The following is a 113,259-nucleotide window of genomic DNA, read 5'->3' on the forward strand; positions in this document are numbered from 1 at the left end:
TGGGGACTTTTATAGAAGCATGATCAATCATTAATTCCATTTCCAGCCTTTCCTCGTGTCTGTAGAATGGGGGAAGGGGGACTGAAACTTCCAAGCATCCAGTGATGGCTTGGTCTTTCTGGTAAAGAGCCCCCATCCAGAGGCCTTCCATGAGTCATTTAATTAGACTGAAACACACTGCCATCACTCAGGAAATTCTAAGGGATTTAGAAACTGTCAGAAACAGGGGTCAAAGACCAAATATTAGAACAAAACACGTGTGTAGTGCTCTTAACACTCAAGAAATTATAAGGTTTTAAGAACTCTGTGCCAGGAACTGGGGGCAGAGATGAATACATTTTTCTTCTATTATCTCACAATACCAGTGGAGGAGAAGGAAGGTCTCTTGCTTACCGTAGAAAGCTGAGGGCTGACCGACAGTTTCAGTTGCGTACAAGTGTTAGTGAAGCATAATTTGGAACCATAAAGGTAAAGATTGGGTCAAGGAAGAATCACCAATGGATGCTAACTTTAGGGGGAATTTTGAGGAACAGGACTTTTTTTTTTTTTTTTTTTGTCTTTTTGCCACATATGGAGGTTCCCAGGCTAGGGGTCAAATCAGAGCTACAGCTGCCAGCTTACACCAGAGCCACAGCAACTCGGGATCTGAGCCGCGTCTGTGACCCACACCACAGCTCATGGCAACGCCAGATCGTCAACCCACTGAGCAAGGGCAGGGACCGAACCCTCAACCTCATGGAGGAACAGGACATTTAAATGGTCTTAAAAGGAGTTCCCGTCGTGGCGCAGTGGTTAACGAATCCGACTAGGAACCATGAGGTTGCGGTTCGATCCCTGCCCTTGCTCAGCGGGTTAACGATCCGGCGTTGCCGTGAGCTGTGGTGTAGGTTGCAGATGCGGCTCGGATCCTGTGTTGCTGTGGCTCTGGTGTAGGCCAGTGGCTACAGCTCCGATTCGACCCCTAGCCTGGGAACCTCCATATGCCACGGGAGTGGCCCAAAGAAATAGCAAAAAGACAAAAATAAATAAATAAATAAATGGTCTTAAAAGCATCTGCCCACAGTCAAGAAGACTCCCTTGCAACATTTAAATGCAATACCTTTCCTTAGATGGTATCTGTACTAGAGGGACAAAAATGTTATAAAGAACATTATTAGTAAACTAAATCAACATATGGATGGTTGATTATTATATCAACATAAATTCATAAGGTTGATAACTGTACCGTGGTTATGTAAGAGAATACACACTGAAGTATTTAGGGGACAATGATGTATATAAAGTGTTCAGAAATGATAAAGAAAATAGGGTAAAGTGTTGGATGTAGGAGAATCTGGATAAAGGGTATATAGATGTTCCTTGCACAATTTTAAAATCTACAACGTAAAAAAAAATGGCCAGGCTCTCACAATTCAAAACAATTGTTCAGGAGTTCCCGTCGTGGCGCAGTGGTTAACGAATCCGACTAGGAACCATGAGGTTGCGGGTTCCATCCCTGGCCTTGCTCAGTGGGTTAAGGATCCGGCGTTGCCGTGAGCTGTGGTGTAGGTTGCAGACGCGGCTTGGATCACGTGTTGCTGTGGCTCTGGCGTAGGCCGGTGGCTACAGCTCAGATTCAACCCCTAGCCTGGGAACCTCCATATGCCGCAGGAGCGGCCCAAGAAATAGCAACAACAACAAAAAGACAAAAGACAAAAAAAAAAAAAACAAAAACAAACAAACAAACAATTGTTCGGAGCCTATTTTGGAAGTTAAAAACCCTCAAATAATTGTTTTCTGCTGAAAGCCTCATATTTCCATCTATCTATTTACTTATTTATATTTATTTTTAGGGCCGCACCCATGGCACATGGAAGTTCCCAGGCTAGGGGCTGAATCAGAGCTGCAGCTGCCGACCTATAGTGCAGCCACAGCAATGCCAGATCCGAGCTGAGTCTGTGAACCACATCACAGGTCACAGCAACACCAGACCCTTTAACCCACTGATCGAGGCCATGGATCAAACCCACATCCTTATGGATATTAGTCAGATTCTTGACCTGCTGAGCCACAATGGGAATGCCCTCATGTTTCCATTTATTTTTTTTTTCGTATTTCCATTTAAATGATAACAGGTACCTATGTAAAAAGAAAGAATCAGGACAAATTACCTAAACTAATCAAAACATTAGCCCACTACACTTTCCTGCTTAAATGCCTATAGGAGTTCCCTAGTGGCCTAGCATGTTAAGGATCAAGTGTTGTCACTGCTGTGGCATGTGTTGTTGCTGTGGCAAGGGCTTGATCTCTGGCCCAGGAACTTCTGCTTGCTGTGGGTGTGGCCAGAGAAAATAATAAATGTCTATAAATATAAGCTCATTAATTTACAGCTGTTATACAAATGTAAAACCACAAGAAATTTATACGCTACCTATAAAACAGAAATATTTAAATTAACACTTAAAAAGAACAGCAAAAAGTATTTCCTGCTGAAAATAAGTGCTATTTGACCTGTGATCTGCTGTCAATGCCCCGAGGCAGATGTTTTCGAGTTCAGCAGGCACACGCTCTCTGTGGGGCCATGGTGCACATTCTCAGTTCATTTTTCACCTTTCAGAAGACTTTGAAATCTTCCATTGACTGGGGAACTCAGTACTCTCATGCTTGCCGTCCCCTCTGGTGAGCCGCCAACACTCCAACCCCCGTGCAGACGCTCAGGTTCTGGGGAGCTTCCTGGTCACAAGGTGGTTAATCTAAAGCAGAAAGAACATCATCAATACTTTTTCTTCCATTAGTTTTAAAATTAAAACAGAGGAGTTCCAGCTGTGGCCCAATAGGATGGGTAGGGTCTTGGGAGTGCTGGGATGCAGGTTCAATCCATAGCCCAGCTCAGTGGGTTGGAGGTCTCGTGTTGCCACATCTGCAGCCAAACTCCATGTGCCCTGGGGCGGCCAAAAAAGAAAAATTAAAAAAAACCCAGAAAATTTAAATGTCTTCCATAGAGTATTGCAGATTCTAGAGAACATGCATGTAACTAATTGTAAGGCACAGTGGCTTAGAAGCAGCATGGGTAAGAAAGAGCAAGAGCAAATCCTAAACAACTACTGGGGTCACCACCAAGCCCAAGAGGAAAGCTGAAGGGGAAGCTAAAGAAGAAAAAGCCCAAGGGAAGAATGAACCACTTAGTGGATGGGTTTCTTCCCCTGCTAAAGTTGTTCTTCCTAAAAAGGCACCGTGCAGGAAATGGAGGTCCCTGGTGAAGTGTATTTTATATAACTATGTTCTTCTTGTGCCAGGAGCTAGGAACCATTGTTTTGAATTGCAGACCTTTAAATTCTCCAGTTTTCATTAAATTTCCTCAAAATCAATGTCTGCTTGTAAAAAGAGTTAACTTTTTGTTGTTGTTGTTGTCTTTTGTGTTTTTAGGGCCGCACCTTCAGCCCATGGAGGTTCCCAGGCTAGGGGTCCAATCGGAGTTACAGCTGCCGGCCACAGCCACAGCCACAGAAACGCAGGATCTGAGCTGCGTCTGTGACCTACACCACAGCTCACAGCAATGCCAGATCCTTAACCCACTGAGTGAGGCCAGGGATCGAACCCACAACCTCATGGTTTCTAGTCAGATTCGTTTCTGCTTTGCCACAAGGGGAACTCCAGAATTAACATTTTAAGAGGGAATTGTTCCTCTAAACTTTTCAAACCATCAAAAAAGACTTTTGGGGGGTTTTGTAGGTTTTTCTTTTTTGTAGACCATTAAACTTAGGGAAATTCAAAGTTGTTGTATACTATTCCTGATAATCACCCAGAACCTTCCTGAAATGCCATTGTTAGTGAAAATTAGCTTTCATAACATAGGCACTCTTGGGAGGGGGGCAGAAGAGAGAGGGAGGGAGAGAGTAGGAATGAGTGATAGCAGGGTTGAAATATTCCTGGGCTCTGATTCCAGGTCCACTCGACAACCTTCTGAGGGCCGATTCAACGTTATGCTGATGATAGGAAGAGAGAACTTTGAACAGTGAGCATAAGGGTTTATTTGTAGAAACTGATATTCTAATTCTAAAATTAGGGTAGAAATTCAATTACATTGAATTGAAATTATATGAAAATTCCAAAGACCTAGAAAACCAAAGCAATCTTTAAAAGAAACTGTTGGAAGATTTACACTATCAGATAAAGACTTACTGTAACTACAATAGTTAAGAAAATATAGTATTGGTGCAAGAATAAAAAGACCAGTGCATCGTAAATCAACTATAATAAAAAACTTTTTTAAAAAAGACCAATGCAGAGTTCCCGTTGTGGCACAGTGGATAACGAATCCGACTAGAAACGGTGAAGTTGTGGGTTCAATCCCTGGCCTTGTTCAGCGGGTTAAGGATCTGGCGTTGCCGTGAGCTGTGGTGTAGGTCGCAGACGTGGCTCGGATCCTGCATTGCTGTGGCTCTGGCGTAGGCTGGTGGCTACAGCTCCGATTAGACCCCTAGCCTGGGAACCTCCATATGCCACAGGAGCAGCTCAAGAAAAGGCAAAAAGACAAAAAAAAAAAAAAAAAAGGAAGTGAATAGAGGGCCCAGAAACAGTTATACACAGTCACATGATGAACAGCAAAGGCACAACTCCAAATCATAGGGAAGGGCTAGACTTCTATAAATGGTGCTGGATCAACCTGACATCCACATGAAAACAGTATTGGCGTTCCCATCATGGCTCAGTGGTTAACAAACCTGACTGGTATTCATGAGGTTTCGGGTTCAATCCCTGGCCTCACCTCAGTGGGTTAAGGATCTGGTGATGCCGTGAGCTGCGGCTGGGATCTGGTGTTGCTTTGGCTGTGGCGTAGGCTGGCAGCTGCAGCTCTGATTTGACCTCTAGCCTGGGAACTTCCATATGCTATGGGTGTGGCCCTAAAAAGACAGATGAAGGAAGGAAGGTAGGAGAGAAAGAGAGAAAGAAAAATTCCCAGATGAACAAAGAGTGAGAGACTTCATTACTAGCAGAACTGTCTTATAGGAAACACCAAAGGCAGGCCTTCAGGCTGAAAAACAAAACAAAACAAAGCAAACCATCTAACAAAAATTAACTCAAAATGGAGCACAAAATGTAAAGCTAAAACCATGAAACTTCTAGTTGGCAAAGCATTCCTAAATACAACACTAAAAAGCATGACCTTCAAAAGTAAAAATTGATAGGAGTTCCTTTCATGGCTCATCGGTAATGAACCTGACTAGTATCCGTGAGGATGCGGGTTCAATCCCTGGCCCTGCTTAGTGGGTTAAGGATCCAGCATTGCCATGAGCTGTGGTATAGGCCGCAGATGCGGCTTGGATCCAAAGTTGCTGTGGCTGTGGGGTAGGCCAGTGGCTACAGCTCCAATTAGACCCCTAGCCTGGGAACTTCCATATGCCCTGGGTGTGGCCCTAAAAAAAAAAAAAGGAAAAATTGACAAACCGGACTTTATTAAAATTAAACACTTTTGCTTTAATAGGCAAGCCACAGACAGTGGAAAAAATTTTTGCAAAACATATCTGACAAATGATTTTTATCTACCATTAAATAAGTCTTTATACTAAAAAAAAATCCAGTTTTTTTAAAAAAGGGCAGAAGACATGAACAACTTCAGCAGTGAGGATAACAAATGAGCACATGAAAAGACACTCAACATCATTAGCCAATAGAGGAATGAAATTAAAACCGCAATTTAGATACACTCCCTAGAATGACTAGAACCAAAAAGGGTGAACATACTAAGTATTGGCAAGTATGTGGAGGAAACAGGAATAGAAACTCTTTCACTGCTGGTGGGGCTGTGGTACAACCATTTTGAAAAAAGCTTGGCAGCACCATAAAAAGGTAAACACACCGGAGTTCCTGTCGTGGCGCAGTGGTCAACGAATTCAACTAGGAACCATGAGGTTGTGGGTTCGGTCCCTGCCCTTGCTCAGTGGGTTAAGGATCTGGCGTTGCCATGAGCTGTGGTGTAGGTTGCAGACGCAGCTCGGACAAAAAAAAAAAAAAAGGTAAACACACCAACATATGATCCAGCCATTATACTCCTAGGTTTTGTTGTTTATTTTTTCTTTTTAGGGTCCCACCCTTGGCATATGGAGGTTCCCAGGCTATAGGGGTCCAATCAGAGTTGCAGCCACTGGCCTAAGCCACAGCCACAGAAACGTGGGATCCGAGTCAGGTCTGCCACCTACACCACAGCTCACAGCAACACAGGATCCTTAACCCACTGAGCGAGGCCAGGGATCGAACCAGAATCCACGGCCACATTCTTGGTTAGGTTTTGCTTTTTTCCATGCCCTGTCCTCCTTCCCTTCTTCTCCCCAGAACACATCCAAGTAAATCCTTCAAAAATCCTCATCTTAGGGAGTTCCCATTGTGGTACAGTGGAATCAATCCGACTACTATCCATGAGGATGCGGGTTTGATCTCTGGCCTTGCTCAGTGGGTCGGCAATCAGAGTTGCCCAGAACTGTGGTGTAGGTCACAGACGGGGCTTGGATCCCCTGTTGCTGTGGCTGTGGCGTTGGCCAGCAGCTGCAGCTCTGATCGACCCCTAGCCTGGGCACTTCCGTAAGCCACAGGTGTGGCCCTAAAAAGCAAAAAATAAAATAAAATAAAATAAAATAAATTCTCATCCTAGGCTCCGCTTCTAGGAAATCTGACCCATGACAGCCTTGGTTAGCTTCAAGGGACTGTATTGTTCACTCCCCTAGAATAAATTCCTATCTCAGATTCTGATTCTGACCTTCTCCTTCCAAGAATGATAGCTCGATGAGGGAATCTCTTCATCACCTCCCCCAAACAGTGCCTGGTACACGGTAGGCATTCAGTAAGTGTGCTGAATGCATAAAGAGGGGGGCCTAGGGGTCTATTTTATAGCTTAGCTGATCTGGCCCAGAAGCATTGTGAGTCACAGCTGGTAGACAGCAACTGAGTGGTTCAGAGATGGAGCCAAGCCTGGGACAGCAGCTCAGCATCTCCAACACATCCTCCAGGTGAGACACCACATGCAAGGATTATTGGGGAAGGGTCCTCTGGAAAGATGCAACCTCAAGGGTGGTCTTTCAGAGATGTGCCCCTGAGCCAGATCTAGGGGATAGTCCTGCCCAGCTAAGTGTGAGGAATAAGCGTGTGTTGAATTGATGAAGGCGTGACAGAGGGTTCTCTTCCTTTTTTGCTCTCGGTGAGAAGAGGAATTTAAAAGAAAACATAGTCTTCTTTCACACACAACAGAATCAGTACAGGAGAGAGGGAGAATGGGACATATCTGTTATCTGGACTTTGGATTTCTTGAGCATGTAGTCTGCTTGGGACAAAAGTCATGTCTGGTCTGCACAACCCCTGTTAGTTCAAGCTCTAAGCATAGGACGTAGCCCATGACATATGCCCCCAGGATGGCCGCACGGGACTCTGATCTGCTTACACACATCTGGCTTTCCAAGCTGCATCTGGAGGGCAGGCACAGGCTTACTGGGACCCTCTGCCCAGATCAGGGCCAGGCACAGAGCACGTGCCAGTGCAAGGTTGTAAAATGACTGAATAACTGAGGGCAGTAATGCTGTTGGATATGCTAGATGTCCCACCAGACACTTTTCAGAATATAGATCTAGTCCTGGCTGTGCAAAATCTTTCAGTAGCACCCTCTACGCCACAGAAGGAAGTCTAAACTTTTAAGCCTCCAGTAGGGCACCTTCACATAGTGTCCTGGTGTCCCTTTCCAGCTTCCTCTTCTGCTATTCCCAGCTGAATACCCTGCACCAACTGGACCTCAAGCTCTTCCTCACATGCGCAAGGTGCTAGCCATGTCTACCTCTTTGATCTGCCTAGGGACTCTGCCTGTCAAATTCCCGCACCTCTTTTAAGTACGTATTTGTTTCTGCTATCATTCCCCCCTTCCTGGCCCATAACCCCTTTCAGCAGCCACCAACCACTCAGACTCCAGAACTCTGGTCCTACATCTGCCTATCTATCCTCAAGGCCTGACACAGAGTGTTTTTTGGGGAAGGTAGTTGCAGGGATGGACTCCTCAGTGGCCAGCAGTTGGTTACTCCCACCCTAAGGGCCTCCGGGTTTGAGGGGCAGCCTGTTGGAGCAGGCTGCTCACCCGGACTCTTGCTCCCTAGCAGTGGCCCTGGTTCGCCTTCATCATTCTGGACATCGGGGCTCCAGAGGCAAGGGCGCAGCCCGGATCGTCCGCGTCCTCAGCGGCTCCGCTCCAGGCATCCGCGCGCCCGACGAGGACCATTCTGCACTCGCCCTGGAGGTCTTCGGGTGCTCGGCTTCGGGCCACACCAGCCGCCTGTGGGCGCAGTTGCGGCAGTTCTGGGCGGACCACTTCTCACGGCGCTTCTCGCCGCGGCGCCCGCCGCTGCGCCGCATCTCCTCCATGTCCACCTTCTACTTGATGGACCACCAGACGCGCCAGGCCGAGCTGGGCCTAAGCTACGGCGCGCCGCGCACGCGCCTCAACGACGAGGCCTTCGTGTTCCGCCGCGGTCGGTGGACGATCGAGGGCCAGCCGATACGATCGCGGCCGCCGCCGCCCTCGCAGATCATCTCTGGCTGGAAGGTGCAGCGGGTCAAGAACCAGGTGCTGCTGGAGGAGAACAACTACCTCAAATTGCAGCAGGAACTGCTCATGGACATGCTAACCGAAACCACCGCGCGCATGCACCTGCTGGAGAAGCAGCTGGATAACGAGACCAGCCCGGCGACTGGGGCGCGCGCCTGGCAAAGGAAGATGCGCAAGCGTGAAGGTTCAGGCGGCGTGCTCATGATCGAGCCGCGCGCTCCGGGGTCGCGGTGACGCAATAAAGCCCATGGGGCGCATGGGCGTCTTGCTCCTTGCCGCAGGCCTGGGCGCGTACAGGGTGCAGGCCCGGCCTGGATTGGGCTCGCAGCGGGCGTGGGGCGAGTTGCCTGCCTGCAGAAACCATCGCTCATGAACTGGTGTGGACGGGTGGCTCAACCAGCAGCCTGTCTCAGGAGAGTTCGATAAGGCCCTGGAGGAAGATCAGTTTGCGGTCCCCTGGGAACGCGGAGTGGAAGCCAGGCTTTCAGCAGGCAGAGCTTGGGGGTGGGTGGGGGGGATGGCAGGTGATGAAAGGCAGTGGAAGCAGTATTTTTCTTTACCCAAGGGACGGCGGACGGAGGGGCGGAGGGAAAGAGGCGGCAAAATCCGGGTGTCAAGGAAACCCTGGCTCCAGGGATGGAGGGTGCTGTTGGACGGGCGGGGTCGGGGACCTTGCACTTGGCCCTTCCGTCCTTGCGGCGGGAGGGGTTTAAGCCGGAGTCCAGAATAGAAGTGTGTTTTACAACCTGGAAGCTGTTTCCCCCAGCCAACCCCCGAAAGCTTTCTCGAGACTTTGGGCTCTGCCTCCCCCTCCTGGCCATGCGGTTTTTGGCGAGTGGCTTTTTGGTTTCATGCTTCTTTTTTCTCTCTAGAATTATGGGTTTGTCCTACCCAGGTACAAACAAGCACTTTCCAAGTCTAATCAATCCTCTGCATAGATAGGATTTGCTCAGCCCATTTATTTTACAATCTTGAACCAGTTCCCAACATTTAAGAATGTGGAGATTTCACATTAAAAATCCAGATTTCTGAGAGTTCCTATTGTGGCTCAGCAGGTTAAGAACCCAACTTAACCCCATTGATCCCTGGCCTTGCTCATTGGGGTAAGGATCCATGAGGCGTTACCTGGAGCTGCAGCGTAAGTGGCAGACATCTCTTGGATCTTGGCTGTCTGTGGCTTAGGCCAGCAGCTCCAGCTCCCATTCCACACCTAGCCTGGGAGCTTCCATATGCCATCCTGTATGTTTTTTAGGGTGCAGTCCTAAAAAGAAAAAAAAAAATCCAGATATCCTGAAAAACCCAGAACTCTTAGCCTTCCTGGACCATCCTTCTGCCCAGCAACAGGTGTCTGAATTGTGGCTGACAGTTGTCAGCTTCACTCCTTTCCTTCTATAGGTTTGATTTAGATCTCCTGGATCTTTTGTATTATTAATAATTCTGTACTGGAGTTCCCGTCGTGGCACAGCAGAAACGAATCCAACTAGGAACATGAGGTTGTGGGTTCAATCCCTGGCCTCTCTCAGTGGGTTAAGGATCTGGCGTTGTGGTGAGCTGTGGTAGGTTGAAGATGCGGCTTGGATCCTTGGCTTGCTGTGGCTGTGGCTGTGGCGTAGCCTGGCAGCTGTAGCTCCAATTTAACCCCTAGCCTGGGAACCATGGGTGCAACCCTAAAATAAGCAATAAATAAATAAATAAATAAAAATCTGTACTTATGTTAACGTGGATTAAAATATTTAAATAGTTGTAATGGTGAAATAAAATTTCCTTTTAGAATAACTGAGAAAATAAAAAATATACCCTGGGGGAAAAAACATAAAAGAAGGCACTGATGGAGAAATTACAGTCAGTTAAAAGAAGGGAGTTCCTGTTGTGGCTCAGTGGTTAACAAACCTGACTAGCATCGATGACAGCGAGAGTTTGATTCCTGGCCTTGCTCAATGGGTTAAGGATCCAGCGTTGCCCTGAGCTGTGGTGTTGGTCACAGATTCAGCTCCGATTCAGCATTGCTGTGGCTGTGGTGTAGGCCGGCAGCTGTAGCTTGATTCAACCCCTAGCCTGATAACCTCCTTATGCCTTGGGTGTGGCCCAAAAAAGACAAAAAAAAAAAAAAAAAAAAAAGAAGAAGAAGAAGAAGCAGCAGCAGCAAGATGCAAACCACTACATATTGTATGATTTTGTTTATATAAAATATCCAGAGTAGGGGAATCCACAGAGACAGAAAGCAGATTGCTGGTTACCAGGAACTGGGGGGAGTAGTGAGGAGGAAGTGACTACTTAACAGGACCAGGGTTTCCTCTTGGGTTCAAATGTTTTGAAGCTGTAGTGGTAATAATTGCTCAACATTGTGAATATTCTAGAAGCCACTGAATTGTACACTTTAAGATAGTTTGGGGGGTTTTTTTGGCCACATCTACAGCATACGGAAGTTCCCTAAGCCAGGGATTCAATCAGAGCTGCAGCTGTGACCTGTGCCACAGCTGTGGCACCTCAGATCCTTAACCTGCTGCACCACAGCAGGAGCTCCAAGATAGTTTTGTTGTGTAAGTTTTACCACAATAAAAAAATTTTTTAGGAGTTCCCGTCATGGCGCAGCAGTTAACAAACCTGATTAGCATTCATGAGGACACAGGTTCGATCCCTGGCCTCACTCAGTGGGTTAGGGAGCCGGCATTGCCGTGAGATGTGGTGTAAGTTGTAGACCCAACGCCGATCCCATGTTGCTGTGGCTGTGGTGTAGGCTGGCGGCTACAGCTCCAATTAAACCCCTAGCCTGGGAACCTCCATATGTCCTGGGTATGGGCCTAAAAAGACAAAAAAAAAAAAAAAAAAAAAAAATTTTTAAAGGAGGAAATTGCTTTACATTGAAACATGTAAAAACTATGTAGTATGGGGAAATAGCAGAACCCATAGAGGTGATCAAAATTGCCTAAAGTTTAGGAAATATTGCTTTGGCCAGAGCACTTCAAACAAATAGTTTTAGAATAGAGAAAAGGGAGTTCCTGTTGTGACTCAGTGGTTAATGAATCCGATTAGGAACCATGAGGTTTCGGGTTCCATCCCTGGCCTCACTCAGTAGGTTAAGGATCTAGTGTTGCCCTGAGCCGTGGTGTAGGTGGCAGACAGATCCTGTGTTGCTGTGGCTGTGGCATAGGCCTGTGGCTACAGCTCCCATTAGACCCCTAGCCTGGGAACCTCCATATGCTGTGGGTGCGGCCCTAGGAAAGGCAAAAAGACAAATAAATAAATAAATAAATAAATAAAATAGAATAAAGTATCTCCTTGCCAGCTAAGTGGCAGACAGGGAACCCTGTGTTTAGGGAGGAGCATCCAAAGGGATTAAAGACCCAGATTAAATGGGGCAGGGTGATATTTTGAGATATATGACCTCGTTCTTTCTGCTCTGGAATTTCACCCCCTGAGGCCCAAAGCTCATTGCCCCAGGGGAGAGGGGGGGTATGACAGAGCAGAAAGTAGGAACAAAGGACTCTTTGTGGCTTTCATCCTCTACAGCTCAGAACCCTCTGGAGAACAGAGCTTTGCAAAAATATTTTTGGATTTGAGGAGGGAGGTCCAAAAGGTTGTAGATGTGTCTACAGCAAGAGGAAAGATGAGAAATGGAAGTAGAGATCCTACTAGGTTTTCCATCTTGGAAAAAGCCCTTTGCTGACCCTCTGCTACCTTCTGGCCACTGCCTCATTTCTCATCTCCCTTTATAACTAAACACCAAAAAGTTGCTTACATTCGCTGTCTTCAGTTCCTCCCCTCCCTCTTTGCTCATAGTTCCCCTCCCCTCCAATTCTCCCCAGGCTGCTCTTGTCAAGTATGCCTTGACTCCAGTGTTGTTAAGTCTTTGGCCACCCATCAGCAGCATTTCATGCAGCTGACCCCTCCTTACTCTTGAAACACTGTCCACACTTGGCTTCTAGGGCACTACACTTGTGATTTTTTTCCCTGCCTCACAGTTGCTCCTTCTCAGTGTCTTGTTAGTTTTACTCTCACATCCTTCAGGTGTCTGCTTAAATGTCACCTTTTCAGTGAAGTTTTCCTTAATGGCTTTATTTAAAAGAGCATATATTAGAGTTTCTGTGTGGCGCAGCGGAAACAAATCTGACTAGTATTCATGGGGATGTGGGTTTGATCTCTGGCCTTGCTCAGTGGGTAGGGGATCCAGTGTTGCCATGAGCTGTGGTGTAGGTCTCAGATGCAGTTTGGATCCTGTGTTGCTGTGGCTGTGGTGTAGGCCAGCAGCTGCAGCTCCAATTCAACCCCTAGCTTGGGAACTCCATATGCTGTGGGTGCGTCCCTAAAAAAAAAAAGAGAGAGGGAGTTCCCAAAGTGGCTCAGTGGTTAACGAATCCGACTAGGAACCATGAGGTTGCAGGGTTCGATCCCTGGCCTCACTCAGTAAGTTAAGGATCTAGTGTTGCCCTGAGCTGTGGTGTAGGTGGCAGACACGGCTTGGATCCTGTGTTGCTGTGGCTGCGGCAGAGGCCTGTGGCTACAGCTCCCATTAGACCCCTAGCCTGGGAACCTCCATATGCTGTGGGAGCAGCCCAAGAAATGGCAAAAAGACAAAAAAAAAAAAAAAAAAAAAAAAAAAAAGGCATGCATTCTCCTCACCCCCAACTAAACCAGTACTTTCTTGCTTACTCTCCTTTCTTGCTTAGTTTCTTAGCATCTGTCACCATTTAACATGCCATATATTTGTCAGTCTCCCCTCCACGCCCCAATCACAGTGTAAGTTCCACAGGGCTTTTTTTTTTTCTTTTTTTTTTCTGTTCTCTCCTGTATCTCAGTGTAGAAAAGCTCTTAGCACTAGGCACCTTCCAAATATTTTCTAGAATGAAGAAAGATCTACAAGAGACAGGCACCTGAATTCCGGGCGGCAGCAGATGGTATTTGGCTTTTGGCCTTGTCACAGATGTCTGATCCCCTTGGAGGCAGGGACAGTGTACCAGATGCTTTTGGAACTTTGAGTTACATCTGACAAGCCCACCTCTGATTTTAGCCGCAATTTTTGTAGATGGCTCTGTGTATATTGTCTGTGCCTCATTTCAAGTGTGCTGTGGGTTTCTCCGCCTTTCTGTTTCAGAGCTTTCTCCTAAGCCTTAGGAGCTCTCTTGACCCATAGGCATAGCCTGGGCATGTAGAAGAGCTGATGCCTTCAGGGGCAACCACCAATTGAGGACAGAAGCCAAAGCATACTTTGTAGAATTTTCCTTTTACCCTGTGTCATTTTCCTCACTCCCTCTCTCTTAGTTCCTAGAACCGTCTACCAAATATCTGTAGCCAAGTTCTAGGCTCAGACTCTGCTTTTATGGGGATACAAGCTACAGCACTTAGTAGGAAGCAGCACTAGAAGGCAGGCCAGAGGGACAGGAATGTAGAACTAGATCACCCACCATTCAGAAGGCAGCAAAGACCTCACCACTGTTAGTGTGTACGATGGTCATAACCCCTAGTGTCCTGAAGCACAAGACTCTTACCTTTGGTAGACTGGAATGAGGTAGAAATTAAAGGGAAAGCTTGGCTTATGAAGTAGCTTTGGCTCTCTGAATATAATTACAAGGATTATAGAGGTGGGGTTAACTTTTCTAAACGACCTTAGAAGCTTTGAAGAAAGAATGAAAGCCTCTTCTCAGCCCCCTCAACTCTGGACATGATATGAAAGCCAGAAATTCTCCCAAGGCAGCATGTAAAGACATGCTCCTGCAGCCAGGGAAGAGGAGTGTGCTGAAAATGAGGCCCAAGATTTAATCAAGGGCAGCATGGCTGCAGAGGAGACCTGTGATCCTTAACAATTTTCCTGTACTAGAGTCAGGGCTTTTTTTTTTTTTTTTTTTTTTTTTTTTTGCGTTTTAGGGCCATATGTGTGGCACATGGAGATTCCGAGGCTAGAGGTCAAATCAGAGCTGCAGCTGCCAGCCTACACCACAGCCACAGCAATGGGGGATCCGAGCCGTGTCTGTGAACTACACCATAGTTCAGGGCAACACCAGATCCTTAACTCACTGAGGAGGGACAGGGAACGAACCCACATCCTATGGATATTAGTCAGGCTCATTTCTGCTGAGCCACAATGGGAAGTCCAAGTCAGAGCTTTGAAAAGGAAAGAATGGGACCCTAAGGTCTCTCATGGGGATATTTGGGTGGATACCTAAGAAACTTGAACCCCCAGAACCCCTGGACCCTTCTGACCAATAGCAGGTGCCTCCTTCCCTTGATAGAGAAGAACAGCCTCATTTCTCCTGTAGACAATACGAAGATCCCAGCTGAGGTGGGTGGATAACTTTTAAAATGATGCCAATCCTGAAGCTCCACCTCTCAATGCCTCTAGACCAATAGCTAGGATCAAGCATCAGCATAGCCCAAGTTGTGAAGTACAATCCCTACTCTGGGAGGAAATAGCTTGATCACCCAAAGGTTGCAGGCCATGTCTAACTGCAGGACCTCCTTGGGAACAGCTGTGTTTATGGATCTCTACGGTAACAGATGGGGGTAGAGGGTATATAAGACTGGGTTGGAAGTTGATTGTAATGAGAACATTTCCCATGACTCAAGACTTAGAGTCCTGCCAAGACCTGGAGCTTGACCTAGTGTACTAGTGGATGACTCTAGAAGCTTGGATGTGATGGTGGCCTATGATCGATGAGCTGAAGATGCCAGAATTGCTTTGACTGAGTTTTTTTTTCTTTTCATTTTTGGCTGCCCTGTGGCATTTGGGGTTCCTGGGCCAGGGATTAGATCCAAGCTACAGTTTTGACCTACCAGCAGCTGCAACATGGGATCCTTTAACCCACTGTGGTTGGCCAGGGATTGAACCTATGTCCTTATGCTTTATTTTTTAAAAATTTATTTCTTTTTCTTTTTCTTTTTCTTTTTCTTTTTTTTTTTTTTTGGTCATTTTTGCCATTTCTTTGGCCGCTCCTGTGGCATATGGAGGTTCCCAGGCTAGCGGTTGAATCGGAGCTGTAGCCACTGGCCTACGCCACAGCCACAGCAACGTGGGATCTGAGCCACGTCTGCAACCTACACCACAGCTCACAGCAACGCCGGATCCCCAACCCACTGAGCAAGGCCAGGGATCGAACCCGCAACCCCATGTTCCTAGTTGGATTCGTTAACCACTGCGCCAGGAGGGGAATTCCCGTGCTTATGCTTTAGAGATGCCACGGATCCCCTCATGCCACAGTGGGAACTACTAGTTCTGTATCTTGATGGTGATGGTGGTGGTTATATGAACCTCCTCATGGATAAAATGACACAGAACTGTACAAATATTGTACCAATGCTAATTGCCTATTGTTTTTTTTTTTTCTTTTTAGGGCCACACCCGAGGCATTTGGAGGTTCCCAGGCTAGGGGTCTAGTCGGAGCTACAGCTGCCAGCCTACACCACATCTCACAGCAATGCCACATCCTTAACCCACTGAGTGGGGCCAGGGATCTAACCCAAATCCTCATGGATACTAGTTGGGTTCATTACTGCTTATCCACAGTGGGAACTCCTAATTGCCTGGTTCTGCATAGCCTGGGAACTTCCATATGCCTCAGGTGCAGCCCTAAAAAGACAAATAAATAAATAAATAAATAAATAAAGTGACAAATGTGTCATGGTTAAGTTTAATTTATCCCAGGGATACAAAGGTAAACTAATGTTAGAAAATCTATAAATATACTATACAAACAAATTAAAGAAGAAAAACCATGTAATGATCTCAATATATGCCAAGAAAGTATGTGATGAATACTTCATTGGAAAGAAAAATTCTTTGTAAAATAAAAACAGAAAGAAGGAGTTCCCTGGTAGTTCAGTGGGTTAAGGATTAGGCGTTGTAACTGCTGTGGCTCAGGCCACTGCTGTGGTACAGGTTAGATCCCTGGTCCCAGAACATCTGCATACTATGGGCACGGCCAAAGAGAGAGAGAGAGAGAAATTTTTAATTGGATAGAAGACCTCCTCCAAAAACTTCCAACATCCATTGTTTTTAAAAATTCCTAGGTATTGTTTTTTACTGTTGCATCCTTTTTTGGTAAACAATTACCTGTACATGTTTAAAGTGTATACTTGAATGACTTTTCTTTTTTGTTTTATGGTTGCACCTGGCATATGGAAGTTCCCAGGCTGGGGGGAGTCAAATCAGAGCTGTAGCTGCTGGTCTATGCCGCAGCCATTGCAATGCCAGATCCCAGATCCCAGCTACATCTGCGACCTATGCTACAGCTTGTGGCAATGCCAGATCCTCAACCCACTGAGCAAGGCCAAGGATCAAACCCGAATCCTTATGGAGATTAGTCATGTCCTTAACCCGCTGGGCCACAATGTGAACTCCTATAATTGGATGACTTTTGACTTATGTATATACCCATGAAACCATCATCACAATCAAATGATGAATATATTCATCATCCCAAAAGTTCTTTGTGTTCCTTAGTAATTCTTCCCTCTTACCCCTCACTCAGGACACCACTGATCTGCTTTTTGTCACTTTAGATTATTGTCATTTTTTAGGAATTTATGCAAATGGAGTCCCTTTTGTGGTTCAGCAAAAACAAATCTGACTAGTATCCCTGAGGATGCAGGTGTTGCTGTGAGCTGTGGTATAGGTCACAGATGAGGCTCAGATCCTGTGCTGATGTGGCTGTGGCATAGGTTGGCAGCTGTAGCTCCAATTTGACCCCTAGCCTGGAAACTTCCATGTGCCATGGGTATGGCCCTAAAAAGCAAAACAAAAACAAAAACAAAAACAAAACAACAACGAAACACACACACACACACACACACACACACATATACACACACATATGGAATAATTCAGTATGTACGAAACAAATCTAGTTTCGTTTACTCTGCATAATTACTTTGAGATTCATCTATGTCGTTTGGTACATTAGCACTCCTCTTTATTAGTGAGTGGTATTCCATTGTGCAGAAGCACTACAATTTGTTTATCTCCTCACCTGCTGGTAGAAATTTGGATTGTTCCTAGTTTTGGGCTATCATAAATAAAGCTGCTACAAACATTTGTGTACAAGCCTTTGTGTGGACATGTGTTTTCCTATCTCTTAGGTATGTGTTTAAATTTTGTGGAAGCCAGGCTATTTTCTGAAGCAGCCATTTTACATTCCCACCAATAATGTATGAGGATTCCAATTTCTTCACATTCTCATCAAAACTTGTTATTTTCTGTGTTTTTAAAAATACCCATCCTAGAGGAAGAAATCTCAAAAATCACCATTCGCCTCCTCAGACTAGGCTTACCAATTTATTTCTCTGCAGAGAAATCAATCCAACTAACTCAATACTGAATAAATCTTCGAAAAATTGTGTGCACATTTACATGTTTCCACAGACAAAACTATGAAGCGAGGTAGATACAGATGTGTCTAGCTACACCCTTGCGCCATCTGCCCTGATCGTTCCTCCCCATCTAGGTCAATGTTTATACTGAGATTTGAAATACCCTTCCACTGTTTCTATTTGAAAATACAAACACATATATTCATATTTCCTCCCTTTCTCACTTACTGCAGCATATATAAAACCTGTAAAGGAGTTCCCATCATGGCTCAGCGGAGACACATCTATCATCCGTGAGGATGAAGGTTCGATCTCTGGATTCACTCAGTGAGTTAAGGATCCAGCTTTGCTGTGAACTGTGGTGTTGATCGCAGACTCAGCTGGGATCCCGCATTGCTGTGGCTGTGGTGTAGGCTAGCAGCTACAACTCTGATTTGACCCCTAGCCTGGGAGCCTCCATAAGCCATGGGTGTAGCCCTAAAAAGACAAAAACAAAACAAAACAAAACAAAACCCTGTAAAGCCCCCTTGTATGGTCAGGCCACTCAAGATGGCTGTTCTTCTGCTCTCGGTACATTTCCAGCTCGACCAGTCCCAGCTTCTCCTACACCGACTCACTTGACTATTCAATCCTCTTAATCACAGGGCTTAATCAGTAACCGCCTCCATGTTTGCCCTAGCTGCTGGTTTCCCTGGTAACTGATGAGCCGAGGTGACATCAATTTCCCTTGTAAATGGTAGCCTCATTCTCCCTGCTGCTCCACCCACCTCAGTAGCAAAGAGTGCTGTCTTGATTGATCTGCTTGCTGTCTGTCATACACAGTGGGGGGTGCTCTAAGACTTTGCCTGGGACTTGTAAGATTCTCCGTCTAAAATCATTGACTCTGTCACTCTCTCCAGGATCTCTTTAAAGTCTCACAGCTGGGCAATTACCAGGCTTGCAGGCCTGTGGAGTGCAGCCAGACACCCTCACTTTCTTCACGACACATCCTGGAGGTCACACCTCAGCAGGACATAGAGATCATTCATTCCTTTTTATAGTGGCAATGTATTCTACTGGGGGAAGGTCGAATAATCTATTCCATTATGTATTCAATGTTCAAATTGTTTGTCTTTTTAAGTATTGTGAAGTACACATAAAATTGAGCATCCTGACCATTTTTAAGTGTACATGTGTACAGTGACATGAAGTACTTTCACTTTCTTGTGCAACCATCACCACTGTCCGTTTCCAGAACTCTCTTCATCTGGCAAAACTGAAATTCTGTACCCATTAGACAACAACTTTCCATTTCTTCCTCCCCTCTGCCTTGGTAATCACCATTCTACCATTCCACAAGTACTGTGGGATCATACAGTATTTGTCTTTGTACTGGCTGATTTCTCTCAGCACAATGTCTTTAAAATTTATGTTGCAGCATGTGTCAGAATGTCCTTGCTTTTTTAGGTTGAATATGGTTCCATTGTATGGCTATACCACATTTTGTTTTTTCATTCATCTGTCAATAGACACATGTGTTGCTTCCATCTTTTGGCTATTGTGAATAATGCTGCTATGAACACAGGTATGCAAATATCTCTTTGAAACATGCTTCCAATTTTTGAGGGTACACACCCAGTAGAATTGCTGGATCATGTCGTAATCCTATGTTAAATTGTTTAAGGAGCCACTTACTGTTTTCTTTTTTTTTAATTAATTTTTTTTTTTGTCTTTTTGCCTTTTCTAGGGCTGCTCCCTCGGCATATGGAGGTTCCCAGGCTAGGGGTCTAATCAGAGCTGTAGCTGCCGGCCTACGCCAGAGCAAAGCAATGCAGGATCCAAGGCGCGTCTGCAATCTACACCACAGCTCACGGCAACGCCGGATCCTTAACCCACTGAGTGAGGCCAGGGATCGAACCCACAACCTTACGGTTCCTAGTTGGGTTCCTTAACCACTGAGCCACGACGGGAACTCCACCACTGTACTGTTTTCCATAGTGGCTGCATCATTTTACATTTCCACCAACACTGCACAAGGACTCTAATGTCTCCACATCCTCGCCAACACTTTTTTTTTTTTGCCACATCTTTGGCATGTGGACGTTTCCAGGCCATGGATCAAAACTGCATCACAGCAGCAACCCAAGCTGCTGCAGTGACAACACCAGTTCCTTAACCTGCTGTGCCACAGAGGACTCCTGGTTGTTTTATGTTTTTGTTTTGTTCAATAGCAGTTATCCTAATGAGTGTGAGGAGGTCTCTGGTTGCAGTTTTGTTTCCTGTAATTAACTAATACAATTAATTCTGCAATGAAAAGCCGTGTGCATAAGCTGCGTGCTCAATCTAACTTTTTTTTTTTTTTTTGTCTTTTTGTCTTTTTTGTCTTTTGTTGTTGTTGTTGTTGTTGTTGCTGTTTCTTGGGCCGCTCCCGCGGCATATGGAGATTCCCAGGCTAGGGGTTGAATCGGAGCTGTAGCCACCGGCCTACGCCAGAGCCACAGCAACGCGGGATCCGAGCCGCGTCTGCAACCTACACCACAGCTCATGGCAACACCGGATCGTTAACCCACAGAGCAAGGCCAGGGATGGAACCTGCAACCTCATGGTTCCTAGTCGGATTCGTTAACCACTGCGCCACGATGGGAACTCCTCAATCTAACTTATATAACAGAAATGCAAAATGAAAGTGTATTAAGATGTCATTTCTCACTGGTTTGATCAGCAAAAACCCAAGTTTTGGCAACATACTTTGTTGGCAAGGCTGTGGGGAAGCAGGCACTCACATAAATTGTTGGGGGAAAAGCAAAATGGTACAACCTGCTGAGTAGGAAGATTTGATATGTGGCAAATTTCATGTGCCCTTACCCTTTAAACAAGCAAGCCCACTTCTCAGGACCCATCCCAACTACACACAACTTTCTTCTGTTATGAATGGCCCTGAGATGAAGAGCTTCCCAATAACTGTGGGTGTTTTCCTTAGGTTCCTCTTGTTTCCTTTAGGTCTCTTTTTCAGGTGGGGTTCTGAGGTCAGGTGCACCCCTTCAGACTCTCTTACTCTCACTTTTATTCCAGCCGCCACTGGGAGACCATCCTGGGCAGGCCTTGCACAGGTACTTCTGAACAGAATCAACTCGACAGGTACAACGGATGGGGGTGTGTGTGCGTGTGCGTCAGGAGCCAATGGATAAGCTCCTTTTCTCCTTCCTAGGATGGTTTGGAGACATTTCATGATGTGCCCCAGAATGTCCTGGGGGACTGAACAGTGAGAGCAGTTTGTTAAGGAGGGATTATATTGGCTCGCTCTCCTCTACTGTTCACACTCCTTACAAGCACCTCCTAAATCAACTCCACATCGGCTCTGCTCTCAGGGGAACCCAGGACAAGCCAGATATACAACATGTACTCTACCAAAATAATATAAGCTTATAAATGTGTCAAACAGTATGTGCACCATTTTAAAGAGCAGGGTTTAAAATCAAAAGTCCTTAAAAAAAAGTCCTTATCCTGCCTTAATGCAGTTCCAAGTAGGAACCCGTAATGACACTTTCCAAGAGCTTTGACTTCCCTGAGCTGAATCACATCCCCAAGGCCAGCCCACCCACGGGTCTTCTCCAGGGTTCGGTTGGGAGCGCAAGGATCAGGCGCGCCCTGCTGGTCACTTGGACTCTGGCGTGCCTTGTGCTTCCAGGCGGAGCGGCACCAGAAATACCTTCCTGGCGCTGGGCAGAGCTCTGCACGGGCTTGCATATTGCTTCTCCTGAAACTGCTTCAACTCCTCTTTCTGGGCTCTGCCGCGAAGCCCAAGGCTTCTCCCCACTGCAGTCCTGGAGTGCAGTCACACCTTCTCTGGAGCTTGCAGCTCCTCTTAGTGTTCCTTTTGGCTAGGTGCTTTTGGCTCTCCCAATGGCTGGAGTGGTGGAAGGGGCATCCATTTGGACATGGGCTGGAGTCTAGCTCCCCTCCACCCACTCGCTGGATCTCTATGTATGTCTCTGAGCCTGTTTCTTGGAGATTTGGGATTGCTGAGAGGGCCCAATGAGATATAGTGAAGCATTCAGCAATGAGGTCTGATGACTCTTTAAGAAATCCTGGAATCCAACTGCCTGAACTTATATCCTCCTACCACTCTTTCCTGAACCCCGCTCCCTGGCTTGTGACTATCCTTCAAACATTGATTCCTCTGCTCAATTGGAAACCTAAACCCACTCCCTGTTATACCACTGCAAGGGACTCTGCCCAGCCCTTGGGCCTGACCCTGGGCTTCACTTTTTTTTATACTAGCCCAGGGTCATAAGGAAATCTTACGCTTCTCAGATTCATTTGACTTAGTAACAACTCAACTCTAAAATAATTATTTGTCAAATTCCGAGACCAAAACACTATGTCTTATCAATTGGTAGACTTAGCCCTGAATGGGGAAAACCCAGAGAAGAGGGTATAGAAAGTGAGAAACACAAGGGTTTTAGCAAACTGTGGGTGTTATTGACAAGGTCATGCTCTCTGGGAATGCTGCTATGTCTCCTAACTGATGAATCCATTGGGACTGGATATTACTTGAGGTGAATCGCTCAAAGGCTGAATGAAACATAGTGGTGCCACTAAGCAGGTGATCTTTTATCTGCAAGAGGTTTTCCTCTTCCATGTGCGTATATGAACACAGACACCCCACATCACCCAGGGTGGTCATTCCTATTGTCCACTGATATTTCTGGTTCTTCTCCTTCCAGGCTCAAAAGATTTCATTTCCTGGTGTCAAAAAAAGGCAATTTTGGAGTTCCCGTTGTGGCGCAGTGGTTAACGAATCCGACTAGGAACCATGAGGTTGCGGGTTCGGTCCCTGCCCTTGCTCAGTGGGTTGACGATCCGGCGTTGCCGTGAGCTGTGGTGTAGGTTGCAGACGCGGCTCGGATCCCGCGTTGCTGTGGCTCTGGTGTAGGCCGGTGGCTACAGCTCCGATTGGACCCCTAGCCTGGGAATCTCCATATGCCGCGGGAGCGGCCCAAGAAATAGCAACAACAACAACAACAACAACAAAAAGACAAAAGACAAAAGACAAAAAAAAAAAAAAAAAAAAAGGCAATTTTTTTTTTTGCTCTAGAGGGATAGGGGAGGTACTAATATGTATATGCATATTTTTTTTGGCTGAGAAAGGTAGTCATCCATACATCTTAGTAAGAGATTACTGCTAATCACAAAGAACAGACAGCTCAAGTTAATGATTTTAATGCCTTTCTATGTATGGGAAGATGCAAGGATCTTGGATCATTGAAATTTTTCCTTTTTTAAAAATGGCTGAACCCATGGCCAATGAAAGTTCCTGGGCCAGAGATCGAATCTGAGCCCCAGCTATGACCTATGCTGAAGCTGCAGCAATGCCAGATCCTTAACCCACTGGAAAGAGTTGGGAACTGAACCTGTACCTCCACAGTGGCCCAAGCTGCTACAATCAGATTCCTAACCCACTGCACCACTACAGGTACTTAGATATGCATCTTAACTATCTAGCGGCCTGTATATCTAACACAGAATTCTTCATCCTGTGTGTCTCCATTCTGAGTTCTCCTCAGGGTACACTGTTGGTGGGTGACTGTGGTGGGTTGTGACTTAACAGTTTTTATAACAGGATGGTGGGCAACACTCCTTGTCCTTTTATGTTTACAATGGCCTCCTGAGGAAAGATTTGGCCATGTGACTTATTTGGCTAATGAACTGCTGGCAACTGTGTCATTTCTGCCCAGAAGTCTCTAAGGGCCAGAGTGGTGGTTCCAGATGGTAGAGGCTCCATCAGCCCAAGTCCTTGAAAGAAGCAAGATCGAGGAGTTGCCATTGTGGCTCAGTGGTTAATGAATCTGACTAGGAACCATGAGGTTGTGCATTCGATCCCTGGCCTCCCTCAGTGGGTTAAGGATCCAGCGTTGCCGTAAGCTGTGGTGTAGGTCGCAAATGCAGCTCCCATCCGGTGTTGCTATGGCTATGATGCAGGCCGGCAGCTATAGCTCTGATTAGCCCCCTAGCCTGGGAACCTCCATATGCCGAGGGTATGGCCCTAGAAAAGGCAAAATGAAAAAAAAAAAAAAGAAGCAAGATGGAGCGGAACCCCCTGATGGATGTGTCACTTGATCTATGAGAAACTGACTTCTTTTGGGTTAAGTCACTGAGATTTGGGGGTTGTTATTGCAACATAACCTAGCATATCTTGGCTAATGCATCCTAAAGCCTTTCCGAAACAAAACAGTACAAACTAGCAAGCAGGCAGATTATTTCCCTTGAGACTATGAGCCCTAAGAATCCAGAATTCATTTTTGAACAATACATAGCAGGTCAAAGTAGCCTCAAATCTAAGTACATCCTGTTCTGAGCCCCATCCTACTGAAGGGAAACAGCAGACTTGGTCTTTAATGGTGACAGTCTCTCTGACTTCATTTACTCTTTTGGGTAATTCCTCATTTTTTCAAATTTTCTTCCTTTCCCAATTCTCATTCTATAGCACACACTAGGTTGCCTGCATAATTTCTATTCCCTGCTTCCTTGCCAGCAGGTTGTGACTGCCCCCTTGGAGAAGGTGCCTCTTATTCTGGTTCAGGGATACACTCTGACTTGTCTAAGCTAATCATGGCAGAACCATCTCCCTGCCCTTGGTTGCTTGGGGCTGAGAATGTGGCCAAGTTCTGACTGTGGAGACAGATGGGTGAGATATTTGCCATGGGGGCTTGTTTTTAAAAAGAAACACAGGTTAAAAAACGGATTTTAGGAGTTCCCATTGTGGCACAGCAGAAACAAGTCCAACTAGTATCCATGAGGGTGCGGGTTTGACCCCTGGCCTCTCAGTGAGTCTGGGATCTGGCATTGCCATGAGCTGTGGTGTAGGTCACAGACTTGGCTCGGCTCCCGAATTGCTGTGGCTGTGGTGTAGGCTGGCAGCTACGGCTCCAATTAGACCCCTAGCCTGGGAACTTCCACATGCTGCAGGTGCAACCCTAAAAAGACAAAGACAAAAAAAAAAAAATCTCTTTAAACAAAAAATTTTAAATGTTTACAGCCATACCTGCATCATATGTAAGTTCCCGGGCCAGGGGTTGAATCAAAACTGCAGCTGTAGGCCAACGCCACAGCAGTGGCAACACCAGATCCGAGTCACATCTGCAACCTACGTAGGAGCTTATGGCAATGCCAGATCCTTCACCTGCTGAGTGAGGCCAGGGATGGAACCTTCATACTCAGAGAGACGTGTCAGGTTCTTAACCTGCTGAGCCACAATGGAAACTCCTAAATTTCTTTTTAAATTTTTTATTTTTTGGTTTTAAAAATTTTTATTTTTAATTCCACCTTGTTTTATATTTAAATATTTATTATGAAATCTTTAATACATCAGCAAAGTATTTTGATGTTCTGTGTTATTTCAGAGCAGGGTTTCTCAGCTATGGCACTACTGACATTTGGAGTCAATTTTTTTGTCGTGGTGAGTCCTGTGTACTGTAGAATGTTTAGCAGCAGCCCTGGCCTCCACTCACTACATGCCAATAGCACCACTGCCCCCTAGCGGTGACAATCAAAATGTCACTAGACTTTGCCAAATGTCTACTGGGGGCAAAGTGGCCCCTAGTTCAGAGCCAGGGTTTTGTTTCTTTTCCCCATAAATATGGTGAATAATGTCAGCGCCATTCATCAAATCAATCACCTCTTTTCCCACTCAACAGAAATGCTTAGTCATATATATATATAGTTTTTTTCTGTCTTCCTGTCTTTTTAGGGCTGCACCCGTGGCATATGGGGGTCCAATCAGAGCTGTAGCTGCCAGCCTACGCCACAGGCACAGCAATGTGGGATCTGAGCTACGTCTGTGACCTACACCACAGCTCATGGCAATGCCAGATCCTTAACCCACTGAGCGAAGCCAGGGATCGAACCTGCGTCCTCACAGATGCCAGTCGGGTTCGTTAACTGATGAGCCATGACAGGAAGTCCATCTTAGTCATATATTAATTTCCAATGCATATCTGCAGCTATTTCTGAGTTCTTATTGTCTAGTTCTTGGCTGGTCCTACTCCATCACCATTCTTTTATTCACTGTATTTTGGGATCTAGTCAGGCATTTGTTCTTCCAAATGAACTTTAAAACCATTTATACCAGCTCTAATCGCTCTAGCTAAACCCTCCAACACAATTTTTTTTTTTTTTTTGCCATTTCTTGGGCCGCTCCCGCCGCATATGGAGATTCCCAGGCTAGGGGTCTAATCAGAACTGTAGCCCGAGGACCTACACCACAGCTCACGGCAATGCCGGATCGTTAACCCACTGAGCAAGGGCAGGGATCAAACCCACAACCTCATGGTTCCTAGTCGGATTCGTTAACCACTGCGTCACGATGGGAACTCCACCAACACAATTTTTGAAAGTAGTGAGCATCTCTTCATAGAAGCACTATGTACAAGCAACCTAAATATGGAAGCAACCTAAATGTCCACTGACAGAGGAATGGATAAAGAAGAGGTGGTACATATATACAATAGAATACAACTCAGCCATAAAAAAACGAAATAATGTCATTTGCAGCAACATGGATGGATCTATGGATGATCATATGTGGTGGCTCAATGGGTCAAGAACCCAACATAGTCTCTGTGAGGATTTGGGTACGATCCCTGCTCTTGCTTGGTGGGCTAAGGATCCCATGTTGCAGAAAGCTGTGGCACAGGTCACAGATGTGGCTTGGATCTGGTGTTGCTGTGGCTGTGGTGTAGGCCTGTGGTTGCAGCTTTGATTTGACCCCTAGCCTGGGAATTTCCACATGCTGTAGGCATGGACATAAAAAGAAAAAACTAAAATATGATGAAAATGAACTTACTTATAAAACAGAAACAGACTTACATAGAAAACAATTTATGGTTACCAAAGGAGAAAGGGATTAGAGATAAATCTGGTGGGATTAAGAGACACACACAGCTATATAACCAACAAAGTCCTATGGTATAGCATAGGGAACTATATTCAATACCTCGTAATAACATATAATGGAAAAGAATCTGAAAAAGAATGTGTGTGTGTGTAACTGAATCACTTAGCTGTATACCTGAAACTATCATAATATTGTAAATCAACTATATTTCAATTTAAAAAAAAAGTAGTGGGAATCCTTGTCTTGATCTAGATTTCTGTGGAAACAACTTTGACATTTTTATTCAGTTTGCTTTATACTTTTAGGTTTTGGTGATTGTCTTATTTATTTTCCTTTTATTCCTATTTAACATACGATTTTATTAGTGATACAGATCTATTAAGTGTCTTTGGCTATACATAATCACATGGTTTTTCTTCTTAATTTGAAAGAAAATGAACAATCCTTTTCACTTCTTGGGATAAACCCTGCATATTTCCTACTACTGCTGTAACAAATCACCACAAATTTAGTGGCTTAAATCAACACACATTTATTAGGTTCTAAGAAGGGTAGGCTGGTATTGCATTTTGCCCTCCCTTAATCTTCTCTGCAGCTCTAGCCTGGCTTCTACCCCTTCCACTCAACCTAAATTGCTCTTGCCAAAGGCAGCAGTGACCTTGGTGTTGCTAAATCCCAGGGCCTTGGTTCCCCTGAGTCCTCTCACCATAATTTGATATCACCAACCACACCCAAAACTTGTCCCTTTGTTTCCTTAGTTATCCTAAGTCTCCCCAGGTTTTGCCTATTTCTCTGGCCACTCCTTTTCAGCCTCCTTTGCTATTTTCTTTTTCTTATAATGATTTTTATTTTTTCCATTGCAGTTGATTGACAGTGTTCTGTCAATTTCTACTGTACAGCAAAGTGACCCAGTCATATATATGTGTATGTGTATGTATATATATATATATATATATATATATATTCTTTTTTTCCCATTTCCTCCATCATGTTCCATCGCAAGTGACTAAGATATAGTTCCTTGTGCTATACAGCAGGATCTCCTTGCTTATCCACTCCAAATGCAATAGTTTGCATCTATTAACTCCAAACTCCCACTCCCTCCCTCCTTTGCTGTTTTCTCCCATCCTTTACTCATCCTCTCATTGACACAACCTCCTAATCTGTAATGTGTGTGATATCTAAGAGCTTCTGAAAGATGAGCCCCTCTATTTATTCCTAAGTTTTTAAATATCACTGTATCCAGTGACATCCAGATTTTGTATCCAGCCTAGACTACTCTTTACAGCTTTAAACCTAAAAAGCGGAGTTCCCCTTGTGGTGCAGTGGAAATGAATCCGACTAGGAACGATGAGGTTGCGGGTTCGATTCCTGGCCTTGCTCAGTGGATTAAAGGATCCAGTGGTATAGGTTGCAGACGTGGCTCGGATCTGGCATCGCTGTGGCTGTGACGTAGGCTGGCAGCTGTAGCTCCAATTAGACCCCTAGCCCGGGAACCTCTATATGCCACGGCTGTGGCCCTAAAAATCCAAAAAAAAAAAAAAAAAAAAAAGGATGCATCTACTGACATGCTTCTTTCTTTCTGCCTGCCTCCTCCCCATCTTCATCCACTCCAGTGCAATGACCTTCATATGTCTTTCTCTCTCTCTCTTTTTTTTTTTTTTTTGTCTTTTTGGCTATTTCTTGGGCCGCTCCCGCGGCATATGGAGGTTCCCAGGCTAGGGGTCGAATCAGAGCTGTAGCCACCGGCCTACACCAGAGCCACAGCAACGCGGGATCCGAGCTGCGTCTGCGACCTACACCACAGCTCACCACAGCTCACGGCAACGCCGGATCATTAACCCACTGAGCAAGGGCAGGGACTGAACCTACAACCTCATGGTTCCTAGTCGGATTCGTTAACCACTGCGCCACAACGGGAACTCTTCTCTCTCCTTTCTTTAATCTTTTTCTCATGCAGCACTTACTTTTTTTGTTTGTTTGTTTGTGTTTTTTTTTTTGGTTTTTTTTTTTTTTTTTTTTTTTTGCTTTTTAGGGGTCACACCTGTGGCGTATGGAAGTTGCCAGGCTAGGGGTCGAATCAGAACTGCAGCTGCTGGCCACAGCCAGAGCCACAGTCACATGGGACCCTAGCCGAGTCTTTGACCTAAACTACAGCTCACAGCAACACTGGATCCTTAACCCACTGAGTGAGGCCAGGGATGGAAACCAAATCTTCATGGATACTAGTCGGGTTCCTTACTACTGAGCCACGATGGGAACTCCCCTTCCTTTTTTCTTTTCTTTTTTGGCCACCCCGTGGCATATGGGGTTCCCAGGCCAGCGGTCAGATCCAAGCCACATTTTCGACCTACAGCACAGCTGTGGGCAAAGCCAGATCTTAAACCCACTGTTCCAGGCAGTGGGGGTTAACCTGTGTACCAGGGTTCCAGAGATGCCCCCAATCCACTTGTGCCACAGTGGAAACTCCTCACATTACTCTCTTCTAACCCTCTGCCAAATCACTCTCTTGTAACCAGGCCTTATCACCTGTAAAATCCCAATTTAAATTCCACTTTCTCAGCAACTTTCTTGGCCCCCAAATTACATTAGGGGCTCTAGCTATCCTGGACAGCCCTTACCAAAATCTGTGGTCATGGGCTGAATTGCATATATATTAATTTTTTTCTTCACCTCCCCTTCTAGATTGAAAGCTCTTCCAGGGCATGGATCTCTTCTCCATGATCATGCCTCTAGGGTTTAGCCCAGAGCATGGCACAGGAAATGAACTGGAACACTTGTTGGGTAAATGAATTCATGAATAGATAGAATGCATATGTGAAAACCAGTAAGCAGTAGATGAAGGAAACTTCGAAAAGAAGAATGAAATTACAAAGCCTCAAAAATGTAAGGGAGGAGTTCCCTGGTGGCTCAACAGGTTAAGGATCTGGTGTGGTCACTGCTATGACATAGGTTTGATCCCTAGCCTGGTAACTTCCACATGCCGTGGACACGAACAAAATAATTTTTAAAAATGTAAGTAATAACCCTCAGAATGAGAGAAAATATTTGCAAATCATATCAGGGGAGTAATATCCAGAATATATAAAGAACCCCTAAAACTTAACAAAAACCCAAACAACCTAATTCAAAAATGGACAAAGGACTTGAATAGACATTTCTCCAAAGGAGATATACAAATGGCCAAAAGCACATTAAAAAATGCTCAATGACACTAGTCATAAGGCAAATAGAAATCAAAACCAACCACAGTGAGATACCACTTCACACTCATTAGGATGGGTATTGTCGGAAAAAACCCCAAATCCTAGAATGTAACAAGTGTTGGTGAGGATGAGGAGAGACTGGAAGCCTTGTGCATTGCTGGGAGAAGTATAAAATGGATAAGTCCTAGATCTAGGAGTGGAATTGCTGAATCATATGGTAATTCTATGTTTATTTATATATATATTTTTCTTTTTTCTTTCTTTTTAGGGCTGCACCTGTGGCATATGGAAGTTCCCAGGCTAGGGGTTGAATCGGAGCTGCAGCTGCTGGCCTGTGCCACAGGCATAGCGATGCAGGATCCAAGCCACATCTGCAACCTATAGCAACACTGGATCCTTAATCCACTGAGCTAGGCCAGGGGTCGAACCTGCATCCTCGTGGATACTAGTCAGGTTCTTAACCCACTGAGCTACAATGGGAACTCCAACTTTTATTTATTTATTTATTTATTTATTTATTTATTTATTTTCTTTTTAGGGCTGCACTTGTGGCATATGGAAGTTCCCAGAGCCAGAGGTTGAATCAGAGAGGCAGGTGTTGGCCTACCCCAGGGCCACAGCAACATCAGATCCAAGCCACATCTGCAACCTACTCTGAAGCTTGCAGCAGATGCTTAACCCACTGAGCAAGGCCAGGAATCAAGCCCACATCCTCATAGATACTTGTCATGTTCTTAACCCGCTGAGCCACAATGGGAACTCCTCCAACTTTGTATTTATTTTCACTGAAGTGTAATTGATTTACAATGATGTATTAGTTTCAGATGGAAAGCACAGTGATTGAGTTTTATATATATGTGTGTATATATATAATATCTTTTTCATATTTTTTCTTATAGGTTATTATAAAATATTGAGTATAATTCCCTATGCTGTATAGTAGGTCCCTGTTGGTTGTTTTATATACAGTAGTATATATATGTTAGTTCCATTCTCCTAATTTATCCTTCCCCTCCTTTCCCCTTTGGTAACCATAAATTTGTTTTCTATGTCTGTGAGTTTATTTCTGTTTAGTAAATAAGGTCATTTATATCTTTTTTGTTTTTAGATTCCACATATAAGCAATATATGATACTTGCCTTCCTCTGTCTGACATACTTCACTTAAGATAATAATCTCTAGGTCCATCCATGTTGCAAATGGTATTATTTCATTTTTTATAGCTGACTAATATCCCACTGTATAAACATACTACACTTTTTTTTTTTTTTTTTTGGTTGCACCCATGGCATATGGAAGTTCCTGGGTCAGGGATTGAATCTGAGCTACAGGGGCAACCTGAGCCACAGCTGTGGCAACACTAAATCCTTAACCTACTGCGTTGGGCCAGGGATTTAAACTTTGCCACCACAGAGACAATGCTGGATCCTTAACCCAGTGTGCCACAGGGTGAATTTCTATACATTCTTTCTTTTGGTTTTTAGGGCTGTACCTGCAGCATATGGAAGTTCCCAGGCCAGGGGTCAAATCAGAGCTACAGTTGCCAGCCTACACCACAGCCACAGCCACACTAGATCTGAGCCAAGTCTGTGACCTACACCACAGCTCAGGGCTACACCGGATCTTTAACCCACTGAGTGAGGCCAGGGATCAAATCCACATCCTCATGGATACTAGTCAGATTCGATTCCACTGCGCCACAACAGGAACTCCCTTTTGTTAAAATATTCTTTTTTTTTTTTTTTTTTTTTTTTGTCTTCTTGCTATTTCTTGGGCCGCTCCAGCGGCATATGGAGGTTCCCAGGCTAGGGGTCCAATCGGAGCTGCAGCCACCGGCCTACACCAAAGCCACAGCAACGTGGGATCGGAGCCGCGTCTGCAACCTACACCACAGCTCACGGCAACGCCGGATCGTCAACCCACTGAGCAAGGGCAGGGACTGAACCCACAACCTCATGGTTCCTAGTCGGATTCGTTAACCACTGCGCCACAACGGGAACTCCAAAATATTCTTGTACATCATGTTCTATCCCAGTTTGCTGTGCTATACAGTAGAACCCTGTTGTTTATGCATTGTAAATGTAATAGTTTGCATCTACTAACCCCAAATTCCCAGCCAATCCCACAACATGCCATTATTTTTTAAGGCACATCCTTTATTTTTTTGGCCCAACCCAGCATGTGGAAGTTCCCCTGCCAGGGACTGAACCCTCACTGCACTTACAGTCTGTGAAACTGCTGCAGCAATGCTGGATCCTTAACCTGCTGCACCGCACAGGAACTTCCCACATCTGTAATTTAGAGAGATTAAACTGAAAAAAAGGTGTTTAAAGTTGATGAAAAAGATAATTAATAAATATATGCTTTATCTTTGTATGGGAAAGAGCTCCCCCGCCCCCGCAAGCCACATCTCACATGTGGAAGGGCACCACAACAGTGACAATGCCAGATCCTTAACTGGCTGAGCCACAAGGAGACTCCTGGGAAGAGGCTTTCTAAGCTTAAAGACAAACTTTCTAAGCTTAAAGACAAAGTATCCATAGCTTTGACTTCATCAAAATGAAAACCTTCTGGGGAGTTCCCTCGTGGCTCTGTGGGTTAAGGATCCAGCACTGTCACTGCTGTGGTTCTGGTTACAGCTGTGGCATGGGTTTGATTCCTGGCCTGGAATCTTCCACATGCCTTGGGCATGACCAAAAAATAAAAATATTGGCAGAGGATAAAAGAAAGGGAATTTTCAGTGTCAGCAAAGCAAAAGGATATGGAACCCTCACCTGCCCCTGAGAGGGGTTGTCAAACCTTTAATTTAGGGTAGGCCCTAAAAATATTTAGGTCCTTCCTAGTTTACTTCTAGAAATCTATCCAAGGAAATGATCTTATCTTTCTGTGATGATTACACATCACATTTACTTACTGTGAAAAAAAATCCCAGAAAACTTTAGGGAAAATAAACATCTTAGACATGTAGCCAGGTTGTTGAAAGGTAAAGACATGATTTGAGGGGGTCAGGCTTTTTCCTTCACCTAACCAGAAACTAGTGTTCTTAGGTCATTTAATAAGACCAAAGCTCTCAAATGATGTAACCTGTTAGGAAACCTTAAGACAGTCTTGTGATGTTTTGGAGAGACAGTGGCCAAGAGCAAAAACTGTTCTCCTTGCCTTTTTTTTTTTTTTTAAGGGCTGTACCTGCGGCATATGGAGGTTCCCAGGGGTTGAATCTGAGCTGCAGCCACCATCCTATGCCAGGTCCCAGTCGGGTCTTCAACCTACACCCCAGCTCACAGCAATGCCAGATCCTTAACCCACTGAGCGAGGCCAGGGATTGAACCTTCGTTTGCATGGATACTAGTCGAATTTTTTTCCGCTGAGCCAGGATGGGAACTCCTCTCCTTGCTTTTGAATCACTCAGAAATAGACCTTTGATCTAGACAATTTGGGAATCCCATCTTAGTGACTTTAGCCAAAATGCCCTCTATTTCCTCTAGCTCCGTGTGCAATTGAGGGCAGGCAGTTGCATTCACCGTGCTTGTTCCATCTGTGTCCCCTTTACACCCAGCAGCAGAGTTTTTCTTTTCGAACAGCTCTTCTTGCGCCCTGCTGAAGACCTGCCAGAACCTTTTCTTGTGCTTGTAATTATCACTTTTGCCAAGGCCTAAATGGCCTGGCAGGATTGGCCCCTGCCTACTTCTGGGACCTTGGATCATCTTCTCCCTCTATTCCACTGATGTCCTCTCCAGTTTTCTCAAACCTATTAAAACTGGATACGGCCTCCAGACCATCGCAGGGGCGAAAACATGCTTTCTTGCATCTCTGAGTAGTGGCACTCAGAGAGGTCTTTGCTGTGGTACTCCGTGTTTATTGCTTGTGTCCACCAGGCTGGAGGTGGGGAGGATAGGCAGGATCAGACAAAGGGAGCACTGAGAGCCTATGAGCAAGGTCCCAATTCCTGCAGTGCTACTGGAAATCACGAGCATCACCAGCCTCCAGTTCTGTGCGCACACGAGATGACCCTGGAGTCTCGCCAGGGCGAGTGTCTCCATCTAGGGATGGACAAAACGGTTCCTACTTAGCCTTGGGAAAATCAAGCGGGAACCCGCTCCAGAAAGCGGAGCAACGCGCACTGGCTGCTCAACCTGTACTCACGACGCGCAGCGGGACTCGGCGTACGGCGCCCGCCTCTCGTGCTAATGCCCGCGCCCGCCTCTCGTGCTAATGCCCGGGGCGTTCAGGGCCCGCAGGTCTTGGGGCGGGGCAGCTGGGGGTCACAAAGCGCGAGTTCGTTAGGGCAAAAGCGGAGTACGAGACTGAGGCACGGGCACAGGGACTCTGCATGGGGCCCCAGGCCCAACGACGACAGGTAAGGAACAGTGGCGGCAGGAAGGCCCAGGACTCGCTCCCGGCGCCGCCGGGATATCTTCGGGCGCGGGAAGCACGCAGTCCCGCAGCGCTGTTTGCCACGGGCTGGCTCTAGGAAGAAAAGGTGTATAGGCTGCACAAGGGCGGGGAGCGCCTGTAACTTCAGGTCGTCCAGGACTGTAGATAATGGGCTAAGCGGCACCTCATCACAACCCAGAGGCTAGTACACAGTACAGTTCCTATAAAGGACCTGACAGCCGCCATTCCCCTCCCCCCTTCTGGCGGGTAAGATCAGAGAACGGTTTGAAGGAAGACGCATGCGCGTGAAACTAAATTAAACCGCTAAAGCTCGCAATAATCGCGGGAAGGCGCAGGCGCATAAAAGCCCCGCGGGTTTAAGGAGGTGGGAGGGGCTGAGCCTAAAACGCCAGCGTTTAATAACTTGCTGCCTGGAGATGGGCTGGAACGTAAAATTACGCATGCGCCCAAGCTCTGTGTGACGCAAGGGGGCGGTGCGGCCACCTGACTGCGCGTGCGCAGAGATTGTTCTAAGCGCCTTATTTAGGTTGCGCAGGCGCCCGCTGGCCATTTCTTCTCAGCCACGCCGAAGTTGTTCGTGTAGGTGAGTGTTTGTTGCTCCGTGTTTACCGCGAAGCGGACTCCAAGGATGCCATTTTTACGAGGATTGTTTACCCCCAGGAGTCTGTGGAACCTGGGAGGCTTTAGCAAGGTGCGGCCTGCCGTTGGGAGCGAGGAATGGTTCGCCGAGTCTTGGCAGGGCCGCTGAGGCCTGCAGGCCGCGCTGACTCTATTGTGTGAGATGTCGGAGGAGGCGGAGCGGAAGCGGTCGCCGCCATTTCCTTGCTTCCACGCTGGCGTTAGGCCGGGTTCCCCTTTGGCTTGGGGCACCGGTACCTGGTGCACAGAGCGGCTTCGGGGGCCCGACCGCTGGCCAAGGGGGTGTTTGGCGTTGGAGTATGTGGGGTCGGGAAGTCCGCACGGCCTCGGCCTTTATTAAGGCGCCGCGGCGGGGCGGCAGGGCGTCTCGAGAGCGGAACGGAAGGCTGTTTAATTTTAACATTTCTCAGGTCTGACCGTCATCCCCACTTTGCAGTCTTTTTCGACGCCCGAACGCACTAAGAGACGATGATGTTGGGCACCGAAGGCGGAGAGGGATTCGTGGTGAAGGTCCGGGGCTTGCCCTGGTCCTGCTCGGCGGACGAAGTGCAGCGGTTTTTTTCTGGTGAGTCTGAAGCGGAGGCGGGAGTTAAGCGGCCGAGGCCGCAGGGCGGGCGGGCGGGCGGGGAGGCGGCGGTGGCCGGGCCGGGCCGGGCCGGGCCCGGGGCGCCCCCTGGTGGGGCGCGGGCGGCAGCCGTTCCCGCCGGCCTGCTCGCGCCCGGCCGGCCGCTGTTACGCAATGGAAATTGCGAAAGCTCCGCCCGCCCTGCCGGCCCTCTTGGGGGGAATGCGGCCTCTTTGGTGGATTTTTTTTTTTTTTTTTAAATCTTTGAGTACTGGTTTTTCTGTCGATGTCTTTTAGAATGGATAGATGTGATTTTCTCCTCAGTCTTGAGAAATTTGCCCCGCAGCTTCGGAAACCTCAAAGCATAAAACCTTTTCAATTTCAATGTTTATTTGAAACGGGGCATTTTGCTTCGAAAAGTTAAAAATGTCACTTCTTAATTTCAGACAATTTTCCTAATTAAGATTTGTTCATTGAAGAGTTCTTTATCTAGCTTTTGTTCTGGCTCACTTTACAGTCTAGGACGCTGAAGCCCAGGAAAGTTTCGTTACCTATGTAGCTCTTTCCCAATATGTAGATTTCCTGAGTGATTTCTGCCAAATGACCTTGTTTTATTATTAGTGTAAGATTAGATTGAAAGATATATTTGGAAGAACTTCACAGGTTTTGGAAGGATATTTGTAGTATTGATTTACTATCTGAATTTAGCCTGTGTAACGGAAAACGACCTGTAGAACAAGAACCAAGTACACGGGAAGCCACCTTGCAGTGGGCAAGACTGGGTTTGGCTTCAGCTGTGCAACTTGGAGCATTTTAGCTTGGTAACATTGATCCCCTTTCAGGTGAGTATTGGCCCTGCAATTTGGATTTGAGTAAGAAATTGTAGTGTTTGCTGCTGGTAAGGTAAAACCATCAGATATTCCAAATCAAAATTCCATACCAAGTTTATTCAGAATATGCCATAAAATCACACACTTGACAGTCTGCTGAGGAGTTAGAAAAGAATGTTAATGGAGACACTTGGGTAGTGAGGACTTGGCGATAACTTCAATAAGAAACTGCTTCTAATATTGGATCTTCTTGATGACTTGGGAATGTATTCAGGTAATGAGAAAGTTTGGTCATGGGAGAATAATTGCTTCATTACTGCTAGAGACACCCTGGGAGTTAGTAATACCTTGGTCATTCTGGGCTTTGCAAATGATCTGCTTTGTAGTGGGGGTGTGAATGGGCATCTCATCTGTATCACCCAGCGGTGGTTTTTAGTTTTAAATTCTGTATTAACGGTTGTTTTCTTTCCAGACTGCAAAATTCAAAATGGGGCTCAAGGTATTCGTTTCATCTACACCAGAGAAGGCAGACCGAGTGGCGAGGCTTTTGTTGAACTTGAATCAGAAGATGAAGTCAAATTGGCCCTGAAAAAAGACAGAGAAACTATGGGACACAGATATGTTGAAGGTTTGATTTACATTGCCCTAGTAACAGTAAATAAAACATTAAACAAATAGAGCTCTATCTTACCCCTTCTGAATTTTAGGTTTTGACCGCATGGGAAATGGTCATCTAAGAGTTTATGGCAGCTCTTCCTAGATTATCTAAAGACCCAGGAAGTCTGAACTTCATTCTCTAACTTTCCAAAGTTGACTAATTCTAAGCACCTTTTTCAGTATTCAAGTCAAACAACGTTGAAATGGATTGGGTGTTGAAGCATACTGGTCCAAATAGTCCTGACACGGCCAATGATGGCTTTGTACGGCTTAGAGGACTCCCCTTTGGATGTAGCAAGGAAGAAATTGTTCAGTTCTTCTCAGGTATGTAGTCGTGTTTGTTGTTGAGCAGTGAGTTCTGGCTAGCTTATGGCAACATGTGATTTAATAGGCCTTAAAAAGTTGAGTAGCTTAGATATTAAAACAGGTTCTGAGTATATGCAGATGAATCAATGTTTTCTTCTTCCTGGAGACCTTCAAATAATTTAAGCCCATCTTAAAGGTGGATTAATTAAGTACTTCCAAAATGCTAACTTTGCCTATATTTAGTATTGTAGTTCAGAGTAGATCTTTTGAGGATTGTCCTCAACATCTTAACTACTTTCCTCACAATGCTGTTCAGCAAAGTACTTCAAGTTAAAGGTAAGCTCCCTAAACATTAGATTAGTATGTTAGTTAGGTTGTTGTAATTTATGGCAAGTGTCTATATTGTAAGACACACTGGGTCACAGGACCAGAAATGTCTCTAATAGTCGTATTTATGCGAGAAAAAACCTCAGGGAAACAATTGCTTCAGTCAGGGAATTATAAACTTAGTCGATCTGAGTGTAGGTTGAATGTAGTCTTAATATCTGAAGTAACAGAATGTTTTGAAAATGTTTGGGCCTAAAGTATTTGAATGTTTTTATGCTGAAGAGCTGATAAATTGCATGTTTAGCAGAATGTTAGAGCATATATTTTAAATACTATTGCTTAATATTCATGATGTGATGAACTGGAAGTAAGAACAAATCCTTTCATGGTTTAGTGTAGTATGTATTAAAACCTTGACTATTAGATATGTATCAAGTCCTAATATTTTGCCAGAATTTTTGAAAACAAGTGTTTTGATTGTTTTTGTCTAAATTGGTGAGAATTGAATGCTATCTGTCAACGTTAAATATGAACATAATTTCATATCTTCTAGGAAAGTGCTTTAAGCCCTTTTTGTAAGCTTGGGAATGTATCCACGGAAAGGATTTTTCATAGACGGAATTTCCAGAAGTGAATCATACTACTGTTAGAGCATAAGAGTGCATGATTGTGCTGTGTTAGATCAGTTGTTTTGTTGCAAGTTTAGATTGTATGTTTGTCAGTTATATGACTAAGCAATGTTTCAATTTATATATAAAATGTTTAAATGTGTAATTTTTTAAAACTTGAAGTTCCACTAACTTTAAAACATTGAAATATGAAATGAGGTAAAAGGTGTATTTTGAATTTAGTAAAACTGTTGTATTTGATGTTTGAAAATTTATTAAATTCTTGTGTAACTCAGCATTACGTTGCATAGATAAATAAGTGTTCTTAATTGTTGAATTCTTAATGCATCCTGTGTTCAGCAAGTTTTTTTCTTGAATACTGTGCCATAGGGTGTGTTAAGAATTGAATTATAGATTGTAATAATAATGGAACTTCATATTACTACAATGCATTTTTAAAGAGTACTTGTTGAAAGCATACCGTGACATACCTAAAGTTAAAATTCTGGTTTATTTAAAGCTATAAGAAGAATCATTTCTGGGCTTGTGATGTTAATATTGCCCCCCTACTGGGGTTATTTGTCCTTGGGTTGAAGGGTTGGAAATCGTGCCAAATGGGATAACATTGCCGGTGGACTTCCAGGGGAGGAGTACGGGGGAGGCCTTCGTGCAGTTTGCTTCACAGGAAATAGCTGAAAAGGCTCTAAAGAAACACAAGGAAAGAATAGGGCACAGGTGGGGATGGATGGTTGGTTGGATTTGTCACTTTTCTTATGGTAAACAATTAAATCCATATTCTCTCTGCTTAGAATCTAGGAAGAAAATCTGATTCCTAGTCCCAATTGTTTTGCCGTAATTTTCAAATGTTTCCCATGTCAAAGTCCCATAATGTTTTCAGATTAAATTTTAGATTTTGCAATTGTCCCTAACTAATTTGGTCTACTTTATAATTCTTCTGTAATATTCCTAATTAACCCCCAGTCAATGGAGTTGAGAGACTATGGCTTTAAAAATGTTAATGCAAACCTGGCTTTAGCTGTAATAACATCCACCTAGTAAATTAATATTACCATAAGAAAATGTGATACTTTCTGATCTTGTTTTTAAAGTTGAAATGCAACAAACTTTTTCTTGCTGTATAAATATTCTGCATATGTATTAATAAGCATAGCTTTCAAGAAATTGTCACAAAAGGTTTTATTCTCTTTGCTTGTGACTATTTTTCATTGAAGCATGCGCTTACCTATGCTGATTCCTACTAAAAGCATAGGCTGGGGTATATATTGGCGAAAGAAAATGTGTAGTGTGGGCTAGACTGTTGGTGAAGGCTGGCTTTTTGGCCTGCTTGCTATACATGATGCCAATGGATTTAAGACATGAAATGTTGAAAGTTGAGTGGAATTCTTTCCCTCCTGAAATATTTACGGTACTCCTCTCTACCCCTAAGGTTGGGCTTTCTGCCTCAGAGGAGTGAATTTTTTTTTCTATAAAGTTTACATTAAATGATCTTAAAATTGAGTGAATTTCTGGTCATTGCCTATGCAAATAAGAAATCTGGCTTTAAATATTAGTCAGTTTCATGGCTATGACTACATTGTTTTCTTGTGTAATTAAATACCCGTATGAAATGAACTAATGTTTTCTCTCCCCTCCCCACCCCCTTTCCTCATGAACAATGCTTTAGGTATATCGAAATCTTTAAGAGCAGTCGTGCTGAAGTTAGAACTCACTATGATCCTCCACGAAAACTTATGGCCATGCAGCGACCAGGTCCCTATGACAGACCTGGGGCTGGCAGAGGGTATAACAGCATTGGCAGGGGAGCTGGCTTTGAAAGGATGAGGCGTGGTGCTTATGGTGGAGGTACGTGAAAATATCAGGTGTCATGTTAGGTATCATGTGTCAGGTGTCATGTTTTCATTTACTGATTGTACTTTGTGTTTTTTCAGGCTATGGAGGCTATGATGATTATAATGGCTATAATGATGGCTATGGATTTGGATCAGATAGATTTGGAAGAGGTAAGGTAAGAATTGAATTTCTCATCTGAGGGATACTTACACTCTTGTTCATCTAGACCTCAATTACTGTTTTTCAGGAATGTCAGATCACAGATACGGGGATGGTGGCTCTACTTTCCAGAGCACAACAGGACACTGTGTACACATGCGGGGATTACCTTACAGAGCTACTGAGAATGACATTTATAATGTAAGTGTAGGATAAATTCACAAGTTGTCTATTTTAGTGTAGTAGTAAAAACATGTTTCTATTTAGGTGAGAGAGCATGTTAAAATTGTTTTTTTTCTAACACTTTTTGACTTGATTCTCTGAAATGCCTTATATTTAGTTTTTTTCACCACTCAACCCTGTGAGAGTACATATTGAAATTGGTCCTGATGGCAGAGTAACTGGTGAAGCAGATGTGGAGTTTGCAACTCATGAAGATGCAGTGGCAGCTATGTCAAAAGACAAAGCAAATATGCGTGAGTGTGACTTAAGCATCTTGGGGGTCTCTCTAACAAATAGATCTGTGACTAATGAGAGGAATAGTAAGGGTATTAATATTCCAGTGATAGAGACAGGATGTTTATAAAAAGTTTGGGTTTTTAAAGTTAGTATGACTAAAAGGAATTTGTGCTGAGAACACTGACTTAAGGCATATCCGTAATTGATGGAGCAATTTAAATGAATGTTTAGAAGACTGCTTTTTGAAGAGTTCCCTTTGTGGCTCAGTGGTAATGAACCCGACTTAATATCCATGAGGATGCAGGTTCGATCCCTGGTCCTGCTCAGTGGGTTAAGGATCCGTGAGTTGCAGTGTAGGTCACAGATGCAATTCAGATCGAGTGTGGCTGTGGCCATGGTATAGGCTGGCAGCTGCGGCTTCAATTTGACCCCTAGCCTGGGAACTTCCATATATTGCAGGTGTGGCCTTAGAAAGACCAAAAAAAAAAAAAAAAAAGCTTTTTGAAACCTGCATGAAGTAAATCGCCTCAAAGATGGAGCTAGAATTTTTTTACTGAAAGTATTTAAAATTCTCAGAGTTAAAAGAATTTAAAAGTGCTTATCTTTTCTTTCACCAACAAACATTTTCAAACTTTGTTTTTTCTCATTTCAGAACACAGATATGTAGAACTCTTCTTGAATTCTACAGCAGGAGCAAGCGGTGGTGCTTACGGTAGCCAAATGCTAGGAGGCATGGGTTTGTGTAAATATCACTTTAGTGTCTTTTTTTTAAGCTAACCTTGTATGCCTTTTCTCTCATTTCAGAACACAGATATGTAGAACTCTTCTTGAATTCTACAGCAGGAGCAAGCGGTGGTGCTTATGGTAGCCAAATGATGGGAGGCATGGGCTTGTGTAAATATCGTTAGTTTTTTTAAAAACCAAAACATATCTATATAAGTTGGTTATGTAAGTTAAGTTAATTTATATATATGTGTATATATGAGTCTTAGCATAATTTAGGCAAAGAAATTTTGAATTGTATGTCTGCCTTAAGTCCTTGTGAGTTACATAAAATACTTAAGAGTAGATAACCTAATTAGTTTGAAGTATTTTGGGGGGAGGGGGGGACTGTAGAAAGAAACTAGTATGAAGGATGTTTAAAGTTAGTATTTACCAAAACACATGATCAAAATAACTTAAAATTTGGGGGCATAATTAGTTGGGCATAACTAGGTGTTCAGTGATAGCTGTGTATCAGTGATAATATATTGAATTGTGGGGGGAACCCCACTAAATCCAGTTAAGCAGTGTCATAAGTTCTTGTCAAAATGCCTCTATTTATGGAATCATGTGGATTCAGTCCTGCTGAAGTGTATGTTGTTGACCTTGTGGTTTATAAATGTTTGACTAGCTCAAATGATGGATAGAAAGGTAGTCTGGTCATAGACAATAGGCAGAGGAGGCAGAGAGTTATAGTGATATCAAGACTGGAAAATAATAGATTTAGAATTACAAGCCCGGTACCACCAGGTACCACATTACATAAGGAACAAGGTTCTAATGTTCTCTTAACTTAACAGCAAACCAGTCCAGTTATGGTGGCCCAGCTAGCCAGCAGCTGAGTGGTGGTTATGGAGGCGGTTATGGTGGCCAGAGCAGCATGAGTGGATATGGTAAGTGTATTTTTATGTATACTAAGGATTAAGTTTTTAGACAGGTTTCTTTAGTTGGGGGAATATACAGGCTCCTCTTTGGTGAAATTGGGTTATTATATGTATGCTCTTGATTCTAATGTAACTATTCAAATAGCTTAATTTTTCAGAATTGGTCATTGGGAGGGGGAAGTATTCTATAAAATAGTCATTATTGCAACTTGAAATAATGTCGAGCCAGAAAAAAATCTGCCTCCGTTTGTTAAAACATTAAACAGTTCACTTTTTCTTGTTTTTTTTTTTTTTTCTTTTTTCTTTTTTTTGTTAGCATTAAGTCCACTTTAGATGGAGGGAGAATTTTAAATAATAGAATGGTGGTTGGGTTCAGGACCGTATTTACTAGTCAGTTAACCTAGGATTGGTTTTATTTATTTATTTTTTTCAATTGGTCTAAAGAATGGTGATTTTGGTATTATAGTCTTACCCTACAAAATCCTTTTGCAGACCAAGTTTTACAGGAAAACTCCAGTGATTTTCAATCAAACATTGCATAGGTAAATATTTTCTCGAAAAATATAATTTAAATTCCCAATAGCAAATACTGATATGTTGTAATAATACTATTTCTATAGCATTCAATGGCTCTGACTTAACTATGGAGGCTGCCATTTTGGGCACAGTGAGTTGCCTTTAGACCAACTTTGTTGTCTCACTTCCTGCCCACCATGAATAGGAAAAGCAAGAGACTGCCCCTGTGCTCCCTATTCATATATCCATATTCACATTGTGAATGTTTGCAGTAAATTTTTTTTAAATGCCTTGTTTAGCTTTTAAAAACAACATGAAGTAATTTTGCAATTTTTGAAAAACACTAGTTTTCCTTTAAACTTAAATTTTCCACGTTGATCCTGAAGCATCCACTTAAATGGTAGCAACAAGAGTCTGGCAAGTTGGTACTGCAGAGAAAAGGGGTTAATTGAGACTTTGTTTGGAGTCGGGAGTCCCTTTTCCCAAAAGTGCTTCTCACCACTTGGACAGCAGCCATTTGTACTCGTATACTTTTAAACTTTTTCTTGGAATGCTATATTTTAGTTGACCGATAATCTGATAACTTCTCCTGACTTGTGAAATTGATGTCTTTGCAGGCAGCCAAGGAGCAGTGAACAGCAGCTACTACAGTAGTGGAAGCCGAGCATCTATGGGAGTGAACGGAATGGGAGGGATGTCTAGCATGTCCAGTATGAGTGGTGGATGGGGAATGTAATTGGTCCTGATCACTGACTCTTAGTCGACATTTTTAAAAAGAAAAACAACTTAAGTTTTAACAGTTTTGCAATACAAGCTTGTGATTTATGCTTACTCTAAGTGGGAATCAGGATTGTTTTAAAGACTTAAGGTTCAGTATTTTTGAACACAAACATTCATCTAGGATGTAACAACTAAGTTGAGTAAACTATAACTGTTAAATAATTTTCAGCTTTTCTCAAGTTAGTTATATTGTAGGATGTACTTAAGCAGTAAGTGTATTTAGGTTAAAGCAGTTGAATTATGTTAAATGTTGCTCTTATACCACATTACATTGAACACTGAGTGCATGTTGAAAGACATGCTTTTTTGTAAAAATATAGGAGCTGTGTCTACAATTAAAAGTGAAACATTTGGCATGTTTGTTAATTCTAGTTTTCATTTAATAACCTCTAAGGCACGTAAGTTTAAGCTTTTTTTTTTAAGTTAATGGGGAAAATTTGAGACGCAATACCAATACTTTAGGATTCTGGTCTTGGTGTTTGTATGAAATTCTGAGGCCTTGATTTAAATCTTTCATTGTATTGTGATTTCCTTTTAGGTGTATTGCGCTAAGTGAACTTGTCAAATAAATCTTCCTTTTAAAAACTGCACTTTGTCTTGTCTATACTTCAGTGTCATGTGGACTGTTTCTTGGTGCTCTATTCCTGCCTGGGGCGTAGGTGATGTCTCTGGCTGTGGCAGACAGGCTCGCCAGTTGAGGCTGTTGTGTAGATGTCTTCAGACTACTCTTCCCTCCAGTGCAACTGAAGGTAAACAGCTTTGGGGCCCTGTGGAAGGGCTGTGTTTGGCCTGGCTGCACAGGATCTGATCTGAACCACCTTTGACTTGCTAAGGACTTGCACAAAGCCAAGGGGGAGGCAGCTGTGTCCTCACTGCATGCTCTGCATGTCAATGGAAGCCACCTTCAAGCATGGCTGAGGAGGTGCTCTTCCGCAGACTGGTGGTGTTTGAATTTTGCTTATACGGGGTGTCTTCTAGGAGCCAGACTCATGGAAGCTCTAATTTTAAAGTCCTCTATCTTTCTGTCATTCCTCAAGATAAAGTCTGCTTAAGAGCAAGATCATTTTCATAATGCTGAGGTAGAATGCCAAGTTGGTACTTCTGAGAAAAAAAATGACTAGTTTAAGTCAGTAATTGAAATTTTTCAAAAACTCAATGACATGTTAGATCTCCAAGTAGTGTAGTAAGCAGTTCTAGAAATTGCCTTTGCATGTAACTATGCCTTTGCACATAACCTTGCATTTTGGTAATTGCCACTCACATTCCTCTAATGGACAGCGTTAGCTTGTACTAAGATTAGAACTTGAGCTGTGAATATTGGCCTGTGCTGATTGAAGCCATTTGTACACATTGTAAAAATGTTATGTACATTTTTACTTACTGTAACTGCTGAAGATTTTCTCTTGTCCTGGGTGAGGTTAATAGGATGTGTACTCTGAAAAGTTGGAGGACCATAGCCTTTTTTTAGGCATGTGGCAGTATTGCATGAAGATGTGCATGAAGGGTCCTACAGACTCTACAGACCCTACTTTGCTGCATGCTCTCTGAAGGCTGGGTGCACATTTTTAGTTGGTGATACTGAAGTGTACTTGGAACATATGTGCTTGTCTTCCGCAGGTTTAGAGATAACCTCGGAGGCACTGTTGAGCGTTGGTGTTCAGCTATGTTTTAAACCTAGTAATAACCCCTGAGATCTTTACTGAATTGTTCTATGTCTGGGGTATTAGGAGGGTTCCTTCCCTGGGTCCTTCAGTTTCTCATAAGGAACATCTTTGTTGAAAAACATGGCTTGTTGGAGGAGGAAAAGGGACTAGAACTAGAAACTTTCTTTGGAACCTTCTCTGGATCAGCATCTCCTGGGGGCTTCTTAGGAATGACCAGAACCTCCAGACATAGTCTCATTTTAACAAGACACCCACCCCTGCCAACCAACCCTGGCATTTAAGCTGGCGAAGTACCACCTTGGACCATCTGTCCCTCATTGCTTAGGTGGGGGGAGTTTGCTAAACCAGAAAATGACGGTTCCAAAGTTCAGGTACCTATTCTAGGTCTTAGAAAAACTGTCTTCCACATAGCTAACTATTGGCAGAAGGATCCTTTGTGAGTGCTCGTCGCCCAACATCTTTTAGTATGATTGGGCCATGGGTGTGTGTGTGGCGGGGTCAGGTTGGAAAAAGAAAATAGCACTTTGCTTGGCAGTGGCAGAGCTGTCAGAACAGTCTTGGAGTAAGGAGGTATTATCTTGCTTTTTTATGTGTGCAGATGAGAGCTAAGGCTCAGAAGTGAAGTGACTTGCCTAAGGCTTCCCAGCAAGCTGGAGTCCAAAGTGGGTGCATTGAAAACAAGGTACAGATATCTAATGCTAGACCAGTTAGGGTAGTGCAGTGGTATGTAAACTTTAAGAAAAGCTGGCCCCTGAATGGGGTGCCAAAAAACTGCTCAGATTAAATTAGAAGGAGGGAGGCCCCTTCTGCAGCCCATGTGCCTCCCTAAAAGGGCTTGAAAATCTGCAGCTTTGGTGCTGTACACACAGATCACTGGGATCTAACATGGAAGGTCCACTTCCATGTTTCCAGGCTGTGGGTAAGCCTGCTGGGACAGCCCCTAAAGGAAGAGAGCTAGGGCCTCAAAGACCAGGCTAGAGAACTTGTGGGAGGTACAGATGGGCAGTGAGCAAGGTGTGAGCTAGTTCACTGAGGGTGGAATAGGCTGAGGCCCCACAGATGGGTGGACTGACTTGTCTGACTACATTTTATAGTACTTAGTATAGTCTGCGATCTGGGCATTCAAGGCCATTACCTCGGGTGGGGTGGTGAGCATAGGCTCAGGTGGGCTCCAGCCCTCTGTTCCTAGGCTCTGAACAGTTTTCCATGGCCTATAACAGCACCTGTCCTGTTGGTGAAATTCAAAACGACCCTGACGTTTTGATACCTATAGGTATCTCTGTTATCACCTACATTAATTCCTTATTTTTGAGCTTTGGTGACAGGTACTTCCTCCATGCCTGTTGATGGCTCAACTGGGCAGAGCACAGTCTGTACCCCAGAACCCAGCAGGCTTAACTTCACCTCACACGCAGCTGCTCTCACCAGAGGCCTCTAGTCCTGAAATGTGGGTTGCTCTGGGCATCCTCCAGTGAAGTTGACACATGTTTCTTTTTCTGCACCAGAGTGAAAAATAAATGAATTTATTGCAGGGCTAATGATGGATATTCACAAGAGTGTGGAAATGGCAGATTTCTTGACTTTTGAGAGGACACACTGGGGGGGTGGGTTAGGGATGGGGGAGAGGAAGGAACTGATTATGATTACTTCACTAGTGGGACTGCTGCAAAAACAGGTTAATTGGAAAGTGAAAGGTGACAACAGCAAAATCATGAAGTTCTATTTGAACCAAAGCCAGAGATGGCGAGTGAGAAAAGTTTCAATCCAGAGGAACTGATTCCATACAATTTGGAAAGGGAGGTGTGCAGCTTCCAGTCCCGTGTGCTTTGTTCCCAAGTGTCGGCAGCCCAGGTGAGGAGCTCATCCTTTAATTCTCTTGGGAAACCAACCTCCCAAGCCCCTAGCCACCTGGAGACCCAAAGAGTTTGGCACTGTTGTGGGGCTGCCTACGCCGCTGAAAACGTTGCAACTGGTTCAGAAAGCAGGCCCTGCTGATGCCCCCACCTTAGGAGCCTGTGGAGGAGGAGCAACGTTGAAGGAGCAGGGTGTGGCAGCTGTCACACACACGCACTGGCTTGGGATAGGAGGGCAGGGCCAGCTCATTACTGGAACATGTGTTGCAGAAGATGTGGCCACAGTTTCGGCAGTGGTGCTAGAGGATGGAAGAGAGGCAGTCACAAAATGCTGAGCTCCCTGGGTCTGCAAAGCCCACTCTTTTATTTTTACCAACCTTTAAAAGTCCATTTAATGCTTTAAAATCCCTCCCCAGAGGAACTTAGCCATTTGGAAGGGGTTCTTGTAGACCTCTTGTTTCTATGTTTATGTTCCTGTGAATTAATCCATGGAATGTTGGCGGAGAGGTATACAGTGCTAAGAGTAAGGTTCTTTCTCCCTCTTGTGGTGGGGGGGGCATGGCTGTGGCATATGGAAGTTCCCAGGTCAGGGACTGGACCCATGCCACTGCAGTGACAACGCTGGATCCTTAAACCTGCTGCATCACTAGGGAACTCCCTACAGTTCTTTTTCTTTAAATTGTTTAACTGGACTTGACAGCTCCGTCCATGAGTTGGTAGTCTGTGCTACTTAAAGCCTGCCTGGTATATCCCCTGTAATTGCTTTCCATGGTGGTGACCCAAGGTTTATTTAGCTAAGCCCCTCCTGAGAGGGGAGTCTTGGGCACATGGCAGATGCCTGGACAAGTACCCTTGTGGTCCCTACTCCTCCAGGTTCTGCCTCCCATCCCCCCAATCAGGATAGACAGTGGACTTGAACTGGACCACCCAGGTGTGGGATAGCCAGGCCTTGTGGACAAGCGTGATCTCAAAGGCAGCCTCAGGAGGGTTGTTTTCTAGCTCTGAACCTACTCTAAGGCCCTGACAGGGATTTGGGAGTTTTGTTCCCTCTCTTCCACAGGGAGGCTGTTAATGGGGCGGATGAGGACAGGCATCCACATGGTAGTGGCAGGCATTTTTTTTAGCAAAGGCTGTTTGTTTTGTCCCACTGGCTGCATATGGAGGTTCCCAGGCTAGGGGTCGAATCAGAGCTGTTGCTGCCGGCCTATGCCACAGCCACAGCAACACCAGATCCAAGCTGCGTCTGTGACCTATACCACAGTTCACGGCAATGCCGGATCAACCCACTGAGTGAGGCCAGGGATTGGACCCGCAACCTCATAGTTCCTAGTTGGATTCGCCTCCGCTGTGCCACAACGGGAACTCCAGGCTATTTTTTGTGGGGTCTATATCCTGCCCCTGTCCTGCCCATACTGGTCAATCAAGGCCCTGTCAACTGGACCAAAGGCTGGGCCCAGGACCTTATGATCCCAGACCCTGAAGGCAGGCTACACAGGCAGAGGCCGATTCATAGGGGGACAGTGCCCTGCCCAGGATGCCATTGTGCTTTAGGTGCCACCTGGATGCATGTCCTGAGACCTGCTGCCTATAGGTTCCCCATAGACTGTTTTTACCTAATGTGGCCAGAGTTTGGTCCTCTTGCTTATGAAGAATTCTCATTTGATGCACACACCTAGAGAAGTTTGTATGTAAGCAGCCCCCACTCCAAAATCATTGCGAGGACTGTAGTGGAGACAAGGCCTGTGACAAACTGGCTGGGGGGTCATCTGTATGGACCAGCAGACCAGTGAGCATGATCACAATGTGGGGGCCTAGTCCCACAGGCCTCCTCCAGAACCAGAGGAATGGAAGCCCAGACAGGGTAAGCAGGTGGAGGACTACCCCACATACCTTTCTCCGGGAAATGGAGAACTCCTTTTCACACTGCTTACAGTGTGTTGCTTCATCATCTTTCAACCAGGTGTGGCCCTGAGGAGGCAAGAACACCACAGAATCTCAGTTTACGGCTTGGTTCCTAAAGAATTTTTAGTTACTCTTCAGCCCAGCATCTGCTGTCCCTAATTGCACCTGGTTTCCTTCTTAGGGACTGCCTCTTCTCCACTAGAGGGGGCACACAGGACTGCTTCCCTCTGGATCGCACATGCTGCAGACTGCCTGTCCTGGTCTCCGCAGGTTGCCCCCTGGGCCTCAAGCCAGATTCTCCTGCATTCTGTTAACCTGAGACTCACCCACCCCCTTTCAATAAATGCCTTTTGGCTGAGGTAACCAGAATCAATCTGGTGCTTGCAATCCCAGCCTTGGCTGAGACATTATCCAAAGTGCCTCCTGAACTGGTAGGAGAAAGAAATCTGTGACAGGGGTTCCTACCAAGAGACAGAAGGCAACGTGCTGGAGAGGCTGGAAGACCTCCACACACACTGAGCCCCAGGTCCTTGGAGCATTGTGGGAGGCAGATGTCTCCATTCTGCAGAGGAAGCAACTGAGGCTTTGAAAGATGCCTTTTGGAGGTTTACTTAGAGATAAGATTAGGATTTCTTCAGGAGTTCCTGTTGTGGCTCAGCAGAAATGAATCCGTCATGTATCCACAAGGACACGGGTTTGATCGCTGGCCTTGCTCAGTGGGTTAAGGATCTGGCGTTGCCTTGAGCTGTGATGCAGGTCCTGCATTGCTGTGGCTGTGGCATGGGCTGGCAGCTGCAGCTCTGATTCAACCCCTAGCCTAGGAACTTCCATATGCCGTACCTGCGGCCCTAAAAAGAAAAAAAAAAGGATTTATTCAGCCTCAGGGACTGAGGTGGTCAAGGGCTTGGGATACTTTTCTGGTTCCTTAGTATCTGTTAGCCATCACTTTCCTGATAACTCAGAAATCTAATGATTGGGAGTTGCACCACCGTGCCCAGGGCTTTCAACCTGCGTTCCATAGCAGCTCTAGAGTCCTATTTTATGATTTTTACCCTCCCTCTGGCACTGTGAGCTGACATTTTGTGCAAATACTTCTGTGCAGTGCAGGGGATATAAAGGCAAAATAGCTCACAGGATTAACGTCCAAGAAACTTTTGGTCTACAAGGGACAATAAAATAAATTGATGTAAACTGTAAGTCCAGGCTGCTGTTAGCTGCTGTAACAATTTGCTGCTTCTGACCTGTGGTGCCCTGGAAGTCAGATGCCTAGAGACATTAGGGTGTCTGCTCTAGCATACGCTGGAGAGCACCCTATGAAGAAGGCTGTTTGAGCACCTGCAGCAGAGTTGAGGCTGAAGGGTAGAAGCTCCTGCCCTCCCCAGGTCAGTGGACTGTCCTGGCCCCAGCAGGCCAGCCCAGCACTGCACTAAGCCGCCTGGACCACATGTTCCTGTTATCCCTAAGTGGTGTGCGCCATTCTCCCCTCCCCAAAATGATCCACAAACTTGGCTCAGGGCTTAAGTGGTCCCCAGAACCAGCACAGGGTATTTAGTGTGGCAGGGTGGCATCTGGCCCCTCACCTGGAGGGAAAGGTTTTGCTCTCATTATTATTATTACTATTATTATTTCGCTTTTTAGGGCCATACCTAGAGCATATGGAGATTCCCAGCTAGGGGTCCAATAGGAACTATAGCTGCCGGCCTATGCCACAGCCACAGCAACATGGGATCCAAGCTGCATTTGCCACCTACACCACAGCTCACAGCGATGCCGGATCCCCGACCCACTGAGCAAGGCCAGGGATCGAACCTGCATCCTCATGGATACTAGTTGGATTCACTTCCGCTGCACCACAATGGGAACTCCCTTGCTCTCATTATTTAAAACAGGAGGAAAAAAAAAAAAAAATCCCTGGATCTCTTTCTGCCACTTTTCATTTCCTTCATTAGGGCACCCATAATCTAGTAGGCCTTGAGTCAAACTAGGGCTGACAGCAGAAGAACCAGAACCAGGGGCCCTACGTTCCAGCTCAGGCCCTGCCACTTGTCAGTATCGCCATCTCAGCCAAGTGAAGTGGCTCTGAGCAGCATTTTCTTACCTTATATCAGTGGTAACAACCACTGGTCAACCACACATTCTCCCCTGACTCTTATGAGAAAACCTAAGAGCCAGCATGCTAGGATATTAGCTTGAGCTGACTAAACAGCTAGGAGTAGTGATTTTTAATAACATTAATAATCCAGTACCTTCAGTGCCTTATTTACTTCCTTGATGTCCTCCATTTTCAGCTTTGACCTTAAGAGAGAGAAAGGGAGAGAGATCATTCTAGGCTCACTACGGTGGCTTTCAAGCATGAATGAATAAACCATAGTAGCTTTCTGGCTCTGTGAGGGCAACAGGACTTGGAAGCAGGAGTGCAATACATGAGTGATAACATGATTTCTTTCCACCTTCCTATAATCCCGGAGTCATCTCACCACAGCGGCTCACGTCTGGCAAGGTCTCAGGCTGAGCCTGTGGACCAAACCTGGTAGGAACGGATTGTTAACCTGGCAAGAATTTAACACGACTTTCAGAGTTGTAATCATTTTAGCCTGGAGAATTATCTCGTAAAAGTCCGTATTTCTGGCTTTGCTGGCGTGGGCTCCCCTATAGCAGGAACCCGAATCTGCAGGGCTTTCACCACCCCTTTCCTGTGGCCTGCTCTGTCTAGCATAGCTTGGCTCAGGGGGCACAATTAACTGTTCTTGTTCCATTCTTGTCAGTGTAAGAAAAACTCCTTAGCTGTCCACAGAAAAGACAGGAGGACTGAACATGGTCTAAACTGGCATAATTAAACCAGATAAAGTGAAACACTATGTAAGAGCCCTTTTCTAAAAGCTGAGGTTAGCCTGCACTGTCCCTGGATTGGCCTAATCTAAGTGTCAGGGATGCAGGGCTCTGAGAAACTGAACTTTAGGGCCTGTGAAAGATAAGACCCTGTGGCCTTCAGGAATGATCCGAAGGTACTCCTTCCCACCCCTGAGCGGCTGGAGAAATGGGCCGGCACACTGAGAGGACCAGAGACTGCCTAGGATAGACGAGGTCAAGGTGGCAGCCTCAACATGGAAGAACTTCCCTGGGAAACACAATTTGAGAAGAATCCAGATGTTCCTGGGACAAACTGAGCAGCTGTGTCTGTAGCTGGTGGGGGTGTCTTGAGAACAGGCTTTTCCTTCTCTGTCATCTAGTGTGGGCTGGCGAGAAGAGAAGAGGGGAGAAGGCAATGGCTCTGCCCATGATGCTCGTCCCTGACAGCAAGACCTATACAACCCAGCTGTGAGGGACATTCTGAAGCTGGGGCAGGCAGCAGTGTGGGGGTGGGGGGTAGGGGGTGCAGCGGGTGCCAAGCACAGGGGTGCATCTTCAAGATGAGAGCCTGCCTGTGTTTCTGAGGTCTGTGGCCCTCCAGGAGTGTGTCCCTGACTGATCGCTGTCTGTCCAATGTGAAGAGAAAATGGTACTAGCCACCCAGCGAGGTGGAGGGCGCCGTGAGGACAAACCCAAGAAGCCAGCCCCGTGCTAGCCTCCACACCTGTTCTCATTCGTTTCAGGGATGGGTGCCTGGCCTCGCCTAACCTCTAGGAGTGCCTCAGCACAGGGCACATGAGGGGTGGCAGGAAACCCTCGCGGAGGAAGGGGATAGGTCAGCAGCCCTGAGCTGGTCTAGAAATATATGGTGAGTGGGAGAGGATGGTAAATGGGTGGCAACTTCTTGTCAAACTATTGAAAGACCTGTTCCCGCCAGTGTCATAACATCTTCCTTTCTTATTTTTCTAATATCTTTGTGGGCCAACCCAGAGCACTGCTTCAGATCGCCCAGCTTCCCAGAGAGAAAAGCCCTAAGGTTCCGCATGTGTGTGTGTGTGTGTGTGTGTACCACTTCGGCGTGTTTATGCTCATGTTAGTTCCCATCTTGACCACACAGGCTCTGCTGCTCACCGCACCCGCGTCAGGCATCAGTGCGGGCAGAGTCAACCTGGGTCTCCATGGGCGGGCTGGGGAAGGAGGAACTTCCATTCCTCTGACAGTCAGCCCTGCTGGGTGCTATCCTGCCCTGGCGGGGGCCAGACCCATCTGTGAGGTAAGGGACAGAGGTGGGAGGTAGAGACTGATTCCTGATGACTTTTTTTCTTTGCTTAAGCCAGTCTGAGTTGGATTTCTGTCACTGGCAATCAAGGGTCCTAACTCATGAGGAGAAAAAGTTACCCACTGGGCTTAAAAATGCAATAATCACATACCCGGGCAGGTTCCACAATCTGCAGGGTGACCCCTCAGACTGTCCAGGGCAACCTGGCAGGAGTGGGACACGAGGGAGGAGAGCTGTCAAGACAAAGGGGGCACCGAACCAGCAGGGTCTGCTCTCCTTCAGCATCGCCCATCAGAGACAGACAGACAGACGAGCAGACGTGAGTATCCAGTCCCAAGAGAGCTAAGCGGTTACCACACTTGCACCATGGCAGGCTGACATTCTCAAGTCACCGTGCTCCCTCTGGTCTGAGAGCAGGCTGAACACACAACCCTCGCATCAGCCACCTGGTTCCCTTGGGACCTAGATACTAGCTTAGTGGACATGAGGGTTTTGGTCATTAGAAAAGGCTATTCTATTTTGGGGGGCCGCACTCACAGCATATGGAAGTTCCCGGGTCAGGCATCAATCTCATGCTACAGCAGTGACCCGAGCCACTGCAAGGACAATGCTGGAGCCTTAACCCACTGTGACATACCTAAGAGAACTCCAGAAAAGGCTTTCCTTTTTTTGTTTTTTGTTTTTTTTTGCTTTGTAGGGCCACACCCACATCATATGGAAGTTCCCAAGCTTGGGGTGGAATCGGAGCTACAGCTGCCAGCCTACACCACAGCCACAACAACTTGGGATTCCAGACACGTCTATGACCACCACAGCTCATGGTAATGCCGGATCCTTAACCCACTGAGTGAGGCCAGGGATCAAACATGCATCCTCATGGTACTAGTCAGGCTACTACTGCTAAGCCACAAAGGGAACTTTCCAGAAAAGGTTATTCTTAATGAATTAATTAACCCGAAGCAGCGCTGTGTCCCCAAGGCCTGACTTCCTAAGAGGGTTGGGGGGAAGGTCCCCCTTGAATAGCTGGCAGGCCTCCCCACCTCTGACAACAGAAGATGGTATGGGGGCTTAAGTAATGCAGTGTGCAGGCTGGTGTGTGACTCTCCAGGGGAGGCCTGGCGGCTATTCAAGGGTGATTAGGAGGTTGATGAGAGAAGTGGGGTTCTTACTGGCTGAGGTGTAGACCCATTTCCTGGAGGGCTTGTTCCTGCTCGTCACAAACCTTCTGTAACTCTGCCTTCTCGTCCTGGAGCTCCCGCAGCTCCTAAAATGAACAAACCAGATACCTGACACAGAATTCAGAGCACCTTTATTTATTTACTTTTAAGGTTTAGTGATCAGAGAGAGAACCAGGTTGGAATGCTTCTCAAAAGCAAGAAACTTTTGTTGTATGATCCTCATTTCAAGACAGGATTATTTCATGGGTTCCCTCGCGCTTGCCTAGCTCTGCAGAATGGGCAACTGGCAGGTGGGTGCTCTAGGAACAGCTCTACTGCACGCACAGTGACTGGGGCAGGAAACATGCTCAACAGACCCTCATAGCACAAACAAGGCTTTGCCTATCTGAGTTTCTATTAAGAGACAGTTTTGCATCAGGGAAAACTAGTTTATGAAAAAGCTGTTTTGGAGTTCCCGTCGTAGTGCAGTGGTTAACGAATCCGACTAGGAACCATGAGATTGCGGGTTTGATCCCTGCCCTTGCTCAGTGGGTTAATGATCCGGCGTTACTGTGAGCTGTGGTGTGGGTTGCAGAAGCGGCTTGGATCCCACATTGCTGTGGCTCTGGCGTAGGCTGGCAGCTCAGCTCTGATTTGACCCCTAGCCTGGGAACCTCCATATACCGCGGGAGCGGCCCAAGAAATGGCAAAAAGACAAAAAAAAAAGCTGTTTTCCGGAAAGACCTGGTCAAAACTTCCTGAGAACAGACGAGCAAAAGGCTGATGAAAGCTGAGATCTGGGGGTCCTTCTTTTTGGGCCCCACACGCGGCATATGGAAATTCCTGGGCCAAGATCTGAATCTGAGCCTTAGCTGTGCCCTATGCCACAGATGCGGCAATACCAGATCCTTAACCTGCTGCACTGGGCCAGGAATGAACCTGCACAGCTACAGAGACAATGCTGGATCCTTAACCTGCTGCACCACTGCGGGAACTCCCTGACTTACCTTTTTTAATCCTTCTACTTGTTGTAGCTCGGCTTGGAGGAGAGAGGAAGTGTCTTTCTCATGTAGTAATTCTCGCTGAAGAGCTTGTCTTTGCTCTTTTTCTGATTTCAACTCTTTCTCTAGACTTGAGCTGTTTTCCCAACATGAACTTGAGTTAGTGTCAAGACAGATTTTCACAGACAACTCACAACCCAGGTCACCACACAAGAAATGGGGGATTTGCAGGAACCCGAACTGCCACCTTACATCCATGGAAGTAAGGCTACCCTCTGCCCCGAGGCAACCTACCCCTCCATAAGAAAGATGGGGAACAGGTCTTGGAAAGCAGGCACAGGCACACGCTTGACAGTCATGCGAATGGAGAGGAAGGAAGTGCTCTAACATTTGGGGCCACATCCACAGAGCCCTCCCCTGAGATGGAGAAAATTATTTATTCTGTAATATTCTGCTTTCTCCAACCCAGAGCCAGCTGACAAGAGAGGATCCTGGAGGGTTGGGGGCCAGGAGCAAGCTACCCAGGGGCAGGAGTGAGCCTCGGCTGAATGCTGATGCCCCCTCTCACCAGCTGAGTAGCCCTGGGTCTATACTGAACCCCCTTGAAGCTGGTTTTCTCATTGGTGGAACAGGGAACAGACATCTCTCCCCTCATCCTAATTTGAGCCTGGTAGGGGCCATCTGTGAAGTGGGACACTGTCTGTCCCCATCTGGAGATAGCCTTCCCATGCAGACGCCTCCAGCCTCCAGGGCTCCTACCACTGCTGGTGTAGCTGGGCGAGCTGCTGCTGCAGGGCGCTGGTCCGCCCGCCCAGCTCCTGCTGCAGCTTCTGGCTCCGCTCCTCGGCGCCCTGCCTTGCCCGCTCTGCGTGGTGTAACCTGGACCAGATGAACCAAGTCTTTGTAAGGAAAGGGTCAATCTTTGCAATTCACCATACAGTTTTTGCATATTTTTGCTGCCTTGTTTTTTTTTCTTTTTGAAAATTAGTATACAGTAGAACCGACTCCTCTGTGTATACAGCTCTATGAGTTTTAGCACAGGTATAAATTCATGTAACTATCACTGAAACCCGCTCTAATAGGTGATAGTGAACTCCTTAGCGCAGCCCCTCATAGCCACACCCTCTTTCCATATCTCTCAATACTGTCATGTACATCGAATTGTACTTCATATAATCTTTTGAGGCTGGCTTCTTTTTTTCAGTGTATCTTTGGGATCAATCCAAGTTTTTGTGTGTATCAGCAATCATTCCTTTTTATGGCTGAGTATACTTCATTGTATAGATGTACCAATTTATCCATTCATTGGATGATAAATGTGAGTTGCTTCCAATTTTTGGCAATTATGAATAGAACTGCTATACGTACTTGTGTACAGGTTTTTGTGTGAACATGAGTTTTCATTTCTTTTGAGCAAACAACCAGGAGAGCTGTGGCAATGCCAGATCCTTTAACCCAATGCTCCAGGTCAGGGACTGAATCTGAGTCTCTTCAGTGACCTGAGCCACTGCAGCTGGATTCTTAACCCACTGTGCCATAGTGGGAATTTCTGTTTGGCTTTTTAAGAAACTGTTTCCCAAGGTAGCTGTACCATTTTGCATTCCCACTGGTAATGCACAAGTGTTCCAGTGTTTTGTGACCTCACCAGCTCCTGGAATTGTCATTAAAAAAAAAAAAAAAAAAAAAAAAAAAAGGAGTTCCTGCTGTGGCGAAGCAGGTTAAGTATCTAGTGTTCTCTCTGTGGTGGTGCCAGTTTGATCCCTGGCCAGGGAACTTCCATCTGCTGCAGGTGCAGCCAAAAAAGGAAAAAAAAAATTGGCTGTTGTTGGAAGTTCCCTTGTGGCTTAGTGGGTTGGAAATCTGGCACTGCTGCAGTTGTGGCACAGGTCGAAACTGCGGCGTGGGTTTGATCCCTGGTCAAGGAACTTCTGCATGTCACAGATGTGGGCCAAAAAAAAAAAAAACAAAACAAAAAAAAACAAAACAAAAAAACACAACTAGCTGTTCTAATAGGTCTCTAATGGCATCTCAGTGTGATTTTTTTTTTTCTTTCTTTTTAGGGCCGCATATGAGACATATCAAAGTCCCAGGCTAGGGGTTGAATCGGAGCTGCAACTGACAGCCTATACCACAGCCACAGCAACGCTGGCTCCTTAACCCAGTGAGTGAGGTCAGGGATCAAACCCGCAACCTCATGGTTCCTAGTCGGATTCATTTCCGCTGCACCACGATGGGAACTATTTTTTTGATGTGATTTTAAATGGTATTTTTTTTACTTTCTTTCTGATATTTGTTAGTATAATGAAATGCAACAGATTTCTGTATGTTAATCTTGCATCCTGCTATCCTGAACATCTTTTTGTGTGCTTATTTACTATCCTTATGTCCTGTATGGTTAGAGTCTGTTCAAAGCTTTTGTCCATTTTTAGACTGGATTGTTTGTTGAGTTCTGAGATTTCTTTATATATTCTGGATATAAGAGTCCTTTGTCAGATATGTGATTTGGAAACACTCTCCCAATCTGTAAGGTGCTTTTTATTCTCTTAACTGTGTCTTTCACAGAAGTTTTAAACTTTGATAAAGTCCAACTTACCAGATTTTTCTCTATGGCTTGTACTTTTATGTCATGTATAAGAGCTCTTTGCCTAACCTCAGGCCCAAAAGATTTTCTCCTGTCTTTTCTTCTTTAAGTTTTATATTTAGATTTATGATCCATTTTGATTTAGTTTTTACATAAAGGTGTGAGATATAATTTGCGATTCATTTTTTTTTTGCTTACGGATATTCAATTGTTCTGATATAATTTATTGAAAAGGCTATCCTTTCTGTTGAAATGCTTTTGCATCTTTGTAAAAAAAGAAAAAAAATCAGTTATCTGTGGAAGCAACCTAATTGACCATCAACAGAGGAACAGATAAAGATGTGGTACATATATACAATGGAATATTACTCAGCCATAAAGAAGAGTGAAATAATGCCATTTTGCAGCAATGTGAATGGACCTAGAAATTATCATATTGAGTGAAGTAAGTCAGAGAAAGACAAATATAATATCACTTATATGTGGCATCTCAAAAAATGATACAAATGAACTTATTTATATGACAGAAATAGACTCACAAACTTTGAAAACAGTTTTGTTACCAAGGGGAAGTATAAGGGGAAAGGGAAGAGGGATAAATTAGGAGTTTGGGATTAACACATTCATACTACTATATATAAAGTAGATAATCAACAAGGACCTGCTGTATAGCACAGGGAACTCTACTCAGTATTCTGTAATAACCTATATGGGAAAAGATTCTGAAAAAGAATGGATATATGCATGTGTAACTGAATCACTTTGCTGTACACCTGACTAAGACAATGCTGTAAATCAACTATACTTCAATAAAAAATAAAAATTAAAAAGGAGTTCCCATTGTGGCTCAGAGGTTAGGAACCTGACATAGTGTCCATGAGGACACAGGTTTGATCCCTGGCCCCACTCAGTGGGTTAAGGATCCGGCACTGCTGCAAGCTTTGGTGTAGGTTGCATATGTGGCTTGGATCTTGCATTGCTGTGGCTGTGACATAGGCCTCAGCTGCAGTTGCAGCTCCAATTCAGCCCCTAGCCTGAGAACTTCCATATGCTGCATGTGAGGTCATAAAAAGGAAAAAAAATCAGTCATGCATATTTGTGTGACTCTATTTTTTGCCCCTATTCTGAGGCCCTACTGACCTGATATTTAAAAGTGAGCTCACTAGGTGGTTCTGACTCCAAGAAGACAATGTAATACAGTAGCCCAAAGGCTGATTAAGTAGATACATGCTTAAGCAAGGCTAGGGAATCCAGTCCTTTTGCTGGGCAAGACTACAGACTTGAAGGACAGTCATCCCAATTCATCTGTACTTTTGAGAGATACTCTGATTAAGTCCCCAGGACCAGATAATCCCAACACTTTCTAGGGCCTATTTACCAGGGGAAGTGATTACCTTTCTTCCATCTGTTTCATGCTGGACATAACTTGATTATTTTTTTCTTCAAAAGATGTGATGGCTTCATTCTTCTGTTGTAAACTGCTCTCTGCATTCTATAAACACAAGGAAAGGGCGTCATTCTCTGCTTCTCCCTCAACCCTGTACCTGCGCTGGATTACAAGGGGGGTTCAACTGTTCACCTTGTATTTTTACAACACTTTCAAGAGGGGTTCGTTCATTGCTGCTCTTCCCCAAAGCCCTGAAAGACAATCTGGGCCAAGGCTCCCAGCATCAGCAACATCAAGAAAGGCAAAGAGGAAGTCCCTATTGTGGCTCAGCAGTAATGAATATGACTAGCATCCATGAGGTTTCGGGTTTGATCCCTGACCTGGCTCAGTGGGTTAAGGATCCAGCATTGCCGTGAGCTGTGGGGTAGGTCGCAGATGTGGCTCGGATCCAGTGTTGCTGTGGCTATGGCTGTGGCCAGCAGCTAGAGCTCTGATGTGACCTCTGGCCTGGGATCCTCCATATGCCACGACTGTGGCCCTAAAGAAAAAAAAACAAAGACAAAAAAAAGACAAAGAGGAAGGAAATGAAGCCCTTTGTTTGAATAGTCCTCGGCCCTTTTTGAAAAGGACCGTTGGCTCTGACTCAATGTTACTGAGCTCTCCTCTTGTGCCAGGCACATGCATGAGGTCACCCAACCCTTGCAGGGTTCTCCTGGTGGGTGTTGTTAGCCCCTACTTCTTTGAGACTCAGAAAGAGAAGGCACTTGGGTGAAGGCTAGAGCTCAATACGGTGTAGCTGGGGTCATACCCATGACCGTGTGACTTTCTGAGTGCAGGCTTTTAACCATGGCAGGTCCTGAGTAATGAGGAGGCAGCAAAAAAGCAACATGCTTCTGTGCATCTATAAAAGACACTTTAAAAATACAAGGATACATGGAGTTCCCGTTGTGGCACAGTGGTTAACGAATCTGACTAGGAACCATGAGGTTGTGGGTTTGATCTCTGACCTCGCTCAGTGGGTTAAGGATCCGGCGTTGCCATGAGCTGTGGTGTAGGTTGCAGTTGGGGCTTGGATCTGGTGTGGCTGTGGCTGTGGCTGGCAGCTGTAGCTCCGATTAGACCCCTAGCCTGGGACCCTCCACATGCCATGGGTGTGGCCCTAAAAAGACAAAAGAGAAAAGACAAAAGACAAAAAAAAAAAAAAAGAATAATATACAGACTGTATTCTCTGTCTTTAACATAATAAAATGAGATATAAACAACAAAAGAAGGAGTTCCCGTCGTGGCGCAGTGGTTAACGAATCCGACTAGGAACCATGAGGTTGCGGGTTCGGTCCCTGCCCTTGCTCAGTGGGTTAACGATCCGGCGTTGCCGTGAGCTGTGGTGTAGGTTGCAGACGCGGCTTGGATCCCGCGTTGCTGTGGCTCTGGCGTAGGCCGGTGGCTACAGCTCCAATTCAACCCCTAGCCTGGGAACCTCCATATGCCGAGGGAGCGGCCCAAGAAATAGCAACAACAACAACAACAAAAGACAAAAGACAAAAAACAAAAACAAAAACAAAAAAAACAACAACAAAAGAAGAGCTAAAAACCACTTTATATCTGGAAATGGAATAACATAGTACTAAAAACTATTGAGCTAAAACAAAACAGTACTTCCCAGTGGCTCAGCAGGTTAAGATCCCGACTAGTATCCATGAGGATAAGGATTCGATCCCTGGCCTCACTCAGTGGGTTAAGGATTCAGTGTTGCTGTGAGCTGCAGTGTAAGTTGTAGATGTGGTTTGGATCTGGTGATGCTGTGGCTGTGGTGTAGACTGGCAGCCATAGCTCTGATTTGACCCCGAGTCTGGGAACTTCCATATGCTGGTTTAGCCCTATAAAGCAAAGAAAAAAAGGGGGTGGTGTTTAGATGGAATACTTTTGTCAAAGAGGGACATAGCTAAAGCAGTACTTGTGGATAATTATTTAAACTTTATTTTGTCTGAGCCATGATGGGAACACCCAATTTTTAACTTTAAATGTTTTATGAAATTTAAAAAAGATAAAACAGATGAGCTAAGCATGCATTTCAGAAGCTGAAAACTCTAACTCACGAAGATACATGTACCCCAGTGTTCACAGCAGCACTATTTACAACAGCCAAGACATGGAAACAACCTAATGTCCACTGACAGATGAATGGATAAAGGAGATGTGGTATATATACACAATGGAATACTACTCAGCCATAAAAAAGAATGAAATAATGCCATTTACAGCAACATGGATGGACCTAGAGATTATCATACTAAGGGAAGCCAGGCAGAGAATGACAAATACCATATGATATCACTTATATGAAAAATCTAAAAAAATGATACAAATAAATTTATTTGTTATTTTTTTTTGGCTGAGCCCATGGCATGTAAAAGTTCCTGGGCAATGAGCTGAGCTGTTGCAGTGACAATGCCAGTACCTGCTGTACTACGCAAGAACTCCACAAGTGATTTTATTTACAAAACAGAAATAGACTCACAGACATAAACAAATTTATGGTTACCAAAGGGGAAAAGGGGAGGGCTTAAAATAAACAGCAAGGATTTCCTGATAACATAACACAGGGAACTGTAGTCAACATATTGTAATAACCTGTAATGAAAAATAATCTGAAAGAATATATATAGAGATATGTATACGTATGTATGTAGATATATGTATGTATAACTGAATCATTTTTCTGTGTACCTGAGACACTATAAATCAACTTTAATTCAATTAAAAGAAAAAGAAATAAAAGAGGAGTTCCACTGTGGTGCAACAGGATCAGTATCGTTTCTGGAACACTGGGATGCAGATTTGATCCCCAGTCCAGCACAGTGGGTTAGGGATCTGGTGTTGCTGCAGCTGCAGTGTAGGCGGCAACTGTGGCTCGGGTCTGATCCATGGCCCGGGAATTCCATGTGCCACAGGGTGGCCACAAAATAAAAAAATAAAAATAAGAAATAAAAAAGAATAAAAGTTTACAAATAGATAAGTCAATTGAAAAAAGAAGAGGAAGAGTTCCCTGGTGGTGCAGGGGATTAAGGATCTGGCATTGTCACCACAGCAGTTCAGGTTGCTGCATGGCACAGGCTCCATACCTGGCCTGGGAACTTTTCCATGAAGTGGGTACAACCAAGAAAAGAAAAAAAAAAAAAAAAAAAAAAAAAAAAGGCAGAAAAATGGGGCAAAAGTGGGGGGGCTTGACCTATATTATGGGTTGAGTTGTGTTCCTTTCAAATCCATGTGTTGAAATCCTAACCCCAGTATCACACAATGTGACCATATTTGGAAAAAGGGTTACTAGCTGCAAATGTAATTGGTTAAAATGAGGACATAGTGGAGTAGGGTGGGCTCCTAATCCAATATGACTGGTGTCTTCCTAAAAAGAGGAAATGTGGACACTGGCACACACACAGGGGGAACACTGTGTGAAGATGAAGGCAGAGAATGGGGGTGATGATTCTCCAAGTGAAGGAACCCCAAAGACTGCCAGCAACCACCAGAAGCTGGGAGAGAGGGAGAGCACCAGGCTCCTGTTCACAGTCTTCACCTCACTCTTAAACTCCTGGCCCCGAGAACTGTGAGACGGCACATTTTTGTAAAGCCTTCACTTTCTGGTACTTTCTTACAGTAGCCCTAGCAAACTAACAGAACCAACCAGACATTAAACCACAGCACACTATGGCGATCAAAACAGAGAAATAAACTATCAAGCAGAAGAGAGACCTCAGAGGTAGTTCCATGTACACAGGAACTTGGAATAGGATAAAGGTGGCACCACATAGCAACAAGAAAAGAATGACCAGCTTTTTTTTTTTTCCCCTTTTAGGGCCACACCCGTTGCATATGGAAGTTCCCAGACTAGGGGTCCAATCAGAGCTGCAGCTGCCAGCCTATGCCACAACCACAGCAATGCCAGATCTGAGCTGCATCTGTGACCTACACCACAGCTCATGGCGACGCCAGATCCTTAACCCATTGAGCGAGGCCAGGGATAGAACCCACATCCTCATGGATGCTAGTTGGGTTCATTTCCGCTGAGCCACAATGGGAAATTCCAAACTCCCATTTGAGTAAGCCACTCTATTTTAGGGTCTGCTAAGCTATTACAGTAGATTAGTTCCTCCTAAAATGCATTAACAGTATGTCTCCATGCTGACCAAAACCAGAAGTAAACATGAAAAAAATCAAATTAGGTAATTTGTTGGAAGGGTAAAACCATTTTATTCCGTTTCTCTTTTTGCTTCAATTTTCATTGTTGCTATTACAATACTGATTATGTAATAGTTTAAAAAAAGACAGGACAAAATAACTGTGCCTTGGAGGTCCCATCGTGTCTCAGCAGTAACGAATCCGACTAGTATCCATGAGGACGTGGGTTTGATCCCTGACCTCGCTCAGTGGGTTAAGGATCTGGGGTTGCCATGAGCTGTGGTATAGGTTGCAGATGTGGCTTGGATCCTGAGTTGCTGTGGCTGTGGTGTAGGCCAGTGGCTACAGCTCCGATTTGAGCTGGGAACTATCCTGGGAACTTCCATATGCTGAGGGTGCGGCCCTAAAAAGACCAAAAAAAAAAAAAAAAAAAAAAATTCTATGAAAGAAATAACCACACCTGTGGTGGCATGCAGGAATTCCTGGGCCAGGGATCAAACCTGTGCCACAGCAGTGACAATGCTCAGTACTCACACGCTGAGCCACCAGGGAACTCCGAAAAGAGAAATGTTTTGAGGACACAGAATGGTATCCTTCTGGGAAGTTTCTGGGGCAAGAAAGCACTGCAATGTTTAGATGCTGTCTTTTAATGGGTGAACCTGCAGCATATGGAAGTTCCTGGGCTAGGGACTGTACCTGTGCCTCCACAGCGACCTGAGCCGCTGCGGTTGGATTCTTGACCCACCACACCACAGGGGGGAACTGCTAGATGTTCTTTCTGGGCTAGCTCCTCCTACCACTCTGAAATGAGCAGGGAGGGGGGCAGCCAGCTGTGCAGCCTGGAGACTTGCAAGATTAATTTGACGGCAAAGCTTGCACAGGCAATACTAACTTCTATCCTAATCCACCTGTCCACTTCTTGGGGTGAATAATTAGTCTCTGAAGCAGAGGGAAACAGACAGCAGGGGGACAGTGAAAGCACGAGAGGCAAAGGTCAGGTCTGGATTAAAAAGACACAGTTCAGTTTTCAGCTCTATTTATCAGCTGTGCCACCAGGGGCATGTGACTTTGCCATTCGATTCTGCCTTGTCACTGACATTTCCCCCCATTTTATAAACTTTTCCCAGGGGAGACTCAAAAGAAATGTGATAGCATGTGAGATGGCCTAGGACCAGGTCTGCACAAGCCAGGACCTCACAGAGATGTCTCTTCTCTCCTTCTGCAGGAAAGATGACATAAGACTGGAAAGGCAGCACGTGACAAGCTCTACCACTGTAGACAAGCAGCAGGAAACCAGGTTACACTATGAAGCCAATTCTTACCTGAACTTTGTGAAACATCTGTAAATTAATCGCTTTGACGTCTTCCAGCTGCTGGCGCAGGGCAACTAGTGTGTCCTGCTTCTCGTGGGTGTCCTTTTCTAGTAGCTTCATTGCAATTTCCATTTCAGTTTTCATTCCAATTTGTAACTCCAGTTCTTTTTCTAGTTCCTGAAAAGGATATTAATAAGGAAAATATTCAAGTAGATCACAGAAATGAACTTAACTGAGGTTGTATCTTGGACAAGGCCAAAACACAAAGAGATCAGAATAGGTTAGAGAGATGTAGCCAAGTCTGTCTGAAGCATAACTAGATTAAGTTTTCCCCCTTTTCTCATTTTATAATGAACACTTGCTCCGCATCAAGTCAATAGAAAGCATAGGTGGCCATGTGATCCTAGAATTCTAACAACCACACCATGTTCTTCAGACCCTGAGATCAGGCTGCACAGTCTGAAAGAGAGTCTGCCTTGGAGTCTGCTGTGGCTCAGCGGGTTAGGAACCTGACACAGTGTCCGTGAGGATACGGGTTCAATCCCTGGCCTTGCTCAGTGGGTTAAGGATCCAGCCTTGCTGCAAGCTGTGGGATAGGTTGCAGATGTGGCTTGGATCCCGTGTTGCTGTGGCTGTGGTGTAGGCCTGAAGCTGTGGCTCTGATTCGACCCCCAGCCTGAACTTCCATATGCCAAGGCATGGCCGTTAAAAAAAAAAGAAAAAGAAAAGAAAGTCTGCCTTATATCTGAGTGCTAGAAGTGACAGGCTGTGGCAGGACTTTCTGGAGTGGTTTGCTAGTTTGTAGCAACCATTTTGAAATGGTTCTGTCCCAGAAAATTCATTGCCCATGTTCCCGACAGCCCTGCAAAAGAAATGAAGCTGGCCCAAGAACCATGTTTGATAAAAAACACCGGTCACTGACACGTAGACTGGGTGGAAATAAACAGACTGCAGGCTGTGACTGAGGGAAGTTTATTGTCAAGGAAACATGAGTCTGGTCTCACAGAGATCCCTTGAAAAGGATTATACAATTAGAAAAAAATGCAGAAGTGAGGGGTAAACATAGGCTTTTTTTTTTCTTAAGAGATAATTTCTGACTCCCCATGAGTATTTTTTTTCCCATGTTAAAAACTTTGCATAAAAATCTCATTTGTTTTTGAGAGCAAGTTTAAGTATGTGTGTGCTAAGCGCTGACACGAATAGCTCAGAGGGCTACTAGCTGAGACTCGCAGGATCCCACACTCACCAAGCGCGCCTTCTTCTCCTCCTTTAGCTGCTTCCACACATCACTGTACATTTCGTCCAGACCTTGCCGTGTCTGCTTGTAAGTCTCCAGCTCAACTTTTGTATCCTGTTTTGTTATCTGTCATCAAACAAGAGCACTAGAAGAATGGTTTGTTTATGGAAGCAAGCTAACTACAGAGTATTTTAAAATGTACCATAATTTTTTGTAAAAGTAGCATCATTTCTATTTTCTAAAGCATAATTGAGAGAGGTTAAAATTTTAAATATATTTTGAAATATCTGTGAACTTGAAGGATGAGAGCAAGCCAATGGATTTTTGAAAAGGTAGGTTTAGAAAACAATTTCTATTTAATTTTCTTTAAAATAGAGGGAGTCATTCTTAGTGGGAAAGGCCCCTCTCATTTCACCATTCAGTATTTGTCTAGCCTGAGTTAGGTTTTTTTTTTGGGGGGGAGGCGCACCCCTGCGTTGTCGTGCGATGTTGGGTGGGTCGAAGACATGGCTCAGATCTGGTGTAGCTGTGGCTGTGGTGTGGGCTGGCAGCTGTAGCTCCAGTTTGACCCCTAGCCTGGGAACCTCCATGTGCTGTGGGTGTGGCCCTAAAAAGCAAAAAAAAAAAAAAAAAAAAAAAATGTGGAAGTTTCTGGGCCAGGGATCGAACCCACACAACAGCAGCGATCCAAGCTGCTGCAGTGACAACACTGACTCCTTAATCTGCTGCGACACAAGAGAACTCCTTGTCTAGCAAGTTTTTAGTACTGGGTGAATTCTGAGATGAATCAGATATGGTCTTTACCCTCAAGCTGCCAGGTGAAACAGCTGCAAGCCAGAGATTTACAAAACAGGAAACGGATTCTATAATGGAAGGAAGTGCAAAAGGCTATGGGAACAGAGGAGAAGGTCCCAGGCTGACTGATGAGCAAGAGGGACAGCACCGCAGGGGACCAGAGAGGAGCCAAAGAAGGAACAGAAACTTTCAGAAATGTTTACTCGCAAAGGCCTGGAGGCGAGGGAGGGTGTGCTTGGGAAACCACAGGAGGTCAGGTGGCCTGAGAGGGGCACAGCAGCAGGCAGGACTTTCTGCTGTCAAACGGGACATCTTTGCACATTCTGAGCTTGAGATCTGCGAGGGACGCGTCTGTGTGAGGAACATGCCGCCCAGCTGAGAGGCCAACTTCTCACCTCTACTCGCTTCTCGCTTCTCTCACGAATTAATTCGTTTTGTTCTCTCAATTGTTGCTGTTCTTCTTGAAGTGAACAAATCCGGTCTGTTGCAGCTGCAAGCTGATTAAGAGAGATTTTTATATTTCTTATCATCAAAATGAATCTTGCCATTCAAACGACATCTTTACAACTGCCAATGTGTTATTTTCACATATGGGATATTTTATTTTTTATTTTATATCCTTGTTTTGAATAGGTAATAACATGGTAATAACATGGTTCCTAATTCCAAAGACATAAAAACATAAACAGTAAAAGCGCTCTCCCACCCCTGCTCCTAGCCATCTCTGCCCTCCCCAGATATTCTTTTTTACAAAAATGATAGCATATTCCTTCATGTGGGCAAAGATTTATGGACACAAAATACTAGAAACAGCCTAAATGTTCAATATTAGAAATGGTTTAATACATCCCGGAGGAAGCATAAAACAGAAATAGGTAGTTATTAAAATGTTCACAAAAGCTTTTAAAGATTCGAGAACATAACACCTACAGTATGGAAATAAAGCAGGTCATAGAGTATGTTCTCACCTCTAATTAAAAAACAAAACAAAATAAAAACTCAACCATGTTCAAAATGCTTAAGAAGAGATGAGGAATATATATACATATATACTGAGGGATAAAAATAGCTATCACTTAGCCAAGGGATTATGGTTTTTTTTTTTTCTGATTCTTCCTTCTTTTTAGTTTTTCCAGCCAATGGGCACAAGGATATCTTATCACTGGAGAGAGAATTAGAGAGTCTGGGAGAGGAATTGCAACCAAACCATTAAAGGCCTACCCGAGGAAGACATCTTCCTTGCCTTGAATGAGTCAATGTAGTTTAGGGAAAAGCCTATAGAAGCAGAATGCCTTCACGGACCTGCTGAGGAGAGGCGAGCAGGAGAGGCAAGGTAGGGGAGTAAAATCCCCAACCAACCCACTCTTATCCAGCCTCTGAACCGGCCTGGAGAGAGAAGGTGAGGCTGGAGAAGGAGAAAGAAGCAAGACATCTGCCCTCTGTACTTGGCTGTGTTCTCAGCATCATTCGCTAATGAACTCCTCACTGCCTCCTGGTCAACAGCGTCCAGGTCCACGCGGACTCGAAAACCCAGACCCAGGATGGGCGTTTCTCAGCATAACAGCTGTGCCCAAGTCAGAAACTTTAAGGCTTTAAAGGAGGTGCTAGTTGCTACAAGAGAAGAAGCAGGCAAAACCCACAAGCTAGTTCCCATTCTACTCTCTGGACACAGCACATCCTGAAGACAGAGGTATGCTTTTCTCTAAAGTACATTTTCTATTACAATTGTTTGTCTTTGAAAAAAAACCCACAAAAACCCAGTTATTTATTTATTTTTTTTTAGTTTTAAAAGCTCAATTACACTTTCGTTCAAAGCATGCTACCTTATCTGGGGGAACAAAGAGTGAATCTGCTTGTTCTAAAATCAACTAAGGTGTCTTGAGTTCCTCCACATGCCAAGTGTTGGGTGAGGCACATTCATGTGGTATTAAGCAAATTTAATCTTTATACCACTACTGCAAGGCTATCATCCAATTTGGAGATGAGGAAAGTGAGGCTCAAAAACCGACCTAACTGAGGCCCGAAGGGCCCTTCACCCCGCCCTGGTGAGACTGGGCCCCTCAGTTCTAAGTGTGCTGAGGTTTCTCCCGTGTGGTCCACCTACAAATGCCGTCTCTGAATTTCCTTCTCCTGTCACAAATCTGGGCTCCTCTCCTGAAAGCTGTTCAGGGCTGGCCCCTCAGAAGAGAGCAGGAAGTTTGGAGTGAGCTTTAGAGTGGGGGCCTCCGTTACAAAGGTGTGCCCTAGGGCTCTCCACACCGTGGGGGGTCACTCTCGGCCCCCTCACAGCCCTCCTCCTCCTCCGAGAGACTTGGTGGGGAGGCCCGAGCAGCCAGGGACCGCTACCTGTGGAAAGCCTCAGAAAGGCTGAGCAACCCCCCTCCTGCTAAGAGGAGACAAGATGTGTCCGCCAAGGAGACTGCCGGGCAGCTGGCAGCAAGTTTTCTTCCTCGGCCTCAGCCCTCCTTCTTCCTGTCCTTTCATTCTCTCTCTTCCTAGTGAGAAAGCAGAGAAAGACCACACTGTGGGGAGACTGGTCCATGCTCCTGAGGGGCCGAAATACAGAAGGGGCGGGTGAGAGTACTGTGACCCATGACAGAGACTGTGCCTTCTGGGCAGCAGGGAGACACACTCCACCATAGGAAGGTCGGAAAGAGGAAGAGACAGCACGTTCACGACAGGAGCGGGGCTTTTCCAATCAGGACTCCAACCAATACTGGGCTACTGTGAGGTGATAAAACCTAGGTCGCTTGGAGTTGGCCCATGGTCAGGTGCAACGGCTCATGGGAGCTCTGGATGGGCCAGAACACGGACAGTCTGAGGATGCAAAGTTCTGAGAGTGCCTGTCCCGCGTGCAGCTCAACCCAAGGTTAGCAATTTCCATTCCTACCAGCAAGAAGCTCCTGTCAGACAGACCAACTGCACTGTTTCTTGTATTAGCCTTAGGGTCATTTTGTTTTAAGAATTTCAGTAAGTTACAAACCTCTTCTTGCAGCTTTGAATTAGTCTTTTCCAAGCCATCTATCTTGGTTTGAAGATCCCCGACTGTGCAGCTGCAAAAAATAAAATATTAGGGAGTTCTCGCCGTGGCACAGTGGAAGCGAATCCAACTGGGAACCATGAGGATGCGGGTTCCATCCCTGGCCTCGCTCAGTGGGTTAAGGATCCGGCATTGCATGAGCTGTGGTGTAGGTTGCAGATGCGGCTCGGATTCTGCGTTGCTGTGGCTGTGGTGTAGGCTGGCAGCCACAGCTCCAATGAGACCCCTAGCCTGGGATATTTCATATGCCATGGGTGTGGCCCTAAAAAGACAAAAGACGAAAAAAAAAATTAAGTAAAGGTGAACTTATAAAAGCAACTTTCCAGGGTAGTTCCCGTTGTGGCTTGGTGGGTTAGGAACCCAACTAGTAACCATGAGGATGCGGGTACAATCCATGACCTCACTTAGTGGGTTAAGGATCCAGCATTGCTGTGACTGTGGTGTAGGTTGGCAGCTGCAGCTCTGATTTGACCCCTAGCCTGGGAACCTCCATATGCTGCAGGTGAGGCCCTAAAAATAAATAAATAAAATAAAATAAAAGCTACTTTCCCAATAAACAATGAGAATAGAGATTCCTAGATTTCTTGTATGAAATGAAGTGTCAATGAATTTCCAGTTAACTCACAGATGAGAATTCTAAATGTGTATGTGTGATTTTATTGAAAAGTTTTCAATGTTTTCTCCCCTATTTCTTTTTCAGCCAACTGGAAAGAAAATAGCATGATTCCCCAGCATGATAGATGGGAAACCAAATGTGCTGGCAGTCATATATCTAAAGGAATATTCATAGCAAGATATTGGTACAGTAGGATCAAAGGTGAATTTTTTTAAACCTTTTAAATTAATGCTTTGTTCCATTTTTCAAATATTCTTTAAATACTCTGTACTACTTTTATACTGAAAAATACATAAAAAAGCTAAATACATAAAAAATACATAAAAAGCTAACGTAGACTTAATAAAAAAACAACCACCACCACAACAATACTAGTAATTTTCTTTTCAGATAGTGCCAGGCCCTGTTTGTTCCAAGCACTTTACGTGCATCAGCTCATGTAATCCTCTCTACAATTCCATGAGGTAAATCTCATTGTTAATCTGTTTTACAAACAAGGAAGCCATAACTTTATATAGAAAAACTTATTTAAGTTCACATCCTGATGAGCACAGGTGGTGTGGCTCCAGTCTGTATTTTTAGGCAACAGACTTTCCTGCCAAAAACTGCTGCTTTCTAGACTGGGGGTGGGGGGCGTGTCACAAAGAAATAAACCCAGCAAAGGCTAATGAACCAAGGTTCAAGAATTGAGTGGAAAGAGTCCCCTTGTGGCTCAGCAATTTAAGGATCTGGCGTTGTCACTGCAGTGGCTCGGGCTGCTGCTGTGGTGCGGGTTCAGTCTCTGGCTTGGGAACTTCCACATGCCGCAAACATGGCCAAAAAAAAAAAAGGTCTAAATAAACTAAGAATGTATCAAGATTCTTGCTCTTAAAAGAGTCAAAGGGAGTTCCTGTTGTGGCGCAGTAGAAATGAATCTGACTAGGAACCATGGGGTTGTGGGTTTGATCCCTGGCCTCCCTCAATGGATTGGGGATCCGCTGTTACTGTGAGCGGTGTTGTGGGTTGCAGATGTGGCTCGGATCTGGTGTTGCTGTGGCTGTGGTGCAGGCCGGCAGCTGTAGCTCCGATTTGACCCCTGGCCTGGGGATCTCCATGTGCCTTGGGTACAGCCCTAAAAGGCCAAAAAAAAAAAAAAAAAGCCAACATCACAGCTCATGGTATGTTCTGAGGACATGCCAGCTCCTCTGCCAGTTTCACTGGCTGTGGGGCCAGAGAACCTTCTGTGCCACAGCACTAAGGTGCACAGTATACTCTGAAGAGGGTACAGAGAGAGAGGATGCTATCTCCCAAACACCTTAGACTGAATCTCCATCCATTCCCCATCAATACTTGCAGCAACTAGTGTTTCATGAGACACGGGAGCAGTTTTCCAATTAAGGTGAAAACTCAAATAAAGATACCCACTATCACTACTGAACTGCTCTCAAAGAGCTAGCCCAGTGGTTTTCAACTCCTTTTGCCTGCCCAGCACACTGGAGGGATGTGTGCTGATTCCCAGCAGCAAGAGTGCTTCCCATGCAGTGATTTCCAGGTAAATGGCTATGGGTGGAGAGGCAGGTTCCATTTCTTATGCTCTAAATTACCTAACTGCACAAAACGAAGGACCAAAGAACTCCCCAAAGCTCTCCATCGAGAATTCATACTTCTCTAGTCCGTACACATGAGCACTGAATGATAACCTTTTTTCTTGGTTTGGAAACAAGTTAGTTATAAATATCTGGCAACTCAAAAAAGAGTTCCGTGATGCAATTTTCTAGCACTGAGAATGAATTGCAACACTAGAAAAAGGAGGGAGCCTACCTCAAGTGCCGGTTCAGTTCTTCCACGTAATTTTTTTGATCAAGGACATCAGTAATTCTTTCATGCCTTTCAAAAAGAGCATAAAAAGTGAGACATTCTTTTTACTCAGGGTTAATACTTTGTTAATTGTCCCCCCAACCTTCCCATCACCTTGTAGGAATGCCAACGTCATCAGGAAACCAAGAGACAGTCAGAGCTTAGTAATGTCTGCGTGGTCCTGAGTGAACCAGCAAGGCTGGCTGGGGAGACACGGAAGCTCACTGGAGACTAGCTGCCCAGAGAGCGGCCTCCCTGCAGACAGCCTCCCCACCACAGCTCACACCAAGCATTTGGGAAAGCTCCTAGCATGCAAGGTGGAAACACCAAAAGCCACATGCAAGCGGCCCTCGAGAGGGGAGATGACGCAGCCCTTGTTACGCTGAAGGAGAGGAGGCTGGCTCAGAAAAGACGACCACAAGACTTTTCAAAACACAAAGCTAATTAGTCTGGGTTAAGAAAGAGAGAGAGGAGTTCCTGTCGTGGCGCAGTGGTTAATGAATCCGACTAGGAACCATGAGGTTGTGGGTTCGGTCCCTGGCCTTGTTCAGTGGGTTAACGATCCGGCGTTGCTGTGAGCTGTGGTGTAGGTTGCAGACGTGGCTCGGATCCCTCGTTGCTGTGGCTCTGGTGTAGGCCGGTGGCTACAGCTCCGATTCGACCCCTAGCCTGGGAACCTCCATATGCCATGGGTGCGGCCTTAAAAAGACAAAAACAAATATATTAGAGATCTTGGGGGTTTTAAAAAATGGGATATATATACTTCTCAGTATATACTTGTCTCATTCAATAATGCCTGTGGAAATCCCTCTAAATCTACTATACCAATAGGTCAAATTTGTTTTTTGGTTTTTTTTCATGTGTGAATAATATACCACTGTATGGAATATTTTAGATGTTCTATAATTCATTCAATTACAGAAGTCCCTAAGTAACCCACAGAGGATTGGTTCTAGGACTAATCTGCAGATACAGAGGGTTGACTGTATTCCCTCGATGATGGATAATCAGTTTATTTCCAGTTCTTTTTGACATTAAGAATATATTTCAGGAGTTCCCGTCGTGGCGCAGTGGTTAACGAATCCGACTAGGAACCATGAGGTTGCAGGTTCGATCCCTGCCCTTGCTCAGTGGGTTAACGATCCGGCGTTGCCGTGAGCTGTGGTGTAGGTTGCAGACGCGGCTCGGATCCTGCGTTGCTGTGGCTCTGGTGTAGGCCGGTGGCTACAGCTCCGATTCAACCCATAGCCTGGGAATCTCCATATGCTGTGGGAACGGCCCAAGAAATAGCAACGACAAAAGACAAAAAAAAAAAAAAAAAAGAATATATTTCAATTTCAAGTGAGTAAATCCTTGTCATTTGGGCACATGAAGCATTAATGGGGTTTCTGCTGGTCCCTTTCTCGGTAAGGCGCACTGCCGAGGCACTGAGACCAGAGTCCTCATCAGGGAGATGTGTGACAGATACACAGGGTAAAACATGCAAACACAACCCAAGGATTTCCAGTGACACTCCCTTCTATGCCTGTCTCCTAACCTCTCCCCACAGGCAGCCATGTTTTCAGGCCTATATGCTTCTCTAGAAATGGAAAAAAAAAAAAAAGGTGACCCATGTGAATGGAAATACAACATATAAATATGTAGATGTCTTTTTTATTATAACATAAATGGTAGCATGTTATACACATTGCTTGCTTCGTTTTCTTTTTTTTTATAGGATAACTTATTTTAATGCTCTAACAAGGATGAAGTAGTGCTACATGTGGCATGAAAAGACATCCAAGGTACACTAGGATCAAATAATAAGTCCAGTGGCAACTTAAGTATATAATAATGCCTTCACATTTACAACCAAACAAACCATAAAGCAAATTATGCTACTGACAAATTTATACCTGCAAGGCATTAAAAAGAAGAAAAAAATGGGCATTCCTACTGTGGCACAGTGGGTTAGGATCCGACTGCATCAGCTCGGGTTGCTGTGGAGGTGCAGGTTTGATCCCTGTCCTTGCACAGTGGGTTAAAGGATCCAGAGTTGCCACAGTTGTGGCGTAGGTTGCAGCTGCAGCTCAGATTCAATCCCTGGCCCAGCAACTTCCATATGCTATGGGTGGGGCCCTAAAAAGACAAAAACAAACAAACAAAAACCAAATTCACAGACACTGGTGGTTGCCAGAGGCTGGGTTGGGGGTGTGGGTAAATGTGGTGATAAGGCACAGACTTCCAGTTATAAAATAATTAGTCCCAGGGATGTAATGTACAGTATGGTGACTACAGTTAACAATATTGTAATACATATTTGCAAGTTGCTAAATCCTGAAAACTTTTAGGAGAGATCCTAAAAGTATTTATCACAAGAAAATTTTTTGTAACTACATATGGTGATGGATGGTAACGAGACTTATTAAAAATGTGAAGAAGGCAGACAATGCAGAACTTACTCTTTGCCACCATCAAGATCCTGCACATCCTTGAGGTAGAGAGAAAAATCGATCACTCCAACCTGACAGAAATAAAATGCACAAGTTTGTTTGTTTATTGATTTATTTACTTACTATTTTAGGGCCACTCCCGTGGCATGTGGAAGTTCCCAGGCTAGGGGTTGAATTGGAGCTACAGCTGCTGGCCTATACCACAGCCACAGCAACTTGGGATTCAAGTCATATCTGCACCTACACCGCAGCTGAAGGCAATGCCGGATCCTTAACCCACTGATCGAGGCCAGGAATCAAATCTGTGTCCACACGGATACTAGTCAGATTCCTTTCCGCTGAGCCACTATGGGAACTCCAGAATGCACAAGTTTAAATGAAAAATAAAATTTCCCACTTTCTATACATCTAACAATCTTTAAAATTCAAGGTATTTACATTCTTAGCTCTTTCCTACAGTTAGGCTAACCAGCTTATAAAGTAGCAATCAATCAAAGTAAAAAACCAAAAGAAAAATAACCTCATTACCTTCTGGAAGAAAAATTTACTAAAAATTCAGAATTTAAGGTAATATTCTGAAGTTTTACCACCTGGTATCGACTTCTTTTTTCTTTTTTTAGCTGCGCCCGTGGCACGTGGACGTTCTCCAGCCAGGGATCAAACCCATACCTCAGCCAAGTGGCCTGAGCTGCAGCAGTGACAAGGCCAGGTCCCTAACCTGCTGAGCCACAGAGGAACTCCTATCCACTTCGGTACTTGCTTAATGTTCTCTCAATAAGCATGCATTTCTTTTATAAGACAAAAATTAAGTAATAAAAAAGAAATATATATATTCTATGTAGTTCAATGGGGAAAAAGGCAACAATAGGAAGAATTAACACCCAAAGCAGAAATTACTGGGTTAGAAATCAGATAAAGCCCTCCTCCCAAAGCAGAGTGATGAATAAAAGCATGACCTGGTTTTTTTTTTTTTTTTTGTCTTTTTTGCTATTTCTTTGGGCTGCTCCCACGGCATATGGAGGTTCCCAGGCTAGGGGTCGAATCGGAGCTGTAGCCACCGGCCTACGCCAGAGCCACAGCAAAGCGGGATCTGAGCCGCGTCTGCAACCTACACCACAGCTCATGGCAACACTGGATCGTTAACCCACAGAGCAAGGGCAGGGACCGAACCTGCAACCTCATGGTTCCTAGTCGGATTCGTTAACCACTGCGCCACGACGGGAACTCCCGACCTGGTTCTTAGAGTCCAACACAGTAGACAGATTCTCCACCAGGTGCATAATATCATAAGTTACTAGCACCATGCTCTAACCAACTGAGCTAACTGGCCACCGCTGGATATCACAAGTTATAAAAGTGAGATCCTGGAGTTCCTGCTGTGGCTCAGCGGAAACCAATCTGACTAGCATCCATGAGGATGCAGGTTTGATCCCTGGCCTCGCTCCATGAGTTATGGATTTGGTGTTGCTGTGACCTGTGGTGTAAGCTGGCAGCTGTAGCTGATTCGACCCCTACCCTGGGAACCTCCATATGCCGCAGGTGTGGCCCTAAAAAGACAAAAAAGAAAAAAGAAAAGTGAGATTTTAAAAAGCCGTAAGAGAATACTCTCATACGACTAATAGATGTGAATAAAACAAATGATTTCTAGAAAAACAGAAATGACTAAAAATTGTTCTATGACTTAGGAAACCAATGAATTGACCAAAAGCAGAGTTCCCATCATGGCACATCAGAAACGGATCTGACTAGGAACCATGAGGTTGTGGGTTTGATCCCTGGTCTCGCTCAGTGGGTTAAGGATCCAGTGTTGGCGTGAGCTGTGGTGTAGGCTGCAGACTCAGCTGGGATCTGGCATTGCTGTGGCTCTGGCATAGGGCGGCGGCTACAGCTCCGATTAGACCCCAGCCTGAGAACCTCCATATGCCGCGAATGAGGCCCTAAAAAGACAAAAAAGTAAAAAAAAATAAAAAATAAATTGACCAAAAGCTGCAAAAACTTAAAGTGGTCAAAGAATGAGGACCATAAAGCTTTTTGCATAAAGCTGCAATATTCATACCACTAAGGTTTTTTTTTTGTCTTTTTTTTTTTTTTTTTTTGCTATTTCTTGGGCTGCTCCCGTGGCATACAGAGGTTCCCAGGCTAGGGGTCGAATCGGAGCTGTAGCCATCGGCCTACGCCAGAGCCACAGCAACGCGGGATCCGAGCCGCATCTGCAACCTACACCACAGCTCACGGCAACACCGGATCCTTAACCCACTGAGAAAGGGCAGGGACCGAACCCGCAACCTCATGGTTCCTAGTCGGATTTGTTAACCACTGCGCCACGACGGGAACTCCATATACCACTAAGTTTTAACAAACCTTTAAATAAAAGTAATTCCTACTCTAATAAGCTGTTGTAGAAAACAAGACAAAAAGAATAATACCCAGCTTATAAGGTTAATACAATCCTGACACTGAAAAGGGACAAAAGGAAAATTCAGAAAAGTGTCACTTGTAAGTAGAAACACAAAAATTTCAAATAAACTACAGACATATTAAATCTAGGAGAACACTAAGAGAATAATGCACAGGAGATATGCAAGTTTCTGGGCTAGGGATTGAAATGGAGCTGTAGCTGCTGGCCTACACCACAGCCACAGCAACACCAGATCTGAGCCACATATGCAACCTATGCCACAACTAACAGCAACGGTGGATCCTTAACCTACAGAGCAAGGCCAGGGATTGAACCCACATCCTCAGAGAGACTACGTGGCTTTCAACCTGATGAGCCACAGTGGGCACTCCTCTGGTAATTAAAGGACTATGTTACTGCTGTTGGGGAAATGTAAGTTGGTACGTCACTATGGGAACAGTATGGAGGTTCCTCAGTAAACTAAAAATAAAACTATCGTATGATCCAGCAATCCTACTCCTTGGCATATATCCAGACAAAACTATAATTCAAAAAGATATATGCACCCCAATGTTCATAGCAGCGCTATTCACATTAGCCAAGACTTGGAAACAAACCTAAATGCCAAATTGACAGATGCACAGATAAAGGAGATGTGGTACATATGCACAATGGAATATTACTCAGCCATAAAAAAGAATGAAATGCCCTTTGCAGCAACATGGATGCAACTAGAGATTCTCATACTAAGTGAAGTAAGTCAGAAAGAGGACAAATACCACATTATAGCATTTATATGTGGAATCTAAAATATGGCATAAATGTACCTATCTACAGACTAGAAAAGGACTCACAGACATGGAGAACAGACTTGTGGTTGTCAAGGAGGAAGCGGGTTGGGGAGGGACTGGAAATTTGGGGTTAGTAGATGCAAACTATTACATATAAGAACGGATAAGCAATGAGGTCCTGCTGTATAGCACAGGTGACTACATTCAGTATCCTATGATAAACTATAATGAAAAAGAATATACAACAGAATGTATATTTGTGTATAACTGAGTCACTTTGCTGTACAGCAGAAATACACTATAAATTAACTATACTTCAATTAAAAAAATAAATTAAAAAAAGACAGTGTTACTGGTATGAAAATAGCGACCCAGAGACTAAACAAAGTCCAGAAATAAAGTTCAGCATATAATGGATATTTCAACACATGATAAAGGTGGAGCTTCAAATTAGTAGAAAAATAATATTTGGTATATAATATTGAGTAAAATTGGTTTACTACCTATATAAGAAATCCAGATTTCCATTTCACACCATGTCAAACAAATGACAGGCAGAATATTTATAGATATAAAAAATACACATTTTGTTTGAAAAAGTAGGTTTATTTTTAGATGTGGAAGGACCTTCTAAGTATAATACCTCAGAAGGTATGAGAAAAGTCCATTAAATTTGAGTGGGCAAAACAAAAAAAAAAGGTTCAGAGGGAAAACAAGCCCAGAGAAATCAGATAAAAAAATTCATAGCAAATGGTGAATAGCCTTAATCTATAATAAAAGAGTAGAAAAAGATGGAAAACTCAAAAAAATGGGCAAAGAATATGAACAGGTAATCACAAAAGATGAACCATCAATGACAAATAAAACATGAAAAAAAATACTTGATCTCCCTAGTTCTCAAAATATAAATTTCAAATGAGTTGTTTTTTTTTCTTTTTCTTTCTTTCTTTCTTTTTTTTTTTTTGCCAAGGTGTGCAGCAGCTTGATGTGGGAATCTCAGTTCCCAGGCCAGGGATTTAAACCCCATCTGCAGGGGTGAAATTGTTAACTCTTAACCACTAGACCCACCAGGGAACTCCTGAAGAGTTTTTCCTATCAGATTGAAAAAGACCAAGAATGCTCACACATCATCACAACACTCGCATAGAATATGTACACTCTGACACAGTAATTCCCAAATTTATCCTAAGAAAAGAAACGGATAACAGTCAAAAGAAGCATGAGGATGTTTATAATGTTGTTATAACATGGCAACAACTTATGTTTAATAAGTAGTGGTTAAATAAACTACAGTATATTCATAAAGTGAATTACTGTGCAGTCATTTTAAAACAGTTTATATCTCTTGACATGGGACATTATGCTAAGTTAAAAAATTGCAAAATTGGGAGTTCCTGTTGTGACTCAGTGGAAATGAATCCAACTAGTAACCACGAGGTTGCATGTTTGCTCTCTGGCCTTGTTCATCGGGTTAAGGATCTGGCGTTGCTGTGAGCTGTGGTGTTCATCACAGATGAGGCTTGGATCTTGCATTGCTGTGGCTGTGGTGTAGGCTGGCAGCTGTAGCTGTGATATGACCCTTAGCCTGGGAATCTCCATGTGCCACAAGTGCGGCCCTAAAATACAAAAACAAACAAACAAACAACAAAAGCAAAGTTGTGCTTGAAATAATCATTTTGGTTTAATGGAAAAAGAAAACTCCAAACACTTGCCTCTAAAATATAAATTCACACGCGCCCCTTTATTCATGTGCTGGAAGACTATATCCCAAAATGTTAACACTGATTTAGCTGTCTCTGTGTATTAGGATTACATGTGATACTATTTCCTTTCAAAAAAACTTCTCCGTATTTTTTGAAAAAATTTCAATGCACAAAACCAAGAAAACTATTGGAAAAAAAAAGAGAGAGAGAGAGAGAGGACAGGTTACCAAAAAAACACCCCAAAACCAAAAGACCAAATACCTGACCTGGCCATGGAGGGAATGGGGAAGCTTTAGATGCTTCATGTCTAAACATGTGATGGCAACAAGGATGGCACAGTGGCCCTGAAGAGGGGTGGGGGTGAAATGGGGCAGGGGGTCCTGATTTACATTTTAGGCTTCGGCCCTGGCCCCTGGCTCCTGAGCAGAAGGAAGGTCCATTGCAAGAGGGCTGTCCCCCCACAGGCACTCTGCACCTTACTGCAGACTTTCTTTTCTGCTCCGTTTTATCATCTGACTTCCAAATCTCTCCTGAGTCTATCTTCCCACACCCCCAGAACCCTTTTGGGTCTTTCAGACTTACCTGCTCAATATTTTTGCTTTCTCTATTCTTGGCCGCTTCTAACTCATGGCCTGGATGGCTGCTTGCTTGATCTTTCTCAATCTCAGGCCTGACCATTTCAGGGCACTGCTTAAAAACTGCCAATGGCTTCCAAAGCTCCAGCAACAAAAACCGAAGCCCGGCGATGATGGCCTCACAATTGGGTCCACCTCTGCCTTCATCTCATGCACCCAGCATCCTGTGTCCCAGCCTTGGAGAACTGTTTCCTGTTCCCAGACATGCCATGCTCTCTGTGTGGGCCTTTGGACCTTTGCCCATGTTATTTCTTCACCCTTCCTGGGGACCTTGGCCAGATGTGCTCCCCACTGCCCAGCACAGCACGCTGAGAGGTTCTGGGCCAGATGCCCCCTCCTCAGGTACAGCACACATCTACAGATGCCATGAAAAATCCCTGGCCCAAAGAAGCTATTCCAAAATTCCCATTTTACCTGAGAGTCCAAGTCCTCTCCCTTTAAGCAGAGATTCGCATCAAGCACGTTGAGCCCCACCAGCAGACCAACAATGACCATCCCTTCTTCCTCCATCAGCAAGGCCTCAGGCTCATAGAACTCACTGCAAGAGATGGACACGATGGGAACGCCTGCACCACCCTTCTCCTAGACCTACCCTGTCCTCTCCCCACTCCGGGCTCACGGCCTGGCTGCCACCTTCACTGGGGGCCAGAGGCTTCCCTGTGGGCACTCCCTTCTGCTTTTCATCCCCTCTCCACTCTAAGTGCTGCTAGCTCTTCTCTGGCCTCTCTTCTCTCTCGTGCCTTGGAATGGGCTCCTCCTGCTCTGGTCTAAGGTTAACTCTTCGGTTCCAACCCTGGACCCCAGCCCTCCTCACCTCTTGGCTCCTGTGTGCCTGTACATCACTCTGCCCCTCCTGTTCCCATGGGCTCCTTCTTTTGTGTGGCTGTGAACTACTTCCACACAAACTCATGTCAACAGGAAGTGGGATCCCACAGCTCCCCCCACCCCCCATCCAAACTCTTCCCTCTTCCCCGTGTCCTGCCCAACAACATGGGATGCTTGTACTTCCCTACCTCCCAGGCACCTCAGCCATGTGTGGTGAGGCTCTATCCATTACTGCTGTTCCTCTGTTTTTGATTTTTGGCTGCACGTGTGGCATGCGGAAGTTCTGGGGCATGGGATTGAACCCGAACCAGAGCCATGACAACACTGGAACCTTAATCCATTGTCCCATTCATTACTGCTCTGGTTACCAGTGATTTGCTAATTTACTATCTTGTGTGTGTGTGTGCACACATAAGAACTTACTGTCTTAAGAACTAGCTGATGAGAACAAAATCTGTACCTCAAAGTTACTCAGTGTAACTGTACTCAAAGGACAAACTATATGAACTATTTGAAATCAGTATTTATCACGTAAAGATACATTTGATCATAAGCCATGACTTGAAAACAATAGAAAATTTGGGGTGACAGGCCACGCTGTAAATTATATTTTTATTTTAATCAGACAAGAGCATTACCTCAAGAGAGATTTTTCCCTTGTAAATTCCCATATGCTGGAGAAAATTCCTCTTGTAATAATTATTTATGTTTATAGTTATAAATATAAAAACTGAACCCAGTCATAAATTTCAGAGATAGACAATCCATCTTTACTGATGCCAAAAGAAAAAAGTTTACAAACTGAGTATGAAATCCCCCAACAGGCAATCTAGGTTTGTTCTCTTACAAAAGGCAGGGTTTTATACTTTAAAATTGTCCACTGAATCTAGTTAAAGTAATTTCCCCCCATTATCATCCAATCGAATAAATACCAATTTGTTAAAACTTAATGGAGTTGACTGTCAGTTACCTATCTTTAGGTATTTAAAATTTTTTTAAATTTTTTAAAAATAAAAAAAAATTTTTTTGGCTGCACTGAAGTTCCCAGGCCAGGGATTGAGTCTGAGCCACACCTGTGACCTACACCACAGCTGCAGCAACGCCTGATCCTTAATCCACTGTGCTGGGCTGGGGGTTGAACCTGAGCCTCGGCAGTGACCTGAGCCACTGCAGAGACAACACTGGATCTTTTAACCTGTTGCAATACAGCAGGAACTCCTAATCTTAGGTATTTTTGAAGAATTATCTTCAAAATGACTTTTCAAAATGAAAAGTAATGTGAATCTTCGTTCATAATGACTTTTAGACCTCAGTGCTCAAAAAACTAAAATACTGCAATTTTAAAACTAAGCCACAGAATAGTTACATAGTTACATTCAGTAATAAATTGAATAAGAACTGTGCACATTATACATCCTTGTTTGAATTCCAAATGATCTACAGAACTGTGTACTAATTACAAAGCAAAAGACCAGCAAAGATAGCTAATGAAATACCTTAGGAGATGTTTATTGTCTATAAGCACTTTCAGATAATCTGCCAGTTTCTTCTGCATGAGGGCAAGATAAAGCCAAGCTCTGCCCCTTCCCACAGCTGTCCTGGAATTCAAACAGAGAATGAGCCTGTTACAGCCTAACAACGACAACAAAAAACAAAGGGGGAAAAAGCCAATTTAGCCAAGGAGAAATACATGTTAACACATACACATGTCTGTGAACGCAGAAGGCTGAGGAGATGGCTCACTGCATCCTCCGGGGAATGTTTGAGGTCTATATTATGGGCATGTACTCCCCCACACACACACCAAAAAAAGGACAAAAAAATTTAAGCCACAAACACCTGATTTCTGGAACAAAAACAATTAGATAAAACTTTACATGTATTCATTTAATTTCACGGGGAGCCAGAAAATAGGTTAGGTTGTATAACGGGATAACCATTCTTTCAAAAGACTAACAGCGAACATAGTTGTTAAAGTGTTGCAGGGTTTCTAAGGCATTAGCTCAAAAGGGCAATTTTATTTTTGATTGTGGTAAAATACACATATAAAGTTTACTTTTTTTTTTTTTTTTTTTTTTAAGGCCATACATGAAGCCTATGGATGTTCCCAGGCTAGGGGTTGAACTGGAGCAACAGCTGCCGGCCTATACCACAGCCACAGCAACACCAGATCTGAGCCAAGTTGGCAACCTACACCACAGCTCGAGATAACACTGGATCCTTAAACCACTGAGGAGGGCCAGGGATCGAACCTGTGTCCTCATGGATGCTAGTCAGATTCTTTTCTGCTGAGCCAAGACAGGAACTCCCTAAAGTTTACCATCTTACTCATTTTCAAGTGTACAGTTCAGTAATGTTAGGTACATTCACATTGCTGTGCAACCAATCTCAAATCACGTGTGATTTTGAAAATATGTTTTAAACATTAAAAGAAAAAAAAAAATCTCCCTAATTGTACACATAACACTATTTAGGAAGAAACAGGATTCTCTTCTAAGCAGAGTAACTACATTTGTAATATCCAAGAAAGTGTTAAAGGTATGACTGTAGTCAATATTTACATCAAAAGATCAGAGAGCACCCAACTTAATCAATAAGTTGATTTCGATTCCCCCTTGCCAATAAATGAAGTTAAACTAGAGTAAAAAAGAAAGGAAATGAAATAGGAAAAAAAAAATACATTTAATGTTGGGATGATGTGAAAAATAAACACTGACATGTGCTGCATGGTGGGAGCATAAACTGGTACAATTCTTCCAGCCGGCAATTTGATGACAGCAGGTTATACAAATTCTACATCTAGTAATATAGCCCAAGGAAATAATTTAGGATATACATAAAGATATATGCTTGGGGATGGTCACTACTTCATTGTTCAGATAATGAGAATTTGAAGACAATCACAAAGCCCAAAGTGAGGGCCATACAACGGAAAGCTATGTGCTCATTTCAGAAATGATGTTGTGGGGGAGGGAGTGGGATGGACTGGGAATTTGGGGTTAGTAGATGCAAACTACTGCATTTGGAGTGGATAAGCAACGAGGTCCTGCTGCAGAGCACAGGGAACTATTTCTAATCACTTGTGATGGAACATGACGAAGGAGAAAAAGAACATATATATATATATATATATATAACTGGGCCACTCTGCTGTACAGCAGAAATTGACAGAACAATGTAAGTCAACTATAATAAAAATAAATTTTAAAAGTGATGTTGTGGATGAATACTTTATATGGAAAAAGGTTTAAAATATTATATTAAATGGGAAAAAAGGCTACAAAACAGTATGTACAGTATAATACTTTTTTCCCCCCAGTTGCTCTTCCCCCATACACTAATACACTGATCTTAGTTTAGGTTTGCTTCCACATTGCTATGCATATGAAAATAATACAAATTCTGATTTTCTCCCCTTTTTACAAAAAAAATAATGTTATGTGCTGTTACGCAACTTGCTTATTTCACTTAGTATCTGTCATTTGGAAAGTTTTTCCATACACAGGAAATTTCTCATTCATTTTTTTTCATAGCTTCATCAGAGTGTTTCAGTATTGGACTGCACCATTCATGTAGCTACAAATAAGGCTGCAATGGTCATTTTCATGGATTAGATCTACAGGATAAGACACCTAAACGTGGAATCCTGGGTCAAAGGGTAGATGCACTGGTGGTTTTGGTGGGTAGTGCCAAACTGTCTTCCATGAGGAGTGCAATAATGGTGCCACTGGGGGAGGTGCAGGGGAATAAAAACAGAATCTTATGTATTTGTGTGACTATGCATTGAAAGCATCTAAAAGGATTTTGACCAAGATAATTTAATTGCAGGTTTTTTTTTTCCTGAGCATAGAAGCATTTTTTTGCTTGGCTTTGTTTCCTAATTAAAAGTTATGTAATAAGGGGAAACAGTTGTTTTTAATTTTAAAGAAAGAGAGAAGCCTTATCTGCTGCCTGGGTCTCAGTGCTACTATGTCAACTCCTTTTTTTTTTTTTTTTTTTTTTTGATCTTTTTAGGGCCACACCTGCAGCACATGGAGGTTCCCAGGCTAGGGGTCGAATCGGAGCTGTAGCTGCCAGCCTACGCCACAGCCACAATACCAGCAGATCCCAGCTGAGTCTGTGACTTACACCACAGCAATGCCAGATCTTTAACCCACTGAGCGAGGTCAGGAATAGAACCTGCGTTCTCATGGATGCTAGTCAGATTCATCTGCTGAGCCACGATGAGAACTCAATGAACTCTTATTCATTGTGTTAACAGTATATTTAATAATAAACCACGACATGAAAACAATGAGAAATTTGGGGTGATAGGCCATACTGTAAAGGATATTTTTTGTTTCAATTAGACAAGGAAATTAAACTTTAGAGAGATGCCTCTCAGGATGCAAAGTTCATCCTGCAAGTTTCAAAACACCTTAGTGCACGCAGTCTCTCCCCTCTCAAAAATACTAGTTATAATTTCCAAAACACTATAGAAATTTCAGAACTTTTGTTACTACTTCATGAAACAGTAAAAACACCGCAACCCTTTATGGAGGAAAGCAGTAGCCTTTTCTCACATGGGTCCCAACAAGGCTACTCTTGCAGAGGCATGAAGAGGAGGGCTCTTCTGTGTTTTTCCTCTTTGGCAGACGGGGCAGGATTCTGGCGCTTAAGCAGGTTACTTGTTTAGTATCCACCGAGTTAATGAGAGAGCAGAAGCAGTGAGTTCAGCTGACAATAAGCTCTTTGTTAGCATAATAAGACTGCAAAAATGCCTCCGTGCCTAAGTGGGAACAGAGACCAGGGTGCAGGAGGAGGGTGAGTCCAGCCAATCAGACAACCCAGGTACAAGGTCTAGTGCTGTACTCCCGAGGGAGTGAGCTGGTCGGAAGGGGATGGGCAATAGGACCACATAAAGAACTGGAGAAACAAGGCAGAAGGCTTTTGGGAGGCTCAAGAGAGGGGCACCAAATAAACAAGTGAAAGGTGATCACCTGCAAAAGGTTTTCACCTTAAGTGGTAGAGGCCCAGAGAGCTGAACCAGGGATGGAGCAGAAGGCTTAAACCCTATCTTGAGAAGAATGCACAGGGCTCGGCAACAACAGAGTTGAGTGGAATTGAAAGGATTTCAGAGGCCAACGAACCTGTGTTTTTTTCTTGGCTCCACCACTCACTTGCTGCGAGACCCTGGGCAAACGACTTAACCACTCTGAGTCTCAGTTTCCGTACTTGGAGACAGGGATACCAACAGTTTAGTTCCTAGAGGCTTGTCACCGGCATATAAAATGAGATAATGAAATTTCCTCAGCACCATTCCTGGCACATGGCAGGCCTTTAGCTAATGGTGGTGTCTATTATTACTACCTGAAAATGGAACAGGCTGGCTCTGCAGAAGGTGAAACAGAGGCTGGATAGTTGACTCCCCTGGGAGACCCTGCAGGGACTCTTTTGCATTGGCCTAAGGATCTCCAGGGCTCCTTCTAAATAGTTTCCGTGATATGCCTGTTTTCTGTCCAGTTTTTTATTTTCAGCCTATACATAGGGATCCCAAGGACAAACCTAGACAATGTAAATGATTCATTAGTCCCAGCCTTTTCACAGATGTCCCTTGTCCTGGAATCTAAAATCTGGCCCACACTGTATTATTCAGAAAACTGCCCGGTGGCATCGGAAGCAGTGATTCCAGGAGTGTAACAACTTCTTTTCCTCCTGGGACTACTCTTTGGGTAACAACACTTTTTCAAACTATTTCACCTTGTGTGAAAAGCAGGAATCCCTGTCCCCATTTTAAAGAAACTGAGGCTCAGAGAGGGGCAAATTTTGCTCAAGCCCAAGTGTTGATGCGCAGCAGAGCTGGAACTAAAGTCCAAGTGAAAGAGGGGCTTGTGCTAGTTTGTTCTAAATCAGAAAACGCTTTATCGGCAAGAAATTGAGAAACTGATAAATACAGGGAGTTTTTTGTTTTTGTTTTTTTTTAAACATCAAATTGATGTAACTACTTCTCACTCACTTTAATTCTGGCAGATTTCTGACACTAGTGGCTATATCTGATGCTTCTGGACAAAGTTTCTCCACCAGCTCCAAAGGACCAAAGAAAGATTTATTTTGGCCAATAAAACTCTTCTTAACTAAAAGGGAAAACAGAAGTGTTATTCATAAGAACAAGTTGCAAAATATCTTCAGGGGCCCACAGTCTCTCTCCCCAAAGCCCAGTGAATGCTGCAGAGCTGCCTGGTTACTCCTGATCCAGTCTTGGGGACTCGGAGAGGCCAGGTACCAAATGAGCTCTCCCTTCCGCTGATGACAGGGTATCTCTGATCTACTCACTATGCCTTCTCCCAAGTATTTATTATCCATGAAATAAAATACCAGCTCAAATGATGACCTGTGAAATCCTTCCCGTTTCTCTCTCCTACCTGATGCCAAAATCAAGGCTTGATTTCAATCATCACCATTTTTCATCTGAACTGCTGTAATAACCTCCTAATGGGGGTCCCTGCTCTTAATATTGTCACCTCTCCACCTTTGCAATCTGTTCTCCACATAGGTCAAGGTTAAAAAAAAAAAAAAACTAAAAGAAGACAACCCCGCCCCCCAAAAAAAACACCCTAAGTCAGATCTTGTTTTTTCCTTGCTGAAAATCCTTCCAATACCCTTGGAATAATATCCGACTCCTCACCTGACCTATAAAAACCTATGTGATCCAGCCCACCCCAACTTCCCTGACTTACCTCCCCTCCTCCTTCTCAGCCCACTTTAGTCACCTGGTGTCTTCTGCAAAGCAAGTTTAGTCCCTCTCAGGTACTTGTGCCTGTTTTGTTTTGTTTTGTTTTTCTAGAAAGGCTCTTGCCCCAAATCTTTTGCATGACTGACTCCTTTCTCACATTTCTCAATGAGTCTCAAACACAGTGAGTCTCAGCTCACATTTCCCCCCAGGAAGACTTTCCTCTCTCGCTCTAGCCGAAAGGTTTTTCCCTTGATTTCCTATCATTTGACCCATTTTGCTTCCGTGAATTGGTAGCACTCTGTAATTATGTTTGCTTCCGAATTTATTGTCTGTCTCCTCTTCTAGAACTGTGCTGTCCAAGGCAGTTACTAGCCACAAGCGCCACTGAGAACCTCAACTGCAGCCAGTGCAATGGAGAGGTGCTGTAAGTGTAGAACACATGGTGGATTTTAAGCCTTAGTATGGAAAAGAATGTAATTTCTCATTAGTAAGGTGTATGCTGATTATGTGTCAAAATGATAATATTTTGTCTATATTGGGTTCAATAACATGTGTTATTAAAACTAATTTCATCTGTTTTCGCCCTTTTTTTTTAAACGTGGCTACTAGAACATTAGACATCGCATATGCGGCTTGCATGGCATTTCATTTGGACAGCGCTGCTCTAGAATGTCCCCTCTTGTTTTGTGCGCTGCTGTCATCCCAGCACCCAAAACAATGTTTGGCTTTGATGAATACACACTGAGCAAACAGCTAGCCCGAATTTCCACGCCCCCCAAACGCCCCCCTAAGGCTCACCTTTCAGCCCATGTTTGAGGCAGTGCTCCATCACTACAAAGAACTGCTGCAAAGGGGCATGGTCGGCATCCAGGCTGCGGCCCAGGCTCAGGGCAGACTGGAGCAAGACCTTGATGCTGAGTTTCATCATGTGCATCAGGTTGGCACGCTCCTCCATCATCTGGCTCTTGGAAGCTGTAGGGCAAGAAGCAGGGACAGCTTCGTTAGTGGTCTGAGTGTTGTTCCGGCGAGGAAGGTACATGCGGGACAATGAAGGGAAGACAGTCCAGGCGGTCTGCTCCAAGCGCGGGATGTGCGGATTAACTGGGGTTAGCAGCCAGCCGGTCTCTGACCCAGGGAGGTCAAAGCCGCACCTTGGTAGCTAGGACTGTGGGTCAGACTCCAGAGGCCTCTCCCAGGTAGCTCCGCGTGTTGCTACGGCGACGGCCCTTACCAAGATTCTCCGCGATTGGTCTCTCCCACGCACAATTCCCACCAATGAAAAGGCTGAAACTCTAGGAAGCCCTGCCCCAAGCCGGAAGGCGTGCCGGGAAAGCGCTCCACCCACTCTCATTCCTGTTGGGGGCATTCAGCTCACGCCCTCAGAGTTTGCGGGCGCCATGTTTACTCCTCTGTTCCGGGACAGTGGGTGGCAGTTTTCGGGATGGGTCGGGTTAGTCTGCACACCGTCGGGACGGCTTAGTGGGTCAGCCCTTTCGTCCGACTGTGATAGTCGGTGTCTTCGGGGAAGCCTACGCCCCTTAGTTCCAGACTCAGCTTCTCGTTGCCCATCTTTCGTCCACAATTAGTGGATAATTACGAGTTCTACACACGTTTTGTAAATGAAACCGTTGGCATTAAATGAACTCTGCTGCTTTCCCATTTCAACTCCATCAATCGTCGCTTTGAGAGTAAAAAAGTCTGCAATCAATACAAATACTCATAGCAAATGCTTACGAAGTGTCCTCTCAAGCCCTGGAAATTGCCACTCTATAATTTAAAAATGTAGACCATAAACCTTAACAGTCCTGGCAGGAAAAACAAGACCCGGCCCGGCGCGCACCTCTCCGCAGCCGCTAGCTCATTCAGTCTTTTAAATGTTTGCTACTTGGGATTGGGGTGGGGTGGGGGTGGGGTAAGGATAATGTTTTAGTTTGTAGTTATTACAGCTGTCAAGCAGCTTTTCACGTTCAGAGTCTTCTAGCATTTCTTCTGCGAATTTTAAGTGCTTTTATACTGTGCAAGATAGGAAAAAAAAATGCAACTATGAGCCATAGACATCTTAGAGGGTTGCAAATTTGTTGTAACCTTTGGTATAGACAATTGGTATTCAGGTCAGGGAGTGAGTTTTTTTCTTTTATTATTTGTAGGGCCGCACCGGTGCCACATAGAGGTTCCCAGGGTAGGGGTCCGATCAGAGCTGTAGCCACTAGTGTATGCCATAGCCGCAGCAATGTCAGATCCGAGCCAACCCATTGGGCAAGGCCAGGGTTTGAACCTGCATCCTCATGGATACTAGTCAGATTCATTTCCACTAAGCCACAACGGGTACTCCAGGGAGTGAGTTCTATAGACTTTTTGTGTGTGTATGTGGCGGGGGGTTCTGGTTCTGAGTTATAGAGAAGTGACTGGATTTTTTATAAATTTGAGTTTGTTTTGAATAGCCCTTGGTGTCTCGAAAGATCTTATGATATAGTATTATTCTGTACTGACAAGAAAACCATCACTTTCCTAATTTTCAGGATTTTCCCTTATCTCAAAGGCTAACCTAAGGAGTTCAGCAATGTGAAATGAAAAAGTTATTTGTGTTTCATTTTGGAAGGAACTATATCATTTGTACAGGGGTGTTCTGATACATGAAAAATAAAATTTGCCATGAAAAACAATGGAGAAAGTCATAATACATACCACCTACTTAATAGCAAATATATATCTAAATAATTTTAAAATTAAAGAATGCCTTCTTCATGGATAAACAACAAGGTCCTGCTGTGTAGCACAAGGAATTACATTCAATATCCTGTGAAATACCATAATGGAAAAGAATATGAAAAAGAGTGTGTGTGTGTGTGTATATATAACTGAGTCAGTGCTCTATAGCAGAAATTAACACACCACTGTAAATCAACTAAACCTCAATAAAACAAATTTTAAAAAGGACTGCCTTCTTCAGTGACTTTTGTTATTCAACCTTGAGGAGGAGGAGGAATCAGTCTAAAAAGCACAATGTAGAACCTTGTGTGGGTGTATGTCCTGTGGTTTGTGTGAAAACTGTGAGGGTAGAGATGAAGGCACATACTACGTCATGCTATGTCGTGCACAGACACTCTGAAATACAGTAGGATTGAGGACAGTTTTAGGGAAGGAGCACTTACTCTACACTGAGTGTTCTTTTGTAAGGTTTGTTTTGTTTTACCATGTATTACCTTTAAAAAAATACCAAAAAGCCATAAAAAAATACCAAAAAGCCAAACAAGACAACTTCAGAGAATGCAATCATTGTGGCAAGTTGGGTTACCAGAGCCCACGTGGGATAACACTTTAAAACAAGTATTCAGAGCATTCCACAACATTCCACAGCATTTTCCTTAAACCTGTATCACTCAACAAATTTTATCTGGCAAGAGTGCTGCTCACATTCAGTCTCTGCTCCTCCACTGCTGCCTCTCAACAATCTCTGTCCCCACAGCTTGTGCAAGCAGATAAGCAGAGCAATGAAAAAGAGACAAGATGAGCCGGTCCTGGCTGGAGTGGTAGCCACTGTCTTCTCCTGACCTGCTTTTCTGAGGCCTCTGCAGAGGATGCTACCCAAGGTCCATTTCCTTCTCCCCATCGCTACTTGATGGCTTCAAAGCTGGGTCACCGTTAGGGACTAGCTTCATAGCTCATCCCAAGCTGGTTCCCACACTTCTGCCTTTGCTAAGCCATGTTCACAATTTTTGCCAGATCTAAGTGGCAGTTATTTAATATTTTCTTTAAATTGACTAATTTAAAATCCTAAGTATATATTTTGGCATTTTACGTATAAAGTTATTTAAAGGCATTGAGGCATGGAGGTGATGTGACTAAGAAAGAGCACAGGTTTGACAGGCAGCCTGTCTTTTCCCGGCTCTGCCATTTCTAAGTAACTTGGTCGAGTTACTTCTCTTTAATTCAGCTTCCCTCTTTATAAACAGGGGAAAATAAGAGTACCTGTCACATGGGGAGGGCCACGTGGGCAGAGGTCTGAAATCAATCTCGCCCTCTCATGGCCCTAGAGGACTGCAACTTCCGGCAGGGATGCAACTCCCTGTCTGTTTGGGGGTGACCCTGCCCAGTACCTGCCTAATGTGCTGTGGTGCTGCTAGCCTGGGGTAGGCCAGTGGATATCTGGCCCTGTCCTTTGATTTAAAGTTTGACCCCCCAATTCTCCCTGAGCCAGCAGTGGTGACGCAGTGCAGTCAGGGAAGGGTAGGGTGAGGCCCTGGTGCAGTCAGAGTGGACCAGGGTGCTGAGAACCTGTCCCAGGGAGGCAGCAGCAGATGGGACCACATGGCAGCCCAGCTCCAAGGCCCCCACGAATGCTCCTCAGTTCCATCAGACTCCACTTACAACATACAAATTCAAGGATAAAATTAATAAGACTTTCCATTGTGGGGCATGTTTGAGTGTCTAGTCCTATGTGATCACACTGATCCAAGCCTGTACTGATCCGTACACCATAAAGCCAGTTCTGCTATCACCCAGGATTATTGAGAAGATGAAATGAACTAATATAGGTACAGATCTAAGACTAATATTTGGCACCTAGGAAGCACAATATAAGTGCTGGCTATTTATAGCATGACCACAAGTGGGGAAAACAAGTGTTTTTCAAATATGCATTTGTTCAACAAATATTTATTATTCTGCATTAGGCACAGTTCTAGGCACTGGCACATTTTATTTACTGCCAAACAGTTAACATGTATTACTTGCTTACTACCTAAGAGGCCTCCAGAAGATCCTATGCCTTGACTCTCTGAGCATATAATTAAGTATCTACTGATGTGTGTAAGGGTGGCAAGACAGTGGGAACTAGACTCCTGAGTTGAACAGGCTTCTTCATTACTTTCCAGTCCTACTTTCCACTGCTGGAATCTAAAGTCAGATTTTAAACTTTACTCATTAATCTTTCTTAACCACTGAATTGGTCCCAAATCACTATTTTGGTGCCATCGCTGACTTCTACAGCCAGTTTACCAGTGGAAAGGATGGAATCAAAAAAACTCAGTCACACTATAATGCTTCATAGACAGCACTTCATCCTTTAGTGAGCTGTGCCCCACAGCACTCTCTATGATGGAAATGTTTTCACTGTACTAGCCACATGGAGGCTACTGGGCATTTAAAATGTGGCTGTTGTGACTGAGAAACTAAATTTTTAATGTTTAAATATCACATGTAGGTAGTGGCTACTGTACTGATTAGCATAGCTCTAAATATTTGGCTTTATAGGACTTTCTAAGTCGTATTCTATCATAATCATTCTATTCTCACCTGCTGAAACTCTATTCTAGATGACAAAGGCTGAAAAAGTCTGTAAGAGATCACTGGATCAATCAAAAACATCTCTTATTTTACAGGCTGGGAAATGTGATAACTTGTCTGCAGCTGGTGGTAGAGCTCGCCCGGAACCCTCAATCCCTGACCTCCGCCTTGGTGCTTTGACTCAGCGGAGAGCAGGGACGCATGCGGTCGACAACTTGGAAGTGTGAGCCGGTATGGCATTTTGGGATTTAAAGAAGAGAACAGTGGGGATTCACTTTTCAAGTCCTTTTAAAATTAACACAGACCTCCCAAGCTTAAATGCGTACATTTTTAAATCTTAAGACACCAAAAGAGAATAAAAATGCTGCTGGGGAACATAACTGGAGGTGGAGTCACTCCAATCTCAGGCCATCCACGCCCACCAATTTATCTTGGCTTGAACGCACGGTATAGGTTAAGGCGTGTTAACAGGATGGTTTTTTAACAACTCGTCTAACAGGGGAGTCGGTTAAACACACTCGCCAACCTGGCTCTCACTGCGAAACCGGCAACCGCCCGGCGAAATGCAAGCAGGGCGCGCCTGGCCGGACCCTACCTGCGCGCACCGCGCCATCCGCGCCGCCATCCGCGCCGCTCAGCCCCGCGGCCGCGCGCAGCGCGCTCCCGCAGCTCGCCGACAGGTTGCCGGTGGCTTTCCGCGCCAGGGTCAGGATGGGGGCTGACCAGCCTTCCGCCGCCGCCCGGGCCTTCGCTGCGCTCTGCTGCTCGCCTGGGCCCGGCAACTGGCTCCGGTCCACGATCTCAAACTCTTCTCCCGGCTCCGGCCCCGGCGCTGGCCCGGGCTCCTGCCCCGCCCGGGAGCCGTCTTCCCCGTCGGCCATCTTGGTCATGTCACGTGGCCCGGGCGGGCGGCTGACCCGGCGAGGCCGGCGCGCGGGCGCGTGTTTTTGCGCTCTCGCTGCTCTGTTTCCCGGTTCGTGACGGTCTTCTTCCTCTTTCCCGTCCTCCTTTCTTGTTTTTTACTTTAAAACAGCTGGGGAAAATACGAATCGTAAGAAGCACCCACATCCTCATCAGCTGGGAGGACTTGTTTCCCTGGAAGTTATTCTTGGACTTTCTCCTTTTATTTGGTGCATCCAGCCCGGCTTAGAACACAGCGCACATGGCTGTTGTTTTCTTTGTGACACTTTACCCTCATTTTCATTTTATTTTAGAACTTTTTCTACTTGGTCATTTTTCTGGAGTAGTCGTCAAGCCCTAAAAAAGCGAGTAAGGAAACTCTGGGACAGGTGAGGCAGGAAAGCAGTTTTTTTTTGTTTTTGTTTTTTTAAATTAAATAAATAGGACAGCTTGGCAGGAAAGAGCACACTGGTGGACTGGGAATCAGAAGGTCTGGATTCTGCTATTAATTAATTAGTTAAATGGTAATACTTACAAAACTTAGCACATTACTAAGTAAGGCACACATGACAGGAACATTAGTTGTTTTTTACCGAAGGGTGTGGCTTGGACATACTGTCCACTCGTAGGGTATTACAGTCTATTTTCCCCTTGAAGGGACTATGTCTAAATAGAAATTCGAATTTCACTAGCATTTGACGCTTTGTTTGCCAAGTGCTGCATATGGGCTTTATCAAACCAGGAGACTGTTTTGTTTGCCTCCCAGAGTGTTTAAATTTAAAGTTAAAGTTGTTGCAGATATTTATTTATTTTTATTTTTGTTTTTTGTTTTCTTCTGAGTGCCAGACCTGCAGCACGTGGAACAACGCAGATCTGAGCCGATTCTGCAGCCTACATTGGGTGGAGCCAGAGATCGAACCCACATTCTCATGGACACTTTGTCAGATTTTTAACTCGCAGAGCCACAAGGGGAATTCCTATTGCAGATATTTAGAAATCAAAGGATTCCACATAAAAAATCTGGATTTGGGGGAGTTCCCGTCGTGGCGCAGTGGTTAACGAACCCGACTAGGAACCATGAGGTTGCAGGTTCGATCCCTGGCCTTGCTTAGTGGGTTAAGGATTCCTCGTGAGCTGTGGTGTAGATCGCAGACGTGGCTCGGATCTGGGATCTGGTGTCGCTGTGGCTGTGGTGTAGGTCGGCCGCTACGGCTCTGATTGGATCCCTAGCCTGGGAACCTCCATATGCCTCGGGAAGCGGCCCTCAAAAAGCCAAAAAAAAAAAAAAAAAAAAAGAAAGAAAGAAAGAAAGAAAAGAAGTCTGGACTTTGGCCTGGTCTTGAAACATTGGAAGCTTTTGCAACTCAGTATATTCTCTGATTGCAGTGAACTGGTGGAGTGGATGATGGCTGTCCTTTTAGAAGCCCAGGTTTTCCTGGTATCTTTGTTACCAGCTTTTATGATCTTTCTGGCCACTGAAGGCCAGTTGTTTCCTGTTTGAAAGAGTGTAGCTGGAAAGTGGCCTCGGTACACTTGCACCAGTTAAGTCTCAGAGTCAGAGTTTTGGGTGAAGCAGAAAGAACAGTTTTATTGCTTTGACAGGCAAAGGAAGCCATTGTAGGCTAATGCCTCAAAACTGTGTCCTGCCTTGAGAGGGTATAGAAAGGGTTTTATAGGTTTAGCTCAGAAGACAGGTTTATTGATTAAGGTGTCTACATTATTCTCCCTCCATAGATCATTTCAGAATCCTCAAGTCCGGCGTCAGTCTGGTGATGGTTTCTGGTTGTCCTCAGGGTAAGCATTCTTTGATCTCATGGTTCCTAGTCAGATTCGCTTCTGCTGCACCATGATGGGAACTCTGAAGAGACCTCGATTTTGAGAGCTGATTTGGAGTATCAAGTGGTAACACCTCATGATGTCTATAATTTAAAATACTTCAGCACAAGAAAATATTTGGAGCAAACATGGCAAGAGCTTGACAGTTTTGAAATCTAGGTCTGAGTATAGGAGAATTGTTATGTATTTCTACTCTTCTGAATGTCTGACTTTTCATAATAAAAAAATAAAAAGATACATAAAAAACTGAATCCATGTGAAACAGGAGCCAGCATTTCAGAAAGACTGAAAAATCCTCAGAAAAGGTTTGATTGAGATTTAATTTTGAATAATGAAAACAAAAATTATGAAAATAAGTTTATCTTATATCTAACGAAATTTGGAATGTTTGCAACCATGTGCTAGTTTTCATAAAGCATAAAGAATGAACAAGTGCTGATAATTGCTGATTTTTTGGCACAATTTTCTGAAGAAGATATAACATTGTTCATTTCATATCTGACTCATGGTGAGTCAGAAAGAGAGTCCAACAATATTTAGGCTTCATCTTTTTTCTCAAGGCCTCTCTAATCCTGTGGTAGCTGTCTTTTTTTTTTTTTTTTTTTTTGGCTACCTTTTTGTTTTGTTTGTATCTCTTTTCGTATAGTTAGTGCTCAAGCTAATTGGCCAGAAGAGTAAAGTAATATTCCATTCTCTATGCTATTTCATCTTTATTTTTTTGTTTTTGTTTTGGCTATGCCCATTGCGTGTGGAAGTTCCCGGGCCAGGGATCAAACCCAAGGCACAGGAGGCACAATGCCGGATCCTTAACCCACTGAACCACCAGGGAACTCCGTGCTATTCATCCTTCAGGATATGTTTGTGGGATGTCTCAGAGCAAAAAACAAGCCATTTTGAAATATTAATTACTCTATGTTTGAGCCTATCTAAACTTACTCTTCATTTTTTTTTTTTTTTTTTGTCTTTTGTCTTTTTTTGTTGTTGTTGTTGTTATTGTTGGTATTTCTTGGGCCGCTCCCGCGGCATATGGAGGTTCCCAGGCTAGGGGTCCAATCGGAGCTGCAGCCACCGGCCTACGCCAGAGCCACAGCAACGCGGGATCTGAGCCGCGTCTGCAACCTACACCACAGCTCTCGGCAACGCCGGATCGTTAACCCACTGAGCAAGGGCAGGGATCGAACCCGCAACCTCATGGTTCCTAGTCGGATTCGTTAACCACTGCGCCACGATGGGAACTCCTACTCTTCATTTTTAATATGTTTTAAGTTTATTATTTTTTCCAATCATCTATTTTGAAACTCCTATTGGATCAGCAGCACTAGTTTTCTTTTCTGCCTCTCTTATGTGGCAGTGGCTTTGTGTGGGATTGGGTGAACTTGAGCATCGCTTTGTTAATTCTGTGGAATCTTGCATCTGTGTGCAAATTTACAGCTTCACTGTAAATCACTGTACAGTTGATTTGCATTGTAGATATCTGACAGCTAGCTACAGACTGGCTAGTCACAGGCCCAGTACAGGAGGAATGATGTTTTGGGGTTCAGCAGGAAGTGAACTTTGAGTAGGGACTGATTTTATAAGTGATACTCTTAATATAGTCATTAGTGAATATTTTAAAATTATGGAGACTTTTTTTTTTTTTTTTTAGGTCTGCACTCATGGCAAATGGAGGTTCCCAGGCTAGAGGTCGAATCGGAGCTACAGCTGCTGACCTATGCCACAGCCATAGCATCACAAGATCCAAGCCATGTCTTTGACCTACACAACAGCTCACGGCAACACCAGATCCTTAACCCACTGAGGGAGGCCAGGGATTGAACCCGCAACCTCATGGTTCCTAGTTGGATTCATTTCTGCTGTGCCACAGTGGGAACTCCAACACTGCAGAGATTTTGAGTCTCTCAGTGACTTTGGAACTGCAGGGACTTGGGTGAAATATCCTCAGATGATGAGGGTGCCCTCTATTTTCAGTTTAGAACTGTAGAACTTGTGGTTATAACTGAATTGATGTAGATGCTGTTGCTGAGATGGCGTCGAAGTATGGCTTTTTAAAGGATAACTAACTAAAAGGAAAACACTGTTTCCCTCCTCACAAGACTTCTAACACTAACTGCCCAGAGTTAGTGCAGATCTCACAGGGTAAGGGCTTAGGCCAACAAGACTGTCCCCTCATTGAGACAGCAATCTAGGCCTACCGTAAAACCGAGTCCCCCTAAAACCTAGTTCACTTACTGAGTTTGTGATGGCGCTATCCAAAACTTTAGGCCTTTTCTTGTCCCCTCCTCTCAATCTTGTGCTAGCTGAATCCTGATCAACCAGAGTCGATGACTAAAATTGCTATTTTCTGTAATATCAATAATGACTAAAATCGCTGTTGTAGATTTCATCCTTAATGTACAAGCTTAGGTGGTTTCTCCAGGGCAAGATGAGCTCATAGCTCCCCAGGCTGTGGACCACCTGGGCTAGAGAATCCTAAGCTGGAGACATCCTATCCTGACCTTTGAAATTATGATTAAGAAATGTCACAGAAATATCACAAGATGATGATTAAATCCCAGCTTCTTTGTTCTTCCCCTTTAAAAACATCCCTGACTCAAAGACCAAGTTGGAGTGGATCTGAGGCTGGTTTCCTACTCCCTTACTTGGTGCCCTTTATATATTTATTTATTTGGTCTTTTTGCTATTTCTTGGGCTGTTCCCGCGGCATATGGAGATTCCCAGGCTAGGGGTCTAATCGGAGCTGTAGCCACCAGCCTACACCAGAGCCACAGCAACACGGGATCCGAGCCGTGTCTGCAACCTGCACCACAGCTCACGGCAACGCCGGATCGTCAACCCACTGAGCAAGGGCAGGGACCGAACCTGCAACCTCATGGTTCCTTGTCGGATTCGTCAACCACTGCGCCACGACGGGAACTCCGGTGCCCTTTAAATAAACCCTTACTTTGCTGTGAACACCTGCTGTCAGACTTTGGTTTTCTGTGCCACAGACACAAGAGCCCTTGCTTGGTGACACAGGTCCTTCGGACTGGCTACAAATGTGGCAATCCCCACAACCCCCTCCTCAGATTTCATAACTTGCTAGAATGACTCACAGAACTCAGGAAAATGCTTTTCTTAACTATTACTGTTTATTGTAAGGATATAACTCAGAAACAGTCAAATGGAAGAGATGAACAGGGCAAGATATGTGGGAAGGGGTTTGGGGCTTTCATTCCCTCCCTTGGAGCTTTACCCTGCCAGCACCTTGCTGTGAACCCTATTGTTCAGTTTTAATGGAGGGTCAATTATATAGGCATGTTTGATTAAGTTATTGATCATTGGTGATTGAATTCAATCTCTACCCTTTGCCCTCCTCCCAGGAGGCGGGGTGGGGTGGGCATGAACACTCCAATTCCCTAATTACTTGATTCTTCTGGCAATCAGCCCTTATCCTCCTCATTAAAGAGTCACCTCATTAGCATAAACTCAAGTAGGTTGAAATAGGGCTTATTAGAAATAACAAAAAATGTTCCCATCTCTTTTTCACTCAAGAAATTACAGGGGTTTTAGGGAACTCTGTGCTGGGAACTAGAAGCAGAGATCACATACGCCTTTCTTTTTTTTTTTTTTTTCTTTTTCTTGGTCTCACCCTTGGCCTGTGGAAATCTCCAGGCCAGGGATCCAACCCACAGTGCAGTTGCAGTTGAGGCCTGGGCCACAGCTATGGCAACGCTGGATCCTTAACCCACCTTGCCACAAGGGAGCTTCCTTCAGTATACCATTCTTAATATGTAAAACAGTTATTTAATGAAAATAATTTTGTGTTCATTCAAAAATAGGCAGCTCACTTGCAAAAACGTTGAGCTGAGAATTTGGAAAGTGAATTTGCATAATGTGTCCCTAATAGAGAGAGCCTTCATTATGTCAGTGAGTGACCTATGCGTTTCCTACTTGGCATCCTGCCATGGCTGTGTAGTGGTGGAGAGAATCTTGAGTGCAGCTCAACTTGTGCTTTCAGAGGAAATACCAAGAAACGTGGCCTTTCAAGCCCCTACCAGTGACTTCAAAACAATGGACTTTCTGATTTGGTAACATTTCCCATAACAAGTCACATAAGTTTGCATAATACTCCCCCCGCCCCACATTTTATTATGAAAAAATTTAAACGTAGAGTATGTATAACATTTACCAGGTCTATCTATGTATTTATCCCTATGTCCATCCATTAATCCATCTCAGTTTTTGATGTATTTCAAAGGAGACTCCAGCCTCTAATACTTAAAAAAAATATATTTAGAAATAATTTCAGGAGTTCCCTGGTGGCTTAGTGGATTAAGGAACTGGCATTGTCACTGCTGTGGCATGGGTTCAATCCCTGGCCCGGGAACTTCCTCATGCTGTGGGTGTGCCCACCCCCCCCCAAAAGAAATAATTTAATCTTACAGCAGAGTTGCGAAGTATAAAGATAGCAGAGTACAACTGTATACCCCTTACCCAGATTCGCCTGTGGTTAACATTTTACTTTATATGTGTTATCGTTTGCATGTGCTCTTTCTCTGTCTGTATTTATATATGTACATTTTCCCCCTGGACTTTTCTTGAGGGCATATTACATACATCATGACCCATTACCCTTAAACCCTTCAGAATATATTTCTTAAGAACTGGGATATTCTCTTTTATAACTGTGGTAAAGTTATCAACTTCAGTATATTTAACATTGAAACATTTATATTAATTCCTAACTTAAAAAAATGGGAGTTCCCGTCGTGGCACAGTGGAAACAACTAGGAACATGAGGTTGCGGGTTCGATCCCTGGCCTTGCTTAGTGGGTTAAGGATCTGGCGTTGCTGTGAGCTGTGGTGTAGGCTGGCAGCTACAGCTCTGATTAGACCCCTAGCCTGGGAACCACCACATGCCACGGGTGCGGCCCTAGAAAATACAGAAAAACAAAAAACAAAACAAAAAAAAAGATTGCACAACACTGTACAGATGTTACAAGTTCATGGGCTGGACGCGTGCAGCCAAACAAACTGAAGCATCAGAGGTTGGAGCAGATAAATGTTTCCTGCAGGGTGAATTGGTGGCTCCTACCCCAAACCCCAGAACTCCCTGAAGGGCTTCAGCAAAGTTTTTTTTTTGACCCCCTCCCCATGTGGAAGTTTTCAGGCCAGGAGTTGACCCAAGCTGCTGCAGTGACAACTCAGGATCCTTAACTTGCTGCTCCTCAAAGAGACCTTGGCAAAGCATTTTTAAAGACAAAGTGAGGGAGGGGTGTCCCGGGGTGTGTGATCAGCTCATGCACATTCTCTGATTGGTTTGAAAGTGTCAGAAGGTCTGGGAGCTAGGTGCTTACCATTATCAGTAGTTACTTTCTTCCGGAACCTAGTGGTTTTAGCATCTGAATAACTCAGGAAATATGCATCAGATACTATTATCTAGGTACTTCAGAGAGGAGCTAAAGCATGAAGATATTCGGGAGAGGTCTGCCCTGGGAAGGGCCCATAGCGTCCAACTCAGTTACATGGAGCTTTCCTCATTTATTTTATCAGTTCCCTATTGTTGGATATGTAGATAGTTTTCTAATTTTCAATATCTAAATAACACTCTTTGTGTACTTATCTCCTAGATAACTTTCTGAGAGTGGAATTTTGGGGTCAAAATAGTTTAATATATATAAAAAAAAAATTTGCAGGAGTTCCCGTCGTGGCGCAGCAGAAATGAATCCGACGAGGAACCATGAGGTTGTGGGTTTGATCCCTGGTCTTGCTCAGTGGGTTAAGGCTCCGGCATTGCCGTGAGCTGTGGGGTAGGTCACAAACACGGCTCGGATCTGGCATTGCTGTGGCTGTGGCATAGGCCGGCAGCTGTAGCTCCGATTAGACCCCTAGCCTGGAAATCTCCATGTGCCGAGGGTGCAGCCATAAAAAGCAAAAAAACCAAACCAAAACAAAACAATAACAACTTTGCAGTAGACTGCCAAGTGAAGATTGTGCACTTCTCCTAACAGGTTATGAAAATGATCACTTTCCTCCATCTTCACAGCCCTCGATATTATCAACCTTTAAAAATGTGGGCCTAATTTGATAAGCAAGAAAGATCTCTCACTTTTAAGTTGCATTTCTTTGGTTAGTAATATAGGCACAATGTTAATGGCATGCCCGAGATCAATTCCCTCTTCATTTTTGCTAATTGAATGTTCATTTTGTTAGTGGGTTCAGCCCTAGGTGGGATACTTATATTTATAACCTCCCTGGCAGCTAGGAGGGCATAGTTCTGACAGATGAGCTATAACTAGTGTGTTGGGGCTTTTGGGAAGTCTTTTGCTTTTCCTGATAAGTGGGAAAGCATGTAATATTTACCGTGTTTGTCTGTGTATTCGTCTGCTGATGATCCGCGTTCCTTTCCCTTTTTTCCTGCCTTGAGTGTAAACATGATGCTTGGAGCCATGGCAGCCATTTGGGCATCATAATGTGATGTGCATGAGGCAATAGTCAAGGTAAATAATTGTTTGTTTAAGCCACAGTAAATGTCTTACTTGGAGCTGCAAGTATTCCTAATTGATGTACCTAGTGAACCTGAACTTCATTTTGTGTACTAGTTGCACAGTGTGTATCCTGCTGTGTGATAGTCCTTGGTGTGCCTGTCTGGTTCCTCTCTATAGTGGGAGCTCCTTGAGGAAAGGGACCACCTGACAATCCTGCCCACTTCTGTTTGGCCGAGCAGACATAGATTGGGTACTTGTTAAAGTGTGTTTTGAAAGAATGAACGATATAATTTAATTCCATATGCAAATTATTTTAAAAATGGAGAATCCAGGATGGATATTTACTTTTTAGCGTTGATGGCTCCTCCAGGCCTTTTCCTGAACCAAGATTCTCAAACTCTTGTCTTTTTACTTCTTTATCAGTATGAGAAATTCTCATTCTCCTCTAAGTCTGTGCTTTCTTCTTTTTTTTTTTTTTTTTTTTCTTTTTCTTTTTTGCTATTTCTTTGAGCCGCTCCCGCGGCATATGGAGGTGCCCAGGCTAGGGGTCGAATCGGAGCTGTAGCCACCGGCCTACCCCAGAGCCACAGCAACGCGGGATCCGAGCTGCGTCTGCAACCTACACCACAGCTCACGGCAACGCCGGATCGTTAACCCACTGAGCAAGGGCAGGGACCGAACCCGCAACCTCATGGTTCCTAGTCGGATTCGTTAACCACTGCGCCACGATGGGAACTCCCTAAGGCTGTGCCTTCTAATCTTTTTCATATCATGACTCGGAACATGATGATGTTTGTTGTAAAACACAACGTTATAAATGGATGGAGGGTTTCCTGCTGCACTTGGGGAGTCTGGCTTCCCTAGACTTCATTGGGTCGCCCCTTGACCAAAAGCATCAGTATCTCTAAACAGCTAATAGCCCAACAGTCTCACTATCCTGGAAGCTCTGTTCTGCTCTATGGAGAGATGAAGGCTTTTCTTCTTCCCAGGGAGGAGTTTCATGAATACTTTTTAATTTATGCCAAAAGAAATACACACACGACTATGTAACAAATATCAGTTTGGCTCCATCTAGTGGTCTAAAATGGATTTGAGTGTCTGACTATCCAAGATTTGACAGTTTGCATCCTTCCATCCATCCATGCTTATCCATCCATTTATCTTTTTTTTTCTTTTTGGCTGTTCCTGCAGCATGTGAAAGTTCCTGGGCCAGGGATTGGGCCCTAGCCTCTGCAGTGACAATGCTGGATCCGTAACCCTCTGTGCCACAAGAGAACCTCATCCATTCATTTATCTTTTTTTTTTTTTTGGTCTTTTTGCTATTTCTTTGGGCTGCTCCCGCAGCATATGGAGGTTCCCAGGCTAGGGGTCAAATCGGAGCTGTAGCCATCGGCCTACACCAGAGCCACAGCAATGCGGGATCCAAGCCGCGTCTGCGACCTACACCACAGCTCACGGCAACGCCGGATCGTTAACCCACTGAGCAAGGGCAGGGACCGAACCTGCAACCTCATGGTTCCTAGTCGGATTTGTTAACCACTGCGCCACGATGGGAACTCCCCATTCATTTATCTTGATCCATCCTTCAATTCATCCACATCCATTCTCCTATCCATCAGTCTATCCACCCACCCATCCATCCATCCACCTATCAATTATCCATGAATCCATCCATCCACCCATCCATCCTCCCATCCATCCTTCAATCCATTTACATCCTATAAGGCCCTGTGTGATGTGACCTCTGCCAGTCTTTCTGACTCTATTTCATATCATTATATGTGGATCTGTTAAGTTCCATGTGATTTTATTTATTTATTTGTTTTATTATTATTTTTTAGGGCCACACCCAAGGCATATGGAAATTCACAGGCTAGGGGTCCAACTGGAGCTGTAGCTGCCGGCCTACACCACAGCCACAGCAATGCTGGATCCTTAACCCACTGAGTGAGGCCAGGGATCAAATCCGCATACTTCTGGATACTAGTTGGGGTCTTAACCTGCTGTGCCACAATGAGAATTCCTTGTTTGTTTCTTAAACACATCACACTTGTTCTTTACATGTGCTTTTCCCCCTCTGCTGGGAATGAATTTCTCCCAGACTGAGGATGACTAAATTATTAAATCATCATCCTTCATAGGAAGGGGCATATATCTAAAATATACACCCTTCCAGCCCCCAGTCCCTTTTTGTCACTTCGCCCAGTTGTATTTCTTTTGTAGTACTTATCACTTCCTGACATTTTCCTTTTAGGGTTTTATTTAGTATTGTTTCCTCCCCTCACTTGAATGTGGCTTAGAGGGGGAGCATATTTCTCTTGTTCACGGATGTATCCCCCTGCTCAGAACAAACTACCCTCATAATTAGAGATTTTAAACAACAACAGTTTATTTCACACTCACACCGCACGGCCATCTCGATGGGCAGAGCCGTTCCCCAGTCTTCTCACTTAGTGTCCCGGCTGGCAGGTCCCATCCCCTGGAACAGCCTTTATTATCCCTGCAGGGGGAAGGGGACAGAGAAAAAAGTGACCTGCCCCTAAAGCCTTCCTCACAGAGTTGAACCACGATCCTCTGATCACATGTCATCGGCCGGAGGGATGCTTGGCCATGCCTAAATTTAAGGGGGTGGGAAATACAGTCCCACCCTGTGCCTAGAAGAGCCAAAGGCGACCAAGACTGATGATCCCCACCTCGGCGGAACAGACACAAATGGAAACACCACAGGGGCTCAGCTGGAAGGGGTGGCAGGGCATACCTCCTGATACACAAAGAGCCAGTGCTCGTGCTCTTGGGTGGTGGTGGGGATGTGACAAAAAGGGCTCCCGGGGGATCGAATATGGCCCGAGTCTTGAAAGATGAGCAGCTGCTCACCTCCATCGGAGCGGGGGGTGGACAGAGCAAGCAGACAGAGTAAAGCCCAGAGGCCTGGGGTAGCTGTAGGACCTGCACTCTGTGCAGAATGGGAGATGGGCTTTGACTGATGGAATGGGTGATGGTGGGTCTGGAAAACTGAGTGCAGACCTCCGAGGGTGTTGACTGAGACTCTAAGAAGTCTGGACTTTGTCCTATGAGTTACAGGGACAGTGACACTTGTAAAGCAGGGGAGTGACTTGTTTAGAATTGTGCTCGAGAAATTAAAGTGTGAGGGCAGGTGGCATGGTTAGAGGGCATATGAGAGCAAAGATGGGTGAGCCACCCCCTGGAAACCTTTCAGGGTCATCCAGGTGAGAGATAAGGAGGTCTGAATTGGGGCAGAACAGTCGGGATTGCAAAAACTGATCTAATGTCAGAGACGTTCAAGAAGGAGGGTCTAGAGGACTTGTTACTGGAAAGCCATGGGGGAGACGGGGAGGGAGGAATGAAGGGGGCACTCGGTTTTCTGACCTGAGTACATGTGTGGTAGGGGCAGGGAGAAGAATTGTTCAGTGTGGACAGCCAGGTGGGGGCAGGATGTGTGGACCCCTCAGAGCTCAGGGAGTCTGGCTGAGTGTGTCTCCTGCCACATGAACAGTGCTGAAGGAATGCTGGGGTTAAATGTCACCTCCATCTCCCCGTGAAGGAGCAGGGGTGTGGCTTTTTTTTTTTTTTTTTTGATCTTTTTAGGGCCTAGCTTTCGGTATATGGAATTTCCCAGGCTAGGGGTTGAATCAGAGCTGCAGCTTCTGGTCTGCGCCACAGCCACAGCAACGCAGGATCCAAGCTGCATCTGTAACCTACACCAGAGTTCACAGCAACGCTGGATCCTTAACCCACTGTCCCTGGCCAGAGATTGAACCTCCATCCCAGAGCTCCAGAAATGCAGTGGATCCCTTCTTAACACAGTGGAAACTCCAGATTGTGTCCATGATTTTTAGCTGCATTCGGTGGGAGACGTAGGGAAGGCTGGGCTGACGCTCTTATTTGGAAGCAGAATCTCTTAATTGTTTTAAAGGAGATTTGAGAGACATTTTAAATTGTATTATAATTTTTCCTGGTGGGAAGTTTTATTTGAATAAATTAGTCTGCCATTACTAGGATCAAAATATTTCAGAATAAATCTATCAAGTTCTGTAATAAACTTGACTGAGATTATAATAGAATTGCATTCAATTTATAGATTAATGTGAAGAAGACATTGGTATGTTTCTTCTCTTCATCAGATGACCTTTTATGACTTTTAAAAGAAAGTTTAAATTTCCTTCATAGTGGTCTTGTACACATTGGTTAACTTATAAATAATTTTTATATGCACATATATCTTTGCCTTTGTGTATAGTAGTCTTTTTTTTTTTTTTTTTTTTTTTTTTTTCTGTCTTTTTGCCATTTCTTGGGCTGCTGTCACGGCATATGAAGGTTCCCAGGCTAGGGGTCTAATCGGAGGTGTAGCCACTGGCCTACGCCAGAGCCACAGTAATGAGGGATCCAAGCCGAGTCTGCAACCTACACCAAAGCTCATGGCAACGCCAGATCCTTAACCCACTCAGCAAGGCCAGGGATCGAACCTACCACCTCATGGTTCCTAGTCGGATTCGTTAACCACTGCACCATGACGGGAACTCCCTATAGTAGTCTTATTTACTTTAATTTTGTGTTGGTCTATGCTAGTGTGAATAAATTGATTTGTATATTTTTGTAAGAAATATTTGATCTGTATTTAGACTTCATAAATTTATAGTTTCTTTTCTTTTTCTTCTTCTTTTTTTTTTTTTTTTGCTTTTAGGGCCACTATACCTGCAGCATTTGGAAGTTCCCTGGCTAGGGGTCTAATCAGACCTGCAGCTGCCGGCCTACGCCACAGCTGCAGCAACGCAGATCCAAGTTGTGTCTGTCCTAGACCACAACTCACAGCAACGCCAAATCCTTAACCCACTGATCAAGGCCAGGGATCGAAACTGAATCCTCATGGTTACTAGTTGGGTTCATTACCGCTGAGCTACACTGGGAATTCCCCATAAATTTATAGTTGGAAAAGTGATCTATATATACCTGAATTGTTTCAAACATCTGTAAAAGTTTTCTAATAGGTCCATCCAAATCTTACATGCTTATGATTCTACTTAGAGGAGATTCTGGAAAAGACAAAACTACGGGGATAGAAAACAGATCAGTGGTTGCCAGGGGTGAGGGGTGGAGGAAGGGTTTAGCTAAAAAGAAGTATGAGAGAGATTTTTGGCGCCAGAGAACTGTTACCATGATGAGTGAGAAATTATATCTTAATGTAGTTTTTTTTTTTTTTTTTTCTTTTGTCTTTTTTGTTGTTGTTATTGTTGCTATTTCTTGGGCCGCTCCCGCGGCATATGGAGGTTCCCAGGCTAGGGGTCGAATCGGAGCTGTAGCCACCGGCCTACGCCAGAGCCACAGCAACGCGGGATCCGAGCTGCGTCTGCAACCTACACCACAGCTCACGGCAACGCCGGATCGTTAACCCGCTGAGCAAGGGCAGGGACCGAACCCGAAACCTCATGGTTCCTAGTCGGATTCGTTAACCACTGCGCCACGACGGGAACTCCGATATCTTAATGTAGTTTTAACTTGCACTGCTCTTATTATAAACCAGATTGAGTTTTTTTTTTTTTTTTTCATAGATTTACATGGCATTTTAAATTCTTTTTCTGTGATCTATCCATTTCTTTTGTCCATTTCTCTATTGGGTTGTTGTTTTTTTTTCCCTTTTCAATGTTTCGGAGATCCTCATATATTAATGATAATAATCCTTTGTCTTATACATTGCAAATATTTTTTTCATTTATCTCTTCACTTTGTGGTGTTTTTTGCCATGCAGTTCGTACTTTAAAGTAATGAAGTATATACATCTTTGTCCTATTGGTTCTGGATTTTGAGTCACAGATAGGAAATCAGAATTGTTTCAGATGGGAGTCATTGTGTGAGAAAATCTCTGAGGACCTTTGTGCCTGAGGTGATTTCTTTTTTTATTACTCTCATATTGGAGTGAAAATTTGACTGGATATGAAAAGCTAGGTTCTAGTTTCTCTTACTTTGAAAAATTTGACTAGTTTGTTTTGTGTCATTCAGTGTTCCATTGAAAAGTCTGATGTCAGTCTGATTCTTATTCCATAGAAAATGGACTGTTCTTTTGTTTGGAGGCTTTTCAAATTTTCTCTTTGTCTTTGATCTGCTTAAATGACATTGTACTGTATGTGTGGTGTTTTTCCTCACGTCTTCTCTGTGGCACCCTGTGGCTTTTTCATCCAAGACGTTCTATCCTGCATTGATTCTGGGAAATTTATATCCATTTTTGTCTTCAAGAATTTCCTCTGATTCCTTCTGCTTTTTCTTTTGTGGAACTCTTTTTATCTAGATATTGACACTATCCTCTAAATCTCTTTCTGTTCTTTTTATTAAAAAAAAATTTTTAAGTTTTGGAGTTCCTGTCATGGCGCAGTAGAAACCATGAGGTTGCGGGTTCAATCCCTGGCTTCGCTCAGTTGGTTAAGGATCTGGTGTTGCCGTGAGCTGTGGTGTAGGTCACAGACATGGCTCAGATCTGACGTTGCTGTGGCTGTGGCTGAGGCTGTGGCTGTGGCCAGCAGCTGTAGCTCCGATTGGATCCCTAGCCTGGGAATCTCCATATGTGGTGCGGCCCTAAAAAGCAAAAAAAAGAAAAAAAAGGAAAAATTAAGTTTTTATTTTTTGGCCATGTCTGATGCATGTGGAAGTTCCCGGGCTAGGGATCCATCCTGTGCCACAGCAGTGACACAAGCTGCCGCAGTGACAACTCCAGTTCCTTAACCCACTGAGACGCAGGAGAACTCTGTTCCTTTTAATATTCTCTAACCCATTACCCTTTCTAGCATACTTCTGGGAGAAGTCCTTCTGACCAATTCTTTTTTTTTTGTCTTTTCTACGGCCGCACCTACGGCATGTGGAGGTTCCCAGGCTAGGGGTCTAATTGGAGTTGTAGCCACCGGCCTATGCCAGAGCCACAGCAACTCGGGATCTGAGCTGCATCTGCAACCTACACCACAGCTCACAGCAATGCCAGATCCTTAACCCACTGAGCAAGGCCAGGGATCGAACCTGCAACCTCATGGTTCCTAGTCAGATTTGTTAACCACTGCGCCACAAGGGGAACTCCCAATTCTCTTTTCTTGTATTATTTGTACCAGCTATTGTGATCTTTATTTCTACGATTACGTTTTTGATACCTAATCTTTCCACTTATTTTTAAATTTTAATTTAATCTTATTTTTTGGCCACACCCTCGGCATGTGGAAGTTCCTGGGCCAGAGATCGAACCTGTCCCACAGCAGGGACCTAAGCTGCAACTGTGGCAATGCCGGATCCTTAGCCCACTGCACCACTGCGGGGGAACTCCATTTATTTTTTTTAAGTTTCTTTTTTGTTGTTGTTCTCATATCCTGTTGCTAATATAGCCCTTTATTTCCTTAAGCATGCTGATTTAAAGTCTCTGTCTTTACATGTATGTGTAACTTGGTCCCCATGCTGTACAGCAGGGAAAAAAAAAAAACAAAAACAAGTAAATAAATAAATAAAGTCTTTAGAGTCTAGAATCTTAAAAGTACTCTAGCCTCTCCCTTCTCTTTAACACTACAAAATGTTTACTACTTACTATCCAATCCTTTATCATTCCAAAGTCTTATTATAGTAAATGATTCTTTATATTAAAATTCTCCTGTTTAAAGAAAAAATGAATAAAGTCTCTGTCCTCTCTAACTCTCCCATTTCAGATGGTATGTTATCTGTCTCTCTCTCTTTCTCTTACATGTCGGTGTCTTTCTTTTGAGCTGGTTGTTCTCCTTGCATGTCGAGCTGTTTTGAGGGTATCAGACTCTCAGGCTGGCCATGGGATTGGGGAAGATGAGGCCCTAGACTGGTGATGAAGGAGTGGAGGGGGATGGGCCCCCAGATGGGCTCTGGGATCGCACCGAACCACCACTGATCACTCCTTGTTTGCTGCCAGGCATCTCTTCAGCTTTTTTTTTTACCTTTGAATCCCTATGTTTAAAGGTAGCACCAAGAAGAGGCAGTTTCCATAGACTGTAAACCTCTAGTCATGGGGATTGGAGGAGAAGAGCAGAGGCATGATGCCCCATGAGCGTACACCTCTCTTCCACTTTTATGCATAGCAATTAAAAAATTGTGATAAAATACACACAATGAAATCTTAACATTTTAACCATTTGTAGGCATAGAATTCAGTGGCATTAAATTTCGCAGTGTTGTGTACCCAGCACCAGTATTTACACCCCAAACTTTGTCATCCTCCCCAACATAAACTCTGAACCCTTTAAACACTAAGTCCCCCTTCCCCCTCTGCCCAGCCCCTGGTAAACCTCTATTCCACTTTTTGTCTGTGAATTTGCCTATTCTAGGTACCTGATCTAAGTGGAATCAGATAATGTTTGGTTCTTCTGTGTTTGGGTATTTCACTAGACATGTTTTTAAGATCCATCTATGTTACAGCAAATATCAAAATTTAACTGAATTTATTGTGGCACTCTTCTTGCAGTATATGTGCATTACAAGTCATTATATTCTACCGCAAACAAATACAATGTGATATACCAATTACATCTCAATACTGCTGGAGACAAATTCATTCCTTTTTATGGTGGAAGAGTATTTCTTCATCAGCTGTCGTCTAAGCAGGGTTTAACACTGCCCTAACACCAACCCATGATCTGCAGCGTCCATGGTCCAGGCAGTTCCCACAGGTTTCTAGGAGGACATGGTATCCTAAGGAAATTGTTGGGGGCTGGGGGGCGGGGGTGAAAAGCTGTCCTCCAACCTGTCTTCTCATTGCAACTTTTGGCTTAAATTTTAATTTCTTAAGAGTTTTCTCGGGAATCTTTTAAGGTGGGGCGTTAGTTCGTGATATTCATGTCTCCTTCATTCTAGAGAGCAAGTCTGCAGCCCCTGCTGGTTTGCCAACTTGGCAGGAAGCAGAGCTATTGTGGCCTCGTTTTTTTTGTTTGTTTTGTTTTTTCTTTATCTTTTAAATTTAATTTAGTTTATTTTATTTTGTCTTTTTAGGGCCGCACTTGTGGCATATGGAAGTTCCCAGGCTAGGGGTCAAATTGGAGCTATAGCCACCAGCCTACACCACAGCTACAGCAATGCTGGATCCAAGCCATGTCTGTGACCTAGACCACAGCTCATGGCAACACTGGATCCTTAACCCACCGAGCGAGGCCAGGGATCAAACCTGCAACCTCATGGATAATAGATTTGTTTCTGCTGAGCACAACAGGAACTCCCCATCTTTTAGGTTTTCTTAAAATGCCCTCCCACATCTCACGATTCTAAACAAGATTCTAAATAGTCCTTTAGTACTATCATTGTTTTATCCTTTATATTTGGTACATCAATCTGTCTGGATTTATTTCTGTGTCTGTGATATGATGCAGTAATTTAACTTCTTACCAAAATGTTAGCTGTTTATTTAAACATTTATTCAATACTTCATCTTTCCTCCACTTACCTGAAATGCACAATATCGATTTTTGTATGTTGAGGTTATACCTCTCCACTTTATTCTTTTATTAATTCTTTATCAACTGATTCTCTTGAATTTTCTAGGCAAACAATTATATCTTTTGCAAAATATTGTCTTTTTTTTTCTTTTCCAACGTTTATATCTGTATCTTTTGCTTCTCTTGTTACTGGTTGCATACTTCTGGCTATGGCACTTGTTTCTTGCTGTAGGTTTTTGGGAGAAGTTTTTTAATTTTATGAAGTTAAGCAAGCTTCTTTCTATTCTTCAAGTTGAAAATAAAATCAGGAATGAGATCAAACATTATAAAATGTAGAGAGATATTTCTCTCTTTACACCACTTCATTTTTACAAAGACCTACATTAGTACATTAAAACATTAGTGTTTTTGCTTTGAACTGAAGAAACTCAAGAGGATTTTTGCTTTCACAAAAAAGGCAGAAATAGGGTTCAGTGTTTGTTTTGTAGAAGCAGAGGTGCCCCCAGCTGTGAGAATGGCCCCGCCAAGATCTTTTCCCAGGAATGACACTCAACACCTCAATATTGAGCTGCCATAGCTGTGAACTGTGTCTGTGAGCATCTGTGCTCTATCGTGATTACTTTGTGCATCCACTAGCAAGATGTGTAATTTCTTTTTGGTTTTATGACCATATTTTTTGTGTTTCTGAAAGGTTTCATAGGATCGCTCCACTTTTGGATAAAGGGAGAAACCTGTAGTCAAGAAAATAAAATCTTTTTTCACTGATCTGTTAATGTGGAAAGAAGAGATTTTTCTACTCTTTTTTTTTTAGTGGAGATTTTCTACTCTTAAACTATATTCTTTTTTCTACTTTATTTAAAATTTTTTTTATTATTATTGATTTACAGTGTCCTGTCAATTTCTGTTGTACAGCAAAGTGACCCAGTTTTATACACACACACACACACACATTCTTTTTATCACATCGGCCTTTTGGCTAAGATCAGGTGTAGTATCTGTTCGTATCAGTTTAATATCTGATATGTCCTCTATCCTTCTATTCTTGAAATAAATTCTGCTTGGTAACTATTATTTTTTTTTAATAGAACTCTGTCTTCTATTTACTAATATTTTATTTAGAAAATTTGCTTTTGTGTTTGTAAGGATATTTTCCCTCCTTCCCTTCCTTCCCTCCTTCCATCTTTATTCTCTTTTATTTATTTATTTTTATTTTTGGCCACACTTGCAGCATGCAGAGTTTCCTGGGCCAGGGATCGAACTCGTACCACACAGTGACGATGTCAGGTCCTTAACCTGCTGAGCCACCAGGGAACTCCTTTCTTTCTTTTAAAAAACAAGTCCTTGTTTATCTAGTTTGGGTGTTATGATTATGGCAGCCTCCAAGCATATTGTGGTCAGGGAAGGCAAATTCATATTCAACCCCAAATATGTCTGTCTCTGTGAGGACAAATTGCTGTCCCCTCCATGAGAG

General features: G+C 44.2%; 3 protein-coding genes, 2 long non-coding RNA genes and 1 pseudogene across 57 annotated transcripts; 4 read left to right on the forward strand and 2 right to left on the reverse strand.

Moving 5' to 3' along the window:
- Positions 1-2,075: 2,075 nt before the first annotated feature.
- On the reverse strand, positions 2,076-34,578 carry LOC146405559 (uncharacterized). The gene is made up of 3 exons (XR_014837979.1): positions 33,128-34,578; positions 32,166-32,232; positions 2,076-2,732 (listed from the first exon to the last, which is right to left on the reverse strand). It is a non-coding gene; the product is annotated as an uncharacterized LOC146405559 (long non-coding RNA).
- Positions 8,195-8,817, forward strand: CBY3 (chibby family member 3). The gene has a single exon (XM_021085148.2). It carries the CDS (start codon positions 8,375-8,377, stop codon positions 8,792-8,794), a length of 420 nt encoding a protein of 139 aa, XP_020940807.2. The 5' UTR covers positions 8,195-8,374; the 3' UTR covers positions 8,795-8,817.
- HNRNPH1 (heterogeneous nuclear ribonucleoprotein H1) lies at positions 34,018-44,269 on the forward strand. 46 transcript variants are annotated; one of them, XM_085013653.1, is made up of 14 exons: positions 34,018-34,298; positions 35,386-35,540; positions 36,843-36,998; positions 37,208-37,351; positions 38,865-39,003; positions 39,953-40,131; positions 40,218-40,289; positions 40,346-40,479; positions 40,619-40,754; positions 41,390-41,449; positions 41,542-41,631; positions 42,300-42,392; positions 42,876-42,925; positions 43,517-44,269. In XM_085013653.1, the coding sequence occupies exons 2-13, from the start codon at positions 35,444-35,446 to the stop codon at positions 42,923-42,925; spliced, it is 1,350 nt and encodes a 449-aa protein (XP_084869779.1). In that variant the 5' UTR covers positions 34,018-34,298; positions 35,386-35,443; the 3' UTR covers positions 43,517-44,269. The 46 variants fall into 46 exon arrangements, with proteins under 46 accessions (XP_084869779.1, XP_084869784.1, XP_020939989.1 ...); XM_085013658.1 differs by having other exon boundaries at positions 41,542-41,601; XM_021084330.2 differs by having other exon boundaries at positions 35,412-35,540.
- A 2,561-nt stretch (positions 44,270-46,830) lies between these two features.
- RUFY1 (RUN and FYVE domain containing 1) lies at positions 46,831-94,041 on the reverse strand. Of its 8 annotated transcripts, none has more exons than XM_021084324.2 (19): positions 93,744-94,041; positions 88,661-88,834; positions 87,146-87,263; positions 82,647-82,748; positions 80,740-80,863; positions 74,808-74,869; positions 73,904-73,945; positions 72,331-72,396; positions 69,858-69,927; positions 67,270-67,371; positions 66,089-66,205; positions 64,852-65,019; positions 59,361-59,458; positions 56,145-56,264; positions 55,392-55,521; positions 54,397-54,491; positions 51,345-51,393; positions 49,087-49,164; positions 46,831-47,495 (listed from the first exon to the last, which is right to left on the reverse strand). In XM_021084324.2, the coding sequence occupies exons 1-19, from the start codon at positions 94,036-94,038 to the stop codon at positions 47,349-47,351; spliced, it is 2,157 nt and encodes a 718-aa protein (XP_020939983.1). In that variant the 5' UTR covers positions 94,039-94,041; the 3' UTR covers positions 46,831-47,348. The 8 variants fall into 8 exon arrangements, with proteins under 8 accessions (XP_020939983.1, XP_020939984.1, XP_084869746.1 ...); XM_021084325.2 differs by lacking the exon at positions 93,744-94,041 and adding an exon at positions 89,014-89,073; XM_085013620.1 differs by lacking the exon at positions 87,146-87,263.
- Positions 68,459-72,603, forward strand: LOC110259385 (uncharacterized). The gene is made up of 3 exons (XR_014837980.1): positions 68,459-68,564; positions 70,615-70,731; positions 72,488-72,603. It is a non-coding gene; the product is annotated as an uncharacterized LOC110259385 (long non-coding RNA).
- Positions 94,042-112,746: 18,705 nt separating the features above from the next.
- LOC146405560 (U2 spliceosomal RNA) lies at positions 112,747-112,858 on the forward strand (annotated as a pseudogene).
- The last annotated feature ends 401 nt before the right edge of the window (positions 112,859-113,259 follow it).

The sequence above is a fragment of the Sus scrofa genome, chromosome 2, assembly GCF_054392235.1.
Source record: "Sus scrofa isolate SSC_HxYL_T2T_F1_AM1 chromosome 2, Sscrofa_HxYL_maternal_Yorkshire_Landrace_v2.0, whole genome shotgun sequence".
Classification (NCBI taxonomy): domain Eukaryota; kingdom Metazoa; phylum Chordata; class Mammalia; order Artiodactyla; family Suidae; genus Sus; species Sus scrofa.

Bases quoted from the DNA above. Each gene is read 5' to 3' on its own strand.
- HNRNPH1 (XM_085013646.1), top strand. From the start codon at position 35,444: ATGATGTTGGGCACCGAAGGCGGAGAGGGATTCGTGGTGAAGGTCCGG. The intron at 40,755-41,389 runs GTGAGTGTGACT...TTCTCATTTCAG, and splicing joins AAAAGACAAAGCAAATATGC to AACACAGATATGTAGAACTC. The intron at 41,632-42,299 runs GTAAATATCGTT...TTAACTTAACAG, and splicing joins GATGGGAGGCATGGGCTTGT to CAAACCAGTCCAGTTATGGT.
- CBY3 (XM_021085148.2), top strand. From the start codon at position 8,375: ATGTCCACCTTCTACTTGATGGACCACCAGACGCGCCAGGCCGAGCTG.
- RUFY1 (XM_021084324.2), bottom strand. From the start codon at position 94,038: ATGACCAAGATGGCCGACGGGGAAGACGGCTCCCGGGCGGGGCAGGAG. The intron at 80,864-82,646 runs GTATTTCATTAG...CATCTCTTGCAG, and splicing joins GACAATAAACATCTCCTAAG to TGAGTTCTATGAGCCTGAGG. The intron at 65,020-66,088 runs GTGAGTGTGGGA...TATCCTTTTCAG, and splicing joins AGGAGAAGAAGGCGCGCTTG to GAACTAGAAAAAGAACTGGA.